The following is a 118,901-nucleotide window of genomic DNA, read 5'->3' as shown; positions in this document are numbered from 1 at the left end:
GTATGTTCTACCTTGATACTCGCTGCGGTTCGGTATACAAAACAAGTACACACATACATGTACGATATGTTCTACCTTGATACTCCCAGCAGTTCGGTAAACAAAACAAGTACATACATACATGTACGGTATGTGTCACCTTGATACTCCCTGCGGTTTGGTATACAAACAAGTACACACATACATGTACGGTATGTTCTACCTTGATACTCGCTGCAGTTCGTTATAAAAACAGGTATACATATACATGTACGGTATGTTCTACCTTGATACTCGCTGCAGTTCGTTATAAAAACAGGTATACATATACATGTACGGTATGTTCTACCTTGATACTCGCTGCAGTTCGTTATAAAAACAGGTATATACATACATGTACGGTATGTTCTACCTTGATACTCCCTGCGGTTCGGTATACAAACAAGTACACATATACATGTACGGTATATTCTACCTTGATACTCGCTGCGGTTCGGTATACAAACAAGTACACATATACATGTACGGTATGTTCTGCCATAATACTATACATATACGGTATGTTCTGCCTTGATACTCGCTGCCGTTCGGTAAACAAAACAGGTAAACATATACATGTACGGTATGTTTTACCTTGAAAATCCCTGTGGTTCGGTATAAAAACAAGTACACACGTACATGTACGGTATGTTCTACCTTGATACTCGCTGCAGTTCGTTATAAAAACAGGTATATACATACATGTACGGTATGTTCTACCTTGATACTCCCTGCGGTTCGGTATACAAACAAGTACACATATACATGTACGGTATGTTCTGCCATAATACTATACATATACGGTATGTTCTGCCTTGATACTCGCTGCCGTTCGGTAAACAAAACAGGTAAACATATACATGTACGGTATGTTCTACCTTGATGCTCGCTGCGGTTCGGTAAATAAAACAAGTACACACATACATGTACGATATGTTCTACCTTGATACTCCCTGCGGTTCGGTTAACAAAACAAGTACACATATACATGTACGGTATATTCTACCTTGATATTCCCAGCGGTTTGGTAAACAAAACAAGTACACATATACATGTACGATATGCTTTACCTTGATACTCCCTGCGGTTCGGTTAACAAAACAAGTACACATATACATGTACGATATGTTCTACCTTGATACTCCCTGCGGTTCGGTTAACAAAACAAGTACACATATACATGTACGATATGTTCTACCTTGATATTCCCAGCGGTTTGGTAAACAAAACAAGTACACATATACATGTACGATATGCTTTACCTTGATACTCCCTGCGGTTCGGTATACAAACAAGTACACATATACATGTACGGTATGTTCTACCTCTATTCTCCCAGCGGTTCGGTATACAAAACAAGTACACACATACATGTACGGTATGTTCTACCTTGATACTCCCTGCGGTTCGGTAAACAAAACAAGTACACACATACATGTACGATATGTTCTGCCTTGATACTCCCTGCGGTTTAGTATACAAAAAAGTACACACATACATGTACGGTATGTTCTACCTTGATACTCGCTGCGGTTCGGTATACAAACAAGTACACAAATACTTGTACGGTATGTTCTACCTTGATACTCGCTGCGGTTCGGTATACAAACAAGTACACATATACATGTACGGTACGTTCTGTCTTGATACTCGCAGCGGTTCGGTATACAAACAAGTACACATATACATGTACGGTATGTTCTGCCTTGATACTCGCAGCGGTTCGGTATACAAACAAGTACACATATACATGTACGGTATGTTCTGCCTTGATACTCGCTGCGGTTCGGTATACAAACAAGTACACATATACATGTACGGTACGTTCTGTCTTGATACTCGCTGCGGTTCGGTATACAAACAAGTACACATATACATGTACGGTATGTTTTACCTTGATACTCCCTGCGGTTCGGTAAACAAACAAGTACACATATACATGTACGGTATGTTCTACTTTGACACTCCCTGCGGTTCGGTATACAAACAAGTACACATATACATGTACGGTATGTTTTACTTTGATACTCCCTGCGGTTCGGTAAACAAACAAGTACACATATACATGTACGGTATGTTCTACTTTGACACTCCCTGCGGTTCGGTATACAAACAAGTACACATATACATGTACGGTATGTTTTACCTTGATACTCCCTGCGGTTCGGTAAACAAACAAGTACACATATACATGTACGGTATGTTCTACCTTGATACTCCCTGCGGTTCGGTATACAAACAAGTATACATATACATGTACGGTGTGTTCTACCTTGATACTCCCTGCGGTTCGGTATACAAACAAGTACACATATACATGTACGGTATGTTCTACCTCAAAACTACCTGCGGTCCTGTATACAAACAAGTACACATATACATGTACGGTATATTCTACCTTGATACTCCCTGCGGTTCGGTATACAAATATGTACACATATACATATATGGTGTGTTCTACCTTGATACTCCCTGCGGTTCGGTATACAAACAAGTACACATATACATGTACGGTATGTTCTACCTCAAAACTCCCTGCGGTTCGGTATACAAACAAGTACACATATACATGTACGGTATGTTCTACCTCAAAACTACCTGCGGTCATGTATACAAACAAATACACGTACACATGTACGGTATGTTCTACCTCAAAACTACCTGCGGTCCTGTATACAAACAAGTACACATATACATGTACGTATATTCTACCTTGATACTCCCTGCGGTTCGGTATACAAACATGTACACACATACATATATGGTGTGTTCTACCTTGATACTCCCTGCGGTTCGGTATACAAACAAGTACACATATATATGTACGGTATGTTCTACCTTGATTCTCCCTGCGGTTCGGTATACAAACAAGTACACATATACATGTACGGTATTTTCTACCTCAAAACTACCTGCGGTTCGGTATACAAACAAGTACACATATACATGTACGGTATGTTCTACTTTGACACTCCCTGCGGTTCGGTATACAAACAAGTACACATATACATGTACGGTATGTTCTACCTTGATACTCCCTGCGGTTCGGTAAACAAACAAGTACACATATACATGTACGGTATGTTCTGCCTTGATACTCAATGCGGTTCGGTAAACAAACAAGTACACATATACATATACGGTATGTTCTACCTCGATACTCCCTGCGGTTCGGTAAACAAACAAATACACATATACTTGTACAGTATGTTCTACCTTGATACTCCCTGCGGTTTAGTATACAAACAAGTACACACATACATGTACGGTATGTTCTAACTTGATACTCCCTGCGGTTCGGTATAAAAACATGTTCACATATACATATATGGTGTGTTCTACCTTGGTAATCCCTGCGGTTCGGTATAAAAACAAGTACACATATACATGTACGGTATGTTCTATATTGATACTCCCTGCGGTCCTGTATACATTCGGGTACTCATAAACATATACGGTGTTTTTCTACACTGATACTTCATGCAGTCCTTTATACATTCGGGTACACATAAACATATACGTTGTGTTCTACATTGATACTTCATACGGTCCTGTATACATTCGGATACTCATAAACATATACGGTATTTTCTACGTTGACAATTCATACGGTCCTGTATACATTCGGGTACACATTAACATATACGGTGTGTTCTACACTGATACTTCATGCAGTCCTGTATACATTCGGGTACAAATAAACATATACGGTATTTTTTACACTGATACTTCATGCAGTCCTAAATACATTCGGGTACTCATAAACATATACGGTGCTTTCTACACTGATACTTCATGCAATCCTGTATACATTCGGGTACTCATAAACATATACGGTGTGTTTTACATTGATACTTCATGCGGTCCTGTATACATTCGGGTACACATAAACATATACGGTGTGTTCTACCTTGATACTTCATGCGACACTGGATACATGCATACACACATAAACGTTATGTTTTTTCTTGTTTCTGCATGCGTTCATGTATGCATCGTTCATGTGGACGTATACATATACGGTGACGGTGACCTTACTCTTCTCATAAATACTAGATGTCCGCAGAATTGAATGTGTCGCCGTTAGTCGTTTTTGGAACTCATCTTTCAAAGGTTTCGTCAAGGTTTTTGCACGAGTGTTATCAACAAACCGTTCCTGTACAAAAATGCAAGACTTAAACATTTCCTGAAATGATAGCTGTAATCAAAGAGTGCTTTTTCTTCTTCGTTCTTTCTTTAAAATATAGTTTATAATTAAAGTATAATTGTTTTAGGTTTTATTTTTGAATGGCGCCTGCTACATTTGTGGCGAAAACCTAAATATCCAGATTCTAAAACAATTATTCTTAAAGGGGCTGTACTCCGTATGATTAAATAGCGGAAAAAAAGAAAATTGTCATTAACTGACATAAACTAGACATCAATGTGTACAATGCATTGAAACTTAATCATTGAAGTACCACATAGTCTACAATGTATTCAAGTTTAGCAGTTATTTCGTATTTTTCCATTAAAAAGGATTACTGGGTATGTCTACAAGGTTGAATTCATTCCGTATGCGTGATTGGCTAGTCGGTGTTATATTGTTATATTACCGAGGCAGGTGTATAGCTTAATTAAGTCACCAAATAAGAGTAAGCCTTCATAGCCTAGTGGATTCGACGCTGGACTGCAATTTTGGCGACACGGGTTCGAACACGGTCTCCGACACATTTTTTTTACATTTTGGTATTTTTTTTACAATTATGAAATCAAAGCGTAACACATTCTATTAGATAATTGTCCTGAGATTCGTTACAGAAAAAAACTTTTTTTGGTGCCAATCTGGTGTACAGTCTCTTTAACATCATATTTGGCTGAGACCTAACTACACTCAACAAAGTCGCCACGTTTTTTTATTATTGGGTGTAATCTGCACTAATAAAGCACACACCGTATGTAAACAATTGGTCGCAAAATATGTCTTTGTTCAAAGGTAATTGAATATGCAAGCTATGTTTTATGACGGTCTATTGTGAAGCTTGTTAGTAATTCTTTTTTACTTGTAAATCATTTCCACTCTATCATGTACTGTATTTAAAATATGACTATGTCTATAATTGCCATGTAAATAAACTATACATTTTTAATGCTTGTTTGAATGGATGATCTTCAGCAGAGTATTGCATAAAAGCTTCTAGAACATTAACAGACAATGCAAGTTATTTTGTTTTTTGAAATACGTTCCAACTGCCATAACGTGTAAAGGCTTTTATTATACCGGCAAGTGATTAATCATCTACCGGATTTCCGAGTTGCAAATTAGAAAAAAGATCAGACAGTCATATACGGAAACTCGTGTAGAAAAGGATGACGTTGTAATTTATTTTGGCTCAGGCACCATTAATTGCGAACAATGCGTACCAACTTATACTTTCTTGCAATCTTCTTCTGTAAAGTTAGTGGGATGTGTTTCAGGTCAGGGCATACAGAGCCGCGCTCCGAGAACACCAACGTCACTCTATTGGGATATGACTATTTCAATTTTAAAACAACCAAGCTAGAAGTATGCGAAGTCCAGTGTTTAAGGGACAAACAATGTCAGTCAATCAATTTTCACCAGTCGAAGAAAAAATGTGAGCTGAACGACGAATCCGACCGTACAGTTGATCGAAGAAACTTCAAAACACATACAGGAGTAGTCCATGTCGATATCACGGAGATGGAAGGAATAGAGGTTTGATATTCTGCTTTTTAGTGAACATTAAATTTTAAATATCCGTGCAAATATATGTCCAAATGGAAATACTTTAGCGAAAGTGTTTCGGTATGAATTCACCACATGGAATAATAAACACAATTTTATACATGACTTCTAGAGTTAATCCATTTGCTGTCATGATTCAATAACCCTATAAAATATACACTTGAAACAGTATAGGTTTATCATTTTTTGCCTTCTTCGGTGGTATGCTGACTTGTACAACATCAAGTCCTTCCATTACTGTAGCGGTACTTTTGGTTGCTTACTCCATGTATAGGTTATACTTTTGTTGGTCTCCTAGGCAATACTCCGGCAAGTGTATTATTGCTGTAGCTATAGTTCTGATTGCCTGCTTCAGCGGTACTTGAGCAAGAGTGTTATAGCTTTTGCGGTCTTTGCCTTTTTCAGATTTTCTTAGGCATATGTTTGGGCCACATCTGTCCTACCGGGACTATATGTGCGTCCTCACCAAATGGATCGAAGGCAAGATATACCTGCCTGCAAGCGGATAACTGCAACATCACGAAGTTCTGCCCTGCTCCGTATTACGGTAATTTATTGTCTTTGAAATAAATACCTTTCCGTTATTATTCTCCGAAACTCGTACATGCGTCTTAGAATCCGGCTGCGCATCCTCTCCAGATAGGTTCGTCACATGGACTCTTTCACAGGCTGGGTACTAGTATCGGTCGATACAACTGTATGAACCCGATCCATATAGTATGAATTCATTTTAGATAGATTATTGAAATTGAAACCACGGAAACAGCACTCGGAGCTGAAACTCAAATAAATACCTATTGTCATTATGATGTTTCATTACATTCGAATATAGTTTTAAAGTTTCAATTCGCTCTGACGAAAATTACTCAGTAACATATCGTAGATTAAAATATCAGAAACATAATTTTAAATAACAAATATTTGCGAGTTTAACCTATCTATAATACCTACTCTCTTAATTTCAAGCTGTTCTATACGAACTTATTAAAATGTCAGTATAAATTGTTTTTGGTGAATATTTAACTTTATTTTTTAACGCCATTAGAGTATACAAAGGCGTTTGCATCGGTAAGGTTGTCATTGGTGTAAAGGTGTGGGACATAATCAGATTGGATGTTACACTGGTTGGAGCTTCTTTTGCCTTTTAACATGCGCAAATGTATGGCACGAACAAACAGAACTACGATTATCATCCCTTTTGAAGGAGGTCAAGATTATACTGTTATTTATAAGATGATTTCATATTAGCCCAGTTATTTGTCCGAGGTCACCTGTATTTGGCCTTAGCCCAAAGGGAGATTTTTTTAATACGATTCGAATTTCTCACCATATTATTGAAGTTTGTTTATATTTTCAAATCATGGTTTCTGCTCTTGACATGCATTCTTCATAAGAACATTGCACATACTAATGAATGAATTACGTCGATTGATCTGTAAACTCTCAGGAAGCATATACTTCAGAGTGAATCGTTTTCTAAAAGTTTAAAATCGTCCAATTTGTCGGTTTCAAAAACAATTGTCATAATCCACCAACTGGTTGAAAACTACTGAATTATCAAACCGTACGGACTGGATGAAGTATCATATAGGATAGTAGTTCCAAATATGTTTTAAACAAGGCATTTAATTTTCAAAACAGTCGGTTAAACAGAAAACAAAAAGGCTGACCTTTTTGAGAGTTTATAAAATTTTCATATTAGAGCGGTTTTCGACATGCAATGAAGATTGCCCATTCCTCTCATCCCATATATGGCGAATAAATAGCCAATCACAAATTTCGGATTGGCCTACTTTGGACGATTTTGGGCGCGTTTTGGCATATATTGTGGTCAATTATAAAGTCGTAGTGCTACAATAATCCGGTATCGCGTCAAGTGTGTAAAAGGTAAGTAATTATTTCAAAGTATAATGTAACCTATCAGATCTATGCATTGATGTTCGAATGATTAACCACTATGGCACTAGACTAAGAATAAAATACCAAAACATGCTCGTCATATGTTTTTCACAAACGTTTATAAGGTTTGCCCGACATGGATATAATATTAAACCATTTTGTATTTGTATTGCAAGCAATGTTATATACAGGGTAAAAGGCGACAGTCTTACAGGATCACTATCACAGTATCATTTTCTAACAAACACATATCGATTGACACATTTGTATTTCAGTTTGCAAGAGCCCACTGGGACGTTTGTTCAAGAATGGTCACGTGGCTTCTCATATTGTTTCATCTAGGATCTCCACGTGGTACGGTTATAAAGTCAAAACATACAGCCCGATGTTATACGCCTTATCAGGAGACTCCTTCACACGACATGGCGGCTGGGTGCCGTCAGCATCAAGCATAGACGAATTTATCATGGTAATATTTTTTTCTTCGCCGATATTTTTTCTATTATGTTACAAAAAGAGACTATATGAGAAAGACAAGGAAAGAAGCAGATTACAATGTCCGTCGACCTGGGATAAAATGACAGAAAAATATTATTGGGCGGGAAAGGATAACATAATTTAACCTCCTCAAGTGGTTAAAATGCACAGCATGTACTATTTCAACTAGTTCCACATGCCTTTGAATGAATTAATAAAAAAAATCACATTTCAACCTTATCCTTTCAAATTCATAAATTCATTGTACATTTTATTAACATTAGGAGATTGTGATTTAGGAAGACATGAAGTTGTTTGATTGTCGGATGCATTAAGACCAAATATCAAAACGAAAATGACGTTATTAAATATGTACTTTTAGTAATTTGTCGTTAACGTTTGATAAAACAAACAACATTCTTTCAATTGACATCAAAATAATGAGTGGTCATTATACAATTAAAAGCTAGAATTATTTTGAATGTAACAATAAAATGACATGCTTTGTTGCACATCGGATACCTGATTATATATTTGATGTTCCAGTTGAATATGACAACCGTTTGCAAATTGACTGGAATATCTACACAAGGCACACATTATTACAAGTATTGGGTACGTTCTTATACATTGAGTTACAGCCAAGACTGCGTCACCTGGAACACCTATCTTAACCATGATGGACTTCCTAAGGTAGGACCATTAGCATGAATCATGTATAATGTGGTAATGCGGTCTACATGCATGTAAAAAACATGGAAGATCAATGATGGCCGCTGTTTGTAATATTTAAAGATTTAGATAGCTATTGCAAAACGGAGATCGTCATTTAATCCTTTGATGGACCATGTACATATATGCATCTCAATTAAGTGAAGCTCTAGGTTTGTGTCAAGCGAGCAAACGCCGGTAAATTGTCATTGCATTTGATCGTTGTCGTCGTGAAAATATCAACCTGTGACCATTACACGTAATAGCGTCGGTATATTGTCAGTGCGTTTGCGTCGTTGTCGTCGTGAAGATATCAACCCTAAACCATTACCAGTAATATCGCCGGTATATTGTCATTTCCTTTGTGTCGTGTGTCGTCGGCAAAAATATCAACCCTTAACCATTACACGTAATAGTGTCGGTACACTTTAGCCGCAACACGCACGTTAGAAGCAGGCTCTGGAAATTATGTTCGAATTTCGTCTTTGTTCGAAAGTGTAGGAAAATTACGAGCGTGTATTATTTTTAAAAAGCGTATATCAGATGTATGCATGAAGCATATACATGTATACTTTTTACGGTTAGAGATATTAATACATTAGTTGCACACATAGTTAAACATATATCAGGTTATATGTAAATAGCAAAAACATGTATACAATCACAGCAAAACTATTTTGAAAAAATGAAGACAAAAACCATGATAGAATTGTTTTGAAGGAATGAAAATAACGGACAATGTGGCGACTATAAGCACCCGAAGTCCGAGAGGGGGCATAGTAAAAGCAATGTTAACACAGCAGACGTTCCTGTCATAGGGCGACTATAAGCGCCCGAAGTCCAAGAGGGAACATAGTAAAGGCAATGTTAACACAGCAAACGTTTCTGTAATGTGGCGACTATAAGCGCCCTGAGGTCCGAGTAGAGGTATTATAAAGGCAATGTTAACAAAGCAGACGTTTCTGTAATATGGTGACTATAAGCGACCCGAATTCCGAGAGGGGTATGATAAAGACAATGTTAATACAACAGACGTTTCTGTAATATGGTGACTTTAAGCGCCCCGAATTCCGAGAGGGGGATGATAAAGGCAATGTTAACACAACAGAGGTTTCTGTAATATGGTGACTATAAGCGCCCCGAATTCCGAGAGGGGGTATGATAAAGGCAATGTTAACACAATAGACGTTTCCGTAATATTGTGACTTTAAGCAGGCAGAGGTCCGAGTAGGGGTATTATCACGGCATTGTTAACACAACAGACGTTTCTGTAATGTGGCGACTATAAGCACGCATAGGTCCGAGAAGGGGTATTAGAACGGTAATGTTAACACAACAGACGATTCTGTAATGTGGCGACTATAAGCACCCCGAATTCCGAGAGGGGTATGATAAAGACAATGTTAATACAAGAGACGTTTCTGTAATATGGTGACTTTAAGCGCCCCGAATTCCGAGAGGGGTATGATAAAGGCAATGTTAACACAACAGAGGTTTCTGTAATATGGTGACTATAAGCGCCCCGAATTCCGAGAGGGGGTATGATAAAGGCAATGTTAACACAACAGACGTTTCTGTAATATGGTGACTTTAAGCACGCAGAGGTCCGAGTAGGGGTATTATAACGGCAATGTTAACACAACAGACGTTTCTGTAATGTGGCGACTATAAGCGCCCCGAAGTCCGAGAGGGGGTATGATAAAGGCAATGTTAACACAACAGACGTTTCTGTAATATGGTGACTATAAGCACGCAGAGGTCCGAGTAGGGGTATTATAACGGCAATGATAACACAACAGACGTTTCTGTAATGTGGCGACTATAAGCACCCCGAAGTCCGAGAGGGGGTATGATAAAGGCAATGTTAACACAACAGACGATTCTGTAATGTGGCGACTATAAGCGCCCCGAAGTCCGAGAGGGGGTATGATAAAGGCAATGTTAACAAGACAGACGATTCTGTAATGTGGCGACTATAAGCGCCCCGAAGTCCGAGAGGGGGTATGATAACGGCAATGTTAACACAACAGAGGTTTCTGTAATGTGGTGACTTTAAGCACGCAGAGGTCCGAGTAGAGGTATTATAAAGGCAATGTTAACACAACAGACGTTTATGTAATGTGGTGACTATAAGCACCCCGAAGTCCGAGAGGGGGTATGATAAAGGCAATGTTAACACAACAGACGATTCTGTAATGTGGCGACTATAAGCGCCCCGATGTCCGAGAGGGGGTATGATAAAGGCAATGTTAACACAACAGAGGTTTCTGTAATATGGTGACTTTAAGCGCCACCAATTCTGAGAGGGGATATGATAAAGGCAATGTTAACACAACAGACGTTTCTGTAATATGGTGACTATAAGCGCCCCGAATTCCGAGAGGGGTATGATAAAGGCAATGTTAACACAGCAGACGTTTCTGTAATATGGTTACTATAAGCGCCCCGAATTCCGAGAGGGGGTATGATAAAGGCAATGTTAACACAACAGACGTTTCTGTAATATGGTGACTATAAGCGCTCCGAATTCCGAGAGGGGTATGATAAAGGCAATGTTAACACAACAGAAGTTTCTGTAATATGGTGACTATAAGCCCCTCGAATTCCGAGAGGGGTATGATAAAGGCAATGTTAAAACAACAGACGTTTCTGTAATATGGTGACTATAAGCGCTCCGAATTCCGAGAGGGGTATGATAAAGGCAATGTTAACACAACAGACGTTTCTGTAATATGGTGACTATAAGCGCCCCGAATTCCGAGAGGGGGTATGATAAAGGCAATGTTAACACAACAGACGTTTCTGTAATATGGTGACTATAAGCGCCCCGAATTCCGAGAGGGGTATGATAAAGGCAATGTTAACACAGCAGACGTTTCTGTAATATGGTGACTATAAGCGCCCCGAATTCCGAGAGGGGGTATGATAAAGGCAATGTTAACACAACAGACATTTCTGTAATATGGCGACTATAAGCGCCCCAAATTCCGAGGGGGTATGATAAAGGCAATGTTAACACAACAGACGTTTCTGTAATATGGTGATTATAAGCGCCCCGAATTCCGAGAGGGGGTATGATAAAGGCAATGTTAACACAACAGACGTTTCTGTAATGTGGCGACTATAAGCGCCCCGAATTCCGAAAGGGGTATGATAAAGGCAATGTTAACACAACAGACGTTTCTGTAATATGGTGACTATAAGCGCCCCGAATTCCGAGAGGGGGTATGATCAAGGCAATGTTAACACAACAGACGTTTCTGTAATATGGTGACTATAAGCGCCCCGAATTCCGAGAGGGGGTATGATAAATGCAATGTTAACACAACAGACGTTTCTGTAATGTGGCGACTATAAGCGCCCCGTATTCCGAGAGGGGTATGATAAAGGCAATGTTAACACAACAGACGTTTCTGTAATATGGTGACTATAAGCGCCCCGAATTCCAAGAGGGGTATGATAAAGGCAATGCTAACACAACAGACGTTTCTGTAATATGGTGACTATAAGCGCGCCGAATTCCGAGAGGGGTATAATAAGGGCAATGTTAACACAACATACGTTTCTGTAATATGGTGACTATAAGCGCCCCGAATTCCGAGAGGGGGTATGATAAAGGCAATGTTAATACAAAAGACGTTTCTGTAATATGGTGACTTTAAGCAGGCAGAGGTCCGAGTAGGGGTATTATAACGGCAATGTTAACACAAGAGACGTTTCTGTAATGTGGTGACTGTAAGCACGCATAGGTCCGAGAAGGGGTATTATAACGGCAATGTTAACACTACAGACGATTCTGTAATGTGGGGACTATAAGCACGCAGAGGTCCGAGAAGGGGTATTATAACGGCAATGTTAACACAACAGACGTTTCTGTAATGTGGTGACTATAAGCGCCCCGAGGTCCGAGAGGGGGTATGATAAAGGCAATGTTAATACAACAGACGTTTCTGTAATATGGTGACTATAAGCGCCCCGAATTCCGAGAGTGGTATGATAAAGGCAATGTTAACACAACAGACGTTTCTGTAATATGGTGACTATAAGCGCCTCGAATTCCGAGAGGGTTATAATAAGGGCAATGTTAACACAACAGACGTTTCTGTAATATGGTGACTATAAGCGCCCCGAATTCCGAGAGGGGGTATTATAAAGGCAATGTTAATACAAAAGACGTTTCTGTAATATGGTGACTTTAATCATGCAGATGTCCGAGTAGGGGTATTATAACGGCAATGTTAACACAACAGACGTTTCTGTAATGTGGCGACTATAAGCACGCAGAGGTCCGAGTAGAGGTATTATAACGGCAATTTTAACACAACAGACGATTCTGTAATATGGCGACTATAAGCACACAGAGGTCCGAGTAGGGGTATTATAACGGCAATGTTAACACAACAGACGTTTCTGTAATGTGGCGACTATAAGCACCCCGAAGTCCGAGAGGGGGTATGATAAAGGCAATGTTAACATAACAGACGATTCTGTAATGTGGCTACCATAAGCGCCCCGAAGTCCGAGAGGGGGTATGATAAGGGCAATGTTAACACAACAGACGATTCTGTAATGTGGGGACTATAAGCACGCAGAGGTCCGAGAAGGGGTATTATAACGGCAATGTTAACACAACAGACGTTTCTGTAATGTGTTGACTATAAGCACGCAGAGGTCCGAGTAGAGGTATTATAAAGGCAATGTTAACACAACAGACGTTTCTGTCATGTGGGGACTATAAGCACGCAGAGGTCCGAGAAGGGGTATTATAACGGCAATGTTAACACAACAGACGTTTCTGTAATGTGGTGACTATAAGCGCCCCGAGGTCCGAGAGGGGGTATTATAACGGCAATGTTAACACAACAAACGTTTCTGTAATGTGGTGACTATAAGCGCCCCGATGTCCGAGAGGGGGTATGATAAAGGCAATGTTAACACAACAGACGATTCTGTAATATGGTGACTATAAGCACGCAGAGGTCCGAGTAGAGGTATTATAACGGCAATGTTAACACAACAGACGATTCTGTAATATGGTGACTATAAGCACGCAGAGGTCCGAGTAGAGGTATTATAACGGCAATGGTAACACAACAGACGATTTTGTAATATGGTGACTATAAGCACGCAGAGGTCCGAGTAGGGATATTATAACGGCAATGTTAACACAGCAATTGTTTCTATAATATGGCGACTTTAAGCGCCCCGAATTCCGAGAGGGGGTATGATAAAGGCAATGTTAACACAGCAAACGTTTCTGTAGTACTTCAGTGGCAACAACAACAGAGACACGGTTATCAGCCATGAGTTCGACCATGCTATCCTCGCTAAGTGTGTGCGCCTGGAACCAAAATCCTGGAACGACCGGATTGGAGTCCGGCTAGACTTTACCGGATGTCCAGTAGAATAGTGAACTCGATTTCGGTCTTTTTGTAATCGATGACGAACGGCATGTTGATTCACATTAAAGATGTGGGATAAAACAGCCGCATATCCGAGGACTTGTATATTATTTGTCACGATTTGTTCCCTAATAATTATTATAATTTAGATTTTAGTCTGCTTTTCTTGGTTAAATGTAATTATATCGCAAAATATAAACATATTTTAAAATTCTTATTATTATACGTGTTCTGTGTTTTTCTAATTGTCATATAATACAAGCTTATGTGACATTCATCATGACCGTCATTATGCGTGTTCTGTGTTTTTCTAATTGTCATATAGTACAAGATTAAGCGACATTCATCATGGCCGTTATTATGCGTGTTCTGTGTTTTTCTAATTGTCATATAGTACAAGATTAAGCGACATTCATCATGACCGTTATTATGCGTGTTCTGTGTTTTTTCCAATTGTCATATAGTACAAGATTAAGCGACATTCATCATGACCATTATTATGCGTGTTCTGTGTTTTTTCCAATTGTCATATAGTACAAGATTAAGCGACATTCATCATGACCGTTATTATGCGTGTTCTGTGTTTTTTTCTAATTGTCATATAGTACAAGATTAAGCGACATTCATCATGGCCGTTATTATGCGTGTTCTGTGTTTTTCTCATTATCATATGATACAAGCTTAGGTAACATTTGTTATGACTGTGAGTATGCGTGTATGATACAAACTTATACGACATTCATCATGACCGTTACTTTAGGTGTTCTGTGTTTTTCTTATTGTCATATTATACAAGCCTATGCATCATTTAATATGGCTGTTATTATTTTGTTCTGTGTTTTTTCATTGTCATATAATCCAAGCTTAGGTAAAATCTATTATGACCGCTATAATATGCGTGATCTGTGTTTTTTTTTCTGATCGTCATTTATAGAAGCTTAGGTTATATCTTTTATGACCGTTTTTATGCACATTCTGTGTTTTTCTCATTGGCCTATGATAAAGCTTATGCACCATTTTAATGACCGTGTTTTGCGTTTTCTGTATGTCTCTCATTGACATATGATATAGGCTTATGCGATATTCATTATGACCGTAAATGTGCGTGCATTGTGTATGACCGTTTTTATGCGTTATCAGTGTGGGTATTTTTCTCATTGTCAAATAATACAATCTTAGTTGATATTTGACATATGGTATTGTCTCTGTTCTTTCGAAAAATCAAAATCTTTCAATGTCTGTTTGGAAACAAAACTGCTGGGGTTTATTCTGTTGTGGTTGTTGTTGGTGTTGTTGTGTGTGCTTGTCTGTGTGTATTTGTGCGTGCGAGTGCTTGTGTGTGTACAAATATGTTGAACCGCGATAACCAAAAATGTTTTTTTATTAATGTTTTGGATACTCTTTTAAAGCATCATTTAGAATTTGTTTTACGAGCACAAACTAATTAATCTTCTTAAATTATCCATGATCTTAAGACATATTACTCCATAGGCACCGTATTTTAAATTTTTAGTAACATGACACTATGTGAGCGTATTTCCCGTTTATTTTAAACCAATATAATTATTCCCACTTCTTGCAGTTCAGTTATAGCTGCTTGACCAATTTCAATTTGATTTTATATAGTACTTAATGTTGTTTTAATGCAAAGTAATAAACGCTTACAGTGTTTTCTCGATGTTGTTTTTACTAATACATGTTATACATGTACATTATACATGTACTTAGTTTATATTATTACATTTGCAATTGCACTTAAACAAATAATAAGAACATACACACACAGTAAAAAATCAAAAGCCCCCTATTGGTCCTTGTCAGACGGAAAATCATTTTGTAGTCCACGTATTCTGTAAAAAATTCGTTTTATTAAGTTTATGTGCTAATCAAAATTCTCTAGATGTATTAATTGAAATATATTTGTAGCAAAACATAAACCATGTGTTTACTTATTTCTAACGTATTCCAACACTTCAATAATAATTAATTCAGTGTTAACAAGAAAATGCTACGGAAATGTTCAGCATGTGCTCTGAGTTAGCACAAGCTCAAGTGTACAAACAACACAGAAGACCTGAGAATTGAGCTCAGTTGTTTAGAGTCGATGGAGAAGAACATATACCCTTCGTTTACCTTTTTCTTATGTCGTTCAGCCTACATTTCGACAGAACAACAAGACACTTTTCAGGGTTTGCACGAGAACTCTACATATACTCTTTGTTTACTTTTTTTGTCGTTCAGTCTACATTTCGATAAAACAACAAGACATCATTCAGGGTTTGGACGAGGACTCTGCTGAAAAAGGTTTTCTGCCTTTGTTCTAAACATTCCTAAACTCATATTTACGATCTCACCACAGCAGATTAACTTGAATCGCGTACAGCATGTTACGCCGCTGCCAGTTTGGAGGTGAAAAGTGAAAACACATCAATAGCGATTGGTTAGATAAGTTTTATTACACGTAAATTGAAAATGAAAACGTGTAACGGTAAACAAATTTATTTTGTCATGAAAGCACTAAGGTAGAATACACAATTTACAAATTAAACATACTTTGGCAACCCACATTGGAAGTACAGAAATTCAGAAAAAGGTTTTATAAATTGGCGATTTGACCAATTTTGACAGTCTCTGTTTAAATCAACACGCACCGCACGCACGCACGCCCGCCCGCACACACTAACACACACACACATACACACTTAATACTTCTATTTTCTACAACACAATGTTCTACCTCCCAATGTTGCGATTAGGTTCTGCTTGTTTGAACATATGTTACCATTGTCAATAAGCTATTAAATTATATTTCGGAAACTAATATAATGGTAAAAAAAGCTGCTTCTATCCATTTCTTTGGACAGAGAATACATGTTCGGATAGTATTTGTGTTATGGAATATTTTGATCAAGGCTAATTTCTCAAATATAACGAAAACAGATACAACTAAAGATATGCTTTCAATGCAACAGCGTCTCTTTAGTTCATATATTTGTGAACCGCCGTTAAAGCTTCGTATGCTTTTGATACAAGGGTCCGTATATTATCCGTTCAATATTGTCGGTGGTTTTACTATGGAATATATGAATTTTCATCGCTTTATATAAGCTATTGGCATTTAGCTACTGACAACAAATGATTGAAAATGAATTAGCGCTGGAACCGGTTGATCGATTTTATCAGAAATACAACATGAACAATAAAGGTTTATTTCACGAACGTAGGCCAACCGTATGAAATAACTTAATAGCGAGCAACACTGCGGCTGAATGTGCTTAGTACAATATACCTCATATAGCAACATATTTGTAACTATACATTCGGAATGTTATTTAGTTAAAACGTGCAAGTGGATTTTCTTATAACGTTCTTTACCAAGATTGAGCTTTACAAATACTTTTCAAAGCGAAGCTAGTTTCTGTATTTCGTTTTGTAACATTTTAAAGAGTTATTTGTTGGAAACAAAAAACCGTCATTTTCAACTCCTTTAATTTGGTGCGCCTTGGTAAAGTTGTCAAGATTGAAATAGAGCCATTTGGATAAAGTATTCAAGATATTCCGCCATATGCATATATAGTGACAAACACAACCTATATTTGAAAAGTGAACACTAAAGTTTTGCTCATTCGCAACACATTACTGTAACAAAAAGCTTGGCTTGTATATAAATATCGGCAAAATACAAAGAATAAAAACAATATAAAAAGCCTTACTTAATAGTTTATATGGCGGCCTTGCTGCATCCGTGTAACGCATAATTAGGATTTATTTGATTAAAAGTACATGTACAATTTTCCCATTTTAATGCATTGTATTACGATTCTTATTATAACGTATTTTTCTGAAACGGCCATGTTTCATTCAGTTCTTACTTACGTTTAAGAGTATGTTGGACGGAAAACTGATATGCGATGTATTGAGCACTGCGCGGACATTTCTAAACCTTAAACACTGTATCTCCTTACGTCCTAACCCTGACAGACAAACACTTTGCACAGTACACATTACAAAAAAGGTCGGACTGTTCAGAATGTGCATAATTGTCCCTCGTTCCTGCGAGTATAGGATGGGAGCCAATGTTTATGAACTTAACTAATCGTGATTGTCCAGGTTCAGAATTACGCACAATTGGGAAGCTACAAGTAGTAGATACTTAGATATTGGTACCATTGTACAATGTTAAAACATGTTTTATACTTCAAAATGCAACAAACATTCTCGACCTCAGACAATGCCTTTGCTGCATTACTGAACTTGTTTGTTATAAAAGTCGAAAGTTCTACGATTGAGCTTTGAGTGGTCTGGTCTCTACCTAAGCCTCTTCTTAGAATATAACACATTCATACTTTATAAGAAAATTCAAGAACGTTTATATAGTAATTAAATTCATAAAAGAAGGAGTCTTTGATAAAAAACCCTGAATATAATGGTATTTCAAAACGTTGAAACAACACAACAATTTTATCTTAATAATCTGCTAAACTTGCTTAATGAAACGCATAACGTAAATTAAGCAGTTCTTATATACCTAATGATAAAACGAAATCCAGTACATGTGTTTTTAAAACTGTTGATGTTTCATGATCGAAATAATAAAATAACAAACTTTGTTGATTAAAGCATCGACATGATAATATTTACTGGGTTCCAGCACCACACCGGGCGCACTTTTTCCTCCCATGTAACTTTACTATCGCAAAATTATAAAAGCATATGTGCCTTATTGGTAGGCGTTGTTGAACAAAACATTTACTTTGGCCATAATTAAGAAACACAGAAACACAGACTTTATATGCAAATGGAAATTGGTATGCATGTGACCAGGAACAATAATTTCGTGTATGTAGTACAGTAAAGGTTTAGTAATTTACAAACTTACACTTACAATTGGCCACTTCGCACCCTTGTCATAAATTTATCAGTGGCTTTAAAACCAGTATTTGGTGGACACAGCTATTTTTTGAGAACCAATTTAGTGCGACTCTTTGTTCAGGACAAGTCATTGCGGAAGACATGATTTTTATAAATCTTTAATAAGGATATTGGAACATGTTATAACTGACCATAACAGCACTGTGAAAGTTGTAGTAAGAAATTTCAAGACAAATGATCCAAATACCTGGGTTGTACCTAACAAAAATGTTATTGAGATTGTTAAGCATTTAAGATACGTGTCTACAGTTCAAAGATCAAGGTTATCTTTTAATTAACACTAGTTTCCAAATGATTTCATCACACCTAATGACGCATCTTAAATTGATGTAAAATACCCTTAAAGAATGCAACTTATTCATTTTGATGAGATTCAGCATATAATTAATACCATGAACTTTGGATTGTTTGCTGTGCAATTTTTAATAACAAACTTATCATTTCTATAGAAAATATCTGATTGTTTCATTAAAAGTTATTAAAACAGACAAAGAAAAACAAACAAACAAAAATGGTTGTACAATATTATTATCCACAGGTATAAAATATCAAATACATTATTTATATATGTCTTATGTAAAAAAGTATTAATTGCATAAATATTATAATGCATAATTTGAAGTCTGGTGGTCCCTTAAACATTCTCTATGTCTGCCAGCGTTAAAGGCAAACAGAGAATGAGTTTATTAAACGAACATGTATAGCAAATAAAGTGCATGTAAAAATGTAATTGCGTGGCCGGCCCAATCATGCCACATTCATTTTCTTGCTTGTCAAAAAATTGATAGAAATACTTGTAAGGAATAAATTATTGTCCGTACAGTACAGTGTCAATTAAGGATTGAACTACCGATCAAGAATAGATGGTATTGATATCTTATCATGTACAAAATACTTCACTAAAAAATGAACGGCCATTTTGTGTACATGAATATATTAATTATTTCATAATATAGAAAGGGTATCAAAATTAAAAGTGTCCAAATCTATAGGTTAATAAATACAGGTACATGATGCGTCTTAATTTTGAATAATATATATTAAAAGTAAACTTTATGGCTATGACCAATAAAAAAATAAAAAAAATATTTGTATTAATGCGAAGAACCTCCGTGTTAAACGGTTTCTTTTTTTCGATCACCAGGTGGACATTTCTGCCAAAAACATGTTAACCGAAAAATGGAGTGGCCTAGTCAATATAAAGTATAAAGATTGTTCCATATAATTGCTTTCTTACCAATTGGAATTCAATCTTGAACTGAATATTTATTGGACAACGTAAAATTGTTTTCTAATACATGCTATTTATTCACCGGTTTTAGTAAGCCCAATAAACCATGAAGACCCTGTTCCGTGACACGTTATTATGAATTATTGCAGGGTTTCCCTCATTCATAGATATCCCACGAGTATTTATTTTTAACCAGTCTTTGTATATGTCTCTTGAATAATATATTATGCTGTTTTAAAAGTTCTTCAAATTGAAAACCTTTGAAATATTTACATGACAAAATGAAAAATAAACTGTTGGCTCCATTAGCTATGACATTGCAGTAATTCGAAACTAATACATTCAGACAATAATATTGTATAATGTATGGAAATACTTTCGATGAAAAGGTTCCTTTTTTAACTTGAACTTGTTAAAATGTAATCAATATTCCTTACGATCCGGAGTTCCTGGCACTTATGTTTTAAGAAAGTTATTTAGGCCTAAAAAAAAGTTTGGTTAGGGTAACATCCTTTTCAAAAATAGGTAGGGTGGGAGGGCTTTTTATTATTATTTTTTTTAAATAAGGCTTTATATGAGAATATAATTTCATCATTCGAGATTGGTGTTAAAGGCATCTTCTGCATTTTAGTTTGTAAACGACATATTGAAAAGCAATTTAAAAAAATCAAACTAACTATCGAACGGTAGAGTCGGCGCCTATTCCGTAGGTAGGTTCAGGCTACCCGAACCAAATGTATTTTTAGGCCTGATTTAAAATAAGAGTAGAGTCGTTCCTCATCTTTTATTGGACAAACAGTCAGGACATTTTTGTCGACACTTCACTTTGTTCCAGACGGCATGGTACTTCATGATGTTTTCTAATGGAGAAAATCGTTTATTTCCTATTCTATGACGTGTATGTTAAGAGGCATGAAACGGATTTATGGGTACCTGAACTCCCGCGGGTAATAACGATCGGGTACCGAGTCCAAAATGTCTACCGGCCCATATCTTACGATATAATTGTACCAACAAAACCATGCTTTAAATGGATTATAAAACTGTGTTGTATAAATTCGCTGGATAAGGCTTTAAATTTGAAAACAAAATAATTTATGACCGTTCTTGTATTTGAATGGAGATCAATGCTTAGGAAATTCAAAACATTGGTACTAGAGTGAATTCTCTTGTCACTATGTAAACACTCGGATATTTTTTCAAAATAGTCTTACTACGTTAATTTGAAAGAAACTTTCAGATGACCGATCGAAGTATCGAAGAAATATATTTTCAAGAACTTTAACATACGACGATAATTAATGCGTATTATCCATATTCATTACGGAAACAAATCAGTCAGGCTGATGGATTATTTATGTCCGTCATCGTTTAAACAGAATTTGATTACAGCTGAATCCTGTTGCCTTGGTTTGAACGTCACGTTCAAACTTCCAATACAATCAATAACTAAGCCTACCTGCATTTGAACGACTGAGTTGGCATGAAGTTTTTTTTCAAAACTAAAAACATGTTAAACAAATAGTCCTTTCAACGTACGACATTTTGTTGTTGCTACCAATGTCACGTGGTAAAACTCGGCTGTCAGCTGTACAAGTTTGCCGGAAGTGGTATCATAATTAATGTTAAGCACATCAGCTCCGTAGAAAAATCAAAACCGTATTGCTTAATTTTCCAACGTTAAAATGTTACTATATATAGAAAACAAGATGGCACAACAACTTGAAACGATGTCATTTATTGAATGTGTTCAAACACATAAAAAACATCTCAGTGGCTGTAAAATGTGCCATTCACTTGCTTGTTTTCAGAGGACCTTAAATAAATACATAAATACAAAGATATGAGTATGCCTCTGATTTGAGTAATTGTTATCAATAATAAACAAGCATTTTCAGTGAAAAGATATCCCCCGCCAACGATGGCTTGTTTGTGCTTGATGGCTTGTTTGTGTTTGAAGGTTAAAAAAATCTCAGAAAGAATAAGACAAGCAGATTGGTTTATCCCTTTCCGAGCCAAATTATAAAATATCGACCGGGACTACTTTATGATAAAAATTTTTAACGAAATAAATCACATGGATCTTTTAATAAATCAAGGGCAAATAACTCATATAGAAATTACACAATCAAAACTATAAATACACAGGCATCATCGCAGTATGTTGGTTCATATTTATTTCAAGTTTCAAGAATTTCTACCAACTAGTTACTGAGAGTTTTTCAAAAAATCAAGGGCAATAACTCCAAGTACAATTGACCAATCCAAAAAACTTCTTTTGTGTCTCTTAAAGCATATTCTATTGCAAGAACAAGTATTTATAAACAGACACATTTGAAATATTTGTGTTTAATATCAACTGTTTCCTCTTCGTTTAAAATACATGTAACAAAATAAAAGTCTAAGATATAATTTACTGCGTTTGAACGCGGTTATATTTGTGAAGAAAAAAGTTTATTCGATACTATATAAAACGCAATATATACTTGAAATATGCTTACATGTCACAAAATCAAATTCATGGAATAAAATGGCTGACATATACAAATAGCGAACATGTAAACTTCAAACAAGCATAATTGCATCATACGATTTAAAAATGTATCTACATTATTTGATATGAATATCATCAATAAACAAGAGCTGTCACAGAGACAGCGCGCTCGACTATTCCGCCGCTTTTCAGTGTAAGGATTGAAATGTTTTGGCGAAACATGCATGGATCACTGAAAGATTAGATTTCAATGCAATACATGATGTGCGGAGATATCAACATAAATGTGGTTACATGCAAAATTTTAACCAGAATTTTTAAGTGTAATATTAAAGGGCCATTATTTGCAAAACACAGTTATCTAACTTGATTATCCAATTAGGTTGGGTGGTTGAATACCATTGTATAAAGTCTCAATGCAATACATCAAGTAATTGCTGAGATATTATCGTATGTGTGCTAACATGCAAGACCTTAACCAGAATTTCTAAGTCGCATAATAAAGGGGCAAAAATTATACAATATGAAAGATAGAGTTATCTTACTTAATTAAATAAGAAGGTTAAATGGTTAGGAGCCTGTGTGTAAAGTTTCAATGCAATACATGGTGTATTTGCTGAAGCATTGACTTAAAAGTGGTTACATGCAAAACCTTAACCAGAATTTCTATGTTGAATAAAAAGGGGCCATTATTTGAATTTAATGCAAACTAGAGTTATCTAACTTGGTAAATTAAGTAGGTTGGATGGTTTAGTACCATTGTATCAAGTCTCATTGCAATAACTCAAGCAGTTGCTGAGATATTAATCTATGTGTGCTTGCACGCAAAACCTCAACCAGAATTTCTAAGTCAAATAATAAAGGCCCATTTTTGGCATTAAATGCAAAGTAGAGTTATCATATATTAACCTATGTGTGCTTGCACGCTAAACCTTAACCAAGGGGTGACGCCGACGCCGACGCCGACGCCGACGCCTGGGTGAGTAGTATAGCTCTCCTTATTCTTCAAAAAGTCGAGCTAAAAATGAATTATGCACCATATATATCCATGCATAACTTACAAACAGTATTTTGAGCGTTGGTCCTGATTATAAGGAAATCATAGCATGCTACATTTCTACATGACTCGTGTCATCTTCAATATTTAAGCCCCACATATCTGACACTTGTTTTTCTCCTGTGTGTATCCTCATATGTGTCAATAAAACGCGTCACAAGTGTCATACCCGTTCTCGTAGGGGGCCTCGCCTATGTGCCTGACATAGATTAAAAGAAACATAGATTAAGTTTCTCACGTGACTCCAAGCTTTTTTCAAAGTAACATGACATGTTCTTCCAATATGACGTTTTACCAAAGATCCCTGTAAAGGTTCAGCACAAATCATTCACATAATTATGTATGGCTTCTTTCTTTTGTGCTTTCTCATATTTATCTGAGAAAAAGAAAAACAGCATTCCTTACATTTGTATGGCCCATTGTGTGCGTTCTTATAAGCCCCGGTTAACAAATTATAGCAATGCTTATACATCAGCAAATGGCTCACAATTGTACGGCTTCTCTCCTGTGTGCAGTTTAATATGTTTCTGTAAATCATTTTTCTTAGATAAATCAGCATTCCATGTCACACACTAGAATGGCTTAATTGTCTTTTGTGTGAACTATTATATGGCGCTTTAAATTACTTCCTTGAAAGAATGCAGCATCACACAATCCACACTTGTATGGCTTCTCCCCTGTGTGTATTCTTACATGTGTTTGTAAATTATTTTTCAGAGTGAAAGCAGCATCACATGCATCGCACTGATATGGCTTCTTTCCTGTGTGCATTCTTTTATGTCTTTGTAAATTATTTACCTGAGAGAAAACAGCTTCACATGACTCACACTTGAATGGCTTCTCTCCTATGTGTATTCTTATATGTACATGTAAAAGTCGTTTCTTAGAGAAAACAGCATCACATATATCCGACACTTGAAGGGCCTTTCTCCTGTGTGTATTCGCATGTGTTCCTGTAAATTACCTTTTTGAGAGAAAGCAGTATTACATATCCCACAACTGTATGGCTTATCTCCCGTATGTTTTCTTGTATGTTTCTGTAAATCGCTTTTCTAACAGAAAGCAGCATCACAGACTTCACACTTGTATGGTTTCTCTCCTGTGTGTATTATTTTATGTCTCTATAAATCACCTTTCTGAGAGAAAACAGCATTACACATCTCACATTTGTACGGCTTTTCTCCTGCATGTATTTTCATGTGACGCTTTAAATCAAATTGAGAAAATTTAGCCCCAGACTTTACACGTATTTGGCATCTATTCTGTTTGTAAATCCACGTACAGCTAAAAGTAAAATACATGTAATTCAGTGGTCTATATTAACTGTACCGTTCTATGCAAGTCAACACTATAGTTTTTTTTTATTCTTCTTTATATTGTATAGCAGTTGTAGGAAAACGAATGTAAAACAATCATAACATTTAACGTTATATTTTATGATTCATTTGACGAACTAAAAGTGGTATTAATAACAGTATACCACTGCCATATATAATATTATCAGTGTTCGGACTTCGGTCTTGTTCTTTTTCAGCATTTCAAATTTGGTACACATATAAGTACAAATATAATACTTTAAGTTTAAACAAACACGAACACAAATGCATAAAATACCCAAACCATTGCATTGCACTTGTGGAGCTAAAATATGAATAAATACTTAACTACACATGAATAAGGGATCTTTGTAAAACATGTATTCTATAATGACAGCCATCAAGTCATTTCACATACAATATATTTTGATTAATGAAATGCATCGCAGGATTTTGGTCCTTCGGAAAAAAAATTTATTACAAATGAGCGCCGCGTAGTGGGCGCCCTATTTCCCCTTACGGTGTAAAGCCTTGTGAAAAGGGTGAGCATGTCTCAAGTGAATCTCTATGTAAAATGTTATAAATCAAAGTTATTGAAGTCAATCCAGCCCATGAAGCAAATGGCATTTACAGTAAACTTTATCACAAAATGCAACAGTTTTAGCCGTTAAACCTACCAGATCATCCACACTCGTACTTTTGACGTATTGCCCTCTATCCACATAGTGAATTTCATGAACTTAGCTTTGATACTTTTTGAGGTATCACAGGACGAAATGGGTTATATTTCAAATCTCAGGGGCAATACCTCTGCATTACCTTGTATGACGCAAAAAAAATAAAAACGAAAAAACGTGCATAACCTCCATATTGACCTCTTTCCACATAACAAGTTTCATTAACCTACCTTGGATACTTCCATCAACATGAACTTAGCTTTGATACCTTTTTAGTTATCACAGGAACAAATTGGCTTTATGTTTTATAAGGAAAAGACCATAATTCTGCATAAATTTGTCTGACAAAAAATAACGTGCATAATCTCAATAATGCCCTCTTTCCACATACTAAGTCACATTTACCTATTTTTGATGCTTTTTGAGTTATCCAAGGACCGAGATTTTCACAGCTATATCTTTAATAAGTCAAGGGCCATTACTTTGCATAACTTTGCCTGACGAAAAAACCAAACTTATGTGCATAATCCCCATTTTACTCTCTAACCACATACTGAGTTGCATGAACCTAGCTTTGATACTTTTTAAGTAATCATGGGACCAAATGTGGTGAAACCGGTAGAGGATTTATATTTACTAATAGAAAATGCAAATAATCTATGTTTATTTATTGTTTCCATACTTTTTGCTTACACATATTTGTATTTGGTGCACCATTTTCTCAAGGTTGTATGCCCATTGATGAACTTGTTTCTATATCAACCACGGACATTTTTAATGCATTCGTAGTCATTGTTAAAAAAGGCTCAATGTATCAAAAATACAAAAATCAATCATCATTTTTCTCAATTTATGCATGATAAATATTTTGTGCTAGGGAAACAATAAAAGTTATAAACTACGTATTATATTAATACGTTACTTTTGCACATCATTTGATTAATATACTTTTGTAATGACGTCATATGAGTGACGTCAAATTCAGATCTTCTTTCAAACACTTTCAATAAAACAACACTAGTGTTTAAATGAAGTTTTTGTTCATAAAATTTAACTAATTCCCTTAAAATTAAAAAGATATTTATTATCGATCCCAGATCCCATATGCAACTCTGGTATCCTGTATAAAATGTTACTTGTGAAAACGGTACTGAAGTGCTCAATCCCAGATGCCACTCTGGTATCCTGGATAAACGTTACTGGTAAATACGGTACTAAAGAGCTCATTCCCAGATGCCACTCATGTATCCTGGATAAAACTTAACCGGTAAATACGGTATTGAAGTCATCATTGACAAATGCCACTCAGGTATCCTGAATAAAACTTAACCGGTAAATACGGTACTGAATTGATCATTCCCAGATGCCACTCCGGTATCCTGGATAAAACGTAACCGGTAAATACGGTACTAAAGTGATCATTCCCAGATGCCACTCAGGTATCCTGGATAAAACGTTACCGGTAAATACGGTACTGAATTGATCATTGACAGATGCCACTCAGGTATCCTGGATAAAGCGTAACCGGTAAATACGGTACTAAAGTGATCATTCCCAGATGCCACTCTGGTATCCTGGATAAATCGTTACCGGTAAATACGGTACTGAATTGAGCATTGACAGATGCCACAAAGGTATCCTGGATAAAACTTAACCGGTAAATACGGTACTAAAGTGATCATTCCCAGATGCCACTCTGGTATCCTGGATAAAACGTAACCGGTAAATACGGTACTGAAGTGATCATTCCCGTATGCCACTCTGGTATCCTGGATAATAAACGTTACTGGTAAATACAGTACTGAAGTGATCAATCCATGATACCGATCAAGGGCGATAACTCTCCAACACCTAAATGTTTGGTTATCGCCCTTATAAAGATAATATCCCAATACGTGTCCTGACCAAATTTGGTGATGATTGAACAAAGGAACCTTAATCATAAGTGAGACAATTTTAGGCAATTAATATAGTCAAAGGCGGAGTTATTTTTAGTGACTTAAGCAATATTGTAGGTTATCGAACTTTTCTGAGATATTATGCCAATTTACATTCTGGCCGAGTTTGGCGATGGTTGGTTTAAGGCTTATAAAGTAATTGAGTGGACAAGACGAATTTTAGGTAGATTCGATAATCAAAGGGCCATAACTTTTGAGTGACTAATTCGAAATGGCTGGTTATCTCTCTTTTCCGATGTATCATACCCAAAAACATTCTGAAAAAAATGATGATGATTTGACAAAGCATTCAAAAGCTATTGTTTAGACAAGACCCATTTTTTTTCTAAAATTAAAGGGTGATAACTCACAAGTGAAAACATTGATATGACCTGTTATCAAACTTGTCCAATATATTATATCTATATATATGTTGACCAAATTTGGTGACGAATGGACAGAGTCTTCTTAAATTTATGAGCTGACAAGATACTGGACCCCCACCCGTACACAACAGGAATCTATTATACGTCCCGTTTTGTTTTGTTTTTTAAATTAGCTTAAAGTAATGACTTACAATCCCTTGCATGATATACAAAATGAATTAAGTTTTCTCTCTGCTAAATTTTTAACAAGAGGACCATGATAGCCCTAGATCGCCACATGTAAAACGGTCTCTTCTGATGTGTAAACAAGGCTTTATCCATATTTGGGCTCTGTGACCTAGTTTTGACCACAGATGACACATATTCGAACTTGACTTTAAAAATATCAAAACAACCTTTCTGACAATTTTCCAGGATATGTGGGCTCATAATGTTACCTTGAGAGTGTTAACAAGGTTGTTCTTTATTTGGGCTCTCTCACCTAGTTTTTGACCCCAGTTGACCGATATTCGAACTTGAGCTAGAAATCATCGAAACAAATTTTCCGGCAAATTTCCAGGATATTTGGACTAAATATGTTACCTCTTGAGTGTTAACAAGGTCCTTCCATATTTGGACCCTGTAACCTAGTTAATGACCCCATGTAACTAATATTAAAACTTGAGCTAGAAATAATCGAAAAAAACTTTCTGACAAATTTCCATAATATTCGGGCTGAAAATGATTCCTCTAGAATGTTAACAGTGTTTTAAATGATTTAATCTGGAATCAGTACCTGTGATGTTATAGTCATGCGTTTTAAGTATGCAACAGTAAGTAAATATTCATAACCTTTTTTCTGTCTTAAATAACTTAACGTAAAAAATCAATTCAACAAAACACATGCTTAATAATTGCACATCAATTGCAAAATGATGCACACCGCATCAAGTAAGCCATCTTAGCATTTTATCCATGTAAAAGCATATTAAATATTTGTTAGCATGTAATAACCTGTAACATTAAAGATTTCATTCAAATATCTTCATCAACTTTTCACATAGACGTAAACTTGCTAATAACAAACAATACCAAAATCGGTTTCGAAAACAGAATGCATCACCGGTATTTGCAGGAAAGACCGGGCCCACCTTACCATAGAGAAAGATTATTGAGTATTTATCGTGAAACATATTAACACTTCATAACAATTTGTAGTTTAGGGAAAGTTTTTCAGCAAATGTGTATAAACTGCATTTGTGTAAGCGAGAGACCTCCTTTGTTAAAATGAACTCAGTGAGAATACACCGGAAAGAGAAATTGACATTTACTCTACTTTAACACATAACAAAAACATACGTAGTTACCGGAAGTAGCATCAGCAACATTGATTTTGGACAACCGCTATCGCTAACGCCTGGCATTGTCAGCGACGATTTTTCAATTGTAATCGTTCCACCACTTAAATGAATTATAAGAATGAGTCAGTAAATAAACAGTATTCTTGGCAGAGTTATCAAAGAAAAGTTTGTGCTTGTTGAGCTTTAGCACCTTGGAGATAACTTCCTTCTGAACATGAATGCGACGTATACAGTTGTCTTATCAAAGAAATATTGTACATCTGAGCTCGTTTCCATACATATGTCACGATCCGAAATCTGCTAACCTTCATAACTTGTGAATGATACAGATTGTATGAAATTTAAAAAGACTTAATATGTAAAAATAAACGATAAAAAGTGGGTTATTTGTTTATTAGGTGTATTATAGAGTACTAAAACACATTTATTTATGATTCTCAGTCAAGGAGATCACCCTAGGGACCAATCGCTCGAATCAGGTAACAACAACACAAATGAACACAATCAACACACGCAGACAAACAACACAAACACAAATCAATATTACTTCAAACACTCACTCAAAACGTTATCAGCTTACTGATAAGTAGCCTCGAACAGCCTTTAAAATTGAAAAAAAATGATATATTTGACACAGTCCACCATTGCAAGTAACGGGCAACACTTTTATGGATACATAAAACAGTCAACACTTTTTAGCTATGTGTTTGATACTCGTAGCGGTTCCTTCCCCTGAATATATTACATGTATATTGACTTAAGAACCAGAACAACATTTACATCTCAACATCTTTAGTGTACCGACTTCTAAACTGCAGTTAAATTTACCGGAACCAAATTTCAATTTTTGATTTTTCTTTGTGTTTGTAATGTTTGACGTTGTACAATCTATTTAAAAGTGTGATTGCCTTAAAGTAGAAATATTGAAAGTACATAAATTATTTCAATGCATATATTAAAATGCACTTATGCAAAAGAAGCATTTTCAAGCGTTTCTAAATCCGCTTGTGTATTTAATTTAAATGGGTCGGTATGAAATGCATATAACATACACACAAAAGGTGGTTAAGAAATGCATACAATATAGAATGAGAACAAAATATTGGCATTGAAATTTTATTGTTTTAAGCAATAACTTTTATACGCTTATTTACAACTGTATCCATGCCACTGGCTTTATCATTATCTAAACATCTTAAAGTCTTTTTTTATTTTTTCTTTGGTAATTCTTGAAATGACATTTTCAGTATTATTAATAGTGTAAGCACCATCTTTACATTATTATTTTCGGGTTTATCAATATCATTATAATTATTGTCTGTTTTACTTGTTTCCTTATTGTTTATAATTTTAGACAAATCCTTAGGATTTCTTCCCTTATTTTTTCTTAACGTTATTATCTTGTTATTTTTGTACAGTGATTTAAATTTATTTAGTGGCATTTAAGACTTTTCCCCTTAATGTATGTTTCTGTCAATCAAATTTCTATTTAACTTGCAAGCGTATTTTGCTTTATGGCTTCACGTCAATCGCGACCGAAACATACTGGGAATTTCTTATTTTGAGTTATCGTTTTAAGAAAGTTAAAGGTAGAATCAGTTTCGACAACGAGATTAGAAATGTCAGAAATATTACAAATAAACAATTGGCAGTAACTCAAAATTTATTGCAGACAAAGTAATGCTTCTTGTTTATGCTTTTTAGCGAATAAAAATATCGTTGTATTCAGTTTAAAAACTATACCTCAAATACTTTTCAAGTTATGCTGTGAGAAAAAAGAATGAAATTACTCACGAAAATACTGCATACATAGTTATTGTTCTTTTGTAGTTTCCTTTCTTTTAATAATGTTTATATGTATAAGAAACATGAAGGCACTATCTCAAAGACGTTTTAAGTTACCTACGGCGATCAATTAGTGAACATGATCACAAGGTAATGGGTATATGCACTGTTTGGCATATCGTACCCAGCAGCAAACTTCAAAGTGTATTGGCAAATATCGGCATACAAATGCCTATGGTCATTAAACACATGGTCATGGTGATAAAATAAACAAATACAAACACACGAGGATTAAAAAGTACAGTAGAGAGCACAATAAAAAAGACACAAACAACAACAACAACAACATAATAATAATTATATGACAGTTAAGTTATAAATCATATATTCTTAATAATTATCAGGAAATTTTAGGAACAGTTATAGTTCCAGGGTAGATCTTCTTAATTCCATTGCAAATTTGATAAATATTACAGAATTTAGTAGCTTAATAGTTGATTTACTTAGTAATACAGATTTTAACATATTTAATCAAGGCCAGCAGGTGTTGCTTAAGTATGTTTGTCTCAATCTATTTATAGTGTACAGCATAACATGAGATGGTACTCGTCTTCTATCATATTTGATGAACAACATTTACATTTTCTGTCAGCTCTGGCAGTACCAGAATATCTACCAGTTTCAATTTCAAGATTATGTGCTGATAATCTAAAAAAGGTCATATTTTCTTAATCTATCATTTTTTATATGTACAAGATAATTTTCAAAGAAAAGGTTTTCCTTAAGTTTACAATACAGTGAAAGCATATCATTTATAGAAGCATTCCAACCTTGAATAAACTGGTCACGAATTCTACATGAAAGTAACGGAAGAAAATTTATATTTACATCAAAGTTTTGTCTTACATCCATAAAACCAAGATAATCAATTATAAAATTTATTCACTTTGCCCGAGAAGAATTATTTTTATTAGCATTAAAATATACCATATTTATTGGTAAGTTTGCATTTTTCATAATTTTTAACCACAATTCAACAGATCGTTTCTTGCATACAATGGATAAAGGAAATCAACCAATTTCATCATATACAGCAGAGTTATGGGTTTGTTGCTTTACACCTAAAACATATTTTAGATATCTAATATGTAGCTTATCAACTTCCTTAAAGCTATAAAAACCCATACCTCTAAACCGTACAATAATATTGGAACAACCACAGCGTTAAACAAAGACAATTTAGTTTTAATATCGCGATGAACTTTGTCAAACAATGGCAAGATACTATGGTAGGCCTTAAGAGCTTGGTCATTTAGCATTTTTAATACATTGGACATATAGCCTTTATAATAAAAGTTAAAACCTAGATAATTAAAGTTATCGACTATATTCACCCATTCATTGTTAATATGAAATTGCACATTTCTAGCTTGCTTCCGTTTATAAAAAACACAAACTTTAGTTTTCTTTACATTGATTTTCAATCCCCATTTAACAGAATAATGGTGAATAGCATCCATCTGGGCTTGTAAACTCGCATAATTATTGCTGTATCTGTGGTAAATAATACAATAGCATCGGCAAATAAAATCATATACATTAACAAGAGTTCTAAATTCTTAGTAGTAAATGTTTGAAAAACTAAATGCTCAAATATTTCATTTATAAACAATATAAATAAAAGAGGAGAAAGTGGTTCTCCTTGTTTTAAGACCAACAGTTACATCGAAAATTTAAAAAAAATCCAATTTGCCAACAGAGCATCGCTTAACACATGACTGTACGTCATGATAAATACATTTGATCATGTTTGTAATTTTACAGCTAATTCCTGTTTGTATTAACTTAATCCATAACGCATCTCTTTTTACCGTACCAAAGGCTCGCTGGTAATCAATAAATACACACCAAAGCTTTGACGTATTGTTTAATTCATTTTGGATAATCGCGTGTAGAATAAAAATGGCATCAGGTGTAGAATGATTATCACGAAAACCAAACAGCAATCACTAAACTTATTATTCAGTTCACACCAGATTTTTATTCTACTCCTCAAAATTAAAGAACATATTATTGAAGTAACATTAACAAATGTAATACCTCTGTAATTAGCAGGGCCAGACGTATCCCCTTCTTTAATATAGCGACAATAGCTCCCTTCGACCAAGATTAAGGGTAAACGCAATGATCATATATATATTTAAAGATAGTACGTATATCAAGTGAAATAAAATCATATGCATCTATGCAAAAGTCCGCGTCATTATTATCAAAGTCACATGACTTGTAATGGGACATCAGTTTTATAGTTTTACTAATTTCCTCAATTGTGGTAGCGCAGTTGGTCAATATGTTTAGTACATGTATCATTTCTAACAAAATCGTGATCATTCCTATTAAATTGCCCTTCGGTACAATCTGATATATTGGATTTGCTTTTTTAAATCATCAGCATCAACATTTTCAAAACTTGCGTGGAGAAGATTTACTCATTTGAGACAACTTTAACTTTTTCTGGCTATGAAATAATCCTTTAGATTTTCTTTTAGCTGTAGCAAAATTTCGCCATGCAGTAAGAAATGCAATCTTATTTATATCACTGTTATTTAAAGACAATAAACGCTTGGCTTTTAAAAATAAATCCTTGTTCTTTTTACAATATTTATCAAACCAAGGAGATTTTGAAACCTTTGTGGCATTTGTTTTACCAAAGCACTTGAACGATGAAGCATACACAGTATTCGAAAATATTTCCATACATTCATCAAGAGACAAATTACCAGACAACAAATTGGCATTTTTTTTTCATCAAAAAAAATGGCAATTGTTATGTAAGTTCTCATGAAATATGTCCCTATGTTCTGTTTTTTAACAGAACTATATTTGTTTGCACAGAACTATTATCAATTATCGTATTATAAATATTTATACTAAACGTCATCTGGCAATGATAAAACGGTATCTCTGGGATAAAGTCCATATACATCCCTTATCATTATTTTCAATCAAGTATATATGGTCTGAGTAGCACTTTATAAATACTCAATAATTGCCCCGTTGAACGTATAGCTTTGCTATTAATGATTGGGCGCGGACAGTTGAAATATCCATATCCATCAATGTTAATATTGGATGTTTTACTATTCCATAACTCAGTTAATAACAGAATATCAAAATCAGATATAAAGTTTAAAAAAATCAGGATCATCAAGTTTAGAGCGAATACCCTGGACATTCCATACGAGAAAGGTTAACTGATTCCAATCACAATCCTAGTTATAACCAGTAGTGTTCACAGTGTTTATGCTATGGATTTTGTTATTTTTGTAATGTTTATCATACGAAAGATATGCCGTCTTGCCGTCTTGCCGTCCTTTTTGGCACTGATCATAGCGGGAATAAGCTGCTGCCGGCGCTGCTGGATGACGGGCGGAAACTGCTCACTACACCGGATTTTAGTTGTGTCTTGTGGTACATAGCCCTCAGCCTTCGAAGGGTCGGCGTGTTCCCGGAATTTCTGCTTGACAAGCAACTTTTTCTGGAAAATGACTAAACATTTATAAGATCGGGCGTTTCTTTGTAGGCTTATATCTTCCAATGGGATGTGCCTGCTCGAATTTGATTGAGTCCTGAGGATCCTCAGTTTTAAAATCATCCCGGAAATGGTTATGGATCATTTTTAACAACCCTCGTGATTCCTTTCATCAGGGGAACTTTGCCCAGGAAAACCGAAAATAACAAATTATTTCGCATTGATCGGGATTTCAAGTCAGTAACATCCTCCTGCGTGTTATCGATGGCGGACTGCTTTTCTGCTATATCGTCATTAACGCTTGACTCGAATGCACATGGCGCTTTAAATTTATTAATCGTTTATTGACATCAAGCAGTTTCAAGAGACAAGACACGGCGGTTCATTCCAGAAAGCTTGTTTGAAACATCCGACAGCTGCTTTTCAATGACATTTAGTCTCACAAAACGTTTATCCATTGAATTTAGTTTGTTTAGGATTTGTTGCTGAAACGCGTCATGTGGTTGAAAATACTGGGGGGACGGGGGAAGCGTAGCTGGCTTGTAGAAGGCACCCGTCGGGGTTTGATAAGCGTTCATATTGCTCATCTTGGACATATACATTGGTTGAACATACTGCTACGGACCGGATGTTGCCATGCTATGGTTTGTAACAGGCTGATCGTGTAGGGACGGGACATCTGGAAGGGTCTTTTTTTCCGGCTGCGAGTTGGTATTGTCCGGTGAAGAAAGGTTCTTTGTGAACTTTTGATTGGGTGCTATATTGACTGCTTCACCACAGATGTTTTGGGACTTGGAACAAGTTTAAGACGTGTGATCTGCTGATTAATTGCTTCATCACAGAGGTGTTGGTTTCTTGGTACAATAATTTTGTTGACTTGTCGTTACTCGGAGCACATGTACATACATGATAAGCGAATGGTGATCTCATTGCTAATTGCTTTTGACGACCAAAGTCTAGTTTTACTTGTACGGAAGGCTGCTATCCCACCCAGCAAACACATGACGTTGGATCAACGTCGGATATAGGTTGGATTTAGGTCACGACGTCGGTCACTTAAATACAACGCTCTATAAACGTCAAAATCACGATGTCAGTCCGACGTCGCAATTAGACATCGAACCGACGTTGTGATTTGGTTATTGTTTGTAATAGGTTGTAGTTTATCAACTTGATACATGATATAAACATGATGTAACAAGAAGTTGCTCAAAAAATCGTGATACTACTGCAAATAAATACTAAAACTCGATCATTTCATTTTTCAAGTTGCTTCCCTTATCAGTGCCATTGGTTTCTGTAATTGAAATTTCCGCATGGTGTCGCATGTTTATAGACTTTTTTCTTTCTTTTTTTTGCTGTTAAAGTTCATCTTTTTGAATAAACATTCGCAGAAATACTTATATCGATAAATTCTAATCCCGCATTAAGATAATTCCGATAAAAATGCATGTTTAATTCCTTATCTTAAAATAGACGCGCGCAATTTTGAACCCATTTCGATCCGCCATATTGCTCATGTGTTGTACGAATATTGACGAGAGAGAAAGAGTCAATTACTCCTCTAGAGTCTCGACTGTTTATATTTTAAATTATTTCAACAAGGTAAGTTTATACAATGCATGTTTAACGGTTTATAGCAATACTTTTCTGTTGTTTTTACAATAAGGTTTCAGCGAAAATTTAGCATACATGTACTTCAACCCGATTCGCCTTCAATTGGCATCGCGCCGATTTGTACTTTTGTGTGTGAGAAAATAATGCTAATTTGTGCTCTTAAATAAAATCTGTAAATAGGATCAGAAAGGCCCATGCGCAATTTTGTGTTGTATGTATAATGCAATTAAACTAGTTTGTTATTGACCATTGTAATTGTTAAATTCACTGTCATCCAGCAAAATTGTATAATTATCATTAAAGTGAGTACTTGTGCATTCACCTCTTATAAAAAGGCACTGGTGCCTGTTCAAGGAAACAAAGCAATTATTTACTGAAAATTATTTAATCCGCGATAGCTTTGATCACAGATTCTAGTCACTGAAAAAGTATAACAATGGAGAGATATTGAAAAAATACAGCAGATATTGTACCAAAACTGGAGAAATTTTGTTGTGTGGAATTTGATATAAAAACTTTATTTTCAGCAGTTTCAAGTCAATATCGTTTATTTAACAAGATTTTTACGTATTTCAGCAAGTGGCACTGTGATTTCTGCTACTGAACATGAGGTTGATGGGGCAATTTGGATCCTGTCTGAAGTACGCTCCAGACAGACAAGGGGGTGGAGGACGAACTGTTTACACAAGTTAATTAACATACATCTCTAAACATATAAATTTAACATGTGTCATCACAAAATCACTATTTTATGAGCAGTTAATAACCAAGTAAACATAAAATTTGAACGTTTTCCTATATCGAAATAAAACATTGTAATCAATGGTTGTTCATGTGTAATAAATAAATGTGACCAAACTAAATCCTGTATTGTTTTCGTTTTTAAATGAAGATGCGGAGGACCGTTGTGGACGTCAGTACGGACGAAGAATGTGATCGACGGATGCTGGGGACGATACGGACGACTGATGGTGACGACGGATGCGGGTATCGATACGGACGACGGATCAGGACTAAGGATGCGGCGGACTGTACGGACGACGGATACGGGTGACGATACGTACGACGAATGTAGACGACGGATGCGGGGATGAAGCGGACGACGAATTGGGACGACGACATATGTGGACGACGGTACAGACAGTGGTTTGGCGAAGGTACGATTGATATATGTGAACGACAGATGTGGACGACGATACGGATTACGGATGCGGACGACGGATGTTAATGACAGACGTAGACGACGGATGTGGACGACGGTTGCAGACGACGATGCGGACGACAAATCCAGAATGTGATCTATACAAAATGCAACGTATTATAAATGTGTGTGCAAAAATTGTCTTAAATCGTGGCAAGACAGTCTGCCTCTAAACACTTTCAAGAAAAGCCTGAAAACGCACTTGTTTAGATACTTTTATGCGCTGTTTTAGTCATAGGGATCCAGTAACAGGTAATACACTATATGAGAGACTTTCGACATTGTTTTCATATACATAACTGATATATGTATTGATTTTATTGGTTGTATTGTCGTTTTTAGGCTGTAGACTTTTATAACCGTATCTCGGAAATCGCGTCGGCAGATCGACATGACATTTTTAACTTTTGGCGAATTAATGCGCGCACAGGCGTATCAACCCCAGCGCAGTTAGAACTGTGGAGGTCATCGACCTAATTTACATTAACATTTACATCGAAAAGACCTAGTAAACAATCTGCTCTAATAGCTACTGACTGTGTTTTATGCATATTAAATAGCTTGCTATAAATAGCGCTGTAATGAGTTTTCAATCTATGTTATGCGGTTAATATAGTTCGAATAAGCTGCCTTTTGCGTAATATAACGCAATTGAAATTGTACAAAATGCAATTATTTTAATATCGGCGAGTTACACAACGCGATATATATAGCAGAATCCGCAAATTGTTTCAAAATTTCAAAACGCGTACTGAATCAAATAAATGCAAGTATTATATACCTGTTTTTAGATTTTGCTTTGGCCGAGGACCGATAATATCTACATGAATATTTTTTATAGTTTATTTACGTCTCATCAATGTACATCAAATATAAAGTTCATATCACTAATAATATACATATCCACGAGTACATTGCCACTCTGATTAGAGTTATAGGAGACTTAATACAATATTTAAAAAAAAACTTAAATGTTTTAATGTCACAAATGTTAACATAATAAAACGAATACATCAAACTTATCACTAAACCTTAAGAACAATTATTAAAACTGTTTTTGTTTATACCTAAAAGTGTACATGTACATTGTAGTTAAGAAATGAATGTGGTCGATCGCATTCTGACAGGTGTATTCCCTGGAAGTAAACTCTGAGAAGTCGTTAAAACCCAGGAAAAATATGGATCGTATTATGATGCAAGTAAATGCTAATTAGGCGCTAAATATCAATTCATAATGTTTAAATTGAAATTATAATATTTTATCTTATCCTACGATCAGATTTTTTGCGATTGTAGTTCATTCACAAGTATATTTTCTAATGCCTTTTCAAAATACGGGGTAAACAAGAATATAAGAAAGATTGAATATATTGTAATGGATATAATATTACTAATCCTGAATATTTTTATTTAAACCTTATGTTCGCCACTCTAGGTTATAGCATATATAAAGTATATTTCATCAGCGATAGAAGACGAGAACATGTCGATATTATGCATATCTTTAAAAATGAATTTGTCATTCTATTCTCATACTATAAAAAGCATAGAGTCACAAACAGATGTTTAAAGAGTTTTGCCGAATATTTCGGCATCATTTAAAAATTTAGTGCATTTCATGTATTATAACATTGTTGTTTTGTGTATGTGTTGAATAAAATTTGAAAAAGAAAAAAAGTATATTTTCTATGTTTTAAATTGCCTAAATCGGTTATTTCTTGACATTTTTTTGATTGAGATTGTTAGTTTTTACCTGTGTTTGTAAAATGTCTGTCGCATAAAACCATTCTCTTGTGTAATAACATAAGTTAACAACATTTTAACCATTACTAAATGAATAGAAAACACTTTTGCCATTCAAATCATATCGCGTGAAGCGTTGGCAGGCTATCGACCTGCTACAATTTGTCTCATAGTCATGTAATGCCGAATGAAACGGAAAGTATGTGAATATTTCTCAGTAATTTCAGTCTTATATCATTAGCATGTAGCATAATGCATATGCATATTTATAAAACAACTGATATAAATCTGTTCATTTGGTCCACGAGTGACATATGTTGAGGGCATGATTGAGATCCATGTCCATCAAACATACCGGGAATAAACAGGGAATAAATAGTATGTGGGTGATTAGATCCAGAGGTATTTGGCGTTGTAGAAAGAAGCCTTAAACATAGACCTAATATGTCCAATTTATTTTTTGTGATGCATTTGGTTTAGCTGGCATACACTAGTAGAAAATAATAAATACGCCTAAGTCAAGTTTGAAGTGTAGAGTAGATTTTACTAAAAATTCCTTAATGCTTTATCCGTGGCAGTGCATTGTTTATGAAACCAACGATCCAGATAAGGTTTTATATGATATTGAGAATTACTCCATACCTTATTAGTAACTATTTGGCGTATTCCACATTTCAAGTGACTTATACTTCATGATCTCATTGAGGATCAACATAAGCCTCTAAAAGATTTCGCGAAGGAAACTATGAGCGAGCATATACTTTACTTAGATGTTTATATTCATAATTATGTTTTATAATTGCATGACTATAAACACAAAACGTCGCAGGCGACAGCTATTCGACGCTTTAAGCGCTTTGATTTTTCATATGCTTTTCAATTCTCTGTTTTTATGTATTTTTTTGTCCGTTTATTGTGTTCTTATCAATAGTTTATATCTAGTATTATGTGTTATACTTGTACAACGCCATTGAATGTGATTTTGTAAAAAATAGGCGTTTAATTAAATAAAACAGTTTCAGTTTCAGTTTAAAAAATAATATTCGTTATGACTTTATAGGCATAACGACATTTATTTTTAGGAAATAAACCGCTCTATTTAAGTTCTGTAAGAATTGTTTAGGTAGACGCAGTAATACACAACTGTGTAATTTTGACGCATTGTGGTCGTTTGTTTACACTTTCTGACAGCCGGAAGTGCAATTAATTTTTATAGACTGCTTCCGATTCTGGGATCGAATGTAATCAGATATCAAGATTTAAGGCTGAAATTATTAACCAGTCTGTCATAGCTCTTCCTTTCCGTTTTCGTCGTCTGTAGGATAGAATACAAAAATTTACAGCTTCCTAAAATCGTATTAAATCGAAGTATTTTCATTGTTTTCTTCACATTATTTTAAGTTAAAATTGCACAGAGATGCCTAAGGCTCGAAGGAAAAGAAAACATCAGGTGGAAGAGGACCTGGTCGAGGGAAATTTGGAAGATGTACCAGAGAAACCTGCGGTTGAGAATCTGATTGATTTTGAGAAAATTATATTGGCCTCAAAAATTATTCCGGGGGGTGGTGAGGGCACTGATTCACCAGGTCAAAGTCAAGGTCCAGAGACCACTTTGCCAATTTCAGTTGTTCGTCGTAGTGATGACGACTTGGCTGCACATGTTCCACAGCCATTGAGGGAACAAATTCAAAATGGAAGTTTTATTAATTTGGCTCTTCTGTTAAAGGGTTCCATTGAATTGCAAGACTATGCTAGTAGTAACATTTTGCGGCTAAATGACGCCGGCCAAATTGAGTCAAAGCCACGTGAGTGTAGGGAAAAAATCAGTAACATCGAAAAATGGACTGACGCCTTTATTATTTTTTTCGGGAGTGTATCTCGCAAGATTTCCAAGTAAGGCCAATGAATTATTACACTATATGTTTAACATCAGAGAGAGCTCTAAAAAGGGGGGTTTCGCATGGCGGGCTTATGACGAACAGTTTCGGCTACGCCAGGCGATTAATCCGTCATCTTGGGCCCATATAAACACAGATCTGTGGTGGCGCTGCACACAGAACAGCGAACCCGTCAGTCACACTGGGCAAATTCCATCGACCCGCAAATTCACATGCCACGAATACAACAGTGGCAATTGTAGGTGGCCAAATTGTCGTTTTAGCCATACATGTTCAAGCTGTGGCGGTCAGCACCCTGCAGCGAGCTGCGGCGGGGGGTCGAACCAAATTGCTGTTACACGCTCACCAGCCGCCAACAGAGGCCGCCAAATTGTTTTTCGCGGCAGGGGGAGACCCTTCTTTCGAGGTGCCCGCCAATGAGCCAAATAATTTGGACGTTATGAATTTGTCCCCACCCCAATAGATGTACATAAATTACAATTGCATTCGGAAGGATTTGATTTTAACAAGTTACAGATTATTCTTAAAGGATTTAAAGAAGGTTTCCCAATACATTATGCCGGGCCACGTGTGGCGCGAAATTCAAAAAATCTTCGTTCAGCTCTTGCTCGGCCAGATATTGTATCACAAAAAATAAATGCAGAAATTGCTGAAAAACGGGTTGCGGGCCCTTTCATTTCCCCCCCTTTTGAGAATTTAATTGTCTAACCACTAGGTCTAGTGCCTAAGAAAACCAGTAACCCAAATGCGCCGGATGTAAATAAATTTCGTATGATCCACCACCTTTCATTCCCGGAAGGGGAGTCGGTAAACGATTATATAGATCCAAACCTAGCATCTGTACAATATACTGGTTTTGACGAAGCTGTTGCCATGATTCAAAGATTAGGAAAAAATTGCAAATTGTTCAAAATGGACATCAAAAATGCTTTTCGGCTAATTCCCATTAGGCAAGTCGATTTCGAACTGTTAGGCTTTAAACATAAAGAGAAATATTTCGTTGATAAGGCATTACCTTTTGGCGCTTCTATAAGTTGCAGCACCTTTGAAAGTTTTTCAACGTTACTAGAATATTGTGTTAGAAAAAAAAATGTCATCAGGCGAGTTGCTGCACTATTTAGATGATATTTTAGGGGGGGGGGGGGGCCAAAAATGTAGAGGCTTGTGCGTCAATCATGCATATTTTTATAAATACTATGGCGGACATAAAAGTACCAATTGGGGAAGAAAAAACGGAGGGACCGACCGAAATATTAGTTTTTCTAGGCTTAGAGTTGAATTCTAATAACATGACTGTTAAAATACCGCGAGATAAAATAGAGCAGGTCATCGAAAAGATAACTGTTGTCTTGGCTAAGCAAAAAACAACATTAAAGGCTATGCAATCTTTAATTGGCTCGTTAAATTTTTGTTGCAGAGCTATACCAATGGGTAGACCTTTCTGTCGGCGCCTAATTGACTCAATATGCGGTTTAACAAAACCGTATCATCACATAAGAGTTAATAAAGATATAAAAAACGATTTGTTGATGTGGCTCGAATTTTTTAGGTCGCATGACGGAGTTTCTATCTTTCACGACAGTTTTTGGATATCAAATGAGGATGTAGAGTTTTTCTCAGACAGCGCGGGAGGCGTAGGTTTGGGGTTTGGAATATATTTTCAAGGTGAATGGTGCAGTGCAAAATGGCCCGACTTCTGGCATAACTCAGGTTTGACTAGGGACATCACGTTACTCGAGTTATTCCCTATATTAGTTGCGTTCTTTATTTGGGAGGATAGGTTCACAAACAAAAAAATAAAGTTTAATTGCGATAATGCAGCGGTGGTTCAGATTATGAATAAACTTTCGTCTAAAAACCCCAATGTCATGCGCTTGGTTAGACTTCTAACCCTAAAATGCCTCATATTAAATGCAGTGATAAAGGGACAACATGTTAGCGGGAAAAGTAACTTAATCTGCGATGCATTGTCTCGTTTTCAGTACGAGAAGTTCAGACTATTGGCCCCAAATGCAGAACGCGAACCGCGACAGGTACCCAGCCTTCTTTGGACAATATTCAACATCGAGCTGGAAAACTTCTTGCGGCCGGAATAGCTCCGAATACACAATTGGCGTATGCTACTGGCCTGAACGCGTTCAAAATGTTTCGCGAAAAGAATATGATCGATCGAGATTGGCCAGCTAACGAACAACACATAGTTTTGTTCATTGCGTATAGTTTTGAAATAGGTCGCGCAGCGAGCACTATCGCAACATACATAGCAGCAATTAATTACTTTCATAAACTTCATGGATGGTTTGATTTTCAAAAGTCATTCATTATACAAAAAATGTTAGAAGGTTTTCGACGAGGTAGACCATCAAAAGACAACCACGCCCCCCTGACGAAAAACATCTGAAGGGAGGTATGTTCCGTACTAACAGCAGTTTGTTATACGCAATACGAGGCGAGTCTGTTTCACACAATATTTATATTAGCATATTTTGGCCTTTTTCGCGTCGGTGAGTTAGTTTCGAGTAATTCCACGAGTAACCCGACATTGTTAACGGATGATTGCAAAATCAATTTGAAAAGTATTTCAATCACGTTAAAACACACAAAACAAGTCAAAAAAACGACTCCATTGACATTAAAGCTCCCAGCAGAAGCGGAAAAAAACAATCTGCCCTGTTTTTGCGATGCGTGAATATTGTAAAACACGCGCTTTATCTAAGGGCCCTTTGTTCTGCCACAATAACGGGAGGGCGGTTACCAGGCAGCAAGTGGCAAGTGTTCTTTCTAAGTGCATTCAAAAAACTGCGTATGCGAGAGGCCATTACAGAACGCACAGTTTTAGAATAGGCCGGGCTACCGATTTGGCTTCATTGGGTATGTCAAATGAGCAAATTATGCAACTGGGCCGCTGGCGTTCGAATTGCTACAAGCGCTACATAAGACCGTAGCCAGTGAAGGCGGGATTTTACAGTATTTTTTAAACCGAAGAAAAATATATAGTTTATGTGTCTACAACATCTAGGTCTATCATAGGGCTGCTATTTACCACTTTTCAGACATCTGGATAGTTGGGGATTCCCTACCATATTGGGGTGGCGTCCGGGCGAGGGACACGGGGAAAGTGAACCTACGCACTTCATGCGAGTTAGGATGGTACGGGGTAAGGGGCCTTGGGTGGCACGGGCTGCGCCGTGCCATCGAAACTAAGGTATTGTTTCAAAGTCCACCAAGGGCTGTTTTTATTCACCTCGGTGGTAATGATCTCGTGTCAGAGTCAATTTTTAGACTCAAAAACATCATAAATAAGGAGCTCTGTTACATTAGAACCGCCTTCCCGGCCGCCACCATAGTATGGATAGATATAATTCAACGCCGCAAGTGGTTGGGTGCGAGCGATGCGAAAGCGATCGAACACAAACGGACGCGAATAAATAGATTGGGAAGGTTGATAGCTGCATCCGGGGGTCCGTCTGATGCGATTACTTGCGACATTAAGGCAGGAGATCATTTCTTTACAAATGACGGCGTCCATTTAAATGACGTCGGAATCGAATTTTATCTCGATTACCTCAGAGACGCGATTTTAAAAATAAGTTAAAAACTTCAGCTGCTAATTATGTCGGGCGAATTTTTGGGGGAAACCAAGTTTCTGTGGCGGAAAAATTCAGCCAGCTGAGAGTAGGGCAACATTTAATCTACATGATCACTATATCAGTCAATAATCTTTTTGGTTAAATCCAATATTTTTTATGTTTGTTCCCAACTTGAAACTTGATGGCGGGGCTAAGCCCCATACCCATCGGTGAATTGGTGGTTACAGACAAACGGGCAAAAACATGTTAAGACGATAATTTAACGCAATATAATATACAAGTCCTTAGGTTGTTGCTCTTGTGTTATGGTAACACCTATGTTGCGTAACCCTGCAGGTTCTTGCGTGTTGTGTCTAGTAATTTGTGCGTTTAACCTTTAAACGCTGTGGAAACAGTTTGCTTTGCGTTTTGATTGCGTGTCAGCAGGTTCTTGCGTGTTGTGTCCAGTAATTTTTGCGTTTAACCTTTAAACGCTGTGGAAACAGTTTGCTTTGCGTTTTAATTGCGTGTCAGCAGGGTGTGTATTGCGTACAAACATTGCGTTAAGTTTAACTTTAAATATTTAGCAAAGGGGGGTAAAAATACAAATTATCTGCCCTTATCTCGGCTGGTTGTATTTTTAACGGACTGCTTGGCGCCTTAAAGCGAACCCTTGCAGTTCCGTTTTTTGCGGCCGCATATGTCCACTTTTTGTTTTGAATTTTATTACAATAAGTACGTAGTACATTGATGTTATATATTGCGATGTCATCCACGATATTGTCTCTGTTTAAAAAGTTGCAACTCAATAAAATGATATGTTTAAGAGCTGGCGTTTGTTACACTTTATTTCACTTATAAAATAATAGTTTTATAATATAATTTACAGAGATTATGCCACGTGAACGCCATACCAAATTTATCTTTAACGTTTGGTTTTAATGTCATAGTCTACATACCAGGCAAATTACAAAACAAACATATATTACTAATTCAATACACTGTATTTGGAATATTTACAGCATGCACAAGGAACACTTATCCACCAATGTACATCTGAAAAACAGACACGATTGTATCTTTATTATATGCTAATATATAAATTTCTTTAGGTATTTATAATCTTACATAAGTTGCCATTTGATATAAAATCACATGCAACGAATTAAGAAAAGTTATAAAGCGAACTTTTGACGAGTTTTTATTATGAAGTTTCATATAACAAATATATTTATTTTTTTTAAAAATGCAACTCATGTGTCATTATTTTATCACATGACTCATTCACAAACTGATAAAAATAATACAATTTGCGGCAAATAGTTTAATCCTAATTAATTGGTCGAAATAAAAACAATGTCAAGATATAATTATAACACAGGTATAAAAATGTGTATTGAATTTATTAGGCTAGTAAGAAGAAATTCCAAGTGATTCATATATTATTCATACGTTTCTTTCTAAAATACGTGTATTACTGTATGACAAAGCGATCAAATGTATATGTTGAATTAAATACGTTAAACTATTACATACGTGTAAACTTGTTTTATTCTCATAACTATTAGGTTCATGCATCCGTATATATTTATTTGTGCAATTAGTAGTTTCTAATCAATTTTCATAGCCGAAACGGTTGATCTAAACATTCATTAAAACATCACAGATAGTCACTTCCTTAACTATTCGGTCTCTGACCTCTACGCTCAAACATGTACTCATGATCCCAATCACTGTCCACATTTCTGTAACAAATGTCCAGTCTCATTGCCAAATCTTTATGCGAAACAACGCAAGTGTACTTCACGTTTGCGGCAAGTAATTCGACGCCAAACGATGCTGTAGTTTCTACAATCAAACAATGACTGTTCGTGGCCATCACATTCTTTACTCATCACAATACGTTTCGTATTCAGACCAAACGGAGTGTTAGGCAGGGCCAACCCTTTGGTAAAACTCGCGCCCAGGGTTCTACAGGCAACTGTATCTTGCTCTGTACCATCATAATCGTCATCATGAACGGCCCTATCACATACTGATCCCCACTCTTTATTCACGTAAACCTCCAGTCGACCTTGGACACCGTTTGTGTCGTATCTTGTGGCGTTGACAAGCCTTGCCATGGCCCCGGGCACGTGAAAATGCCATACAGATGGTGAACCACTTATTTGTAAATAATCCATAAAACCGTTTCCATCAAAACTTTGTATGAACATCATCTTCTTGTCATGAAAGTCTAGATTACTTGACAAGTTAACACATTCCGATGAAATATTGTCAAGTTTGTTAATGACTTCACGCTCTTTATCATATAACTTCGACGAAATGTTGACTTCGGCAGATGAAATCTCACTTGACAGCTGTTGCACGTTTTTGCCAATGTAGTTTAACGTGTCTTGTAATAAACGTGTTGCCTTCAGTGATTCATTTTCAACAGTCTCCGCTATGTTATCAGAGGCATAAGTCACCATTGTTTCAATATCGGTTTTTAGTTTTGTTATAATCTCAGTTTGTCTATGCTCTATGGTATCCATGGTTTTATTGAAATCTACAAAAACATCTTCGATAGCTTTCTTTACATTGGCAGTAGCTTCTTTGAGCGCCACTACTTCGTTTAACATTGAGAGTTTTTCTTTTGCAAAACCACGTTTTACTCTATTTAATGTGTTTGCAACGGTTGCCATTCCCGTACCCATTAGTTTAACGGCATTGTGAATTTCATTTACTTTCTGTTCCAGAACTTCTTGTTTCGCAGACGACTCATTAGCCATCGCAGTTACTTTGTTTTCGAGATCTTCAAGTGTAGCAGCTGATTCTTCAGACACCCAGGCATCACTTTGACCAAGCTTTTGGTGGTCAATGCGTTCGGAAACTTGTTGAACCACCTGATAATTTATAAACACAAGAACTATATCGACTTTTTATTTTCTATATATATGGTAGTGTTTGAAAATCGGACTCCATTTGCTATCGACAATCGAATCGTATCGGACCAAGTATTTCGATTTACTATCGGACAATAATCGAAAGCTTATAATATCCTTTAGGAATACATTTTTATAGTATAATCATGATCATTTAAATGGTTTAACCTGAAATCAGCACGTGTGATGCTATAATCATGCTTTTTGCAACAGTAAGCAAATATACATAACCTTTTTCTGTCTTTAATAACGTAACGAAAAACATAACAACAAAACACATACGTGTACTTAATAAGTGTACATCAATTGCAAAATCATGCACACCGCATCATGTAAGTTATCTAAGCATTTTATCCATGTAAAAGCATATTAATTATTTGCTAACCAGCTTATCATCCAATAACCGGTAATATTGAAGATTTTATCAAAATATCCTTATTTCATAAACTTTTCACAAAAAAGTAAATTTGTTAATAATAAACGATACAAAAAAGGTTTCAAAAACAGAATGCATCGAGCCGGGATCCCCGGTATTTGCAGGTAAGACCGGACCCACTACACCATAGCGATAGATTATTGTGGTTTTATGAAATATATAAACCACTAAATTAAAAACAATTGATAATTTAGGGAGTTTGTCAGTTTTTAAGCCAAAGTATTTACATTCACCGCACTCTTCTTTTATCGCATAACAAAAAATACGTTGTTACCGGAAGTTACATTAGCGACATCGATTTTGGACAACCACTATCGATTATCGCCGACATAGCATTGTCAGCGACGATTTATCGATTGTACTCGATAATCGTTTCATCACTAATATATGGATATTTAATTATTTGTGTTAAGGTGTAGTTATTTTATGTTATTTGTTCATTAATTATATATGTTTCCGGATCGGATAGAAAATCCGAACCTCAGGCAAGCAAGCCCCGTTACAAGGCAACGCAGGTGCCCGCGGGGCGGGTTTTTCTTTCCTGACCGGACACATATCATTGATATTTCTTCTAGCATACCTGGAATTATTTTTTGTAAACTGAATTACATGTTTGTGCATATCACCAAAAAGCGCGTGCGGTGATATTTACTGACTTGACGACGCGCAACGATTTTTATTCACTGCATACGTCATGAAGGTTCTTCAATATAACGTCGTTTCAGGTTATTTTATTTGTTCTTAAGTTATATTTTTGTTAACTTAAATGTTACGGAAATCGTCCATTGAAATAAAAAAAATATGATTGCATTTAGTTTATTACAAAAGAACTAAAAAGAATTACGTGTATGGTGAGTGCCAGATTAATTATATTCTTCTGGCACACCTTAAATAAAAACAATGTTAAAAATACATAGAAGAGCTAATGTTTGTAAAATTCGCCAAAAACCGCGTGCAATTATGTTCACTGACGCCATGACGCGCAGTTATTTGTATTCATTTCATAAGTCAATACGTTCCTTCGTCATCACGTCTTTTAAGGGTTATTTTGTTTAAAGGTAAACTTTTGCAAAGTTACTGTGTATGGAACTCATCTATTGAAACCTCATAATCATGGTTACATAAAATATATAATAAAAGAAATAAAAATTATTACGTCACAGCGCGTGACTCATCTGGGATGCCAGATGGCATTTTTCCAGCACGGTTGACGTCACCGGAATGTCCATCGGGTGTGCTAGAAAGAGTTATCCAGCACGGCTGAATTCACCAGAAATGCCTATTCGTAGTGCCTTTATCTATTTTATTTCCAACTATTTTCAAAGAAGATTACCATATAAAAAGGGTAATTTGGACTTTGTTTGGGACTTTCTTATACGCCCAACTTTATGGGACTTTTACCTAGTATTTACATTATGGTGTAATCATACATTTTATTCGGACTTTCCTTTTTCTTTTCCTTTTTAAAATAAATTTCAATTCATTTGGCTGTTAGTATTTTATCCCATAAATGACGTCTGGATGTGAGAGTGCAAATATTAAAAGGGTTATTTCAACTGTGTTTCTTTCCGGGAGGTTTTATTCGACAAGAGCGGATTTTGTAAGATTCGGATTTTCCAAAGCTATATCAAAATATAAAAAAAGATTTGGCGAAATATATTTTGCAATGACGTCACTTTAACATCGCACAATAACTATTGTTGTGCCCGTGACGTCAACAGAGTAAAAATCGGTTGTATTGCACTGGAGTGGAGTGGAGAACGGACTACAGACTATTTATTGCTTTTTGATTTATTAGTACATCGGCGTTTGCCCAGTGCCACTAAACTGGGTTTATGTTTAAACGTTTTGCTATTGAGCTAGTTTTTGTAGCTTTTTGCATAAATATTCATCCGGGAAGCTGTATTCGACTAGATTCACATTTTACAGATTCGGACATTCTCTACATTATTCCTGGTGAGTCGAATAGATTAAAACCGACGTCATTTGAACATCGTGTAATGATACGGTTATTATAACCGTATTTCTATATATTTCGAGTGATTTATGATAGATGTATAAGAAATGGTGTTTTATTAATGATTTCCAGATTTATACAAAACAAGTTCTTAGCAGGTTACATTATAAGTCATTTTATCTAATACGTTTTCAAATTAAAACAATACAAGATAAAACGTCAACAGAACAATATATTTACCTTGGCGCTTGTTTGTTCTATGCCTTTTTCTGTGGATACTCTTTCATGTTCAGACGATTGAAGTTTGTCGATTTGATTAAAGAGTTGTTCGAGTTTTACGTCGGTGTTGGCAAGCTTGCCTTTAATTAACATCATGTCCTGCAACAAATTTAGCCGTTAAAACAACATTTATAAGATCATATTAAGACAACGCCCGTCGATAAGTATACTGGATCTCGTTATGTGTGAAGGTGGTCTCCTTAAGGAATCCGGTATTCATTTTTTAGTCAGACACCGAAGAAGTATCTTTTAAATTGGAACCTGAGTCCGGAACACCATCTATTTCAAATAAGGATAAAAACGAACCAATACTGCTTGAATGTTGTAGTTTCTCTGGTCATTTTTGTACATGAACAGTTAATACTTACGCGTTGCGAGACGAAACGGATTTTGAATACAATCTACATGTTCAGACAATTATACGGCTCGTCGGCCTTTATTAATATTAACCTTAATCGTTAAGCCATCCAGCCCCAATTGCTCAAAATATAGTCAAGTGTGACATATTTGGAAATATTCTATTCGTGTCAGTTATATTCTTGCCATTTTAAAATAAGTATAACATTATTTTAAATATTCATTTGTGTGTTCTTTTAAGCCACTACGATCAAGTAATACATGTACTTTTGATTTGTAATTCACATGCGCGAATGATTTATTGTTATTTGTTGTTGTTTTTTAAACTAATGAAAAAAAAATAATATACAGTATAACACCAAACTTGTAAGCTTATAGTAACCGCTGACTTGTTATTTCAAAGACATGAAAATCAACTGTCAAACAGGTAAATACCAATAAGTTGATGTTCATAGGTAACATATACTGTAGTGTATATCCAGTCGACCATTGCATAAACCTTTTGTTTTAATCAAATCCGCTGTTTGCTAAAAACATCCGATTAGATGAAAGGATGTCGAAGGAAGTGCTTCAAGTAAACTTATCATCTTTTTTGTAGTCCTTTTTCACGTGTTAAATGCATAACGGCAAATCAAAATGTAGGTTACATTTTAAGCCAGCTACTAGATATTGAGTAAAATACGGTCGCACCGCCAATTCTTAATCAAAAGGATTTTACTTATTATCTGCAATATATTTGGTTTAGAAAATAAACATGTTTGTTTCAGATTTCCCTACCAACCATAGCTTTTTGGCCCCGACCAGTATTATTGCCCACAATTTTTAACATTTTTTTGGATTGTTTTCTTTTAAAAGTAAAAAATAAATAATGTGTTTGTGTCTTTAACAAAGTGAGTGTTGTCTATTCTGATTGCATATAATCGATTTTTTCGACATACTTACCCTGTTTTTAGGCATGAAACAAACAAAGCTACTGTTTACGATTTACGTAAATTCAGACAGAATAATGTAGTCCACATTGTTTGTAATACTAGCAGCATATTTCCAGGTATTTTATAACCGCGTTGAACGATTTTATTAAATATTAACTTCCCATTAAGTATCATTCATATAATTAATCATCAACGGGAAATTATATATCATACTTGCAGGACGAAAGACTGCATGGACGATATCAGGTCGACCTTCTTCTCAAGGGAGGTTATATCCGCGTTACCGAATGTGGTAACTGCCGCTATGACGACAACGAAAAGAATGACGGAAATCACCATCTGAAAAGCATGTTGCTATTATGAGATATAATCAGAATTATTTTATCCGTTTTCATTTAGATTTGAAAAATATTTTGAAAAGTAATTCGCGGATTTAATGTAAAATAATAATTATAATAATAAAACAACTCTCAAGTGTCTGCAGAATAAAATAACACGTTTATTGGGATTGTTTTTACTTAATCAACAGGTGCTTATAAATTATAAAACAACTTAATTACGATCTCATTTATTTGCCTTCCGGCGGATTAAATTATGTAATTGATATCTCACTCTTTCATGACAGTCAAATAACATTTTGATATTAGTCACTATTTTCAAAAAATGCCCAGTTTGCTGTATCAAACGTAAATACGACCACAATCGTCACTCACAAAAATGGCTTAGTTCGACATCTCATTACCACAGAACGAAAACATTTACACAGTCACTCATCAACATATTACTGTTTCTGTTTTCACTACAAGAATTTAAACTATTTTTCTACGGAACGTGGAATTGATCACGCTTGGAGTACATAATACATCCCTGTCGAGGCTCCTTTTTGGCAATATAGGTTTAAACAGGCTCTTGATGTTAGAGTCCAGCAAGTCCAAATTTGTTTCTAAAGCTGAAGTGGTAGGGGTATATGCTTCAGGTCAGCCAGTCTTTCTTTGAACCTCTTTTGTTTCTATTCAAAGTTAAAGTCTAACACGCAACTAACCTCACCCTGCATTAACCATGTTTATGCTGCATTCCTATCAGCTGATATAAACCAAAGTTGTGCTGAATTATTTCTCACTTGACTGGCAATTTGGTTTGTTTTTGGTAGTTGTCATCGTGGATGTTTTAAAGGTGTTATTTATAACCATCTTCTGTTAACCTTTATCATTTGGGCAGATAAAAATTACAAGAAAAGAATTCTTGTTTCATAAGTAAATTTTCATTGTAAATGCATATTCCACTTTCACTCTTAGCAAAATGCTCCCGAGACATTCTATCAACCACGCATGCACATCAAGTCTACCAACGCCTCCTAGCCAGTCGGACCTGCACATATTCTCTGTTCTTTATACGCGCAATAATTGGCATGCACATTAATTCTGGTCTAGCTGCATCAACATGCAAAACTGGCCTGCACATCAATTCTAGTCTAGCCGCATTCACTAGCAAACCTTGCCTGCACATCAATTCTATTCTAGCTGCACATCAATTCTGGTCTAGCTGCATACACTAGCCAACCTGGCCTCCACATCAACTCTGGTCTAGCTGCATTCACTAGCAAACCTGGTCTGCACAACCATTCTAGTCTAGCTGCACATCAATTCTGGTCTAGCTGCATACACTTGCCAACCTGGCCTGCACATCAATTCTAGTCTAGCTGCATATCAATTCTAGTCTAGCTGCACATAAATTCTAGTCTAGCTGCATCCACTAGTAAACCTGACCTGCACATCAATTCTAGTCTAGCTGCATCCACTAGCAAAACTGGCCTGCACATCAATTCTAGTCTAGCTGCATGCACTAGCAAACCTGGCCTGCACATCAATTCTGGTCTAGCTGCACCAACAAGCAAACCTTGTCTGCACATCAATTCTAGTCTAGATGCATACACAAGCAAACCTGACCTGCACATCAATTCTGGTCTAGCTGCATTCACTAGCAAACCTGGCATGCACATCAATTCTAGTCTAGATGCATACACAAGCAAACCTTGCCTGCACATCAATTCTGGTCTAGCTGCATACACTAGCACACATGACCTGCACATCAATTCTGGTCTCGTTGCACCAACTAGCAAACCTTGTCTGCACATCAATTCTAGTCTAGATGCATACACTTGCAAATCTGGCATCCATTCTGGCCTAGCTGCATCCACAAGGAAATCTGGCCTGAACATCAATTCTTGCCTAGCTGCATCCACTAGCAAATCTGGCCTGAACATTAATTTTTGCCTAGCTGCATTTACTAGCAAACATGGCCTGCACATCAATTCTGGTCTAGCTGCATTCACTAGCAAAACTGGCCTGCACATCAATTCTAGTCTAGCTACATTCACTAGCAGAACCGGCCTGCACATTAATTTTGGTATAGCTAAGGCCCCCTCGCAAACCAGGCATGGACATCTACCCCAGTCTAAGTTAGCTCTCTCGCAAACCGGACCTTCACATATACTCTGGTGTAACTATGCCCCCTCGCTTTATTCTTACTTGTGCACACCAAGTTTAGACTAGCTAAATAGGGCATGGAAATAAGCTCTAGTGTATCTTGCCCCCTCGCAAACCGGACATGCACATCTATCCTGGTCTAGCGTAGCCCCTCGCAAATCGGGCATATATGGAAACTCTGGTCTATCTAGCCCCCTCGCAAACCGGACATGCACATCTATTCTGGTCTAGCGTAGCCCCTCGCAAATCGGGCATAGATAGAAACTCTGGTCTATCTAGCCCCCTCGCAAACCGGACATGCACATTTACTCTGGTCTAGCTTAGCCCCTCGCAAATCAGGCATGGATATATACTCTTGTCTAGCTACGCCAAGACGATGCCTAGCTTACCGGGCGATACATGTACCTTATAATAGTAATTGATGTGGATAGCACAATTGGAAATTATAAAATATGATATAGAAAAAATACGACGTTTAACAAGTTTGATTTAATAACTCAAATTAACTTATTAAAAATGGTTGTCATACTAAATTCTTAAACTCCAAAATCACGTACAAATGATATGCTATTGCTATTCTTGTTTTATTTCCTGTAGTTATATATGACGAATAATTGTTTAATATAATTAGACGGCAGGCTATGATGAGATTCATACAATTATTTACATGTTAAATACTACTGTTTTGACTTAATATCAACAAGAATGTCAGGTTGCATTTATTGCGTTATTATGAGATGATGGAAAACATGACATTTGAAGTAAAAGGGGTATGGAAAACTATAGGAGCGCACCGACAAACAATTATTGAAAGACAAACCTACCTTGTGTGTGATTTCCAGATAGCTGAACAATTTTCTAACCGTGCAAAACTATCCGGCTAGGATTGCACACTTGCGCAGAAGGAAAATGCCACACAGCGGATACTTTCTAATACCGTAATGCTGGTGAAAACATCATTTTCTAATGGAACTAAATACAATAGTTCATATATACACTCACAGCAATATATTTCACAGAATAACTCCTACAACTAAACTTTAGCTATAATTGTACGTGGTGGCAGTGATATCAAGCTATTAATGAGTGTTTTTCTGTTTTTATTTCTGTTTTCAAGTGTTCTGTTTACCGAAATTACGCTGAGAGATCTCACATTTAGTTAAGTATCACGACCGCAGTAAGTGGTTTGCTGTCCGCATTTTTCCTTCAAGAGATCTACTTACAAATATTTCGTAACATGTAATATATAAACTCTCACAACATAAACATGTTGCAGGCTGTTGAAACATTATTATTGTTTCTGTATGGTATTTATTACAAGATTCCACGTGCTCTACTTACCGGTGTTCATTGCAGGAAAACATACTTCCTCAATCTTATGATAAATGAAACAAAAAATAACTTTTTTAAATAAAAAGGCCCCACTCAATTTTGGCAATTATTAAAGCTGGACTACGATGCAATGTACCATACAATTGGTGGGTTTCCAATTCTTTAAAATTATAGTGCATATGTTTTTTTTTTACATTTCTTTCTTCAAGATGAAACAAAGTTTAGCTGTCATGCCCTCGATCTGTTGATGATCACCACTTATCAGAAAATCAAGTAAAACATGAAATCGAGGAAATGAAACAATAACATATTAAAGTGCACCCAGCAACTTTCAGAAGTAAGAGCTCAGTTCAACATTAAATCTTGTCGCGTCCTCTGGCTTTCCTTCCGCGAAAGGATAGCGGACTCCACCCATTTAGAACAACCCATGCATACCATACCTCAATAAAATACAAAATGTTGAATTTTAAACCTTAATCATAACTCAACTATTTCGTGCCTGCCGCGATACCGGGATAATCGTAGCACTAAAACTTGACAAATGAAGACTATATATGCCAAAGGGCACCCAATATGGACCAGTTTGGTTTGGTTATACAAGTTTGTGTAAAATTTTCACGTTAAAGAGTTCAGAGTTTGTGAAAAGAAATCATCTTTTTTGGTGGAATCAAATTTTATTGAGTGTTTTTAAGCTAAATTAAATCAGATACGTGCGCTTGTTATGTTAAAGATTTTTTTAGATAAATATTGGACTGCCGTTTGTATTTATAACAGTCATGAGCAATGAAATAATATGAAATACTCTTTGCAGCACAGATACACAATCTAGGGACGAACTGTCAACTTAATACAAATATATCATTCTACTGCAGAAACACGAAAGCAATGCTGGCCAATGTTGCCACAGTAAATATATATATACTAATATATGTCCAAGGTCGGCTGAAGTTCCAATGAGGATTGTGGATAACTGCGCGTGAGGGAAGTTCATTTCAAACATGAAAGTCAATGTGTGGATAAAGTGGAACAGAGGTATGTGGCCTGATCCGACAGGCACTCAGAATAGGACAGGATAGGATAGAAAAGTGGATATGTCTAGTAGTAACGGGACAGTAGGCCATTCCTACACGCACTGTGTATAGGCTTGGGGTGTTGTTAGTTAAGGTGGAACAGAGGAGGCAGCCCAGTCTGCCTGACATGAATTTTGGAAAGAATAGTGAGTGTGTAAAGATGGGACAGATGTCTCGATCTGACATGCAGTGAGTTCCCTTACATAGCACTTGGTTGAAAGGAATTTAGGTGAGCTGTACGATTTAGAAATCTGAAAGTCAAGCTTTAAATACAATAACATTCTTGCTTTACTTAATTGATTTGTACATCTTCAGTAATTGCAAATTTATTGTGTTGACTTTGTTATAGTGTTTATAACTACTTTCAATCATTCAATATTCACAATTTTGATTTAAGTTGGACATTATTTGTTTTAGATTTATAACCGATGAATAGGGAGTTAAAGTTTTAAATTGATTTTTAGTTTTAAATGCACTAGAATTGTAGTTTCAAGTTTGTTCCTTTACGTTCAGAAATGAGGTACATTATAAACTGCTATACACACCTGTCGGATGCCAGCAGTCAATACCGTACTATATGGCATTGGTACGGAACAGTATTTTTGAATACAAATATGGCTGCGGCAATGAATGAAAATGATGAAAGTAAAAACAAGATAATAAAAAGTTCAGTTTAAAGGTTTTACTTGATCGCTATATTGGCCGATAGACGAACGTTTTATACGAGAACCGGAACTCAGCCATATTCAAATACATGCTTTAATTATGTTGTGTTGTGGGAGGGATATAGCCGTATATATTAAGGCAACAGTCTGTTTTAAACGGTGTTTTTTTTATAATTACAATCGAAGAAATACACATCTAGTTGCATTAGTCTTTTTGAAAAACTTCTTATGACCGATAGCTAATCATGATGACAAACTGGATATTTCCGTTTAAAAGAATGCTAAAATAACCAAAAAGCAATAAATTTATACTTCGGAATGATGAAAACTGTTGCTGCAATGTTGACCAAACTGCCACAGTTAAACATTCTGATACATTATCACCCTATGACTGCATATGACTCTACGGGATCGTGTTTCCTAACTGCATTGCGGGAGGGCATTCATTTCTTGTTATTGTTTTCGAGAAGTAGAAGTTTGTTAAAATGCCAATTGCAGGATAGGTCTTTCGAAAATAATTTGTGACTTTTGAGTGATATCTTTTCATGAAACATATTGATTAAAATCAGATAATAATTCATAGAACGAAATGAATTACAACTTAGCTACTGTGCATTGTTGCTTGGATCTTAGATAAACTTTGTTATCAATTTTGATGACACATATTTCGATGGCTAACATAGAGAATGTGTAGGTTCGAGCAATGTGACTGGTTATAACATTGACAAATACACAAGGAAAAGCGCTATATATATATATATATATATATATATATATATATATATATATATATATATATATATATATATATATATATATATATATATATATATATATACTCGGTCAATGTACCTGTTTCGCGAAAACTTATTTTTTCAGCCAACTCGAAAGTGTATTTATATGGGAATTTAAACGTTCAAATTCGCATACAAGTAGTGTCTAGCAACACATCCAATGTTATACGTGCACTTGTATGAACGTTAGACGTTCAAGTTTAAGTAGTGTTTCGCAATACCTTAAATGTCATACATCTACTTGTACCAAAAGTTACACATTCAAGTACGCGTAAAAGTTATGTATTTCAGCGTCTTCAATGTCTTACGGAAAGTAAAACGTTCAAGTACGCATACAAGTGCAACCTCTCCAATGTAATACACATAAAACATATACTTGTATGGGAAGATAAATTTTAAGTACGTGATTTAATAGTATTTCGAAACCTCTGAAATGACAAACATGTTGGTGCATGAAAACATTCCAAATTTGAAAGCACGCATGTGTTTGTATGTAACTGCCTGAATGAAAATATCTTCTTTCGTTACGTTTGCAAAGCACTCATAACACATGTATGAATGTTTGATGTAAACTGAACCTTACCATGACATAACACTTGACTTTCTGAAGCGTTTGTACTTACGTTATGATGCATTGTAGTGATTTAATGATAGGCTTCCTTTACTTTAATACAGAACGTGCGTTTTCATATTTACATTATTTTACAACACATGTATCTACCAGGTGAAGCTGTAAGTTAATGAAAATATTTTTATGTGTTCTATAAAACTGATTATTGTTCATTTTATTTCAAAGATGCATTCTTAATCCCAGAATATATTTACCAAAATTAATACATTGTTTTCAATATACCAAAAAGGATGAATACATATCGAAAATAATGGTTTTATGAAGGATGCCGAGTCTAATTTTAAAGAAAGGTGCAGAAAACACGATAAATCTTCCGTATAAGACAATAGTAGATCGCAGCACATATTTTAACACTCACCAATCATTTAAATCATTTAATATTTTTGCGTTTTCAGCTATTAAATACACGGTTACAATCTTGTTATCAGTAATTAATATTTGCCATAAAACCATTATTTAGTAAGTAGTTCAAGGTGGATCACTTTAAATTTAGGAAGTAGTTTATATGCTCATATGTAGAAGACTGTAAACAGATGGGCCGAAAGTGTACATCGATGACAAGGGTTAATGGTATATCAATGTTTACACAATCATTATAAAGGCAGTGGGGATAATTATGCAATTGAGTTTATCCAGGTTATCAAAAAATCAATATATCAAAGAACTCAACTTTGGCCAAAATTAATATACATGTGATTAACAAAGTAAGGTATGGTCTTGCTTGCAAGCTTTCAAAGAGAAAATGAAAAAAAAAGAACTTTTGTTGTAAATTTCATTCATTTTTCATGATGAAACTTCCATTCCATGAGTATTAAGTCGTGTTATTTGAGAAATGAATTGCGGGCGTGATGTCAATATCGGGGATATGAAAGCAGTTTGGCTGGTCAAATACATGTTGAGTCCTTACGACTCCACACACTTTGACCAGCCCAATTGCGTTCATACCCCGATAATGACATCAAGCCCGCAATTCATTTCTCAAATAACACAATATTATACTCATGGAATGCAAGTTACAATGGCAAACAAAGTAACCAAAGTATTACACCCTGTTTAGAGGCCCTATCAATGCCTAACATGCCTTAACAAAGAGACACATAAACATAAAAGACCAACGCACATCACACTATCATTAAACTGTCAACCATCAATAAATATCCAGGGCAGGCTCTTCGAAATGTCTATTTAGGGAGGCCTATCTTTAAACGGGAGTTGTCACAGACTGCCAGTGGTCGACATTAACACAAGCCCGCAAGCCCCACACTGGTAAAATGTCTTCCAGGCTTGCTCAAATTCTTAATTTTATATAGCAGAGCTTGTTCAAAATAATGATGCCAAGCTATAGTATATGAATTCGGGCTTGTTCACCCAAAAGTCTAATTTCAATGATTGGACTGCCATATTCCCCTAAAATTAAGAAAAGGATCTATTAGGTCTTACGACAATGGCTTTAGTATGAAAATAAGGAGAGAAATACGTCAAGAATACTGCAGTCAGATTTGTTGTTCTTGGGCGCTGCACTTCCCCTGAATAGGATGTACAGTATATGTATATATATATATATATATATATATATATATATATATATATATATATATATATATATATATATATATATATATATATATATATATCAAAGAACCATGACTAAATGAATACTGCCTCTAGACTTATGGTCACTGTGTACTGCATTCTAAATAAAAATAACTGCTTTGATAAGTTGAAGTGAAATCAGAAATTAACACAGGGCAATACCAAAACAAACAAAAACAAATACAACGAGTTTGTGCATTTTACGTAAGAACATCTTTATATATAAACAAAAGATGACTTAATCATTTACAACATGTTCAATTTACATAGAAATTTGTTAAGACGCTTAGTAAAGGCTACATCCAATTCTACAAGATTCCAATGCGGCGACACCACATTTAAGCCAGATTTTTCATTTGATGACGCAATTTGCAAACCTTACTAACTGAAGTACCAAACAGTTTACAATTAATTTATTTTAATTTAGTAAAGGATTACTAGGTTTGTCTACCTAGTAGAATTCATTCCTTATGCGTGGTTGGCTAGTCGATGTTATCACGTGATATTAACCAAGTAAGGTATATAGTTTTAATATTCCATCCGTTTAGAATAAGCCTTCGTAGCACAGTGAAAACAACACTGGTCTGCAATTTTAGTCCCCGACTCGATTTACTTTGCATTTAAAAAAAAATGCAATAATGATATCAAAGAGTAAAACATTTAATTAAAAAAAATGTCCCGATATTCGTCAAAGAAAAAACTGTTTTGTTGCAAATCTGGTGTACAGTCCCTGTAAGACAATCTAAACTTTACATGCTCAAAGGTGTTAAAATACATATCCAAACCCCCAAAAATACATTTTATAAAATAATGTTCGTTCACGATTTTTTTGCATAAATAATTGTCCTGAGATTTGTTACAGAAAAACTGTTTTGGTGCCAATCTGGTGTACAGTCCCTTTAAGATAATCTAAAGTATAAATGCTCAAAGGTTTTAAAATACATATCCAAAGCCCCTAAAAATACATTTTATAAAATAATGTTCTTTCAAGAAGGGTAGCTGACATACATATAAGCAAATTCAACTACTAAGAATATGTTTAAGTGTCTTAAAACATTACAAATTACATTTTTAATACAGCTTATAAATAAAACACAAAGTTTCTTGGGCACATTTATACACCATATTATAAATTGTTCCAGGTATTAGACGTATTTTGGGGTGTTTCACATTCATATCACTTTCATCTCTATATACATGAATGGCTGCCTCTAGTAGGAATATTTTTATAACAATACAGTACTACAGGTTCAACAATCGTCTTTAATATATGTTTGGCGATTCTGTGTGCCCCCCAATATGACGCCGCAAGTAACTTGACCAAGATACATCAACATTCATACATGTATACCTCCAACTAAAATAACTTATTTTTTACATGTATATTATAACACGTTTCTGTAAATATACTTTATCTGAGAATGCAGCATCCCATATCACACACTTGTTAAACTCCTCTTGTGTGTACGTATTCTCATATGTGATTGAAAAGTACCTTCCTGAGAGAAATAAGCACCACACATTTCACATGAGTGTGGCTCATCTATGTGGACTTTTAAATGTGTCTTTAAATTAGCTTTATTGGAGAAATCAGCATCACATATACCACAATTGTATGGTTTCTCTCCTGTGTGTATCAGTTTATGTCTCTGTATTTTCCTACAGAATGCAGAATCACAACACAAGTGAATGGCTCCTATCCAGTGCGTATTCTCAAATGTTTCTTTAAAATACTTTTAAAGGAGAAATAAGCAACACATATTTCACATGTGTATGACTTATCTGTGTGTACTTGTATATGTGTCTTTAAATTAGTTTTCTTGGAGAAATTAGCATCGCATATACCACACTTGTATGGTTTCTCTCCTGTGTGTACCATTTTATGTCTCAGTAAATCAATGTTACTAGAGAAAGCAGAATCACAAGTGAATGGCTTCTCTTCAGGTTGTTTTCTTCGTGTTTCTTTAAAGTACTTTTCAATGAGAAATAAGCACCACATATCTCACATGTGTATGGCTCATCTATGTGGACTTTTAAGTGTGTCTTTAAATTAGCTTTCCTGGAGAAATTAGCATCACTTATACCACAATTGTATGGTTTCTCTCCTGTGTGTATCATTTTATGTCTCTGTAAATCAATTTTCCTACAGAAAGCAGAATCACATAACTCACAAGTGAATGGCTCCTATCCAGTGTGTATTCTCAAATGTTTCTTTAAAATACTTTTAAAGGAAAAAGAAGCATCACATATTTCACACCTGTGAATTCCATATGTCTTCTCTCCTGTGTGTTTTCGTGTATGAACCTGTAAACTACTTTTCAAAGAGTAAGTAGCATCACATACCTCACACCTGTACGGGTTCTCTCTTGTGTGTATTCGTAAATGCCTCTGTAGATTACACTTCTGAGAGAAATCAGCATCACATATTCCACAAGTGTATGGCTTCTCTCCTGTGTGAATTCGAATGTGTTTCTGCAATACGCCTTTCCGAGAGAAAGCAGCATCACATATCCTACAATCGTATGGCTTCTCTCCTGTGTGTATTCCCATATGGGTCTTCAAAAAACTTTTCATAGAGAAAGAAGCATCACATATTTCACACCCGTACGGTTTCTCTCCTGTGTGTTTTCGTTTATGCTGCTGTAAACTACTTTTCAATGAAAACGCAGCATCACATATCTCACACCTGTATGGTTTTTCTCCTGTATGTATTCGCTTATGCGTCTGTAAATTATATTTCAATGAGAATGCAGCATCACATATCCCACACTTGTATGGTTTCGCCCCTGTGTGTATTTTCAAATGTGTCTTTAAAACACTTTTCAGGGAGAAAGAAGCATCACATATCCCACAATCGTATGGCTTCTCTCCTGTGTGAATTTCCATATGTGCCTTCAAACAACTTTTCAAAGAGAAAGAAGCATCACATATTTCACACCCGTACGGTTTCTCGCCTGTGTGTATTCGTATATGCTGCTGTAAATTACCTTTCAAAGAGAAAGAAGCTTCACATATCCCACACGTGTATGGTTTCTCTCCTGTGTGTATTCGTTTATGCCTCTGTAAACTACCGTTGAAAGAGAAAGCAGCATCACATATCCCACACGTGTATGGTTTCTCTCCTGTGTGTATTCGTTTATGCCTCTGTAAACTACCTTTCAAAGAGAACGCAGCGTCACATATCCCACACTTGTATGTTTTTTCTCCTGTGTGTATTTTCAAACGTGTCTTTAAACTGCCTTTCAAGGTAAATGAAGCATCACACCTCTCCCACTTGTATGGCTTCTCTCCTGATTGCATAATCAAATGTGTATTTAAAATTCAAGGAAAATTATGCATCACATGTCTTATACCTATACGGCTTTTCTCCTGTGTGTTATCGATTTTGGATATGTAAATCACGTTTCAGAGAGGAAGCAACATCACAGATCACACACTTGTATTGCTGCTCTCTTGTATATAGTTTTATGTGACGCTTTACATAAGATTTCTGGGACAAATTATCCCCGCAGACCACACGTGTATGGCTTCTCTCCTGTGCGTATATCAATGTGAATCTGAAAATACAATTCAGGCGGCACAGATTATTTGTTAGTTGTTTGTTCAGAATAACGTATCGAAGAAAAAAAACACTGTTTTACATATTTACACGAATCATTTATGGTTTTATTTAATCAAATACCCTATTTTGTTATTAAAACAAGCATTTAAATATAACTCAACGTTAAAAGGTTAAAACAAGAGATGTTTGTCAAACATTATGCCCCCCATGAGCGCCATTTTGTCAAGAATAATTGGACTATTGAATGAAATATGCATGGACTAAAAAGACAGCAGATTTTTCATTGTCATAAGATGCCTTTAAGGCAGTTTTAAGATACTGTGTGAGGATGGTTGGTACAGTTTTTAAGCCTGTTCAGAAGATGACTGATATTTGCAGATTAATTGTCAATTAAACGTAATTTTAATTATCAATACGAGTTGTGACCTTGAAGTTTGACTATATGACCTCATCTACAGGTCACCCCCAACATAAGTGTCAAGTTTAAAGACCATGAGTGCATTGTCGATTTTTGCACAGACAAGCTTTTTGTGTGTAAGGTCAATGTGTCCATTACCTTCAACCCGATGCCCTTAAATCAATAGGGATCATCTACTGGTCTGGCCCAACATCCAAGTCATTTTGAGTCCATGGGTGCGGGCTTTGACAAGTAAACACCCTGAAAACATTTTCGCATTAAAGGTCACTGAAACCTTGAGCTTTGACCGATGTTCCCTAAAATCAATATGGGTCAAGTACTGGTCAGGCCCAGCTTCCATGTAAGGTTTGATGACCATAGGGCCTGTCATTTTTTATTTATCACTCGGACAAGCTTTGTCAACCTTTTTACGTCAAAGGTCACCTTGACCTTGACCTTGACATGATTACCAATAAAAACAATAGGGGTCATAATGACATTTGACCGATTACCCTTAAGTTAATAAGTGTCATCTACTGGTCAATCCCAACCTGCAAGTCAAGTTTGTGGTCCATTGGTACAGCCATTGTCCAGTAACTACATCGGACAACATTTGAGCATTTGAGGTCACTGTGACCTTGACCTTTGACCTGATGACCCCTACAATCATAGGGGTCATCTACTGGGTAGGCCCACCCTCAAAGTCAAGTTAAAGGGCCAGGGGTCCAGGCATTTTCCACTTATCTGTCGGCAACCTTTATGTATTTAAGATCACCTAGACCTTAAGCTTTGACCCAATGACCCCTAAATCAATAAGGTAATCTACTGGTAAGGCCTAGCCTCCATTTACGGTTTGAGGGCCATTGGTCCAGGTTTTGTTGGGTTATTACTCGGACAAGCTTTGACAGTACATTCCCATTAAAGGTCACTTTGACGTTGACCTTTGACCACATGACCCTTTTAAATCAATAAAAGTCATCTACTGTTCCCAACCTTCATTTGACAACCTTCATTTGACAATATGTCCAGGAATGGTGTAATTATCACTCTGACATGCTTTGGTCTACCAATGGTCAAACTGACAGACTGACCGACCAACATGTGCAAAGCAATAAGCTCCTCCGCTTCGAATGGGGCATACAAATAAAAACGTCCCTTTTAGATAAATGACCTATATACAATCATATTTCACTAAGTCTGCAATATAAAGTACATGGCGAAAAGGACAAGTAAAGAATTATTATTCTGTTTAGGAATATTCTTTCTATGAAATTTATGCATTCAAGAACAGGTGAGTGTGGCGAAATTGTAGTTTTTATTATGTTTTAATACTAAATATTGCATTTATGATAAATATTAATTGCTGATATATAGCAAGATAGTTACAGTGTATCCAATAGCTCAAAATGTAAAAATATTGAATAATTGGTTATCCAATAGCTCAAAATGTAAAAATATTGAATAATTGGTGAGTGCTTAAAGATTAATTGTGAACTACTATAGTCTCATTAAGTGTTTTCTGTATCTTTAAAAAAAAACAAAAAAACCCACAGTATCCTTCATAAAAACCATTGTTTTTTAACATTTGGTGTATTTAAACAAATGTACATTGTGGAAACTCTTTGTTTGTGAGTAAGATTAAAGAGTGCATCTTCAAAGTGTTATTTAGACACACACAAAAAAAAATCCTTTCTTTCTGTACTGTACATTGTTTACATATTATCAGGCTGTCCAGCACTTTTTGGCAAGAAATAAGGGCTAATTTAATGTAACCATCATAATGGACTTACCTCTGCAAATTTAACAAGAAATACACTCACATACTATAAGTACAGGAATGACATACACCAGGGTGCCATGTATCAGCTGTAAATCAATGGATCAACTGGTCATGTGCCATTTAATGTATTGAATATACTCTAATTAAAAAAATGTAAACTTCATTAAAGACACTTATACATGAAATAGTGAGTGTATTAATTTGTAATTTCAAAATTGTTAAGGCAATTAGAGAAGAAAAAAGAAAAAAGTAGGAATTGACATAAAAAAAGAATAAGGTTTTTTTAGGAATTCCCTTTGAATTTTGAGTTTTATTAGGAATTTTAGCCAACTGAAAAATATTAGGAGTTTTAGGGCTGCTGGAAACCCTGCATAATCTAATGTGTCTACAGTCAGGACTCAAATTTGACTTTTTCTGCCATTGACCTAAACTGTCATAACTGCTGGTTTTATTTTAAAAAAATCATCCAATAGCATGACTTTCAATGTTATTCCAAATGAAACTAGTTTATAAATTTAAACTCATATGATAAATGTTGTGTTAATTTGTCATTTAATGTACAACAAGGTAAGAGACAATTATTCCACCACACTTAAACTCAATGACGGTATACCACATGGTCAATAATGGTCCTAATCAATAAATGGCATAGCAATAAAAAGGTATAAAATAGAAAACTACCGTTATGTACCCTGACAACTTTGACAACAATTTAATTATGTCTAACAGTTCTCCAGTCACATTCATCCAAATTGACAGGAAGAAAATGGTCACCTGTTTCCTTTGCTTTTAAATTTAGTGTGTAAAAAAATGTTCATTGTTCTGATACGACGTTAATTCTTTAAAAGGTGTTTAATATCTTCTAATTTTAGCTGATGAGTACATCATATTTGACCTAATCTATGAAAATAGTATCAATATCAATTTTGATTTGTAAGCTTTTTTGTTTCTGATAGCCATTGAGTTTGACTGCTGCTAATTGACACTGTTACTGGTCAGAACAAGATTGATATATTCATTTCTTATTTCTGGCATTGATTACTCTCTACATGTGAATATATATTTAAATTATATAAACAAACATTAACTGAATAAACAAACATTCATCACATGGATTGCAGCTTTATCATTGAAAATAGCGAAGGAGCCACCGACTATAAGAATCTCTATGACTGGTCAACAGATAGTCTCAGTATTCCAGGAGTATGAGTCATATGTGCATGATCAATTAAAAAATGTTGAAGAATTCAAAAGTACATATCACTGAAACGACTGTGGGATGTTTCGTTAACATACCAATCTTTCTTTTTTTAAACTAAAGTTTCAGCTTGGATTAAAATGACTCACTAAAAATATCGGCATGAAATTCTACTCGCAAAACTGAATTTTACTCGCATTTAGCAAGTAAGCATCCGCTTAATTTGAACCCTGACCTAACTGTTGTTGGTCGTAGAACACAAAATACAGTGATATTTCGCGTGCAAATCAGTCAAATCATATCGAAAATATATAAAAAAAAACACACACAAGAAATATTAGAAAATAGAAGACCCTAACATTATACTTACCCAAACCGGTATTCGAACAGTCATTTAAGTTGAAGAAATAATATTTTGGCGACTTCCACCATTTACAGGTGACAGACAACATTAATTTAAATACATGAAGCAGGCAACACGTTTGAGCGGTTTATTGTGAAACACGTCGCAGCGGTTACTTCCCCTGGATATGTAACGAGTATACCGAACACGACATGACAACATGAACAACATTTATATATCAGCATCGTTAGTTTTCACACTACTTTACTTCTACTACTAAGTCAAAATTATATCTTAATATTGTAATAGTACACTTTTCTTATGTTTTAAATCTATATAAAAAGTAACTTATATTAAGTATTTCTGTCATCATTGCATGTGGCTCCTAGCTTAACATATTTGTAGCTTTACATTTCTTTTAGTATTAGTTTCGTATTTGGTCATGTTATTATGTCCGTTATATTTGTTATACAATTATATTTATTGTTAAAAACTTATAAATTATTCTATATTTATTATAATTATAATTATAAACACGTATTAAAAGTAAAGTAACAATAATAACAGACCGTTATTATGAAACCAACAGCTTGTAAAAAGGATTGTTTTTTTAAAAGCACGTGTAACAGACCGCGTCATACCGAAAGATGTTACCAGGAGCTACCTTGCCTAATGCTCGGTAGCTGTACAGCGAAAATGTTGTATTCGGTACCTATTTAGTTTTAAAACCATGTCATTGAAAACAAGGAATCATATGTTAATTCGTGATGTCGAAGTATTAAACTGATATTTTCACTTTTGTTATTTCACTGATATACTCCGCATATCATCGAAAAACATAAACAAAAACGAAATATGTATATTTTTAAGTAAAGAGGCTAGTGTTAAAATAATCGAAATCATAACAATCGACGACAGCATGGACCATGGCGGTTCCTCATCTAGTCTTCTAAGTCGTGTTCTTTCGACCGGCCTCAATACAGTCAGGCAAATCATCAAAGACAGCGATGTTGACCTCATAGCGGTTCCTCCTCTAGTCGTTTTAGCCGTGTCCCCGCAACGGGCCTCAATACAATAAGGCAAAACATCAAAGTCATCGGCATGGATCTCATGGCGATTCATCCTTTAGTCTACGAAGCCATGACCTCGCGATGGGCCACAATACAATACAATAAGGCAAAACATTAAGGACAACATCATTAACCACATTGCGGTCCCCCTCTAGTCTACTAGGCCGTGTCCCCGCGACGAGCCTCAACACAATGAGGCAAAACATCAAAGACAGCGGCATGGATATCATGGCGGTTCCTCCTCCAGTAAACTAAGCTGTGTCTCCGCGACTGGCCACAATACAGTCAGGAAAATCATCAAAGACAATGGCATGGACCTGGAAGGCTGTTACGCTTACAATGAGTTTTTTGTTTTATTACACGATAAAGGCAAGAAGTATTGGTCAGAGCTCATCCTGGTATATTTTTTCAAATATTTGATTTAAACATATGCTATTGTTATATGCATTCTCATCTTAGTTATGTTTTGGGTCATTAGTTTGAATTTCTACATGTATTTAGTAGTCTGATTTATCAACGGTCGCATTAATAAATTCAGGAGCTGGAAAGGATGTGAACGCACTACTTGTTTGATGAGTTATATAAGTCGATATAAATTTGACTAAGATTTTACCTGCACTTAAATCTGACATGTCAATAACAAAGTTACACTTTACTTTGCAAAAATAACTGTATGAAAGAAATTACAGTTATTAATGATTGTAAATCGCAAGAAAACCTGGCCGGCTTCTCAGTAAAAATAAATATTTTTTAGTTTAATAAATTGAGACTTAAGCGCAAACGGTAAATATAAAAGTAATAAAATTAACAAATTGGACTCTTTTGCGGTTGTTACATTCTACAAGACATATAAAACTGGTTTCGTTAATACAGCCATCAAAGCCTTTATCTCTCAGAATGATCTTAATTTCTGTTTCGCTATATAAATTTTTGATGGATTACATTCTTCAATGTCTTAGTCTAACATTAAAAAACGTTAAAAGAACAAAAACAATAAGAAACCAATATATAATTTTTTGATGGATTACATGCGTCAATGTAGTCTAACATTAAATAAAACGTAAAAAAAAACACAATAAGAAACCAATATGGGGATCATCGCATGTATTTTACGTTTGGTTTAAGAATAGATACTTCTGGGACGTAAAAAACGTTTTTAAGCATGAGCCTTGTGCTGTTGTTCCATATTTTTCTGGTTTGTGATTGTTTGCTTTTGTATTCTGTTTTTTGGCGTTTAACCTGTATCATTTAACGAGGTTGATGTTTAAACTGTTTCTGTAGTTTCTCATATAAATATTAATAAGGAAACATCTGTAAGATTTGTTACACTAAATCCATTGTCTAGATCTTATACCATATTTTGTCCTACGATGGATGATAAGATTGCCCCTATTTGGTATATAAACAAGTGCACTATTACAAATCAGGCTAGGTAATAGCATAAATTCAGTTTCATGAACGTTTCATATAAAATTCAAAGTGTCAATTTGAAAACAAAGTTGCAATTTGAAAACAAAGTAATTTGGTATAAAAGTAGAAATCTATATTTTTAACAATTTAATAATATAAAAGTCTTCAAAGAAGGCAATAGCTTAAGGTTCATAACTTACGATTTAGCATGACACAACGTGTACGTATTATGAACGTACAATCGGAATTATTATAACTTATTGTTTTTAATATGCTCTGTTATAATTATTTCATCATTATTAGATTTTTTTCTTTCTGAGAGGGGGTGAGGGCGGGAGAGGGGGTCACTTAAAGACGGCTTTAAGTTGGCATTGGTAAGGACTATGTAAATTGAATATGATATTGCATTATTTATACGCCTTTATTATGGGAGATAAAACACACACGGTACAGATCAACAATCTTTTCAGTGACAATGTCCGTTTATGGACAAATATGTGAACTTTTTGGCTGTGGTATAAGTACAAATAATGACAGAGAAAATCTTGTTAAGTTTTTCAACTATGTCCAAATGGTAGGGTCGTATATATACACATATCATTATCTATGTAATCCAATCACGCGGATTGCAAGATCGTTGTCTTTGAATGATGTTAAACACAAAGCTTAAAGTGACATTCTTATTCAAAATCAATACATAAACATAAATTTTGAGTGATACACCTTTAACAAATTACTAAATAATGCATTTATGGAACATTTTAAATACTGATAACAAGATTGTAACCTTGTATTTAATAGCTGCAAACACAAACATATTAAATAATTGAAGAATGCTTAAAGATTTACTGTGATCTACTATAGATTCATAAGGTAGATATACCATGTTTTCTGCACCTTTCTTTCAAATTAAACTCGGTATCCTTCATAAGAACCATTGCTGTCGACATTTATTCATCCTGTTTGGTATATCAAAATATTTGTATCAATTGTGGTAATTTTATTTGGGTGTAAGAGTGCATCTTTAATAAATGTTATGATAATCGAATTTTTATCAACAGGGGAAGTAACCGTTCCAATAAATTCCATACACAAAACTCATAAAGTGTTGACTGCTCCATATATCTATTTTATTGTTGTCTGTTACCTTGTAATGGTGGATTGCGGCGAGTATAACATTTCTTTGCCTTAAAAGTTGTTCGAAGTTTTTAACCAATTCATCAGAACAGTTCTGTGTAAGTATCAAACACTAGATGGTCCATTCAGGCCCGGGGAAATAGGCATTGGAAACCATTATGTTTCTTAATTCTAACTGTAATCAGTCATTTCAGATGAAAATTTAACTACGAATATCAAAACGAAATCATTTTAGGATATTTAATCTTTACCGTATTTAAGTTTCGAAATATATTAAACCATTAATCAAGCTTTGTGTTTGATAAACAGTTTAGTTGAGTCAACTCCTATAAATATTGAAGATCTTCATAGAAATTTGCAAGCAAGAAGTTCTTGAAGTTGAAGTGCTTGCAAATATTCTATGAAGATCTTCCATATTTATAGGAGTTGACTTGAAGAACACACATGTCATGTTGAAAATCTAGTCCACCTTAATGGCTGTACACGAGTCTTTTGACGATTTTGTTTTACTATGGCAGACTTGTGACGTCCACCATCCCAGCAAAAAGTAGCGAACGGTCTTAGCGCAGAGAATCCTCGCGGCGACAATTTTGAAATTATTTACGTTACAAATTCAAATTTCTATGATAATATTATTGCCTACTATTAAACACATCTTTATTTATGTAATTATGCCAAAATACATGTTCAGATATCATAAACACTAACATGTGTCAATTGTTTATGAAGTATCCTGATATCTGTAAATCTGGGACAAATCTGACTGGCTGTGGTACATGTTTAACGGTATTCGTGACCCAGAATATATTTATGGGAAAATAACGACTCATATGACAAATTAAATCCAGATAAGATCATTGTCGTGTATATATTGAACAACTTTGTCCTTATTATTCAACATCGATGCATAATATTACTATATATTCATTCGTCCAGTGTTAAATGGTAGAGAGTTGTAGCTTAACAGGGATACATAAGAAATGTCAAAATAAAAAATAAAAGTATCCCTGATCGCTCATTATAAATGTAGCTAGTTGAAAATTGTATCGGATAACCTGAAGTTAAAGGAAGTGGAGCTACATAGAAACATGCTAGTTTTCAAGTAAGCCTGACCAACAGGGTTGTAGACTTAGCTGAGAATTAATTTCCAATTTTACATGTCAGTCGCCAGTTTACAAAATTCACGTATGAGGCTCCTTGCATATTTGAATCTCACTGAATGTTTTCCAGGGAATGATCATAGTAGTGGTTCTTCTGGAGTATATTCCCTAAATGGTTTTAATATCTGCTTTAAAAATAGTAAAGTGTGATCCATATGACTCATTGGGCAATTTTTGGTTTGCAATTTGCTATTTTACAAAATGATAACCATGGTTTATTCATTATAATTGGTTTTTGAATCCTTATTGGAGAAATGTATAAAGCAGCAACTCATTGTTATGTTACCGGTAGTTAAACTTAACTGTTTTGTTTCTTAATTTACTCAAGGTTTCCTATTTTCGGGCTTGTTTAAACTTCAGCATTATGGGCCGGGCTGCCAAAATAGCTAGCTGTTAAAAATGGTAACTTTGAACACTTTAACAGTGTCAAAATATGCACTGTTACACCTTTTTATGATTTAATTATATTAATTGTGGTCTATCATATGACCATTAGGGGAAATCTTAGTGAAAATACAATGTGTATCATCACATTTAAAAAGTTACAGTGAAACACATTTAAGAAGGGAAAACTGGTTAGATTGATAAAAAATGCTATTTGTTTATTACTGTACATTGACAAAGCTTTAAACAAGACTCAGTGATGGATGGATTACGTCATATAATACAAATGAATTGATAAACATGGTAAATATTTACATAACATAATGAGTAAATGTGCAAAAAATACTTCATTTGATACATATGAATTGATTAACATGGTAATTATTTTTTAAATCATAATAAATATATGAGCGAAACATGTTTCATATGATACATATAAATTGATAAACATGGTATTTTTTTCATAATTAATATATAAATCATAAAGTTTACTCTTGAAGCAAGGGCAGCGAGTCTTGCTATATGGTGTCCCTTTCTGTTGGATATTGCATTATTGTCTATTTTTAGTAACAAGGGAATATATTTTAAATTTTAATATTTCTTCAAAATAGTCACTTCTAAGGAAATTATTGTTCTTTTTATAGGTTTATAGGTTAAACTGATTATTATATCTCTTTATTTTCTAGATTTTTTTTTGATTTTTTTACTCAATGATGAATTGAATAATCAGACTTTTACATTGAACTACATGAATACCATTGTAAGCTACACTCTTATCTTTTGCGTGTAGAGTAAATACACCTTACATGGGTGCTTTTTAAAACCATGAGGCAAAAGTGTGACATAGGGGTTGAAAATTCAAACCCAGTTTTCATGATTGTCACCTATTTTACATGAAAGTAAATACTTCAAATTTCACAGAAATAGCTTTGAGAAAGTATCAGGAAATACAAATAAAAAAAATAGTTTAGTTTAAACATATTTATTTTACAACGATTGTGAAACAAGTTATTACAACATTATATTAATCACTCTCGTTGGCACGATTTTACGCGAGAGTGTGGTCTTGTGTTGTGGGGGAAAACGGAGAACCCGGAGAAAACCCACTTGTCCGGCTTGGTGACCACAAACCAAACTCACATGCGCCCAAGCCGGGAATCGAACCCGGGTCGCCTAGGTGAGAAGCGAGTGCGCTAACCACTGCACTAACCGGACAACCATAAAAAATATTTTGACCGTAAATCCAAATATTGTGAACATTCCTTACAATATGGGTGATTTATAAAAAGGTGTCTTATGGCAAGAACCAAGCATAAATCATATGAGTTTTCTGAATTATATAATCAGTTATTGGTACCTGTGTGTAGTCATGTGCATAATAACTCAGTTGTTGAAGAAAAATAAAAAAAATCAACACATTTTGTCTAAATTTGAAACCAAAAATAAATTGTTACCTCTAAAAGTTTTTGCTGTAATTAAAACAAGAATCAAACAAGGGAAAAATCTACATTAACCTCACCTTATGCATCTTTATAGACCACATACCATATTTCAAGAATGTATTGTAACTTACAATTGCCAAATTTTTCATTTCAAAATTGAACTATTTTTCGGTGCACAGGGGACACATATTGAAAGCCAATATAATATGCATTTATAATAACTTTTATGTTAATAAAATAACTATTTGTGATCAACCTAAGACATTTCTTTTTTTTTTTCTGGGAAATACCGCAGAATATCTTTTTATTGGAGAAATTATAGAAATCTGACAACAAGCAACCGAAAAGGTGCACAGGGGACATTTTGGGGTAATAAGTCATGCATCTGAGTTACGGACAAAATAATGTATTTAATAATAAAACAATGTTATTTATATAAAACTGGCAGGTTAAAGTTATTGAAATAACATAGTAATTTAATATAAATAGTGCTTAAATGGAATGGTAGTGTTCTCAATGTGAATTGAATATTCTTTCTTCTTTTTAAATGAATGGGAGTCCGTCATATGACATTAAAATTTGGGTAAGATAATACATAATTTTTTAATTGCAGTATGTTTTTTTAAAATGAGAAAGGGTTAAGTTACATAAAAAACAATAACAAACTACTATATATCATTCAGTTTCAAAAAATAAAACACATTTGAATAAACGTCTTCATGTAAAATGTCACACTTTTTGGGGTGCACAGGGGACAAATTGAGCAACATATTCTTACCCAACTTTTTTCCTGATTGAGCCATCCATTTGAAACTCAACAATTTTTGTGACAAGATTGATTGGCCCATAATGTGCTTGCAAACACTTTCCAAAAGTGTAAGAAATAAAAGTTATATAAAAGAAAAAGCCTCATTATTTGAAAAGCACCAATATACACAATAATTTAATTTTGATGTAGAGAAGGGAAGCTATGTCGTGTAAGATGGAAGAATAAAACTGTTATTTGAAACTGAAAATTGTGTAGTATTATCATATCCTTAGAGTTTAAGGCAATTTCTTTAATAATTTTATTCGATGGTGCACTGTCCGTCGTTCGTGTGTCTGTACTTAACACAATTGCTTGTGAACATCAAATTATGCCCCTGTGGTCAAAACTGGCCATGCCCTGAGGTTTTCTGTGGACTTTAATACGATATTCTTGAAAATCTTCTTGTCTGAAACCGCTAGGCACAGCCCTTAAATACGTGTTTCTAGCATCATATAGTTTACCAAATTATAGCCCTTGGGTCAAAGCCGTTCCAACCCCTTTCAATCTATTGTCTTATTTTTGAAGCGACAGCGACCATGTTCACAATTCTGTAAACAAATTACAATTGTGCTTTGATGACCTTGACTGTGACCTACTTTCTGATTTTTGAAGCTACAGCAATGACATTTGGACCATGTGTAGAGTTTTGTAAACAAAAATCAATATTGTCCTCGGATGACCTTGACTATGACATTTTGACGTACTTTCTTATTTTTGGAGCTACAGCAATGAACTTTGGTCCATTTGTAGAATTTTTAAAATAAATATCAATGGTTTCCTCGGATGACCTGGACTGTGACCTTATGGCGTACTTACTTATTTTTGAAGCTTGAGCAATGAAATTGGAACTTTGTGTACATTTTTGAAAATTAATATCACTGTTGTCCTATGATGACCTTGTCTGTGATCTTTTAACCTACTTTTTTATTTTAAAGGCTAAAACAATAAAATACGTACAGTTTTGAAAACAAATATCAAAGCTGTGTTTCTATGACCTTAACTTTTTGACCTACTTTCTTATTTTTGAAGTCTCTGTTATGACATTTCGAGCATGTTTACAGTTATGAAAACAATAATTATGGGAATTTATGTAAATTGCACATGACTGTGTATATGACTTTTCTTTACATTCATTATTAACAATTCTGTGCTACAGTTTTCATTTTATGTAATAAAATCAAGAGTTGTTATCCAATGGTTAACAATTCTGCGTTAAAGTTTTCATTTTATGTAATAAAATCAAGAGTTGTTTTCCAATGGTTAACAATTCTGGGTTAAACGTGGTCAGACGGCTTGTCTACATTATATCTTGCATTTTTTTTTAATATGGGTTACCCGAGTCAAAATCTAGGTCACTAGGTCAAAGTTTAGGGAAAATATTTCCACGTCATAAATTCAACATTTTTTTTCATATTTTGACGAAACTTGGTCAGAATATTTGTCTGCATAATATATTGCTTAGTTTTTATATCGGTCATCCCGGGTTAAATTCTAGGTCACTAGGTCAAATCTTAGGAAAAAAAAATCCACGTCATCAATTCATTTTTTGTCAAATCTTTCTGAAACTTGGTCAGAATATTTGTCTGCATAATATCTTGAAAGTTCTTTAATATGGGTCATCCCCGGTCAAAATCTAGGTCTCAAACTCAAATCTTAGGAGAAAGAATCCCACGGTCATAAAAATTCATTAATTTTTGTCAAATCTTTATGAAACTTGGTCAGAATATTTGTCTACATGTCGTTATAAACATTTGTGAATATGGGTCACCTCAGATCAAAAAGTAGGTCACTAGGTCAAATCTAAGGAAATATTTTCTCGATGTCATAAAAAAATCTCAAATCTCATGGAACTTTTACATTTTTTTTTCTCCAAGATATCTTAGTCACATTCAAGTATAATAGAATTTAAGCAAAAATTACAGATTTTTTCTGCACGATATTGATTTTTTTCCCAATTTTCATGACATTTGGTTACTTGACATACACACACACACATACACACACACACGCACACACGCTTTTACACTGGCACGGTCTTTTTGGTTAAAATACTAGGTCACTAGCTCAAATCCTAGGTTTGCAAAATTGCATCGTCAAATAAAAAACATGGCTTTAATGCGACATTGCCGCATTGGTGTCTTGTTAATATATAAAACACCGCTTTTAACTAGTTTGTTTAATTCTATACAAACAATTCACTGTAACCATTTTCAGTTTAATGATTATTTGATTATTTGAAAACCTGTATAATATTTACGGGAATTGAGTTACTGTATACGTTCCGAATAATTGATTTGGCTTGTTGAAACACTACTGTTGATTGGAGTTACACATATGTTTGTATTTCCAGATTCACATGGAACTGCACACAGGAGAGGAGCCATACAAACGCAAGGTCTGTGGGGCTCATTTATCCCGGAACTTGGTTTAAAGCGTCACATGGAAGAACATTTAGTAGAGAAACCATATAAATGTGGTATGTGTGATGCTGCTTTTTCTCTAAAATGTGTTTTAATGGAACATCTTAGAATACACACAGGAGAGAAGGCATACAAGTGTGATGAGTGTGATGCTGCATTCTCTCAGAAAGGTAATTTACAATCGCATATACGGAAACACACTGGAGAGAAGCCATACTCGTGTGAGTTGTGTGATGCTGCTTTCCCTCGGAATTCTGCTTTACGGAGACATGTTAGAATACACACTGGAGAAAAGCCATACTTGTGTGAGGTGTGTCAAGCTGCTTTCTCCCAGAAAACTGATTTACATAAACATATAAGAATTCACACAGGAGAGAAGCCATTTAAGTGTAAGATATGCGCTTCCGCTTTCTCTCGTAATGGTTGTTTACAACAACATATAAGCAAACATACAGGGGATAAGCCATATCAGTGTGAGGTATGTGATACTGCTTTCTCCCGGAAAGGTCATTTACAACAACACATGAAAACACACACAGGAGAGAAGCCATACAAGTGCAAGGTGTGTGCTGCTGCTTACACTCGGAATGGTCAATTACAAAAACATATAAGAAAACATACATGAGATAAATCATGAAAGTGTGAGGTGTATGCTCCTGCTACAAGTGTAGTCCAAACTACATAGCTGGCCATTAGCATTTTTCAAATGAATCAATATCAATATAAGTTCACTTGTGTATCAGTAAAGCATAGACTTGTTATATTCGACAAACTTATTGCTCCAATTTTGAATAATACAGGAGTGGTTTTGGGTTTTGTCCAAGGTAATGCAGTTGAAAGAGTTCATCTATAATTCTGCAAACGTCTACTCGGCGTCCAAAAGACATACAGACTGACTTCATTTTCGAAGAATTTAATAGGACGATTAAGCTTTTAAACGATTATATATATAAATAAAATTAAATATTGGTTAAAACTGTTGTATACAGATAATAATAATAAGTGCATAAAAAAGGTTTATATTATGCCTAAAAATGACGTGGAACGGAATGCAAACAAACCGAATTGGTGTTCACTTACTTAAGACCGTCATTATAGTTTAGGTTTATTTGATGCATTGCTTTATCAAGAAATAGGTGATGTTTAATTAGTTTTGTCATTAATAAAACACCGACTGTAAGATAATTATTCTGGATTGACATGGAAGACTTCATGCATCCACTAGAGCTAGATTTTAGGTCAATGTGTCAAGTTTTAGACTTCAGCCTTACCTCGAAATATTGAATCTTACAGAGTGTCGTTAGTCTATGTCTAAATTGCGGCTATCCTCTCACAGATTAAGCATTGTAACAGGTAGATGGAATAGACCGCAATCAAAACCATTAACCGAACGTCAATGTACCATTTGTAATTCAATAGAAGACGGTACCATTTTGTTTTAGAGTGCACATTGTAAACTGAACTCAGAGTTAATTATTTTATTTTGAAAAATGTTAGTGTGTATATTTTTAAAGCATTTTGATTAAGAAACACTACGTTATATTCCATGGAATTTGTATAGGTTTGTTGTAATTGTCATTTATTTGTTTGTTAAGAATTACACAGTAACTGAATGAAGAACTCTTACGAAGACAGAGATTAAGTGTAAACTATTAGTGCACCTAAGGCTATCTATATCACCATAGTAATGTATTCATTACTATAATTTAAATATATAATTCTTTTTGCAATTGTGTTGACTGTGTTATTGCTGATTTTGCCGCCATTGTATACATACATGTTTACCAAATGGGTCTATGACCTTCTTGGAAATAAATGTTCTCTTCTGTTCTTTATTTAAGGATACACACATCGGAGAGAAATTTGCTGGCATATTACTGCCGTAAGAAAACATAAAAATCAACAAGATCCTTTAGAATGCATAAACCATAATTCTGAAACGTCCTGTCAATTTAACTTTATTATTAGACGATATAATTATAAATACATGCTACCTTTTATTACTGTTCAAGACTAACATGTAATCTTGGTATGCTTTGGGAATTCCACTGAATAAGTAATTTAAAAACTTTTAAACTAGATAAGAATTGTGGAACCAATAAAGTCAGTTATATTTACATGTATTCTAGATTCAGGCAGTAAAAGGGTTTGTTAATTCCACTAAATTAGTAACTACAACATGTATTTCAATGTAAAACTAGTTACGGTTCGTGGAACCAGTAATATATAAATGCTTTCCAGTTTTTGGCAGTAACATGAAATCTGATAATTGTTTGCGAATTTCAATAAGTAAGTATACCAGTTAACTTAACAAAATCCTTCTAGAAGCCAAAACTGCATTTATAGGTAAATGGTACCACAAAGATTTGGGTTTAGTACGTGGTCAACATTAAACAAATCGTCAGCGTTATTAGTTCGTCTTACTGTAGTATTATACAACCATAGAGAAGCCATACAGCTGTGATGTATGTTATTTTGTGTTCTCTACGAATTGTTACTTACAGAAACACAAGCATACACTAGGAATGCTTGGAATTATTTTAGTTTCCCTACTCTTTCGGGCGGTTTTTTTTTGGGGGGGGGGGGCGCCACCAGTATGTTGTCCGCTGAATTACTTAAGAAGCTTTTGTCCATTCATTATTATTTTTTTCTCAGAAAGTGTGTTGGCATACTGTCTTATCAAGATAACCGGCCATATGGCCTTTGTCACCCAGAGTTAACGCCCTTAGTTATAGATTTGTTAATGAACTTAAAATGGTCTTGTCCTATCAATTATTCTTCACACTTTTTCCAAATCATCACTAGATTTGGTCAGAATATGTAAGGACAGGATAACACTTTACTGGTTCAAAAGTTGTTGGCGATATAAGCGTTCATGGAGCACCTTTGTTCTGCTGTCTTTGTATTTAATTTCAGTAAATTGGAACAGTTTTCTGTGAAATACAACAACCGGTATGTACAGCTCACCTAGCTGAGCCCTCGGTCCTACCCTTACCAGTAAGACCATATGATCAAGTTTACTTAGATGACCAAAAAGAAACCCTGACAATAGTCATTGGGTTTTATTCGTCTTCATGTTTGCCTCATAAGAAATTTAACGGCAATTCACTGGGATTTGGCCAACCTCACAGAAATATTAATGTATAATTATTGGTATTGCGTATTCTACAAAGGTATGTCTTAACCACATTAGTCGAATCTCATTATGAATTAACGTTAAAGACACCAATGTATTTTTACTTGCATTTCATTGTAGCTTTGTGATTTCTTTGTTTTTCTAAGAAAAGATGAAAATAAAAAGTTACAAGCGGTGTCTTTCCTTTTATTGTGTCGCCTGACTAGGCATAGGGTTTACTTTTGTCGGCGGTGGCGACGTGGCAGTGGCGGTCGCGTCCCATTTTCACTTGTCCGGGGCATATCTCGCAAACTATTAGTGGCATCAACTTGAAAATTCATACGTAGATAGATCTCATTGAGAACAATTGCATAGCATAAGAACTGTTACTCTTGCTTCCATATTTTCAGAGAAATTGCCCCTTGTTTATTTCCGTGCTTATAGTTTTGTCAGGGGCATATCTTGTAGAATATAAGAGTTATCAACTTGAAACTTTATATGTAGATAGATCTCATGGAGAGCAAGTGCAGTGCACAAGACCTGTAACTCTTGCATCTATATGTTTAGAGTTATTGGCCTTTGTTAATTTTCAAGCTTAAATTTTGTCAGGGGCATATATCGTAAACTATAATAGGTATCAACCTGACACTTAATAGGTAGATAGATCTCATTGAGGGCAAGTGCATAGCACAAGAACTGTTGCTCTTGCTTCCATATTTTCAGTGTAATTGCCCCTTGTTAATTTCCTGCTTAAAGTTTTGTCCGGGGCATATCTTGTAGAATATAAGAGTTATCAACTTGAAACTTCATATGTTAATAGATCGCATGGAGGGCAAGTCCAGTGCACAAGAACCGTAACTCTTGCATCTATATGTTAAGAGTTATTGGCATTTGTTAATTTGCAAGCTTAAATTTTGTCAGGGGCATATGTCGTAAAATATAATAGGTATCAACCTGAAACTTAATAGGTAGATAGATCTCATTGAGGGCAACTGCAGAGCACAAGAACTGTTACTCTTGCTTCCATATTTTCAGAGTTATTGCCCTTTGTTAATTTTCGTTGTTAAATTTTATCCGGCTTTAAGCTGTAACCTTCAGTTCAAATGCCACCTACACTTGAAAGTTAAATGGCAACACCATTGTCTATAAATGAATACAATGCTAAACTAACAGTTACAATGTCGACAGTAAATAATTCGTCAGGGGACATATCCGACTCGCGGAGTTCTAGTTTTAGGAGATATGACCCACTGAAGGTTGTTTTCAGTTAGCTATTTTGCTGATCAAGTTCACTGATACAATTACATTCGGAGCTCCTCGGCCATTTTAATCGAGAACAACCTCTGATGTATGCCGGTACATCAGTTGAAGTAGTTTGTAAATTGTTGAATTATATCATAAATTAAATGTAGTGTTTTAAACTTTTATTCATTGATCTAAGTTTAAATTGATTGCCAGTGAAATGTATTATTTCAAACATAATTAAGATTCCCAAGAGATAAGTCATAAAGTTTAATGCTAAATAAAATTTCTACGCGATCAACTTGCAGCGGACTAAAACGTACCGCTTTTTGAGTATGTAAACCGTCCAAATACATCCGACGTTGTTTTCGATAAAAATGGCCGAGGAGCTCAGAAAGATAAAATTACAGCGAGTTTTTTTGTTCTGATAATGTTATTACTAACTATTTTTGTTATTTTACCTCTTATTTTATTTCGATAATTATTAAATATCTAAATATTATATATATTATATAAATAAAACTAATGCATACCGGAAATAAAACCGCTATGTATATATATAATGAAATTATGCTTCCCGGTATATGTTTTGTGTAATGTGCACAATGCATGTTACGTTTTGTCAATTTACTATTATGAATATAATATTTAAGCGGACGTTATGTTAAATGTTGAAATTGTTTATAATTGAAACCATGTTGATGAAATAAACACTTATCATTTTATCTTCACATGAACTGTCTTGTATTTATAAATATAGCCATGTAAATATAAAAGACAACTTTCTGGGTTGTTGAAATAATTATAAACTGTTTTCGTTACCAATTGCGAATCATTGCAGACAGTTAAACACTGTTTTTTTATCAATTGCGAAGCATTGCAGACATGGATTGCTTGGTCGAGCGATGTCCGCGCCGGCGTCAGGATTTTGTTTCATTTCAATAACTTTTGTACAAACCCATTTTTGTATCATACCCTTTATTAAAACCGTAAAAGCCATTGAATATTAAAATTTTACTTACATATAACGGTTCATGTAAATTGATATGAAACCTAGAAAAATGTTTAAGGGTAAATAAGTAATAAATTGTGCTCCGGTCACCATGATTGGTATTGTTATGCAGCAAGCAACAATCGAATGGATACTTGAAGCAAACAACACTGTATGTGCTGTGCGTGCGGCATTCATGGCAGAAGATGTATCTACACACCGAGTATGCTAAATGTAAAATTAGACGGAATCAAGATCTCTTTATGCCTTCATATCTACCATTCTCTGGTTCTTTTTATATACTTATACCTAAGTTCGCCCGAAATTTAAGTCTCATTTATCTCATTTTGTTTCTGAGAGTTTAATACAGTTTATAAGTGTTGATTTCGTCACGACGGTCGAGCACAATATAAAGCAAAAAAACAAGTTATCGACATTCGATGTTCACCAGTGATTTATGCAGACAAAACTTGACAGCCCACACAGGTAGCACTTAATTGGATAAATTTTACCAGTCATTTCTTCTATCTTTCCTTTTTCGCTTGACCTTAATGAGACGTTTGAAACTGCCCCAATAATACATGTATATCAAAACCTAGCATACAAGTTATCGTCCTCGGATTTTACCAGCTATTTAAACGGACAGAAATTCACAGCCCAACCACATAGGTAGCATTTCGTGAAGATAATGTTAATAAGTAGATCATTCACTGACATTTCTATCTTTCCTTTTCCACTTGCCCTTAAATTAATATTTAAGACACTTGAAACTGCGATAAACATTTTTTGAAGTTTAGAAAGACGTGGAAAATGCATGTACACAATCGAGGATCAAGTTTAAAATAGCTTTACAGATAAAATAAGTAGCAACGAATGAAATTTTATTTGTGTTAGAAATGACATAACGTTAAAGGGGGACAATATAAGTTAATGCAAAATCAAAAATGCATGATTATGTATAACTCATTTGAATTAAATGATCAGAACAATAAAAATGAAAAACATGAGTTGTGTGTAGATAAAATACCTTGTAGTTTGGCGCTTTTGAGTGTAGAATCCGTGGCCGCATAGCAATTAGGTTTTTATAAAGCTTATTATTTTATCTGCACACAATTCGAAATTAAACCCAGTTTAAAGAAACATTTCAAAACATGACAGGACCTGTGTTGCTCGATTGATATTTCGACATGTATTTTTATCTGACACTATTTATGCGAAAAACTACAGAAACAAGCGCAGTAGCAAAATGTTTAAACATTAATCCGGTTTAATGGCACTGGGTAAACGCCAAAGATATAAAACATAAAAACAAAATATCACAAACAAGAAACATAGATCTAAGAACAGCACAAAACTCCACAAACAGCACATTGCATACACACTCATATTTTTTCTAAGTATTGCCACCTCGTTTATAGAAAGGTTGCAGAACATTGCCAAAAAGCTATATTAGGGACCACCTTAAATCAACATAACAAACTTGGATGTTAGATCCTGGCATATTAAATGCGGTCTAAAAACTCATAAGTGATTAATAATTCAGTAATATAAATTGTATGAATGAAATCAACACTGAGTGATTAGAAAAATGTACTACAACCTTGGTATAAAAAAGGTCTTCAACATGGCTAAGATTATGTAAACTAAAGACTACCGTTCTCAGTCTTTGTAAAACTGTAAATTATGACAACATTTAATGTATGTGCGGGGCGACTTTTTACAGCTTCCACACGGCACTCACAAAACTGCTGTAAATATCAGTAATTATGCGAAAAGCTACAGAAACAAGCTCAGTAGAAAAAAAAGTTTAACATAAACCCGTTTTAATGACAATAGGTAAACGCCAAAGACATCGAACATAAAAAACAAAAAATCACCAACAAAAAACATAGATCAAAGAACAGCACAAAACTCCACAAACAGCACATTGCATACATACTCATAATTTTTTGTAAGAATAGCCACCTCGTTTATAGAAACGTTGCAGAACATTGTCAAAAAGCTTTATTAGGGACCACCTAAAATCAACGTAACAAACTTGAGTGTAAGATCCTGGTATATTAAATGCGGTCTAAAAACTCAAAAGTGCTAAAGTTGTTTGAAAGACCAACTCAGCTAGTTTTCAATATTTTATAGAATATCTTCATTATTTAAAAAAACAAACATCAATAACTCCCAAGCTTTTGTTATATAGTTCAGTCTTAGGCATTTTAACACGAAACACATATATGTTTTGTCAACTCCTTATTATCACAAAACGTGTCATAATGGATGTTTGCGATACTCCCTTTAATGAGGGTTCATCAAAGCTACTTAAATTTAGCACTATGGAAGACTCCTTTAAACTGTCAAAATGCTATTCAGAATCTCAATATTGACAAAGCTGTTTTACATAGCTTTTAATCTTGTTTAATAACAAAACCATACATCCTCTGTAGACCATCGTCTGAGATGAGCTACTTATGCTCCGCGGCTGATTTACCCTGTCTGTAGTCCCTTTGACACTGACTTCGATGCATTGTTTTATGTTTATTCCTTGCTTCAAAATTAAAATTAAAATGTAAATAAAATGATTTAAATCATCTCATAGAAGATTTTCAAATACGGCTGTGAAATTCTTGCTTCGTAGGGAGTCCTGAAACGGATTCACCGCTGACTAAGTGCATAGTTTTGTTTTCGCAGAATCTTTATCTTCCCACATTTGGTTGTTTGTGTCGTCTGTAAAATAAGCGAAACTTTCAGAGGATGGCTTTTTTGTTTATACGGAGGTGATCTTTGTGATGTTAAAGTTTCGTTATCACGTATATGTATTGTTTCCATCGTTTGGACCGTTCAAAATGTACTTCGTTTTTGTGCTTGTTTTTTCTAGGTTATTATCAATTACTTATATTACATTTCTTATTTTATGCATACTAAACTATTAATTATTAAACTATTTTGTTGGTTGTACAGAGAGAAATGACCTGAAAAAGGTTTCAAAAGCCATATACTTTAGCGCGTACACTCGAAGATAGTAGGATTTTTTTCTTTAATATGACCTATTATCAGTTATGTAAAACTTAAAACATATGGCCATATTCGATCGGTTCATGTCCGGTTAATCAAGGCTCCAAACTTAGGCATTCAAACATTTATGTCAGCATGTTAAATTTATTTATTTATATTTCATTGTGTTTGTAAATGGGCCTTTTAAACCATTTTCAACATGGGACGTAACCGCTGCGAGGAACTCCATAGACACAGCTCATAAAGTGTTGACTGCTCCATACAAACATTTTATTGTTGTCTGTTACCGAGTAGAGTAGTTGTTGTAGTCTCCGCCTTCTGTAGTCATCTATCACTGTAGAGTAGTTGTTGTAGTCTCCGCCTTCTGCAGTCCTCTATCACTGTAGAGTAGCTGTTGTAGTCTCCGCCTTCTGCAGTCCTCTATCACTGTAGAGTAGTTGTTGAAGTCTCCGCTTTCTGTAGTCCTCTATCACTGTAGAGTAGTTGTTGTAGTCTCCGCCGTCTGTAGTCCTCTATCACTGAAGAGTAGTTGTTGTAGTCTCCGCCTTCTGTACTCCTCTATCACTGTAGAGTAGTTGTTGTAGTCTCCGCCTTCTGTAGTCCTCTATCACTGTAGAGTAGCTGATGTAGTCTCCGCCTTCTGTAGTCCTATATCACTGTAGAGTAGTTGTTGTAGTCTCCGCCTTCTGCAGTCCTCTATCACTGTAGAGTAGTTGATGTAGTCTCCGCCGTCTGCAGTCCTCTATCCCTGTAGAGTAGTTGTTGTAGTCTCCGCCTTCTGCAGTCCTCTATCACTGTAGAGTAGTTGTTGTAGTCTTCGCATTCTGCAGTCCTCTATCACTGTAGAGTAGTTGTTGTAGTCTCCGCCTTCTGAAGTCCTCTATCACTGTAGAGTTGTTGTTGTAGTCTCCGCCTTCTGCAGTCCTCTATCACTGTAGAGTAGCTGTTGTAGCCTCCGCCTTCTGCAGTCCTCTATCACTGTAGAGTAGTTGGTGTAGTCTCCGCCTTCTGTACTCCTCTATCACTGTAGAGTAGTTGTTGTAGTCTCCGCCTTCTGTAGTCCTCTATCACTGTAGAGTAGTTGTTGTAGTCTCCGCCTTCTGTAGTCCTCTATCACTGTAGAGTAGTTGTTGTAGTCTCCGCCTTCTGTAGTCCTCTATCACTGTAGAGTAGTTGTTGTAGTCTCCGCCGTCTGTAGTCCTCTATCACTGTAGAGTAGCTGTTGTAGTCTCCGCCTTCTGTAGTCCTATATCAATGAAGAGTAGCTGTTGTAGTCTCCGCCTTCTGTAGTCCTCTATCACTGAAGAGTAGTTGTTGTAGTCTCCGCCTTCTGCAGTCCTATATCACTGCAGAGTAGTTGATGTAGTCTCCGCCTTCTGCAGTCCTCTATCACTGTAGAGTAGCTGTTGTAGTCTCCGCCTTCTGTAGTCCTCTATCACTGTAGAGTAGTTGTTGTAGTCTATCACTGTAGAGTAGTTGTTGTAGTCTCCGCCTTCTGAAGTCCTCTATCACTGTAGAGTAGTTGTTGTAGTCTCCGCCTTCTGTCGTGCTCTATCACTGTAGAGTAGTTGTTGTAGTCTTCGCCTTCTGTAGTCCTCTATCACTGTGGAGTAGTTGTTGTAGTCTCCGTCTTCTGTAGTCCTCTATCACTGTAGAGTAGTTGTTGTAGTCTCCGCTTTCTGTAGTCCTCTATCACTGTAGAGTAGTTGTTGTAGTCTCCGCCTTCTGTAGTCCTCTATCACTGTAGAGTAGTTGTTGTAGTATCCTCCTTCTGTAGTCCTCTATCACTGTAGAGTAGTTGTTGTAGTCTCCGCCTTCTGTTGTCCTCTATCACTGTAGAGTAGCTGATGTAGTCTCGGCCTTCTGCAGTCCTCTATCACTGTAGAGTAGTTGTTGTAGTCTTCGCCTTCTGCAGTCCTATACCACTGAAGAGTAGTTGTTGTAGTCTATCACTGTATAGTAGCTGAAGTAGTCTCTGCATTATGTTGTCCTCTATCACTGTAGAGTAGCTGGTGTAGTCTCCGCATTATGTTGTCCTCTCTCACTGTAGAGTAGCTATTGTAGTCTTCGTATTATGATGTCCTCTATTACTGTAGAGTAGCTGTTGTAGTCTCCGCATTAAATTGCCCTCTATCACTGAAGAGTAGCTGCTGTAGTCTCCTTATTGTGTTGTCCTCTATCACTGTAGAGTAGCTGTTGTAGTCTTCGTATTATGATGTCCTCTATCACTGTAGAGTAGGCGTGTAATCTCCGCATTATGTTGTCCTCTATAACTGTATAGTACCTGATGTAGTTTCCGCATTATGTTGTCTTCTGTCACTGTAGAGTAGCTGTTGTAGTCTACGTATTATGTTGTCCTCTATCACTGTAGAGTAGCTGATGTAGTCTCCGCATTATGTTGTCCTCTCTCACTGTAGAATAGCTGATGTAGTCTCCGCATTATGTTGTCCTCTCTCACTGTATAGTACCTGATGTAGTTTCCGCATTACGTAGTCTTCTGTCACTGTAGAGTAGCTGTTGTTGTCTCCGCATTATGTTGTCCTCTCTCACAGTAGAATAGCTGATGTAGTCTCCGCATTATGTTGTCCTCTCTCACTGTATAGTACCTGATGTAGTTTCCGCATTACGTTGTCTTCTGTCACTGTAGAGTAGCTGTTGTTGTCTCCGCATTATGTTGTCCTCTCTCACAGTAGAATAGCTGATGTAGTCTCCGCATTATGTTGTCCTCTATCACTGTGTAGTACCTGATGTAGTTTCCGCATTATGTTGTCCTCTATCACTGTATAGTACCTGATGTAGTTTCCGCATAATGTTGTCTTCTGTCACTGTAGAGTATCTGTTTAGTCTCCGCATTCTGTTGTCCTCTCTAACTGTAGAATAGCTGATGTAGTCTCCGCATTATGTTGTCCTCTCTCACTGAAGAGTAGCTGATGTAGTATACGCATTATGTTTTCTTCTGTCACTGTAGAGTAGCTGTTGTAGTCTACGTATTATGTTGTCCTCTATCACTGTAGAGTAGCTGATGTAGTCTACGCATTATGTTGTCCTCTGTCACTGTAGAGTAGCTGTTGTAGTCTACGCTTTCTGCATTCCACTATCACTGAAGAATATCTGTTGTAGTCTCCGCATTATGTTGTCCTCTATCATTGTTGAGTAGCTGAAGGCCCTTCCTTATGTATTCCCCTGTCACTGCAAAGTAGCAGTTGTAGTCCCCGACTTCTGTAGTCCTCTATCACTGAATAGTAGTTGTTGTAGTCTCCGCATATTCTGTTCTCTATCACTGAAGAGTAGATGTTGTAGTCTCCACTTTCTGCAGTCCTTTATCACTGTAGAGTAGCTGATGTAGTCTCCGACCTCTGCGGTCCTCTATCACTGAAGAGTAGCTGATGTAGTCTCCGCATTTTGCAGTCCTCTATCACTGAAGAGTAGCTGTTGTAGTCACCGCTTTCTGCAGTCCTCTATCACTGTAGAGTAGATGATGTAATCTCCGTCTTCTGCAGTCCTTTATCACTGTAGAGTAGTTGTTGTAGTCTCCGCCTTCTGAAGTCCTCTATCACTGTAGAGTAGTTGTTGTAGTCTCCGCCTTCTGTCGTCCTCTATCACTGTAGAGTAGTTGCTGTAGTCTCCGCCTTCTGTAGTCCTCTATCACTGTAGAGTAGTTGTTGTAGTCTCCGCCTTCTGTAGTCCTCTATCACTGTAGAGTAGTTGTTGTAGTCTCCGCTTTCTGTAGTCCTCTATCACTGTAGAGTAGTTGTTGTAGTCTCCGCCTTCTGCAGTCCTCTATCACTGTAGAGTAGTTGTTGTAGTCTCCACTTTCTGTAGTCCTCTATCACTGTAGAGTAGATGTTGTAGTCTCCACTTTCTGCAGTCGTTTATCACTGTAGAGTAGCTGATGTAGTCTCCGACCTCTGCGGTCCTCTATCACTGAAGTGTAGCTGATGTAGTCTCCGCATTTTGCAGTCCTCTATCACTGAAGAGTAGCTGTTGTAGTCACCGCTTTCTGCAGTCCTCTATCACTGTAGAGTAGCTGATGTAGTCTCCGACCTCTGCGGTCCTCTATCACTGAAGAGTAGCTGATGTAGTCTCCGCTTTCTGCAGTCCTCTATCACTGTAGAGTAGCTGTTGTAGTCACCGCTTTCTGCAGTCCTCTATCACTGTAGAGTAGATGATGTAGTCTCCGTCTTCTGCAGTTCTTTATCACTGCAGAGTAGTTGATGTAGTCTCCGCCCTCTGCAGTCCTCTATCACTGTAGAGTAGTTGATGTAGTCTCGGCTTTCTGCAGTCCCTATCACTGTAGAGTAGCTGATGTAGTCTCCGCCTTCTGTCGTCCCCTAACATTATAAAGTAGCTGTTATGGTCATCGTCTTATGCCGTCCTCTATCACTGTATAGTAGTTGCTGTAGTCTTCGTATTCTGTAGTCCTCAATAACTGTAGAGTACAGCACTGCTTAGACCGAACCTGACATCTTGTGCCATTCTAGCGCACTTCAATTTCAAAAAAAGTGCTATATGGATAAACTTATGTAAAAAATAGTTTATTAGATACGCAAGTAATTATAATGTAAAACCATTTAAATGGACTATTATATTAAGACAAAGGGCTTCTTTTCATCTTTATCTATTGGTCATGTTTGTGCATTTTTAGTTTTAATACAAGTGAAAAAAACAATAAACATTTATTCTTATTAACTTTAGTAAATTAACTTATAAACCAGCATTTACAAATAGGAATGTCTATATAATGTTAAGGAATATAACTGTATTATTTTATTTGGCTATTGTATGCCATGACGCCGTTTTGAATTCTGAAAGAGTCGGACTTAGCCTATTTTAAACAACCACATTGAAAATCATACTCCTACTATAAAGTGCAACAAGTCGAATTTTAATATTTAGTATATGTGTGTTTACATGTTTGTCTATCTTAAGTTAAATATATTTTAAATGTTTGTACTCTACTTTTCCTATGTAACCTTTAAACTCCCTTCAATACAGTGCCAGTTTGTAGTTGTATCTTCCTATCTCATTAGATAAATTACAAGAAACCAAATTCTTAACGTGTTCTTCGGTATATTATTTTAAAATATTTGCATTCGCCTAGTCATTTATTCAAGATATTGTGACATCATTGATTTTTTCTTTGGTTTATTATTTTAATTATTTACATTTGCCTAGTCCTTTGTGTAGATAAAACTTGACGTTTATATTGAATAACACGCAAGGTATTGTAACATCAATGTTGATTTCATTATTACGCACCTAAAGGATAAGCTCGACGTCATTTACCCAAAAGTGTACAAAATCAGCTGTTCTTTAATACAAACGCATCTTGTGTGTTACACTTCTTTAAAAAACAAATACTCAGATGTAGAATATACTGCTATTGTTTAATCACAATGAATATTTATTTTAAAATGTAAATATAAGAATGGATTGCATTTATGTCTTGCGTATATATATATTGTATAAACGCAGTAGAACAAGCGAGCAAATGTCCAAGAAGCCCTAGAATTTGAAATCATGGAATTTGCTCGCGTGCCGTAGTGCGTTCATAAAGCATAAACGCAATAACATAATGCGATCAATAATATGTTAGTTACGTCATGTCTTATGTAAATCTGTCTTATTGTTGCATAATAAAGCCAGTACTTTTAAAAAATGCATTGAAAATAAACACAACCACAGGGTTTATTCCAAGGCCGTACAATAATAACCGCGACCAAACAAATTATTTGATAATAAACAAAATCACGTCACGCTCTTCAAAATGTTTAAATCTTCTTTTAATTGATGATTTTTTTATTTGGTATCTTTGAATACAACGTATTTTATGGGACTTTAATTAAATATTGCATACTTCCGTGTAAGACAGATATATTTAAAGATACACATAGCTGAAATCCAGATATTGTCGTACGTGGTGGAAGACTGCGCTTGAAGGGAGATAATTGCGTAAATGATGGAAAATATCGTTTAAAAACAAACTGTTTGCTGCAATTATTAATCATTAGAGTAGTGAGTAGACAACTAGACAGGGCCAACATGATTACATTAATAATTTAATCATTATTTACGTATGTTGTTAAATAAATGAATTTCATTCTTAATGTTCAAGTTATCACTGCCAACAAGTTCCATGTATTTTAGGTGTTTCCACAGTCCAATAATTGTTGATGTCTCTGCTGTTCTGCTCTTTAGATTATGCCGTTCATATTTATGTCTTTTCAAAGTTTAATCGTAGTAAAATACGATGGACACTTGAAATACATGTTATGTTTATATATTGAATTATTGCAGGTACTATATGGACAGCTGGTGTCACTACATCTTAGATTGAGCCTCGGGTGTACCCCGAGTACACCATTGTGAAACGTGCGTTGCATCCTTTCACAAAGAGTCATGTTTTTGCCTTGAGACACACAAGGTAAGTTATAAATAGTTATTGATAATATAACTTACAAAATTGACTGTGTTTAATATGTTATTATGTATGTGTATTTGTGTAGTACATATAGATAAGAAACAAGTTCATATATTGTGCATCATGTTTATTAACTTAAAATAATAATGTTGTGATCAATGCATTTACATTATTAACGTATTGCATAAATCGTATTGCTTGTTAGTATTATTTGTTCACAACGTATTATTTTTATTGATAATGTATATAAAAGTTTCGCAATATACTGCTCTACATGTCCGAATGTTTCATATAGGAACATTTCTACATTAATAAAAAGGATTTGAAACCTGTTAATGAAAGCTGGCAGTGATGTTTACACTCTATACTTATTCTTCCAAGCCATTTGTTTCAGAGAACACTCGATGGAAATATATGTGCTGTTCTGTTTTTCTAACTTACGATAATTTTGACCATGAAGTTTTTCTTGACTTATAATAGCTTGATTAAAATAGGTTCTATATTATTACTATGGGAACCACATTAAAACTGCCTAAGGATTCAATTTCCTAGGAAGAACCTGAATGAAAATGATGATGTCATTTATTATAAGGAACATACTGTCTTATTTTTCACATTTAACGACATGTAAAGCTCAGTAAGAAAACTTCATTAAATTCAGTGTAAACTTGCCATTGTAAAAATTTTCATGTTTGCATTTTTCAGGTGCAATCCACAGTGATAGGCAATTGTTTTGGGGAAAGGCCTCCTTGATTCTTCATAAGCAAAACTTAACAAGGCATTAACTTTTGATTCATTTTTAACACAAAATAACAGAAATATTATGTATAAATCTATGATGTTTTTTCTGTGAAATAGTGAGTTTTATCCGTCAAATAACAGTAGCTTCTTCATTCGTGAAAGCTTTGTAACACATTTAATAATAACTTTCTGATATAAAAAGCAACACATATCTTAACTGTTAATAAATAACATAAAATAAGTGCATTGTTCATATTTTGTAGATAGATGTGTATTAAGCGGACGATATATGACTTCCATTTCACCTGTATCGTGATAGATATATTGTTTCTCTTGGGCACACGTGTTGAATTGATAATGCAATAGCGGGATAATGCATTTTAGTCTGGAAAATTTCGGTGAAATTAGCGGGTAGTTGGTTCGTCGAGTAACATGTTTTAGGAAATTCGGGTTTGAAATTGCATTTGTTTTCGAAAAAACTGTACATTTTCTTAAAGATTGACACTAACTCTACAAGGAAAGTCCAAAAATGTAGAGTTTGGTTAAGATTTGATAAAGTTATGGCTTCTTAAACAGGGTCATGTCGGCAAATATATGGAAATTCAGGGTCAAGTCGTCACCCTTTACAAAGATAATAAAATAAAAATTTACAAATAATTTTTTTTGGCCAATTATTACAAGTTACAGTTACCACATCATATTCTTACTTGAAATTGATAAAAAAAATGAAGAAAAAACAACAACAAAAATACGGACGTTGTTTGTCAGAACAACGCAACCTGCCCCTGTGATTATTATTATAACTTCCATAATTATTATTACGGTAGCGGCCCGTCCAATATGACTTTCCAAGCTGTGTACTTGTCCAAATATATATCCGTATGGTACATAACAATGTAAAATAACCTATATTTATATTCTGGCGATCAAGTATATGTCCCTAATATCATATACATGTATATAAATCGCGTAACCATCACGGTATCTTTCAATTTTATTCTTATTGCAAATAGAACTTCCCTTACAGAAAAAATGCATTAAATGTGAACAGTTATTGTGAATAATATGTAAATATTTTGCGAACTATCTGCGAACATGTATCTTCTTCTAAGAATTCATTCGCACAATGTCCACAGAATGTTCACTTTTCACATGCAAATTAGATTATCTGCGAACTCAAATTGCTAACAAATTGTGAACAAATTGTACAAATGGAGATCATTAAATGTTAACAACTTGCGAATATTAAATGCTAACAATTCGCGAATATTAAATGGTAACAACTTGCGAATATTAAATGTTAACAATTCGCGAATATTAAATGTAAACAATTTGCGAACAGTACATGTAAACAATTTGCGAATAGTACATGTGAACCATTCGCAAACTATGAACCAATAAATGTTAACAATATGCGAACAATAAATGTGAACTATTGGAGATCAGTAGATGTGAATAACCTGTGAGATATATATATATATATATATATATATATATATATATATATATATATATATATATATATATATATATATATATATATATATATATATATATATATATATCTACTTAGGGCATTAAGGAGACCGTATATTTTTTATGGCATTAAGGAGACAATTTGTATATTTTTTGTTTTATACTTTATTTTGCTTTTTTGTTAATAATTTAGTATTAAAATGATCATTTATTATGAGTACAAAATTTAGGCTTCTTAAATTAATTAACAAAAAATATACGTAATTTGCGGTCTCCTTAATAATTTGTAAGTATGTTGCAGGTTTTAAGGGGACCGGTATATATGTCGAAGGGTTTATGGAGACCAGTGTATATATAATATTATTTTTGAGGCATTAAGGGGACCATCCATATTTTATGGCATTAGGGGGACAAATTAACAAAGTATATATATTTAACTTTTGACAGTATAGGCTCCCGTAACCTTAAGAGACAACTTGGTAATAGTATTTTTTATAATTGTGTATAATAAATCCACAAACAATAACCAGTCGAACGGGAGGACTGCAAATTTCATAGGATATTCATCAGAAATCTTTTACAGACCATCTCATTCATTAAATGCAAGTCAGATTCAGTCACTTGGTCTCTGTACCGTTTGATAAACAAAATATATAATGACCAGTGGCGGATCCAGGAATTCTCGTTAGAAGGGGGCGTTACTTAGGTGCGTTTGCAGGAGGATTGAGTGTTACTCAATCAAGAAATTTTTAACAATTTGTAGTCGGAAATGATGCATTATGTGTATATTTTATTATTTTCTTCTCATATATTGACACAAAAAGTAAACTTGGACGATTTTAGAGGGAGCGCACGCCAACTGCACCCCCTTCTCAATCCGCTAGTGATTGGTGACTTAATATTTGATATATTATGGTTAAATAGTACTTTCAGTTGAATTATATAGAAACTGTAAATGCTAAATACAAGTTCTGTGCTTGTAAAAACAATACAAGCTTCGTCTGAATACGAATGTGTCTGTTAACACTTGAATAGTTAGCTCATGATTAAAGAACATTGTTCATTGGGTTCATTGTGACCCATGGAAGTTTTTTATTAAATTCCAACTTCCCCTGAAATTTTACTTGCCTAAAACTTTAACCTAAGTCAATCAGGGGCCATAACTTGTATTAAGGATATGGAGTTATGTAACCTCATTGGCTGATGGTCCTGAACAATTGTGTGAAGTATTAAGTCAATTGAATGAAGGGTATAGAACGCCTTAACCAATCGGCTACGGAGACGGTTTTAATGCATGTACTCAATTGCAGATTCAGGGGGGGGGGGGGATCGGTCCCAGCGGGACTGTTCTGAGGGAGGGACGGATGTGGAAAGATTAAGCCCATGAATTTCACGTACCCCTTCTTAAGTCAATTCCTGGATCTGCCACTGATATCTGTAATCAGATTTGTTGTTTCATATTGTTATAGTTCCTTTAAACAGTTTAAACCTGTTATGACATCAACATATACAGACGCATGTTCAGTAAAAATCATACTCTGTATACAACGTTCTCGTACTCCAGAGCAATGATGCTATGCATTATATTTATCACCATCTGACTGACTGACAAACTGCCAAAACTTTTCCGTTTAAAGAGACTCTCATGTTTTGGCACCAAACATATTTTTTCTCGTAATGCATCTGAAAACACTTACATGCATATTTATTTTACTCCTTGGTACTGAAATTTCAGAAATAATAGTAACCAGGTTGATTTTCTTTTATACTTCAATTGCATTTTTAAAAAACGATTGAACTATTAAAAAAATAATCTTGTTCAAGTTGGGAGCAAGCACATATGGGTGCAAATAACACATAGAATAAAAAACGGATCGCTTATCCACTCGCCCACAGGGAGTCATACTAAGGTGTTGAATATTTTAACCTTAATGGAAGATATTGGTTTATCACGTGATTATGTCAATTAACTGATTGTGCAATAGCCTTTTGTTGAATCGGGTTAGTAACGCATTTCCAAATATTGGACTTCAAAGACTATATGTTAGCACATATCAACATTTATTGAAGGGTTTCAGCCATCAATAGCTTAGTTTTAACACTTCGTTTGATACGCAATACTTTATTTCGTAATAACAATCTATAAAATCCAAGTAAAAGATGCATTTTTAAAACCCTTAACGCTTCGCTTATATTAACTCAAAAACTCATGTTCGAAAGATTTAAAAAAAGTATGTCATAATCATATCCTCTTTAGCGGCTGAGGAAGCCGGTCCAAACCATTCACATACTTTCCGAGTTTCTTAATACGAGGGTATAGCCAAAAGTTCGTGGAATTGCTTAATACAATAAACACATTTTAATATTTTTCAACGAACGTCAGCTCGCTATAAAATCTATTTCAGCTGTAAATGATATATAAAACTTCAAACTGATACATAAAATATAAAGGAAACTACAGCTTTTTCATTAACATGAGGTCAGTATCAGTTCAAACGTCAAAATCTGACGTCAACGTCATAACTTATCAAAGTAAGAGCCGTTCGCCGCAATACAACGTCGATGTCTCGCTACCCACTGCCGGTAAATGTCACTGAACCACTCTGACTTGTAAGAATACAGGCGTGTCTGAGCTTCACTCTGTAGCGCCTGAAAGTCATTGAAGCGTTTACCTTTAGTTCACATTTAAGTTTCGGAAATAGGGCAAAATCGCATGGTGGTAGGTCTGGCGAATAAGGGGGGTGGGGAAGGATCTCCGCTTCAAGCTGGATTGTCGCGGTAGTCTGTGCCTCCTCCGATCTATGCGCTGATGCATTTTCCTGGTGAAGAATCCACCCATCATGCAACGCCTGTGGTCTCTTAAATGCCATCGCCCTCTACAAGTCACACCTCAAAACCTTAAATGGAGAACATAACTGAGGCTTATAACATTTGTCGCGTATTGCGTACTTCATCAAATATTATAATTAAAACTAACACTTATTCAATCCCATATTTTAATCATAAACTTTTTAAAACATTGTTTAATGCAGATTAATGCAGTCCTAAATATTGATAAAAATGAATTTTGTTATATATCACTTTACCTTCGAGTAGGAAGCATCCGTCACAGATTGGCTCTGCGGAACTGCATGGAGTAGGATAACACCTTGCACATCAAAGAAGACAATGGACATATACTTTCCTATCGAGCAGGATGGTCGTGCCTTCTTCGGAGGCGGGGAACCGGTAGTCTTCCATTGACTACTTTACTGTTTTGTCTCAGGGTCGTAATAAAACAGTCAGGTTTCATCGCAAGTGACTATCTTCTCAAGAAAACGGATTCCTTCCTTTTAGTACCGAGCTAAGAATCGGCATGATTCCCGTACTCTTTTGCTCATCTCATCTTCTGTCAGCAGCCGTGGAACCCAACGCGCACTCACTCGACTCATTTTCAAACTGTCTTTCATTATCCTCCGTACCGACCCATAACTCATGTCCAACATCTTGCATATTTCATAAAGAGTGACTCGACGATCAGCGTCAACGATGTTTTTCACGGCCTCGACGTCACACTCTGTAGTTTGTGAAACCGGTCGCCCAGACCTCACGTCGTCACAAATGCTTTGCCACCCCTCACTGAACCGCTTGTGCCACTTGTAAACGAGCATTCGCTTCACTTGAGTTTCACTCGATGCTTCATTCATCAGTTTAAGTGTTTGCGATGGAGTTTTCCCTAGGTTCACACAGAACTGTATCACTGCCCGTTTTATCAAACAAAATTTAACTATACCGTTCAAGCTAAAATGTTTCCTTTGAAATAAACAAACAAACGCACTGACTTAAAACTTGACTTCATCACACGTTTTTAACGTCACGTCAATTGTGCAAACCTTCGCGCCGTTTAATTGCTTTCAATGTGAGTGGTCAACAAAACAAGATATTGTCATGCGTTATTTTAGCAACTGCGGAGGAATGCGCGACCACCTGTTTCCATAGTGATCACTACGTTGTCGTTATAACATGCTTTACGATGAAACTCGCATTCTTAATTTCAAATTACCTGATTATTATTGTATGAAAGTTTAAAAGATATGCTGCATATTGTTTTCATTTAATCAAGCTTTTCCACGAAATTCTGGCTATGCCCTCGTATATAAATCTCTTATAAATTTGCCAAATAAAATTCAACATGGGTAAACAATTATAAAAAATAACGTATTTTATGTATTGCAACATATTTATAAAAAAATAGTCACTTGAATCAAATGAACATTTTCAATGTACTTTCTTTCTCGTGGAAAGTGGACATTTCATCTTACTCCAACAAGTGTGGGGTATGGTTGACTCTCTTCGTGACTGAAATCATTTTTTTAAACACTTGATGCATTTCAAATGTAGTCCATATAAACATCCCCTTCAGATTTTTTGACGATTGCATTTCCATGGGAGATCACTGCGTAGGATAAACATACAAGTGTTGTTTAGCCACACTGTGGTTTCAATTATGTCAGGGGCGTAGCTACCCCTCTATTCATGTGGATTCATAAATGTGCTGGGGGTTCGGGGCAAACTTGAAAAATTTGAAAACCATGGTGCAATCTAGTGCATTCTGGGCGTTCCGATGTGCATTATTTAGTACTGGAAAATAACCAGTTTTAGATTCATGTAGTCAAGTTCGCATACTGCAACTTTGGTTTTTTTGTCAGAATCATGTGGATTCAGCCGCGTATTCACGTATAGGCGGCTACACGCCTGTATGTTGTGCATATGAATGTATAATTTGGTTTAAATGATGCATCCTTAATATAACACCTCCTTGCTGCTACACCAATAGAAACTTCATGGGATGTTAATAGTAAAAGAACTAGCACTGACGTTCCCATTTTTGTCTGGGTCATTTAAATAATAGCAAACAATTTACAAGATAAACAAACTAAATTTGTTTTGACTTCTTTAATGAATTATATAAAAACATTGTACAAACATATCATGACACTTTTAAACAATAAGTATGGTTGTCAATTAAACAGTATGCTAGCTTTAAAAATTTAGGCAAACCATTGGAATTTTACAGCGGTCTTAAAAGGTGTATTTAAAGCTGCAATCTCACCGATTGATCGTTTTGACTACCGGTACTCTTTTATTGTTTGTCTATAAATGGACAATTTTTTTGCATAAATGTCTAGACCCAATTTTAAGTGATATAAGACTGCTGAAAAAAGATCAGATTGCAGTTTATCATATTTATGTTAAAAAATGATGTTTTGCTAAAAGCATTACGAACAATTTAATGTTAATGAAATTTTCGGCAGTTTTACCAAACATTTCTGATTGGTTCTATTGTGAATTATCTAATATGACTGAATTAAAGGAATGATAACCTAATCAGCAGATTTTGAGACAATTTTGTGTCTTAACTGACAATCTATAAGAGTGCAGCTTTAAGTGTTGATCTAAAGCTTCATATACACATTGTTATATTGTCAATAACTGTTTAAAAGGTCTCATGTACTAAATAATATAATAATTTTCATACAATATCTAAAATTGATCAAAATAAATAAAGTACCATTATACCTATTTCTTAATAGTGCCGTTTCTCATCTGACAATACCATTCAAAGCCATCATTTCAACTATGAATTTATTTTTAACTTTCAACTTTTCTATAGCATATGCAACAAAATATACCAAAAATACAAGCCATGAACAATATGATTGTTCAACTTGCATTATCTTTGACCTTTTGAAATGACCATTTTCCAGTTTTGTCTATTTGTAAGTTATGCCCTGAGGAATAAAGTATGACTGTATGAATCATAAAAAAGGAATAAAAACACTAAAAATATGCCCCAACCCCTGTAATTTCTAATACAGTAGTAAAATCAAGAAATTAAACATTTAGAGCTGCACTCCCACAGTTATACCGTTTTCACAACTTTTTTGTTTTGGAATGAGCATTTTTTGGCGTAATTATCTGCAAACCAATGATAAAAGATTGCTGACAAAAGATCAGATCACAGATTTCATATTTCCGTTAGAAAATTAATGTTACTAACGGTTTAAGAAAAGTGCATAAAACATCAATTTTTTAACTTAAATAGAAAAATCTACCATTTAATTTTTCGCAAAAATTGGATGGTTCCAATCCAAGACATAAAATGAGAAAAGTTGTCAAAACGTCCAAAATGTGAGAGTGCAGCTTTAACGTTTGAAAGTAACTCTGTTTGCCTCGTGCCCCTAAACAGGGTTTAATTATATTATATATCCCTGTATATTTGATTGTATGATTGCAGTAATGGATACTGGTCTAATTATCTTCTGACAATTTTTCACCAATTTTAAAGAAACAGAAAACACATATTAAGCTCATATAACGCTGTACAATTTAATCTCATTCATTAGGTTGAGAAAAATTCCCTAAAAATAATAATTGTGGAAACATATCTTATTTAAATACATACAGGAAATGGCGACATCATTTACCCATTAGTATGAAAAATGCAGTTTCCTGATATTTGAATAGCGGTTCTTTATTTAAGCATCTCAATTCATTCAAAATACACATAGTATGTATTAAGTTTCAAAGGAAACCAAATCATTTTAACGATTGTTTTCACAAACTTCTTTTCCTAGTTTCAACTTTTGAGACTTTTTGATGAGCCTGCACCTTCCCCCTCTTATGCTGTGGCTTCAAGCAATAAAGCTACCAGCTCAAGTTGCACAACTGGTGAACAAGACTGCTGATAGTCGACAAACTGCACACTTGATGCCATGATAAATTATGTCCATCGACTTCCAGAATGAAGAAATGACGCAGCACAGAATTGATTTCAATTGGACCTTTCTGTACTTTCATCACCTTGTTGTAGTCAAAGACTATATCTAAGTGTGCAGTGCGGGATCTTGAGAAGCCTTCTGCTCCTCTGATGAAGTAAGTTTGGCAGAGTGTGAAACTCCTGTCTACTCATATGCCTGGACACCTGTGATCTATGTCTTCTTGTGTGTGCCAACCATCACCTGAATTTTTTTTAGAGGAAGTTAGTGCTTGATTACAAGTCAATGTGACAAAACAAGGTCTTTCATTTATGCCACCAAGAACTAGTATTCCAAGTTTCATAACTCGTATGTTAATTAACTCAAAGCAATTGAGCAGAAACTGTTTGGTAATTAATTTTAAGTCACTGCTTCCACTTATACTATCAGTAATATTGAACGTAAACCGACTGACCCAAATGCTATTCTAAATATCTTTTATGTGCAGAAACCTAAATCCTATTGACACAAAAGTAATCCAATTGTATGTCTTCACAAAACATTCTACAACAATATTTGTCAATTTACCTCAAAGATTGATTATTGTTTTTTAGTCAGACAAACACAGAGATGGCCCTATATCGCTCACTTGATTTGAGAAAGGATTCTAACTTAGTTATTGTTTGGACACTTACTGAACACTTTTGGTCTGACTTTATAATGCAGCTGGTGAAAATATTAAAAGTCCCTGTATAATGGGCTTACAAAAACATGAAGAAAAAAATGTATTTGTTTAAAAATTACAAAGGGCCATAACTCTTACAATATTTAAGTTTGTATTTAGCAGAATAAAAAGCTTTTCCTAAAATACAACCTTAAAACTATATTTACAAGTAAAACAAAAAATGCAAACATGTTTTTTGTATCTGGTTTTTGAGAGAGAATGATCAGAAGAAAACATCACATATTCACAATCATATTAAAAAATTATTTAGTCTTTTTTAAAAAATTATATTCTATTTCAAAAACACTGCAAAAGACAAGACACTTACGTTTCAATTTCTTGATTTAATACATTGATGATTATCAATTCTTATGAAGCGAGATGGGTCTTACACTGTAACCGGTGCAACCTGCATGTTCTTAGTTGCTCAGTTATTACCTTTCTTGAAATTCTCCTCTTGATCTGAGCCACGCCAAAATGATGGGAGATGCTTTTGTTTTTCCATTGAAATGTATAGCACCTCTGTGTTTCTGTTTGTCTCCTGAAATAGTAAAAGTTTATTTATAATAATAACAATAATAATAATCAGTGACTTTTATTGAAATTATTTTCACAGATTGTGCCTTGCACATTGGGGAACAAAGTTGACTTCTGAGGAGAAGATTTTTCCATATAGACATATAGGAAAAAATAGCTCCGCACCCTGGAGCAATGTTTTTTATGAATCAATATCCGGTGAAGAAAATTCATACAGGGTATTGAAACATTTTTTGCTTCAAATGAAGACTTTTAACAAAGATAACTTAACTAGCTCTTCATCATATTAAATAACTAGAAATGTGTCCATAGGACACGGATGCCCCCAATTCGATTTTTTGTCACAGAAAATAAGCCATAATGATTATTCAGGATAATCTCAAGTCTTTTTTTGCAAATAAAGGGCCGTAACTCCTAAATGACAAAAGCGATTTCCATGGCTATCGAACTTGATCAAGATATTATGGTCACAATCATGTATGTAAAGTTTGGTGAGGATTGGACACATACTTTTCAAGAATTAGATTGGAAACATATATTTTTGAAGTATTTTTGGCAAAAAGGGCCGTTACTCCTAAATGACTGAAGCGATTTCCATGACTATCGAACTTGATCAAGATATTATGGTCACAAAAATGTGTTTAAAGTTTGGTGAGGATTGGACAAACAGTTTTCAAGAATTAGATCGGAAACAATCTTCGGGACGTACGTACGTACGTACAGACAGACAGACAGACGTACGTACGGACAAGGGCAACCCTATATGCCGCCACTTTGTGGGGGCATAAAAATTAACACAGTCTATGACGCACACAGAGCCCCACATTTGATCTTTTACCATAGTTTGATTGAGAGTTAAGTTTCACATCGACAAGTCTTTACAGGTCTATTAAAGCTGCACTCTCACAGATTGAACATTTTGAAAAAGGTTATAATTTTTATCTTGGAATGAACCAATTTATGCGAAAATGCATGGAAACCTGTGATATAAGACTGCTGACAAAAAATGTCTTTGAATTCCCATCAAACATGTCCAAACCAAATTCAAACTTTGGGTAATCACTGTCATTCACGATGAAATTCAGCACTTCTTGCCCAGTATATATACGTTTACTTTAAGTAGAAGGCAAATTAAAACAAACACATTTGTCCGAAAATTAATCAAACTTTAAATGGGATTTGTTCACGTAATTTTCAAGAATCAGGAAGTGAAATAAATGTTCTCATGTTGCCAATTTAGTCTCGATCATCTAGACGCTTGTATCCGGATCTATATCGTTCTTTGACTCTAATTAGAGTGGCTGCATGATTGAGACTAGCCGGTTCTTCGATAATTGTTACGATCGAACAGTGGTTGAAAATGTAAAGTGAGACCAGTTTTTTACCTGTTATTGAACAAACTGTTATGTTGGCAGGACTGTCCTCCTCAGCAATGCAAAGAACAGCAATGACTGGCTGGCATTCTGTAAAATGGCGATTTAAACATTATGTCCAATTAAAACTGTCCCATTCTAAACAATCCATCAGCAATATATATAAATGAGCTGCGCCATGTGGAAATGTGTCTTGGGAAGTTGACATCATTCCATGTAATGATGTCATAAAGATGAGCAGAAGATATTACTTACTATGCAGTAAAAGTTCTTACTTTAACAGTAAAGATATCTTTTTTGAGAAAATTAATCAAAGTGAGCTCTTTTATGTTATGTTTCTACAGTACCGTAAGTCTTGTACACATCTATGTTACATATATAAATAATAAAAAGGAATAAAATGACGAGTTGTGTACACACTAATTCCTCCTTATGTACTGTGTAACTCAAGAAAAACAATCCATAATACTAGTAAATCTCTAGAATTCCCTTACTTTTCTCGCTGTACAAAAATGAATGAGGAGTTGCAAACAAGCAGGGCCATAAAACTTTTGCTATTTAAACTGTACCACAACAGCAATTTAAAGACAGTGATACTCATTGATGGAATAGGCACTTAGACAGCTACATTTTCTGAGAAATGGAAATCAGACTAAATTCTCCAGAGATAATTTATAGCTTTATTTGAAATAAAGAACATGTTACAGTGTTTGTGTTAAACTTGTAACTTATCCCTGATTTAACACAATCATTACCTTCAAAATGGTGATAAAATAAAAACAAATATACCTTATTAAACACTGTTTACTATCACATCTGTAACCCCCCCCTTCCCCCTTCTTACATACTTAAGTGGCTCTTACCAAAGTAAAGAATGAAAGGTCCACAAGGCCAATTATAATTATACTAATTTGATTTTAAATCACCCAAAAGGCTTTCTACACATAATGGTTCCTTAATTTAAATCTAGCCTCCAAAGTTGTGATTTCATTGAAAGACTTGAGATACCTTATTTAAAAAAAATGACGAAAGGAAAGCTTAAACGCAGAAGTCTGGACGGGTATACGAGCCTGGAAATAAATACACAAAAGCTCACCATGCTGCTAAGGATTCTCATATAATTCCCGGCCCAAGTTCAGCTGGAGATGTTGATTCCACACGGCTGGATAACCGGCCCAGTGCACCCAAGCTTCACCATGGGCAGTATCTGCAAGAGGAGGGTGTATATCTGGGAAAACGCATTTATAATCAATTTGCGAAAGTTCTTATCCGCCATAAGTAGTGAACATGTATGTGGCTTATAGATCATCTGAAATGAAGTTTAATAAAGGAGACAAGATTCGGTCTGGTATCTAAACCTGGATTTTGATGCTGAAATTGTAAGTTTTGTTCAAATGAAGTATAAACTTAAAGTAAGTACAGAGATATCTTGAAGCCCAGATTTATCACTTACCTGAAGTTTGTAGGGCTACAATTGAGAGCTTTGCTGTAAACTGCAGGAACTGTCCCCATGAGCCTTTTGTCTGTAAGGGGAATGGTGGCTTAGGTGATTGGTGGTACCACTCTGCATTTCTTATCCACACACAACACAGTGTATCTGAAAATGACAGAGAATGGCCATGCACTTATGAAAGCTATGCTAGAAATACGCAGTTATGAGTGTATCATTTGACATTTCCACACAGAAATTGTGAGGCCACCAATACAGCAGTACCGACATCAATGACGAAAACATATATATATATATCTGTCATGGAGCTGTGCTGGTTCTGTGGCGTCAAAACCACTGCAACTTGGCAATTCACTAGAAACATCTTTTCAGAAAAAAGAAACAACCAATACAGGGTAGCCTTTGTCACCCAGTGAACACCCAAAGCATCTTGTTACTTTGAGCATCTATTTACTTAGAAGTACAATGTAGCGTCATTAAGATCTCAATTAACAAAAAGTGTATCTGAAAGCTTTAAATACTGAACAAAGTGTAACTTTGAGGCGGTCTGCGAGCAAATACTTTCAAGAGCAGAAATCTCCCAGAAGTTTGAAAAAGATTATGCAAAGCTCTAGCTTGATGATTTTGGCCCAATTTCAAATGGTTACTCAGTAACACGACGGCGTAAATTTAATCAAACATCAATATAGTTACACAGGAAAATAAGAAATAGCTTTAAACTCCCTCACATTCATGGCAGAGTGCCCTAAATGGATGATCTGATCCCAGCCAACAGATCAGCGAAACACGAATTGTATTGCGTGTCGGGGGGGGGGGGGGGACGGGACGGGGGTCCCATGGATATCTTGACGCAACTTACCATAGCCGCCTTGCGTTTTTGTTCACAAAGCCAGCACACACAGTTCATTCTCAGTTTGCATGTTGTGTACTGAAAAGTTCAAGCTTTCCATGACACTCGCAATAAAACTATCCATGAATTAAAACAAATTAACAAATAACTACCAGGTAATTATGGAAATATAAATGTCATTTTTTACTTAAATTAATGATAAATACAACTTATGTTGCAGTCAAACTGGATAAAATATCAGGAAAATGTGTCCTGTTCCAAAAAGTGTGTTTTGAAGTTGCAGACAATAGTCCAAAGGCCAAGAATTTAAGTGTTCAGATAGGGGCAGGCAAATCTTAAAAAAAAATGTCAAAATTTTAAAACTTAAATAAAACTAAAATTATACAAACCTTATATAAATCATGTGTAAACTTGAAAATACATACAAGAATACAATGTACACATAATCAAATGCTACCTGAGAGAATCATTTTTTTCAAGAACTACTTGAACGGGTACTGCAACCCGCAAGCCTTTCGTTGTCGGCCGACACCTTTAAACCTCTTTCCCACACATTAATTAAACACGTCTTATGTTTCGTCAGTGCCGGTTTTGATGACCAGTATAAATCCAAAAGCAGTTTTTCTGCCAAAATGTACCCAAATGATTTGGATGTATGCTTAACAAGAAAGTGCAGTGTACACAATCAAATGAAGTATTTAGTGTTCCAGAAATAATGAGCAATCTGAAATCTGACCCCTTACATTCCTTTAATATTCACAAAGTGTTAAGTTCTTGTGTTTGTTATCTTTTTATGATTCAATTGGTAAAAAAATGGTGCAAATGTGAGAAGCCCTGAAGAAGAAAACTGATATTTTAATAGAAATAGTGATGAAATCACTGACATTATGTTTACTTAGCAACTAAAGCAACAGACCAACCAGACCTACCAGTATGCTTATCTATATTTAACTGCTAAATTTTAAAAACCCAAAACATACAGATAAGATATGTGGCGCAGTTGTTTACATTGTGTGATTTAAATGCATATATTTTTGTTGGTGATTAGTTTAAATCCAACTGAAGCGATCTCTTATCAATATAAACCTTAGTTCATCCAACAAATTAAATATTTGAATGTTAGAAGATTTGTTTTCATAAGATCAGCAATAATGTATTTTCTTTAATTGTCTCAATGAAAAATGTAATGTTCAAGTTTATAGGCACTGTTTTATCTGAGAATTTCCCTGGGTGTGAACCGCTTACTGTGTCCAAGTTATCCAAGACATTACTACAATATGGGCAATTTGCTCTGCCATTTTTATAGATAATTGTGTATTCCAAAGGTATTCTTTTGGTACATTGAACTCACAACAATATTCGAACTCCTGACGTCCAGCACCGCTGTCAGATTATCTAATCCAGCCACTATGCCATTGCATGCTCTTTACTGAACGAAAGATAAATGAATACTCACAATTTTGAACAGTATTTTTTTGGTCACAGAATTTAGAAAATTTGTTACCTGATGATCCTGTAAATTTTGTGTGGATAGACTAAATACTGTTCGAATTTAGCAAATCAAAACTAACATTTTGGGTTTATTCAGTGTAGACCCTAACATATCAATTTTGATTTATAAGTATGTAGGTTTGTTCAAAAGCTCAGTACAGTTTACTTTACTTGTTAAGTTATCCAATTTCTGTAAATAAATATTACTTAACTTGACTATAAAATACTGTAGGGGGGCGTGTCGTAAAGTTAAGAAAAAATCCAAATAATTCAACAGTCAACTGCAGCATGGGCCCCCAAGGTCCTGCTAATAGCGGGGACTTTGACTTTCGGTCCAGCCAATCCCAGGTAAAATTCCCGCTCTGCACAGACAAACAGCTGGTAAAAGCCCTCTCAAATGAATTATGGTCATTTTGTAACCGCTCATTGTTGGTCATTTCGTAACCATTGTGTTAGTCAATTCGTAACCGTTAAGAAATCGAATGGTCATATCTTAACCGTTGACTCCTATAATTATGAGGAATTAATTTAATACCATTTGAATTTACAAAATAAGTTTACTGTAAGTATAAAACATAAAAATAACAACATAAACAAAGTTAAATCTAGTAGTTGTATTCCTTCTTTATTCCTAATAGTGTAGTGCGATTAGCCAATAAACTCTGAAACTATGACAAATAGAAACATTCACACTAGCCATTTTTTTATGTTGCGAAGGAAATATTATAAGTAGGCTGAATATTAAATGTAATAGTTTTTTAATTCATAGATGTTCTACCATTGAGAGGAATTGTGACCTTAAGCCAATACTTTTTAAATATATAGACCATATAACTTTAGAATTTCATTTTTTTTAAATTGCATAGAAGTATTGTAAAATGTAGTGAGCTTGCCGAATGAGAGTATGTGCTTTTTATATGCTTATTGTATTAAAAATGTGCCGATATGTTTAATTTTGTATCTTGTTATTGGTAATTAATACCATAACTAATAATTTTAGGCTGTTTTTTGTCGGTTTCTGATATAAAGTATGCAAAATATGGATCAATTGAGAAAAGAACAGAACAAAATTTTGTTCGTTTTAAACAATTCAAACAAATATAGTCAATGAAATAGATCAAGAATGATCATTGATGTAAACGTAATTTTACTCAAAAATACATCGCAATCAGTCTCAAATTATTGTTTATAAGTAAGCAAAATGTAATAAAATAATTGACATATTTTGGTAGTATAACAAATCATGTCTAATTTAGCATGATATATATATATATATATATATATATATATATATATATATATATATATATATATATATATATATATATATATATATCTAATAACTATTGAGTAACATAAATTATTGGCTTGCTACTAGTGAGAATTTGAGTAATGTCTCCCAATTGGTGTCTTGGTTGCTGTGCCATATACATCCAGGTTCGAACAATACACTTAACGAGGTGCTAAGTGTACTATTTATCACGTTGTTAAATGGTGGTTACCATATGAGCAATTGATTTCTGGACGGTTACGAATTGACTAACAGAATGGTTACGAAATAACCAAGATTCAGCAGTTACGAAATGGTAAGGTTACGAAATGACCAGATCCCCGTCAAATGCCCCTGGGGACATCCTAGGTTAGGCCCATTCCCTGTTTTCTGCGCAAAAACCAATAACACCGCATTCACTCAGCACTGCCGGTCCACCTGGAAGGTAAAAACATGGCCCATTTCCCCTGCTATCCCCGGTATAGACAATACCTGGGGGCCATGGTTACAATTGACTGGTGCATATTACTGTGGCAGAATAAGGGAAATATTTTATTGTTGCATTTATTATCAAATATGAGAATTTAAGACACATGCAAAAAGCCACAATACGAATTGGTGATAGTGTTTGTTCTGTTCTGCTATTCAAAGGTGATTAGAATGACTAATGACATGACAATGACAAACAAAATGTAAGGCATTTGTATCCTTTCGTCTTTTATTTATTAAAATCTGAGACGTGAAGGGAGCAAATCCCTTTTAAGATTGGAACATACCAAATAATAATAAGCGACGATGTAGTGGTAAACCAAGCTTGCTAGAAATCAATCGAGTTTCTCCAAAATACAAGCAAAAATTACACCGGATGTTGATACTAGTGATTTAGTTTCGGATGAACAAAATCCGGATAAATTATTTGCTTTTCATCCAAAGGGTTGACGATTTATACTACTGCACAAAAGTCATAAAAAATAAACGAAAAAAACGTTGAATATGTATTTTAAACACTTATCAACTTACCATTCTCTTTCCGTAAGAGCGGTCGGTGGAATTACCAAAAAACCGAAAATCCCCGTAAATACCGAAAATCCCTTCCATTCTCTGAGGTATATAGCGTTTTCTTTAATACGCCCGGATTTACTACTTTATTGTGTTCGAATGTTGTATGCCGTAATTGTTGGAGGTTGGAGAGGGGTGGGGAAGCCTGGGGAGGGTGGGGATGGGGGTCGTGGTGACTAAAACCCGGGACCACCTTTCATTTTCAAAAGTTCGTACAAAAGAAGAGTATGCGAGGAGGTTCTTACGCCGTTCCTTCAAAACTGCATTGTGTTTTAGTGGGTTGTATGCTGTATATCTTGGTGGTTGGAGAGGGGTGGGGGAGTCGGAGTAATTGGGGTGGGGCAGGGAGTGATTAAACCCCGGGAACCCCATTCATATTTCTAAGTACATACACAAGAGTATGCAGTATGGTTTAAAACTGTATTGTGTTTAAGTGGGTTGTATGTCGTGGTTGAGGTTGGTTGGAGAGTGGTGGGGGAGTCGGAGGAGGGGGTGGTGGCTACGAAGAAGTCTCAAATACTACTTTCACATATCTCATTTCAAATTGTAGAGGTAAGGGAGGGTAGGGTCGTACCTTACCGTATACAAAAAAGTATGCGAGGGTGTGTACGCCGATATTTAATACTTCATTTTGGTCGTCCTGTATGCCAAAGTTGTTGGTGGGTGGAGGGGTGTGTGGAAGTCGGACGAGGGGGATGGCTAAATCCCGGGAAGTCCTTTTAATTTCATATATGTTAATGTTTTAACGACTAGTTCAATATCACATTTCATTGTGTTTGGTTGCTATTCGTATTTTAAGTATATCGTATATTGAATGTTTTAAAGGTGTATTATTTGTTATTGATATTTCCTGTAATAAGTTATCCGTTTATTTCGTTGTAAAGCGCATTTGAACGTGTGGTTAAAAATGGTGCTGTATAAGTTAATCGATAAATAATAATTGCGTATTGTGAACAAGTTGTGTGTCGAGAAAGGTGAATAATTGGTATCAAGCGGGAGTTGATTATATTACAAGTCAAAGTCAAACACGGTTTATTCTCTCATACCATAAACATGGCAAATGAGGTCCTATACAAAACATATATACATGGCGGCAGATATAATGTAAATTTCTAACTACAATTCATATGATACCCAATACGAGTATCGGACGGTCATTTACATGAAGCCAGAAAACATTATAGTCAAATCACAATGAATAAGGTTGTATCAATAGTAGAAATATTACCTTTGAATCACTTGTACATAAGAAAAAGAATATCTAACAATTGTGTGCCTAATTTATACAATTGTTCTTATGTGTATCATAACGATTTGTATGTGTCTCAACTGTTATGTGGAATCGCTTGGTATGTTTCATTGCACAATCTCGCGAAGAAAGAAATGCAAATTGCACACTTTCACATAAATACCATCACTGTACCTAAATAAGAATCATCAACATATTTTAACATTTGTCATGACAATGATAGGAAAGTGTATTTAATGAATAAAGGCTTAATATAAGATTTAATATCATAAAGCATACTATTTAAATTCATACATGAAATATTCGTCTCAATATCGATATGGACATGTCATTGTGAGATATTGGTCCATGTCCGTTACCTATCAGTAATGACACCCCGCTGTGACAGATTCTTATCGTGCGGTCAGTACTTGGAACCATGCTGTCACTGATGACTATAATACGATGTGTATTGAACCCCAATGGCGGTCAGGTTCAAAACGGGATGCTCCTGTGAACCAGAAATTAAATCTTGTATTTACACAAAGGAGTATTTGAAGATAAACTTTAAATATTCACTTATAATTATAATAGTTTTGTTCATCCTCACCTGATGTGAATATTTTTTTGAATGTATTTATGATTCTATTTCATATTATGTATAACCTATGTCATACCATGTGTTTGTTTATTTATTATTCATTTGTGGTTAAGAAGATGATGTACGTTGTACAAGTCTTAATAAAATATCTGTTCTGTTTTATTTACACGAAGGTAACAAGTAAGAGTACGCGGTGTATGAGAGAAACATCTGAAGTCGGAATATTTATTTCTTAATGCAATGCAGTTTAAGAGTACATTGCACGTCAGTGTTTCTATTTATATATATATGTATGTTTTATCAATTATATTCGTATTGTTCTTGGTATAATAATAGTACAATATAGATTTAGTGAATACATTTTAGGAAAAGCGTTGTAAGCATTTGCTTTTAAAAAGAAAGGCGAGGAATATTTGGGGAATAGTTGAAAGCGAATATGGATTTTAAAATTGGCTAATTAAAGTCGGAACACCTTGAGAACGTGATATGTTAAATTTCACGTGTTTGGTAAAAGGGTGTGAATTCGCAGTACCTAATGAAAGCGCTTGTTGATATATCAAAGTTAGAACCGTGTAATGAGTGTTTGTAGCAGAATTAACACCTTGGCATGGCTTGAGCACAATCGTCAGATTGTCAGTATATATAAAGGTGTGTTCAAATATATTGCATGTATGTTGTGTTCACTCTTGTTATTAAAAATGAAGAAAGTTGCAATTTTCGGGGACAGTCACGTCTGGCGACTAGACGCATTCTGCAATGAGGACCTCAAGGTGCGTTGTTTTTTCATGTTCACTCACTATGTACAGTAAAACCTAACTTCCTATTTAGTTAGCTTACATCGGCGATTTATACGTGTTTGTTTCTAGTTGTCATATAACGACATGCCAATATACTCGTACTAAAAAGTTTTAGGATGGTCAATCTGTGAGAGTGCAGCTTGTAGACTTTTTGTAAACACCTACTGTCACGATTTAATGACTCAACCTAATTAAGCGTACTAAATATTAGGTCTGAATGTACAATGATATATTATGTATTCATATGTGATGTTTAAGCACTTTGCACACTGTGAAATGTTACAGTCATAAGTTGTGTAGTAATTCTATAATTGAAAGGCCGCATATATATTCTGTTTTGTATATATTATGTTTTACTTCAATTGAATATATACGGATGACAATTAGGTGCAATGAGGTGATAATTGAAAAGAATATTACAAAGGCAACGACTGTGAAGCCATTTACAATATTAAATGTATTCTTTTAGGTGCCTATGGAGGTGCGTTTCTTTGGTGCGGGCGGGATGAAAGCTTCCAAACCCAAACCAGGACTTTTGAAACAGGTGAAGATGTACGGGGCGGACTTGGTGGTAGTGAGTTTGGGCGGCAATGATATCACAACTACATCCGTACCGAAGGACATAGTGGCGGCCGTACTTCACATTGCCCAGGACTTCATTGACAGTGGTGTATCTACCATCCTGGTGTTGGAGATTGGGGAGCGTGGAGCATTCCGGGACGGGTTGGGGTACAGGTCTTTTGCAAGCCAGCGCGCACGAATTAACCAGTTGCTGGGGAAGAGAGAGCTCGTTGAAGTTTTGCGGCTTCCCCACATACGTTTTCCAGCCGAGTTCATGCGAGACAAAGTACATTTAAATGAGAAGGGACTGAAAAAGTTGTTTTTATAGAATTAGGTCGGCAGTGTGCCGGTACATGTAATTGTGCTCGTTTCATTCGTCAATAATGTTAATTTGTATCTGTTCATGTGTTCAGCATAATAAACATTGCAGGATGAAGTTTGTCTTCATTTATTGTACTTTTGCCACTGACTACAGTCAAAGCAGGTGTGCGTGCGTGCATGCGTGCTTGCGTGCGTGCGAATCCAATTTGCGATTTTTTCTAGCCAAGCGTAATCACAAAGAAGAATGGTAGTAGCAGTTCACTGCCACTAAACCGATACACATTCCCTGCAATGTGTTGTTTTCTAAGACAGTTATATGAGCTGAAATTAAATCATGATGATTAAGAATGGGCGAATTGAGTGTATAATCCAGCTATTACTCAAAACAAGATGACGTGTCACCAGTGTACAAATAATATGAAAGAACATTGGGGAATATAGAAATGTATTTGTACAGTTCCTGAAGTATGCGACCATTAAGGTAGCACACCCCTAATAAAACCTCCACTCGATACTCAATGCTTTAGCCTGTAGTGTTAAGCACAGGGACTAAGAATATTTTGAGGGTTTCATGATAATGGTTCGAATCCAGCCAGAAGCACATTGCAATATTTTTTATTTATTTTTTTTGGTTTCATTACCTAACATTTCTATACAAAAGTTCAAATTGTATTTTAATTAAAAGTAATGAGATAGATGTTTACACATATTAATATATTAGCATCTGTGACGTTTTTTAACTCGCAATTACGGCTGAAATAGATGTTTGGGATTTACCAACTTAATTTGTTAAGAATGAGACGGTTTAACATTTCGATATTTTGGCATAATGTTCTCAGAAGACAATTCTTAATACTAAACTACAGGAGTATTTCAAGATAGTGTTGTTTTTGTATATATGTTAATATTATATGTAATGTGTGTCACCTTTTGTTCTCTAACTTGTGCAGATTTTCTATTGTGGTTAGCCGACTGTTTGATAAAGTAAAGCATCGCTACTTGCTAAGTAAGACAAGATTTCACAGATTGTAACAACTGTAAAAAATTACGAAAAGATGTATATGGTATTATAATTTAATTTAAATTATTTTTCAAGAATTAGCTCATTTAGGACTTTTAATGCTCACTGCAAATTCACATTCAGTTACCAATCAGTTCACATTAAAGTCGGTGACAGTAGCACATGATTTTGTAATGTTTTATTTGTACTGTATCAGATATTGTGTGCAATGAGTTGATGTTGATTATTCTATGCAATATTTTTTTCGTGGTCACTTTGTTATATTTATAATCTATGCAATCTATTTATGCATGTACGCCGATGTTTTCATTCGGAGCACCTTGGCCATTTCCTACGAAAACAACCTCAAATGTCTATGAACGGTTTACAAAGTAAGAAATCGGTACACTTTAACTACGCCGCACGCAAGTAGATCGCGTTGTACATTGAATTAAGCAGCTGTACTTATGTTTGCAATTTTATAAAATTAACGGGCAACTATTTTCAACTTAAATCTACACATTTTTTTCATTATATAATGTAGAATTTACGGACCTTCTTAACTGAGGTTGTTCTCGAAAAAATGGAGCTCAACATGAATACTTCTATGCAACCATTATTTATGTCCATGTCATGCTTGTGTTGTTGTGATATTTGCCACATTTTACCAAACTTAATCTATTGGTGTATAATTTCGCGTTTCTTTTGCCCAGTTTATTTCCATCTTTTCAACTGTCAGTTGGTCCCCGTTTTTTACTGTTTGTAGAAATTGTGTAACCTACACTTGTGTTCACAGTCAGTTAAGGGCGCTGTATGAAATGCAGATAACTTTTCAAAATCCTTCTTTAAAATGAAAATAATACAACAAAATAATTCACACAGCTACCACCGATTAAAACAAATATAGATGAAAGCAAAATGGCAAAGAAATTAAAAAAACATACATTTAAATCCAGTCAGCGGACATTTAAATATATTAAAGACCTATGTCATGTATCAGTTTGTCTAGCTGTGCTTCGAAAACGCCTTAATTGTGCTTCTCAGTTGTGTTGTAATTATGTGTGTTAATTGTTTCGATATATATATATAAGATCACCGGATATGGCGCTCGGTAAGACCAGAACATTCGTTATGTACAGGAACATCTAGATTAATTGAAACTACGTAAATGCTGATGTCGTTGCCTTCATCATGTCCAGCTTGAAAATTACCAAACGAAAATTTCCCATTATATGGAGTAACATCAAATTCATGCATAGGCGCATTCAATTGTTTGTTGTGGATTTACTGTGCGCCATTGTCCGGTACAAATTTTTTTTGTCATTTTAGATGTTATGTGTTTTATTGTATGTCTTTTTGTTCATATAATGTGTTTTTGAATTGTGTAACATTTTGTATCATTTTTGCTCGTGCCATGCTGTGTCTACTCTGGAAAACATGTCATACCCTTTGAAGTGCTTGCGCGTGAGTTTGTTGCTGCAGAGACCCGCCGTGAATCCCATTGTAGGGAAACTTCAGTCGCACTGAGGTGGCATATCTCTCAGCGCAACTCGCGTCGCAAGTGCAACTACTCCTTTTTCCAAATTGCGTTAACCTTTTGTCGTCGTCGAAAACCATCCGCCAATAATAAGCAATAATAGCGGCTAGCTGATGTCAACATGCACTTTTATGTCAAACGATATACATGGTAAATTCAATTTTGGGGTGTACCATTTATGTCAGAGCTAGACAATCGGTGAAACCCATTTAAGCTCGTGAGTTTGTTGCTGCAGAGACCCGCCGTGAATCCCATTGTAGGGAAACTTCAGTCTCACTGAGGTGGTATATCTCTCAGCGCAACTCACGTCGCAAATGCAATTACTCCTTTTGTAAACGGCCAGCAATAAATACGGTTAGCTGATGTCGACTACATTTACTGGGATGGATTATTCCTTAATCATCGCTTTATGATAAAATATTTCTCTATATCGCATCAACAACAAATAAATAAAAATAGTTCAGGAAACGTTCATGAAGAGTTCGAACTTGCTCGACAACATGACATGTTACAGGCATATTTTCCTCGCGTTTCGCTTTCGAGTCTTTGAGGTACGCATGAAGTAACAACTGTACTTAAAAAATGAAAAAAGGGTGCTTATGTTTTCAGTTTATGTCCCCCTTTAGGGAAAGCTGAGACATATGCATTGACGTGACATTCAACAGTACTGCCAACAATGTCACACCATTATACCTATCTTTCTAGCCATGGGTTCTTTGTATGCTTTGATTGATAATTGACAGTCATTATACAACTGTTTTGTCAACTCAGTTTTACATCTTGTACATATGTTTTATTTATTTTGTTTTATACACTGACTGTTCAGGCTATCATATGTGTATTTAACTTCTATTATTATACATGCTTTACATTTGCCACAACCCTTGCGCGTTAGTGCTACATTGCTGCTGAAGAGACCCATTACATAGCTCTCTTACGTGGACTTAAAACATTGCATGTCTGTATGATTACTAACCCATTTAAATGCTGGTATGCCTTTATGTGAATAGTTCTAAAACGGGATATTAAGGTTTATAGAAAAATGTTTGTGAGCTAGATAGGTCTATATAACAAACAAGGTACAGTTCACGAGTACTGTCATAGTGGCAAGACGGTTGTTAATTACCTTTAATTCGAACATATCACTTTACGGTCATTCCCGTGAATGTTTCGGCAACCTAACTGTTTTCGCAGAATAGGATGATTATTTCAAAATAAGTATCGATTTCTTTCGGGATTAATTGATGAATATTTTTAACATTGCATAAGCAGTCCGTCTTAAAATAATACGAAATGAAAGTCCATAAGGAAGGGAGGTTATTTGCAATTAGACCAATTTTTTATGATTTTTTGAAGATGCTGTTGCATTTCAATGTTCTCTGAAGCTGTAGTACGTAACAAATTAGGAATGTGTTGAAACTTCTTCAACTAAATGAGGGTAGGTTTTGGGTGGGGGTGGGGGATGGGCCATGACGAGAGCGCCTCCTCGTGGTGTGGCCTGAATATGGCACGGTGAATGAACAATCTGTTTTTCATCTAAATTAGGAAAAAAAAATATATATAATACAAATCTTTGGTCCAATTCAAGTCCACATTCATCCTGCCATAACTGAACGCTCTCATATGGTCGAAAATTAGCAATATCACTTCGCTTAAGATCATCCTCTTTCATATAATATACCTCTTCGGGACATATGGCATTATAATAACCGCCTACTCAGCCCCCGAAGGTGAACAGACCTCGGCTTACGCCTCGGTCCATATACACCTTCGATGGGTAAATGGCCTGTCCTTATTATGTCATATGGCCCTCAGTGGTGTATTATATTAAATTTCTTTAATATCGTAAACACTGACGTGCAACGTACTCTTGAACTGCATTACACTAAGAAATAAATATTCAGACTTCCGATGTTTATTTCATACACCGCGTACTCTTACTTGTTACCTCCGTGTAAATACAAGATTTAATTTCTGGTTCACAGGAGCATTCCGTTTTGAACCAGAACGCCATTGATTGGGGTTCAATACACATCGTATTATAGTCATCAGTGACAGCATGGTTCCAGGTACTGACCGCACGATAAGAATCTGTCACAGCGGGGTGTCATTACTGATAGATATCAGACATGGACCAATATCTCACAATGGCATGTCCATATCGATATTGAGACGAGTATTGCATGTAAGTATTTAAACGGTATGCTTTACGATATAAAATATTAGATTATGCTTTTATTCATTAATAACACTTTCCTATCATGACCAATGTTAATATGATGTTGATGATTCGTATTTAGGTGCAGTGATGGTATTTAAGTGAAATTGTACAATTTGCATTTCTTTCTTCACGAGATTGTGCAATGAAACATACCAAGCGATTCCACATAACAGTTGAGACACATACAATTCGTTATGATACACATAAGGACAATTGTATAATCAACTCCCGCTTGATACCAGTTATTCACCTTTCTCGACACACAACTTGTTCACAATACACAATTAATTATTATTTATTGATTAACTTATACAGCACCATTTCTATATACACGTTCAAAGGCGCTTTCAACAATATAAACTAATTACAAGCAATATCAATACAAAAGCTATTAAACAATCAATGTACGACATATTAAAAATCAGAAAATCAATAAAAAAAATATAATGTGATATCAATTGAATTACTAGTTTGAAGTTGAAACATTAAATATCAATATCTACGATAACAAAATAACTCCAGCCCATGTAAAGTACACAACTTCTGTGTATCTTTATTACCGTCTGCTGTCTTATCAGATCACACATTTAAGTGTCTTGCTGTGCGGTGTCATCCAA

General features: G+C 35.2%; 5 protein-coding genes, 1 long non-coding RNA gene and 1 pseudogene across 6 annotated transcripts; 3 read left to right on the top strand and 4 right to left on the bottom strand.

The window, feature by feature from the left end:
* Positions 1-5,558: 5,558 nt before the first annotated feature.
* On the top strand, positions 5,559-14,482 carry LOC128221095 (lactadherin-like). Its single transcript, XM_052929545.1, has 5 exons — positions 5,559-5,734; positions 6,170-6,311; positions 7,939-8,132; positions 8,687-8,833; positions 14,115-14,482. Exons 1-5 carry the CDS (start codon positions 5,720-5,722, stop codon positions 14,259-14,261), a joined length of 645 nt encoding a protein of 214 aa, XP_052785505.1. The 5' UTR covers positions 5,559-5,719; the 3' UTR covers positions 14,262-14,482.
* A 7,675-nt stretch (positions 14,483-22,157) lies between these two features.
* On the bottom strand, positions 22,158-35,527 carry LOC128221444 (zinc finger protein 468-like; annotated as a pseudogene).
* Positions 35,528-46,333: 10,806 nt separating this feature from the next.
* LOC128221085 (uncharacterized) lies at positions 46,334-55,439 on the bottom strand. The gene is made up of 4 exons (XM_052929533.1): positions 55,164-55,439; positions 52,067-52,192; positions 50,526-50,663; positions 46,334-47,853 (listed from the first exon to the last, which is right to left on the bottom strand). The coding sequence occupies exons 2-4, from the start codon at positions 52,190-52,192 to the stop codon at positions 46,747-46,749; spliced, it is 1,371 nt and encodes a 456-aa protein (XP_052785493.1). The 5' UTR covers positions 55,164-55,439; the 3' UTR covers positions 46,334-46,746.
* A 5,228-nt stretch (positions 55,440-60,667) lies between these two features.
* Positions 60,668-67,798, bottom strand: LOC128221087 (zinc finger protein 600-like). Its single transcript, XM_052929535.1, has 2 exons — positions 67,732-67,798; positions 60,668-63,981 (listed from the first exon to the last, which is right to left on the bottom strand). The coding sequence occupies exon 2, from the start codon at positions 63,722-63,724 to the stop codon at positions 62,609-62,611; it is 1,116 nt and encodes a 371-aa protein (XP_052785495.1). The 5' UTR covers positions 63,725-63,981; positions 67,732-67,798; the 3' UTR covers positions 60,668-62,608.
* A 3,528-nt stretch (positions 67,799-71,326) lies between these two features.
* On the top strand, positions 71,327-80,846 carry LOC128221096 (zinc finger protein 468-like). The gene is made up of 2 exons (XM_052929546.1): positions 71,327-71,419; positions 77,466-80,846. The coding sequence occupies exon 2, from the start codon at positions 77,555-77,557 to the stop codon at positions 78,158-78,160; it is 606 nt and encodes a 201-aa protein (XP_052785506.1). The 5' UTR covers positions 71,327-71,419; positions 77,466-77,554; the 3' UTR covers positions 78,161-80,846.
* Positions 80,847-101,376: 20,530 nt separating this feature from the next.
* Positions 101,377-103,980, bottom strand: LOC128221100 (uncharacterized). Its single transcript, XR_008258889.1, has 3 exons — positions 103,911-103,980; positions 102,427-102,529; positions 101,377-101,528 (listed from the first exon to the last, which is right to left on the bottom strand). It is a non-coding gene; the product is annotated as an uncharacterized LOC128221100 (long non-coding RNA).
* Positions 103,981-112,203: 8,223 nt separating this feature from the next.
* LOC128221442 (uncharacterized) lies at positions 112,204-113,533 on the top strand. The gene is made up of 2 exons (XM_052930050.1): positions 112,204-112,617; positions 113,114-113,533. Exons 1-2 carry the CDS (start codon positions 112,423-112,425, stop codon positions 113,531-113,533), a joined length of 615 nt encoding a protein of 204 aa, XP_052786010.1. The 5' UTR covers positions 112,204-112,422.
* The last annotated feature ends 5,368 nt before the right edge of the window (positions 113,534-118,901 follow it).

This window comes from Mya arenaria, chromosome 16 (genome assembly GCF_026914265.1).
Source record: "Mya arenaria isolate MELC-2E11 chromosome 16, ASM2691426v1".
NCBI lineage: Eukaryota > Metazoa > Mollusca > Bivalvia > Myida > Myidae > Mya > Mya arenaria.
This window is presented reverse-complemented; position numbering and strand designations above follow the sequence as displayed.

Bases quoted from the DNA above. Each gene is read 5' to 3' on its own strand.
- LOC128221095 (XM_052929545.1), top strand. The intron at 8,133-8,686 runs GTAATATTTTTT...TTGATGTTCCAG, and splicing joins GCATAGACGAATTTATCATG to TTGAATATGACAACCGTTTG. The intron at 8,834-14,114 runs GTAGGACCATTA...ACGTTTCTGTAG, and splicing joins ACCATGATGGACTTCCTAAG to TACTTCAGTGGCAACAACAA.
- LOC128221085 (XM_052929533.1), bottom strand. From the start codon at position 52,192: ATGGTGATTTCCGTCATTCTTTTCGTTGTCGTCATAGCGGCAGTTACC. The intron at 50,664-52,066 runs GTATGATATATA...AATTTGTTGCAG, and splicing joins TGCAGTCTTTCGTCCTGCAA to GACATGATGTTAATTAAAGG. The intron at 47,854-50,525 runs GTAAATATATTG...ATAAATTATCAG, and splicing joins TAGAACAAACAAGCGCCAAG to GTGGTTCAACAAGTTTCCGA.
- LOC128221087 (XM_052929535.1), bottom strand. From the start codon at position 63,724: ATGCAATCAGGAGAGAAGCCATACAAGTGGGAGAGGTGTGATGCTTCA.
- LOC128221096 (XM_052929546.1), top strand. From the start codon at position 77,555: ATGGAAGAACATTTAGTAGAGAAACCATATAAATGTGGTATGTGTGAT.
- LOC128221442 (XM_052930050.1), top strand. From the start codon at position 112,423: ATGAGTGTTTGTAGCAGAATTAACACCTTGGCATGGCTTGAGCACAAT. The intron at 112,618-113,113 runs GTGCGTTGTTTT...GTATTCTTTTAG, and splicing joins TCTGCAATGAGGACCTCAAG to GTGCCTATGGAGGTGCGTTT.